Source organism: Leptinotarsa decemlineata, unplaced genomic scaffold, assembly GCF_025532065.1.
Source record: "Leptinotarsa decemlineata unplaced genomic scaffold, Ldec_3_MD MMD2_tig00000251_RagTag_RagTag, whole genome shotgun sequence".
In the NCBI taxonomy this organism is placed as follows: Eukaryota; Metazoa; Arthropoda; class Insecta; order Coleoptera; family Chrysomelidae; genus Leptinotarsa; species Leptinotarsa decemlineata.
The window spans coordinates 5,234,230-5,359,722 of record NW_027412547.1 but is presented as its reverse complement, the minus strand read 5'-3'; the positions used below and the strand labels follow the sequence as shown (position 1 = coordinate 5,359,722).

Below are 125,493 nucleotides of genomic sequence, written 5' to 3'. Positions count from 1 at the left end.
GGAGACACTCTACATTTTGTTTTATGGGAGAGATAACATTGGCAGATCAAGATGATGTGGTGCTGCAGGTTTTTTCGGATTTTCCTGCAGCTGAAAAAGCAAATGCCCCACTGGAAGCAATGAAGTCGCCCCGGAGCGTCAAATAATGTTTGATGTTGTTTTATAATTTCATGATTTGTATTTTGGAATTATTCCTTATTAAAAATGGTTCATTCAGTTTTATCAAATCAAACACACAGATTTGATTCTTCACACAATTCATTTGTTTTCTATGAAGAATATGTTTTTACATTTTGAAGTATTCACATTTTAAGTACCTACCAATTGATGTTGAGTGTGTACCTGATTTTGGTGATGAATCAATAAAAATTACCATAAGTCCCTGAGATTATGTACCACATTTGAAATAATAGTCAGTAATAGGGAGATATTCAATTATATTTGTTCATTCAGTATATTACCCGAATCTCTAAATCTATTTATTTCTTGATATTCTGAAAATTGAGTATGGAATATTCTTAATGTAACACGTCAAGATTGAACTCATATCCTTCAGCATGAAGATGCTTTGCAAATGTGGAATTGGTATTTCCATCCAAGAAACTACTTCTATCGTCTTTAATTCTTTGTGAGAAAGTACTCACCGTCCAGCCAATATACACCTTTGAACAAGAGCCACATCTCGACTGTAGGACAAATTGTAGAAACATATTGAATATGAAGATTTTAGTTAGGAACGACACGACTGAAGAAGGCTATTGAATAGCGAACCACGTGTTGCATTTTTGTTAAACTGTTTAGTGAAAATCACACAATAGAGTGTTTCTTGAATACGTTACTGTATATATATACATATATGTGTATATTTTATCTAAAATCCACTTAAGGTGTCTCGCCATAAATTCACTTTTTCTTTTGAGTACACTACCGACAAGGGAAATAAAACTCATAGTAATAGCAAGTATATATTTATATCATTAACTATCTCAAATTGAGCAATTTTATTTTAACGATATGATAGGTCAAAATAATAACTACCTTATGACAATAAGGCATTGATAATGAATATACATCACTTCTTTTCTAAAGGAAAGGCTGATCTTTCATTCTCAAAAGTGGATGAATATATCGAGTGTATTGTTCTTACTTTCATATAAGCAGGGTATTTATTAATCATGCGGCAAAAAATTGAGGAACTATTTCTTGGACTATTCTAAGAAAAAGGTTGTCTTTTGATGATTTTTCAGGGCGCGAAAAAGAATTTCTACAATAACAATTTGGGTAATTTCAAAAATATTAACGTAACCGACATAAAAGTATAGTGTACTACACTGGACCTACTGAGTAATAAAAAATCTAACAATTCCGTTACTACAATATTCCGATTACTACAAACGGCTGCAAACATTCAATTCGAATAGTTGCCTTGTAAGTGATCATTTGTATGTGTCGAATAGGTTGAAACTGATTGCCTTTGTCTATTTGACGTACATTTTCTGTGTTTAATATTTAAAGTCTTGTTAGTGAAGTCCTCTATCATGAATGGGTATAGTAACACAGAGATGGCTGACATGCATTTCATTTATGGACTTGCTGATGACATTTCATTGGAAGCTAGGCGGTTGTACAGTGAACGATTTTCTTATCGTAATGTGCCTAATAGAAAAACCTCCCAAAGTATACATCAACAACTTCGTGAAACAGGAGCATTGAAGCAAAATGGAGAAACAGGAGGGCCAATGACAGTGAGAACGGTAGAAGTAGAAGAGAATGTACTGGCCATGATAAAGGAAGATTCAGGTACCTCTACTCGAAAAATTGCAAATCCTTCAAATGTAAGTAATGGGACTATTTGGAACATTTAAACAGACTATTTATCGTACTCATACCAAATACAACGAGTTCAGATACTTCTCCTTGCAGATTTTTTCCACGTATTGCATTCTGTTGATGGATTTTGCGCATTGGTTCAAATCCTCAACTACTGCCGCTTATTGTTTCACCGATTGAGCCAGTTTCTCAAGAAATGCCATAGTAATTTCAACAGTAACCATTTTTGAGCTGAAGAAAATCCACATGAAGTGCTTGAAGATCGCTTTCAGCATCAGTTCCCGTTTGGGTGTGAATTGTAGGTGATTTATCAATTGGACCGGTATTTCTACCAGGAAGACTTATCGGCGAAGTATATCGCAACTTTTTGAAACGAACGCTGCCTCAGATTCTCGAGGATGTACCAGCGCGTACAAGAAATGCAATGTGGTTTATGCACGATGGTGCACCAGCGCATTTCAGCATATTGGCACATGAGTTTTTAACAGTAACATACGGAGATCGCTGGATTGGTTTAAGTGGATCTCACTTATGACCTTCTTGATCACCGGAATTAAACCCCTCAGATTATGTCCTATGGGGCCACATGAAGTAATTAGTTTATACTACTCCAGTGGAAGATGTGGAAGATTTGAGAAATCGGTTAATTGCTGGGTGTAACGTAACCAGAAACGATCCTTGTGTTTTGAATTTCGGGAGTCGATGAGGAGAAGATTGGATTCTTGAATCCGAGCGGGGGTTGTCATTTCCAGAAGTTCTTGTAGATTAAAAAAACATTACATGTAATTTTTGGTAATAAATTATTATTGATGAAATTCTTTTTTGCTCCGTATATTCGAAACAAAGCGCCCTATTAAAAATCATCAAAGGACAAATTATCCTTAGAATATTTCAAAGAATAGTCCTTTAAATTTTAGCCGCATGTTCAATAAACTCCCTTGTATATGAACATCCAGAACAAAATATATCATTCAATTCGCATGCTTATAGAAAGCTCTAATATGTGTGTCTTTTGATCTCTTAATTTTCTATTTTTAAATGTTATTTACATGTTATAAATATAAGGAACTATCATTAAAATATCCATTCTTCCATAAATAGTTTTCTGATAGTGTCCAATTGTTGATGTACATTGTATACATCACTAAATTCCATATGAAATTGAGAAATGAAAAATTGGGTCTATGTAGATTCACCTTCCAAAAACAGAGTGAGTAGGTAGGTAGGTCTAAAGTGAGTGGGTCTATTCGACCCTCCCCCGCAACCCATAAGGCTTCATTGTGGCTCACACCTATTCACACTGGGCCAAATAAACCCAGCTTTTTAACGAAGCCGATTAGTTTGTATGGTGAGTGGTCTTTCAGGTCAGATAATGAAAGTACGGATCTGCCGAACTCAAAGAACCTGATTCGGTCCCCAGCGGGGCAGGCACAAAGTATATGCTCTGCAGTTTCATCATTTCACAGACAGAGGCGACACACACTGTCTTCCGACAGTCCAAGTCTCTGCATGTGATGATTCAAATGACAGTGACCTGTAAGAAGGCCTGTCAGACATCGTAGTTCATCCCTAGTGTAGTCCAACAACTGTTTGGAATCAAGCTTCGAAAGGTGAATAAACGCCTTGGAGTGAGCCAATCCAGGAAGATTCTGCCAGAAGTCCATAACTCTTCTTGCCATGCAGGTGTTGAGTGTTTGTTTGGCAGAGCCCAAAGCGATGCCAATGACAGGTTCTGGTCCAATGAAGCCGCTTGCAGCACCCTCCTTTGCAGCTTTGCAGACATTCAGCAGCTTCATTGCCTTCCAGGCCAGTATGGCCAGGAATCCAGATCAGAGACAATCTGTTTAGTCTTCCTATAGAGGAGAGTCTTTTTTGGCAGTTTGCTACCAATTTAGACGTTGCTCGGTGGGAGCGCCAAGAGCTTCCAACGCCGCTTGACTGTCCAAGAATATTTTTATTGACTTTTGAGTGAAGTTGGATTTATCCAATCTCTCCGCATACAATTCAATAGCGTGAATTTCCGCTTGAAATACAGTCGCATGAGATTCTAGGCAGGTAGGTAACTCTGTCCTGGGTCTGCGACTGAAAACACCTGCACCAGAACCGGAAGGTGTTTTTGATCCATCTGTGAACCAGCAACTATCTGCTCTTAATATTTCCGTCTTCCGCAGGATCCAGTCCTCTCTACTCGGGAATAGTACTTCATAAGGCAGTTTGTAGTTGACAGTTGGAGGCATAATGCTGTGACTTCCAATGTCAACCAACAGTCTGTTGCACTCTGCATTGAATTTATTTGTGCAATTGGCAATGTGCACAGAAAGTCTGTATGCAGTCCATCTAGCCTCTCTTTCCAGAAAAATGTGGAGAGGAGGTAGCTCTAGAAGGATCTCCATGGCCGCTGACGGTGTGGTACTGATGGCACCACTGATAGCCAAACAAGCCTGTCTCTGTAAGCCAGAGAGCTTCGCTTGGGCCGTTTTCTGTAAAGCCTTCGGCCACCAAGCAATTGCATCATACGTGATCATTAGTCTGACAATCAACACATAAATGCAATGGATTTGTTCAGGACCTAAATCCCAAGTTTTACCACAAATCCTTCGACATGTCCATAGAGAGAGTCTGGCTTTGTGTAAAACTTTTTCCAAGTGAGCGTTCCTGGTGAGTCTTTTATCAAGGACAATGCCAAGATATTTCACCTCCGTTCCAAATGGAATGGCCACACCATTGAGGGAAAGTGGCGTTAGATGACAGGATGACAAGGTCATCTGCATAAGCTTGCAGATCAACTTTTTTTCTGTCGAGGACATCAAGCAGACTATCCACCAGGAGCGACCACAGAAGGGGAGTTAGCACCCCACCTTGAGGGCAGCCCCTGGTGACCCTGAACCTGATAGCCTCGCCTTGAAGAGTCGTAGTTGCAGTTCTGTTCACTAGCATGGCATAAATACAGCCAGTTATGGTCGATTCTATACATTTTCTAGCCAGAGACAATCCTATAGATTTAGGTAGTGCATTGTCAAATGCTCCTTCAATATCAAGAAATACAGCAACCGCAATCTCCTTGTTGTCAAGGGATTACAGAGTGAGTACTTGATTCAACTATGACAAATACACAGTTCATCAAGAACGAGTAAATTGATATTGAGACTGAGCTTTTCCGCAATTGGCTTTAGCTAATTGAACTATGTAATAATAGGAGATAGGTACTTATTAAATGTTCCAGTTCACTTGTGAGTAGTACTTTTTCGAGTAATTTGTCAGTGTTCAATAGCAAGAATTTTCTAGTTCTTTCATGTATTTGTGTCAAGTAAGCTGTGCCCTAGTCACGTATGTATATCTGTAGATGAGCATTTTGATTGCTGCCTATTGAATTTCTATAAAAGTTATGAAGGTTTTTTCTCAATGTGGCAGAATACTGATGTTATACTGGAGAAAAGATAATTGGAACTTCTTATGTTTTTTCAACACGCTTTTATTAGCTTCACCTGAATGTATTTATGTTTGTATGTTTGTTTGTGACTCTCCTTGCTTGATCTATTCACGGGCAGATGGCGCTATACGTAACCTCCTTGATATAATTCGAACTCACTTCACATGTATTTCTTCATTTGAAAACATTATTTTTTTTATTAACACGCGCGCCTGCTGCCTTATTTGTAACCCTCCTTTGCGCGCCTGCTGCCTTCGGCTTGGTAACTGATTTTCAGGCCCCTCTCCAGAATCGGAAAATATCAATGGTCATTATTCTAAACAATATACGGCTGATTGATCCCAAAGTTTAGATTTTATAGCATACGAAACTGAAAACCTGAACTAAACATTAATATAGTTTAAAAAACACACGAAAATTTTTTTTAATAAGCTTAAAACAATAACGAACGAAAAATATTAGTATTATTGTGAAAAAAGCGTGGGCGCTTTGTGCCATATTTTTTGTATATCAAGCACCCGTCGCTTTTGTCACAATAATACTTCTATTTTTCGTTCATTATTGTTTTAAGCTTTTTTTAAAAAAATATTCTCAACTTTCTGGTTCGATGTTCCTTAAAAACGTGTTTTTTCAGTTTTTTCAACTATATTCATTGCCACTTTTATTTGTTAATAACGTTATTTCAGTTTCGTCCTATAAGGACACTTTCAAACTTATACATTGAACGGCTACATCCATCAATTTATTGATGTCATACTATTGTGTTGAATACTTCTGTTAATATTATGGCTTTTGGGAATAGTTCATTGATTGATTGATGAAGAAATATATTTCGTGATCATATTCAATCCAGCAGAATCAGTTTATCAACGATCAACGTGTTAGGAATCATACGTTAAAAGGTAAGACCTCGTTAGTTCTTAGCTCGTGCAAGGGTGGTGTGACAGCTGGTTTACGGAAAACATATTTTGAACTTTTTTTTGAACAGGTTGTGGTGAATAATGAAGTTGGTACACCCAATACACAGACTTGTGACGTCAACCAACCAGAGTATTCTGATGTGTCATTGTTATGGAAGATAGAGAGGATCCTGTTGGGTTTTGAACAAAAATAGTGGAACATGCAAATGGCCTATCAAAATGTTCTCTCATCTCAGTTGTCCGACAAGTCTACTACAAACATATGACGGAATTTCTACATGACACATTGAAAATCAATTATTTTGTGAATTTTTGTTGATTTTTGGTTGAGTGTCGATACAATTTTGATAAGTTTTAAAATATTTTTGATTGTCACTCACCATACTTATTCCAGCACACAAGAAAAATGCATGCTTTGGAATCATTCTCTTCTAAAAACTTCGAAATGAATTTGAACTTGCTAGTATATATCATCTCCGCTAGTGTTGCAAACACAAGAAGAATCAGAAACCTCATTTTCGAGTGTGTTTGTGAGGATATGACTTCGGGACATAATGAGTTAAATACCCTCTTGTTAGATGATTCCTTTGATTTCGTGGAGTTATTATGCACAAAAGAGAAAATGCACTTTATTTGATATGAATTTCATGATCTTGGATCATAGGGAATACATTAAATTATTCTCCAAGCACTTCGAGAAAAGAAATTGACCACTTATCCAATTCTGTTCAATTCTCCGTCGGCTTCTTTTCGTCATAAACATGATTACTGTGTACATTATGCATCCAAGCTAACTTTTTTTTCACTGGAAAAATCCATTCACGAACCGATTTCTCTTTTTGAGGATGTATAGTAGCAGGTGTATAGCGTTAATCCTTAGCTCGCACAAGTTTTGACTTCTGAGGGTTGTCGTTCGTAGGGGTGCGACAGTTGATCAACGGAAAAACAGATTCTGAACAGATTTGCAAACAGATAATATTGTGTAGGTGGCTTTACACTTTCCAATTCTATTTTCCCCTATTCTATGTTTTCCCATGTACCTTTCATTTATTAGACCTAATGTATTGACTGATATCTAGCATAACAGTCAAATTTTTTGTTTTCTCAACATAACTTTCTGTCAGACTTCCGTATCAAGTCTAAAATATAATAAAATATAATGTATCTGTCTTTCACACTTAGAGATTAATCAAAAAAATACCTCTTCAACTGTATCTACCTAAATACGGTACTCGTAGAAATAATTCTCTTCTCCACCGATTTCTGTAGAGGGTGCTTCTGCCTGTACAAGTGAGACTTTTGTCGATTGTGCGGAAGACTTTCTTTGAGAATTGAAGGTTATCCCACCCGATTCATCAAGCTTGCAGGCTTCCCTTCATATCTTCGCTTTCTTATGCTTTGGGATTGCTTTCAATATTTTTTCCAAAATCGTTTGCTCTCCGGGGCTAGTTACTCGATTTGATCCAGGTCCGTCATCCTGGAGCCCTAGAGGGAGAAATTAGCAATATGGAAAATCATATTTGTGGAATACAGGCATGCATGAAATGAAAACTGACTAGAAAAATGTAACCCTACCTGGATTCGTATTATTTCTTTCGTGTAATTCAATGTTTATATGAAAGCAGCTATTTCGAGGGGGCTTTTTCTTCCAGTTTGTGTCTGAATCTCACTTCTTTGCATGATCTACACATTTTTGAGTTAATTTTCAGAGATAGATTGCTTTCTTTTTTTTTTTGAAAGATACACACCTTTTTTTGTATCAAGATTGAGTGGTAGAAAGTGGCAATAATGAACTACACTATCAGAGACACCAATCAAAATTACGACCGATTCACATCTTCATTTCAGTCTCTCGTAGTGTAAGTGTTTCGAAACAGGTTTTTTTTTTCGAATTTTTGGAGTTGGAGTGAATTCAATTCCTGAATTCTTTGGAGTATTGATTAATGTATGAAGATTTGAAATATACAATTGATTTGATTCAATCCATGCAAATCGTTCCAAATCTTTCTCTCACGTGAAAAATTCAATGTTCTGAATATACTTATCATATACGAATATATTTTCAGAATTCAAATTGGAAAACTAGAGCAGAACAATTTCGAAGATAATCCACCCCTGCCCATCGACAAAAATAATGACCAGATGAAATCAATCACCAATCGATATCTATAATATTCATCGATAGGTTTAACAAACACAAGTTTTCATTACAATACAGCATTCAATAAGTGAAGGTATTGCTGCTATGTTCAGAAAAAGGAAAATTTCAACAAAGAATTGGAATTAATATTTGTATTGGAATCCTGATTGATCAAATCATTGGTCCTATGTTCTTGGATTGTTTATAAAATTGCATTGTGAAATTCTGAATGACTCTACTGAGAATTTGTCACTTCAAATGCCGAATAACGTCGACTTTCGACATGATAGGCCCTTTGCACATAATGGAAGATTTGTGATAATTATCTCCCTATATTACTATGTAATAAAGGAAATTGCAAAAATAAAGATGGCAACAAGGTTTATAATACGATCTCCACAAATTGAATTTTTCAGGATTGTTCCGAAATATGGAAATTTACTCGACTCAAACTGATCACTTTCCTAACTGTTTCTCTTGGCGTGTCTGATAATTAAGTATTTTCAATATTTTTTGATAAAATCTACTCCTTCATATATTTATTTGATAATTTATTCATTTATCAATTTATTTATTTCACAAACTATTCTACAGGATGAATCTAATTACAGAATAGGGAGTAACAGTGGCATTTACATATATGTAGTTACATAATATACCTAATTTGTGAATCTATATAAGAAAAAAATTAAAAACAGAACTGTCAGTCAGCTGAGAAATGTCTTTTGATTTGTATAATCTGGCAGTTGAATATATCTAGGACATGACTAACAGAATTAGAGGTATCGCACATTTAATAAACTGGAGATTTTTTCATTATATTTGTATATTTGAGTGTTGAGATAAAATGTGACACTATTTCTAGATGACCGTGTAGGAACCCAAAAATTCAACATATGTAACATTTGAGAGCAGGTGATGATATTGTTTATGACTTTCACTAGTTCGGACTTCCATTGTCTACTATATAAAATGATTTGAAATCCCTGAAACAAGTAAAAAAGAATAATTGAAAAAGGATAGCTGAAAATAACAATTATATTAAGCAACAATAAACCTGAAATGAAATGATAGTGAAATAACCTACAAGTAAAAATATAATAATTGAATAAATAAAAATTAAGGGAATGAAAAAAGAAAATAATAAAAAAGTGTAGAGATTCCAAGTCACGTTAGTTCACGACGTTTCGATTGTTGGTATCTACAATCGTCTTCGGGTGATGACTGAACTGATTCCTCCGAGAGATGACTATTTATAGGTCATTGAAATACTTTCACTTTCTCTGCTTTCCATTTTCCGCTTCACTGATTCCGTGAGAGATGACCGTTTTGGCGGGAGTTGGCCATTTTTCGTTTGATGATGGGTTTCCATATGTTTCGTATTTCTACGCTGGCCTGGCTGAATACGTTTTTGGACAACATGTATGCGGCTTCCTTAAATTTTCTCCTGAACCAATGTTCCTCTCTGTGCAAAATCTCAGCTTGGGACCACTCGATGTTGTGTTGATGGGTCCAAACATGGTCTGCTATTCCTGATTTGCTGGTTTCTCCTCGCTGTGTGTGCTTCTTGTGCTCAGCAATGCGAACATTCAATGGCCTCTAAGTTTCACCAATATAGGATTTTCCGCACTCACAGGGTATCCGGTAAATGCAATTCTTGGAATCGCAGTCCGCGTTTGGGGGCCTGGTTTTCGTGAGGCTGCTACGGATAGTGTTACCGGATCTGAGGCAGGTTCTGATTTTGTACTTGGAACCAATTCTTCTTATCTTCTCCGATAATCATCTGATGTAGGGAAGTGCAAGCACTGGTTGTGACGGCTTCTCTTCCTTGCGAGGCTCCTGCTGTCTTCTAGCCAAAGCCTTTTCTACCATCGCTTTGGAGTAGCCATTCCGTTGAAGATCATTTTTGATGATGTCTAGTTCCTTCTCGAAACTTTCCTTCGTATTACAAAGCCCAAAAGCACGGTCTAATAGAGTCTTGATGATTCCTCTTTTAATCGATTGATGGTGGTTGGATTCGTGGTTCAGATACTGTCCCGTATGAGTGGGTCCCTTGGTATGAGTCCCTTGGTAATGGATACCGTTCTCTACGAACAGAAGATCGAAGAGGTTCTGCAGACGGGACGATACACAAAGATCGTACGGGACTCCACTGCATCAATCGAAAGGAAGTTGTACCAGATTTTCAAAAAACACCAAGTCTATTTTTCGGACAAGGAAAAATCATGGCTAACACCGCACCACAGTAAGCCCCCTCACTTGTATGGTCTACCCAAAATCCACAAGAAGGACGTTCCGCTTAGACCGATCATCAGCTCCAGAGATTCGGCTACTCAAAACTTGTCTAGATTTTTACTTCCTTTAATACAACCATTACAAGGAAAAACATCGTCTTTTGTGAAGAATTCAAGGCATTTTGTCGAACTACTAGGGTCAATTGAGGTTACACAGGGAAATCAACTAATTATTTTCGACGTGGAAAGCCTTTACACCAACGTTCCGGTCGAAGAAGCACTCCAAATCATACAGAGAAAGCTATCCGAAGACGGGAACCTGAAAGAGAGAACGAATCTACCTATAGAAGTAATTATGGAATTACTAGGATGCTGTGTACGAAACTGTTATTTCCAACTGAAGGACGAATTCTTTACACAAGATGAGGGACTGCCAATGGGATCGCCACTTTCACCAGTCATAGCCAACATATATATGGAGTGGTTTGAAACTCTGGCCATTGAAGAAGCCCACAAGAAACCTCGAGTCTGGTTGAGATATGTTGACGACACCTTCATAATATAGAACCATGGGAATACTGAACTAGACGCCTTCCTGAAACACATCAACAGCGTGAGACCATCCATCACTTTCACAATGGAGAAGGAAATCCACAACGAATTGCCATTCTCAGACGTTTTGGTGAAGAGGACCGACACTAAGTGGGAAACATCTGTATACCGAAAACCCACTCATACGGGACAGTATCTGAACCACGAATCCAACCACCTTCAATCGACAAAAAGAGGAATCATCAAGACTCTATTAGACCGTGCTTTTGGGCTCTGTAATACAAAGGAAGGTCTCGAGAAGGAACTAGACATCATCAAAAATGATCTTCAGTGGAATGGATACTCCAAAGCGATGGTAGAGAAGGCTTTGGCTAAAAGACAGCAGGAGCCTCGCAAGGAAGAGAAGCCGTCACAACCAGTGCTTGCACTTCCCTACATCAGAGGATTATCGGAGAGGATAAGAAGAATTGGTTCCAAGTACAACATCAGAACCTGTTTCAGATCCGGTAACACTATCCGTTGCAGCCTCACGAAAACCAGGCCCACAAACGCGGACTGCGATTCCAAGAATTGCATTTACCGGATACTCTGTGAGTGCGAAAAATCCTATATTGGTGAAACTAAGAGTCCATTGAATATTCGCATTGCCGAGCACAAGAAGCACACATAGCGAGGAGAAACCAGCAAATCAGGAATAGCAGACCATGTTTGGACCCATCAACACAACATCGAGTGGTCCCAAGCTGAGATTTTGCACAGAGAGGAACATTGGTTTAGGAGAAAATTTAAGGAAGCCGCATACATGTTGTCCAAAAACGTATTCAGCCAGGCCAGCGTAGAAATACGAAACATATGGAAACCCATCATCAAACGAAAAATGGCCAACTCCCGCCAAAACGGTCATCTCTCACGGAATCAGTCCAGTCATCACCCGAAGACGATTGTAGATACCAACAATCCCTTAATTTTTATTTATTCAATTATTATATTTTTACTTGTAGGTTATTTCACTATCATTTCATTTCAGGTTTATTGTTGCTTAATATAATTGTTATTTTCAGCTATCCTTTTTTAATTATTCTTTTTCTTGTTTCAGGGATTTCAAATCATTTCATATAGTAGACAATGGAAGTCCGCACTAGTGAAATTCATCACGAAACATTGTCAATCACCTTCAAACAAACATTGTCTATGACCTTGAATTAAATAAAAAGAATAATATTTACGCCTTACCTCCAGACTACAAAAATTATCAGTTACAAGCAATTCATAATAGGGTATTCCTACAGTAAGATACGTGCCTTCAAGTTTAAAAGACATATATTTAAGGAAGCGCCTCTGAAGGGCTTCTAGTTGATTTATATGAACCTGATAGTAGGGACTCCACACGACGGATGCATATTCCAGCCTAGATCGAACAAAAGTGAAAGAGAATAATTTCAATATTGGAGCGTTTTCGAAGTCTTTTCTATTTCTAACTAAGAATCCATACTTGCGATAAGCTGCTGTTAGAATAGTGTCAATATGTTTATTGAAAGAGAGGAATGAATCAAAAGTAACACCTAGATCAGTGAGTGTGTCAGAACGCTCTAGAACTTGATTGTTTATGACGTAGTTCTGTAAATTCAAGTTCGTTTTCAATGAGTGAGACATTACATTACATTTGGATATGTTGAGATATAGATTATTCTTCCGACACCATGTAGCAACGCGATTTAAATTCAGGGGGAGACGTTCGCAATCATTAGAACATATAATATTGTAATAGAGTTTCAAGTCATTTGCGTATAAAAGAAAATTGACATCAATCTCAGCTTCGATATCATTGATGAACAGTAGGGGTCCTAGATTTGATCCTTGTGGTACACCAGATGTGGCTATATATTCGATAGACTTCAGGCCATTGAGTTGTACGTACTGCTTACGGTTGCAAATATATGATTTGAAGAGGGTAATTAATTCATTGGATAACCCAAAATTCGAAAGCTTGTTGAGCAGGATACTATGGTCAAGTCTGTCGACCGCTTTAGAAAAATCATTGTAGATGACATCAGTCTGAGACTGACAATCAATACCCTCTGCAATACATTGAATGATTGTTACAAGATTGGTGGAGGTTGAACGTCCTTTCATGAAACTGTGTTGATTGGGGCTAATAATATTGCTGACATGACAATAGATTGTCTTCTCAAGAAACATCTCAAACACTTTACAAAAGTTGCATGTGATAGAAATTGGTCTGTAATTTTTTATCTCACTTTTATCTCATTTTTTGAAAATTGGGCAGACTTTCGACATTTTTCATATTAATGGTACAGTTGATGTTTTCAGGCATATATTAATTACAGTTGTTAGTGGTTCAACCAGAGCTGAGGCACAATCTTTAGTGATGAATGCTGGAATATGATCAGGTCCCGCAGTAAATTTAGGCTTTATTTTTTTAGTGCATGACAAACATCTTCAATACTGAAGTTTTTGATTACTAAGCTTCACATCACTTCATCAGATATTGCGTAACTTTTTTTACTCGAGCGCGTGTGATGCATGTTTATCGATTGAGTTCAATGACAATGTCAATCATTTACTGAATTCAACACCACTTTCTGGTAGTATAAATACCATGTCATTCTAATGAAGCACATCACTCGAAGATTGTTTTTCAAACTGAATCCAAAATGTTCAAATTGGTAAGTGAAGAACGTGTAAAAATGTCTTGGATATTACATATCATATTCAATAGAAATTGCATACGATATAACACAGAATTATGCATTTTTGTTGAACTGCCATATAAGGTGTCTCTTCAGATTTGTCGTTTCTTGAGATGAGTCGAGTATCTCTGTTAGATATAAAGAAATCAATGAATGAAGTTCAATAACAAAGGATTGAAATATCAACTGGTGTGAAATTGAGACGCTAATCATTACGATTATATAGAACTGCTTATGAAAATCATAAACATTTGCAGAGGATGTTAGCGTGAACGTAATGAAATTGTGTATAAAAATGAAGAAGAAATGAATTCTCACATCATTTTTACTGTTATTTCTTTCTCATATGTTTTCCTAATGAGTTTGACATTATGATAGTTTTCATATTTCACCAATATGAAGCCTGCCATTCATTTTGTTTCTATATCCATCTTCAAGATTTTTTCCTTGAAAAGCCATATATGAAAAATATTCATAACCAAAATACACAAAAAAGTATCAAAAACATCGAATGAGTAATACTGTTTCTTTTGCAGTGTATTTTTGTGGCCGTCTTCGCTTTCGCAGCAGCTACCCCAGTACCTGAAGCCAAAGCTGATCCAAAAGCCGATCCCAGTCTAATTGCTGCTGCCTATACCGCCCCCGTTGTAGCCGCTCCAGTTGCCTACACATCTGCCTACTCTGCTCCTTTGACATATGCTAGTTATGTTGCTCCTTCGGTTTACTCTGCTGGATATACTGCCTACTCTCCGTACACAGGCTCTTACGTAGTTTTGTAAAGTCTATGGATTTCAATAAATACGCTGATTTGAAATTGATTGTTTGCATTTTATGATGATGTGATAATAAATATGTCAAAATGGCCACCATCAACTTTTTTTTAATACGGACCTGTCTTTTTTATTGCAGATATTGATGAATATTGTGATGATATTGGGATAAATTCACAATCCACAATATCACATTTTTAATTTTCATAGCGTTTGATTTGAAATAACTACCGTCATCAATGACAACAATTTTGAATTACGGCCCTGTCGTTACTCCTTTTGTAAATTGTTTCGATTTCTTCAAAATAAAATTCAGACAACCCAATCAATCCGAAAGGTACACACCCTAACATAATGAAAATTCGTATTTTTTCGATTTGGAAATTTTTGTATTACCGTAATCCTTTTTATAAAAGTTCATGATGAAATGAATTGTTTTTCTGTTTTGTTGTCACTGATAATGGTGGTTATTTCAAATGAAACGCTATAAAATTATCAAATAAGATATATCTTCGAATTGTGAATTTATCGCTTTATCAATATCTGTAATGAAAAAGACTGGTCCGTCTTTAAAAACAGGTTGATGGTGCCCATGTTGTCACGAAACGATTTATCGAATATTTATTATCAGATCGTCATAGTACACTTCAAATATAATAACATTTTCTTTTTCCTTTTTTTAATATTCTTTGAAATAACAATTCCATTGTTATTTCATTTTTTATTTTATTTTTATTGTTGTTTAAATAAAATTTTAAATTCCTTTCGAAAAAAGGAAAAACAGCATTTTTTGTTTTCCTCGAGAATTGCGAGAGTCCCCGTAAATTTTTTTCGGCCATTGTATTCTTCCCGATGACAGTTACCTTTTTTCTTATTTAATCGTCTTCGTATCTCTTGCGGTTCAGAATATGGCAATGATACCACATGATAAAAGAAACGGCCTGTATAGTGATAACAGTTTAAAAGTACTTAGATATTATAAGATTATATTATTTTGAACAAACTCAGTCCAGTTTGCGATAGGAAATTAATACGTCAACAGAGTGAATTTTTGTATAATTATTAATTTCCAAAAACATTAATTAATGAGTGGCACGCTTGAATTTTCATTTGTCAATAAAATTTCATTCGCAGCGAAAATATCAATCTTTGAAGCACAAACAATGTCTTTAACAGATTCATGTGTACAAAAGTGAAATTATTGAAATTGTTTCAACCTTCAACGGTTTACTGTTGGGATAAAACTCCAGTAATATTCATAGAAATCTTGCCTCAATTGAAAGGATATATCTTCAGGGAAGATTTTTGAAAAAGAATAGTTTTGACTTCCTACTTTCATCTTCAAAAATGTCAGAATCACCCAAAGGAAGGAAGAAAGCAATCAATTTCAAAAATTAACTGTATAGAAAAATGTGTAGATCCTGCAGAGGAGTAACTCCTATGGCTGGGATTCAATCAAATGAGCAAATGAATGTCATCATGTACTATCATGGATGACATGAGTGAAGTGAACTCATCCGTGACATAAAGTCGTGATTTTATGAATGCATATGATGTTATCCAAATTTGGTGCTGAAGAGGCGATAAAGCAAGTGTCTCATACCGAAATATCGAATGCCCACTAGAAATAGAAATAGAAATAATTTTATTCATCACTAAAATTTTCACACATACACAATTACACGATTAAAAACATGAGTAAACTTATTGGACTAGTCAAAAAAGGTAAACGCTGAAAGCTCAACATAAATGTATAATTTTTAATAAATTTAAAACAAAGACTACATGTATAAAGAAACTATGTCATTTATCTAAGCACTGAAAGCAAAAAATTCATCAATACTGTAGAAGCAGTTATCCAACAAGAAACCATATAGTTCATTCCTTATTACAGTTCTACTTTCATTGATCCCAATAAGAGTTGTTATTTTATTAAAGCATTTAATAACCAAGTATTTTGGGGAATTCTCACTCACATTCAAACGAGACTAGGGATGGTATAAAGGATCTTCACCCCGAGTAGCGTAATTATGTATATCAGAGTTGTTTTTGATATAGGTGTTTATTATCATAGATAAATAAAACTAGCTGTACTATGTAGAAGCACGGCAATGGTGAGATGCAAATTTTTTTTAATAGCGTCCAGTGGACGAGACTTGTCCATACAGCAAATGACTCTTTTCTGAACCTTGAAAATGCGGTCAGTATATGCAGAGTTACCCCAGAAGATCAGTCCATACTTTAGCCTTGATTGTACCAGTCCAGGGTACATGAGTTTTATAACTTCTGTAGAGACAGAGTCTCGCAGATTCCGGTTAGTAACTCTGTAATTATTCTAAGTCGATCCCTACTATATTGAAGTAGTAACTTCATTACGGTTCCCTCATGAATGTTCTACTGTGTTTGTTGCCAGGTAATTTTGTCCAGTACTCTGTGTGCTTCTTATTGGTCTTATTGATCCCTACTATATTGAAGTAGTAACTTCATTACGGTTCCCTCATGAATGTTCTACTGTGTTTGTTGCCAGGTAATTTTGTCCAGTACTCTGTGTGCTTCTTATTGGTCCATCTCTTAATCTGGTTTCGCACCAATGATTTTGGTACCCCCAGAGCTGGTTCAGGACCTATATATGCTATATATGCAGCTTTATCATTACATGTGATTCCTGAATGCCCTGGCACCCAGTACAAAGTTAATTTGTTCCTGTTTGAAGTTCATTCAGTTCCTCATGGCATTCCCAGACCAGTTTTGATGTCACCTTCTGTTAAAATATTGATCCGCTCATTTCTTTGAGAACTCAATTTAATAAGCCTTGCACACTGCAAGATAGCATACACTTCCGTCTGAAAGACGGATGTGTATGATCCAAGCGGAAAACTGTAGTTTGATCTCTATCCGCTCGGTATATTCTAGGTCCCGTTCCATGTTTGGTCTTCGATCCATATGTATACCAGGTGTTTTTTTCCAACCATGTTTTCGGAATGACTAATGGTCTTTCACTCTTCACGGCTTATGATTTTGACCGTGAAGTTTGTGTTGAAGGTGTACTTTGGTGCCATGTAGACCCTGGACTTAGATGACTAAGTCGTTAGCTTTTGATCCAGGAGTATTGCTAAAAGTCTAGCTACCTGACAGTATTCCAGAGTTTCACCACACATATTGATGTTGTTCATTGGATCTGGATTCGAGGATGACAGTGTTCCATGTAAGTGAAATGTGATCTCCCCCATCTACTATATTGTGTAGGAATCCTGTGAATGATATCTGATTCAATTCCACAAAGAATGTTTCGAAAGTATTTTTCTTTCAGTGTAATTCAATGTTTATATGAAAGTAGCTGTTTCGAAAACACTTTTCTTTTAGTTTGTGTCTGAATGTTACTTCTCTACATGATCTACACATCTTTTTATAGAGTTAATTTTCGAAATCGGTTGCTTCCCTCCTTTCTTTGGAAGATTTCTACATTTTGTTTTGTTCAGAGCCCATGTTTTTATTATTTCTCGATACTGAATAAATATCAATATAAAATCAGGTTCTTGATGAAAACGAGATTATAATTAGAAAAAAAAATGATACTGGTTTTTGAAAAAGGTGCGGCGTACATATTTTTTCAAGTTCGATTGGTAACCACCCATTTCAAGATAAAAGGAATCCTTAAATATCACGTGTAAGGTCATGTCGATTGTCGACTGCCTACACTTAAATAAAAAACAATGTTTTGCTCGAGTTCGGAGTTTTGTAATCCTGTAATGACATATGATGAAAGCGAACATGCTTGTAATGTAGATCTTATATCCACTATTGAAGGAGATTTTATTAACTGTTCTCAGAATTGTTTCCATAGGTAATCTGACGACTTGAGGCTGTGGATATAAATAAAAATTCTTGAGTTCATATCGTCCGCTGTCGGAGTACTTGACATGAAGTATTTTTCAAACAATGAACGAGAATAATTATGCGATTTGCGTGGATTGAGTCTGACGACAATGAAGACTTTTTTAATCAAGTTTGTTACGTAATTCGATTGTTTTTGATTTAAAGAAATCAATTCAGGCAAACTGATACGAAAGGCATAACGATACGACAGTTTTGTCAATCTTTCTGGTGTAGGTACAGAGAAATGCAGACTTGTTGGATTCAGAAAACAATACAAGGAAAGATCACCAACGTTTCTAGCATGCTCATTGACCCAATTTTCGTTATTAATAATAATCATGTTATAGGATCTGATACTTTATCATCCCAAGGCATTTCAGATCACAGGCTAGTAGTTTACGTTGAATATTCAACAAAGAAATTCAAAATAGAGCCCAAATTTGTAACATACCGCTGTTTCGACAATTTCACTTTGCATACTTTTTATCAGATTTATACCAGTTGCCGTGGTTCGGAATTATGAGTGAAAATGATATTGATAATAAATTGTACAATTTCAATTCATGTTTAATGTCTAGTTTTGACAGACAAGCCCCTCTCAAAAAAGTTAGAATCACCAAACCTCCCACTCCTTGGCTCACTCAAAATCTCAGACTTCTTATGGAAGAACGTGATAAAGCCTTTCAAAAATTTAAAAAAAAATCTGTTAATGATCGTATGAGGCATATAATTGAGAAATTATACCTTAATAGTTAGAACTGAAAAATGGACATATCTCAAGTCTGTGTGTTCTGAAAAAATATCACGCAAAACCTGGAATGCTCTCTCTAACCTCAATGTTCTTCCAAAGAAAACAAAATTCATCACCCAATCACCTCTCGAATCCCGATGAAATAAACAACTATCTTGCCCAGTTCGTACAGGATGTTTCTAATAATTGTGATGAAAATATTGAATTTTATAGCAGGCAAGATAACTTCTCATTAAGGTTCGCTACTGAAGAAGCTATTCATGAAATCCTGAATGATTTAGATAGTTATTCTGATCTCAGAATTATCAGTATACTCTCAACAATGAGTAAAATTTTTGAAAGAGTCATTTATTCACAAATTAATGAATATTTCAATACCAATAATCTGTCATCGTGCTACTGTTACGCAAAACATTGTTGAGAGATTTGATAAGGGAATGATTAGCACTCTGGTTCTACTAGATTATCTGAAAGCATTCGATACCATCAATCATGAGCTGATTTGCATGAAACTCAATTATCATGGTTTTGATAGTGCTGCCTTATTTCTCATCTGGTCTTATTTACTTGGTCGATCTCAAAAAGTTGTTGTCGATGGTCAGCACTCCTTACCTCTTGATATTCTATCAGGAGCACCACAGGGTTTCATTTTGGGACCTTTATTGTTCATCATGTATACTACTGACATTATCTCGTCCATTATCTCGTCATACAATTATACATGCACTTTAAAATCGATGAGTATGCTGAGGCAGAAAATCCCTTCAACACTGATCTTGATTTGATCAATGGGCTATCAAGTGAACATGATTTGAAAGTTAATCCTAATAAAACAATGATGATGCATTTTGAATCTTAGAAGAATCGTAAATTTGGAGAAAACAATTTCTATCTAGTAGAACTAGGTCATACTATCTTAACTCCTGTCAATACAGCTAAAAACTCAGGGGTGATGCTTGACACTGATCTCAGATTCACTAGTCATGTTAAAAATTTAATGAAAAAAGCTTATATGTCATTGAAACTGTTATACTCTAATCGTTTTATTTTGAGCTAACCTCTAAAAAGAATGCTCTGTGATAGTTTGGTGCTAAGCCATTTCAACTACTGTAACTTCATATATTGGCCATACTTATATGATTGCGAAATTCTTGTTGCCGCCTAATTTATGGACTGTTATTATGATTCAATTTCCGAAGCCTTTAAAAACTCCCGCTGGCTCAGTATGAAAAACCGTATGATTCATCATTTGGGTTGTTTTGTTCATAAATTGATTACCCTTCCTCATTCTCCCCTTTTGAAACAAAAACCAATTCTGCGTGAAAATATTCACTCAAGGAACATTAGTCATAAAAACAAATTAACTATGCCACAATATCGCAATGCACAGTTTCAGAGATCATTTCTTTTCGATGCTGTAAAACTCTATAATTCATTGTCCGAGCAATTGAAGAGATTCAATATCAGGAAGTTCAAATACAAATATGAAAATTATATCTATGATTGTCAGTAATGTCAACTTTTGCTCATTGGACAAATTAATAAACAAAAGATCAATTGAAATTATTTATCAAATCTCTTCAGAGGGTAATCACAAATTATTATTTTTATTTATGTTTCTTATTCAGTGTTACCATCACTGTTAATTTTCTTTTATTTCTGTATGTTCGCGTGCGTTATGGAGTGGTGCTTGTTAGTTGAGTTAGAGTAGCTTTGAGCTAGACTTCGCCAAGGAGTACCAGAATCTCCTGTAACTTATTTTCATTTCGAAATGTATCTTTGTATTGTTTTTTTGTATCATCAATAAAGCCGATTAATCATTATTATTACACAAGTGAAACGAAGTGCTAAAAATGAAGGTTTGTAGTTGACATAAACCTCCAGTAATATTCATTACTACATCGGAGGTTCCATAAATTGCATCACAAATGTTTCTTGAAGAGATTATTGCTATGTAGGAATGAGGAAAGGTAAAATATGAAACAAAATTCGATAATATATATGATAAAACTCATCAACATAACAAACCAACAATCAAACATCAAACACAGGTTCCTTAATGGAGGAATTCCTACGCAGCCTCTCCTCTCTCAATGCTTCCCATTTGGAAGACCTTCTTCTACCTGCATCTCCATTTTCAAGTTTATTCAAAGCATCTTCTACACTGGAATAATCCAGATCCATTTTGTTTATATACTTTTTTTCATCTATTAATCCATATATTGAGGGACTCAACAGCTCCTTAGCAACTGTTGATTTTGCTTCTTTGGACAAATAACTGATGAAAAGGCCAACGGTCAGGCATATGATGGTTCCGATCATAGTAAACCAGTAATGAGATATTTTGAAAATTGGATAGATATATGTATCGTTTGATGAACTGAAAACAGAAGTAAAAGTCCGTTATTATCAGGGTAGTGATGACGACGTATAATTTGTTGATTTTGAATTCAGATGAAAAAGACTATGCATCAAGTAAAAAAATTGGAATATCTCACGTATCCTCAAGATTTTTTCATGACGATCAATTTCATTCCTATCATATGTAAGAGGTTCGTGCTATATACTTTGAAAAAATATCATAACGGATTAACTTCCCCAGTGATTTTTTCAAAAAGTGACAATATTTTTTTTTAAGATTTTATCAACACTTCCCAAATAGAAATCATGAAATTATAAAACAAAAATGAATATCAATTGGCGCTCCGGGGCGACTTTATTGATTCCAGTGGCGCATTTGCTTCTTCAGTTGCAGGAAAACCCGGAAAAACCTGCGGCAAAACATCATCTGAAGATCTTGATCTGCCAATGTCCTCTCTCTTATATAACAAAATGAAGGGTGTCTCCAGAGGCTCCAATAAATTCAATACATCGCCAGAACACTTCGTGACACGACTATCGTAAGTCCGTTTCGTCTTTGACCAAGGCGTAATTATGACCAAATTCAACGCCAGTAGCACAGTGAACAATGACTGCATGAATATTATAATAGTTATCTGCTAGATTGAAGGATTTATCTATTTCGAACCTTCGTAAGAGTTTGGTGCTTACGTCAGAGGATGAGTCATGTTTGAAGATCATCAGTGTTATTATTAGAATGACTGGTGCCTCAGCTATACTTGTTTCCCTATAACAGTCAGTTAGTTTGGCGCATGTTTGGCAATACAGTCGATCATCACCTGTTAAACGTTCCATCATCAGATAATTTAATAATAAGCTTTGCACGGACTGGTTATTAGTCATATTAGGATACGCTAGTTGAAGTTCCATTTTATCTTTTTTGTTGTCTTGTTGAAAATTGATAGAAAGAGATTTGTGAGCTTTCATTCAAAAGCTAATCACACAGGTTACCTTTATCACAATTTTATTCCGCACTGAAATTAACTTCAACCCAAGCAAACTGCTGCTTCGATGAAAGACACCTCCATTTTATCAGGCAAGTACTGTGGTTTAGCATACATGAGTGCTCTGGTTTGGGTATATTCAAATAAAAATTCCAATAATTGCTGGAAAGGATGTATAGGATCAAATGCGTGGCCACTTAGGTTCCTAATACTCAATAGTTGGGATTATTTCATGTATGGAAAGATTGGTTAGCAGCACGCCAATTCGTACTGAAGAGCATTCAATGAGAAAAAGAGCTGACACTTATCAATTTATAGAAGGTGGACGTCCAACATCTTATTCAATCAATTTTGTACGTACGAGTAATTTTTGTGTGAGCATTTGAAAATATTTTTGGATCATTTTTATTTTATAATTCAACTGTTCAAAAATCATCTTTTTAATGAATTTTCTTTTTCGAGTAATGCAGATAAAAATTCAGTTCTTTATGCAGAAATCATATGCTGAGAGAAAAAACAATAGGATATCAAGAGGTCAGATCTGCTTGGGAAGGAATGAGGATCATAATATAAACTTTAAATCAAATTTCTCTTTGAAGAATAAAAATATCTGTGAGACAGCAAAAAATACCTTCTGATGAATGTTTACTGTGTTCACAAAAATATTTGAGGTTAACCCGAATCGTCATGAAAAAGATTGTTTTCAACATTCCTCATCAACCTTCTAGATCTACCTCTTCTCCACATTTTTCTGGAAAGAGAGGCTAGATGGACTGCATACAGATTTGTGCACATTGCCAATTGTACAAATCAATTCAGTGCAGAGTGCAACTTGGCTACCACCGAGCAACGTCTAAATTGGTAGCAAACTGCCAAAAAAGACTCTCCTCGATAGGAAGACTAAACAGATTGTCTCTGGTCTGGATTCTTGGCCATACTGGCCTGGAAGGCAATGAAGCTGCTGACTCTCTTGCAAAAGAGGGTACTGCAAGCGGCTTCATTGAACCAAAACCTGTTGTTGGCACCTGGATGGTAAGAAGATTTCTGGCAGAATCTTCCTGGATTGGCTCACTCCAAGGCGTTTATTCACCCTTCGAAGCTTGATTCCAAACAGTTGTTGGACTACAGTAGGGATGAACTACGATGTCTAACAGGCCTTCTTACAGGTCACTGTCATTTGAATCATCACATGCAGAGACTTGGACTGTCGGAAGACAGTGTGTGTCGCCTCTGTCTGGAAAATGATGAAACTGCAGAGCGTATACTTTGTGCCTGCCCCGCTGAGGACCGAATCAGGTTCTTTGAGTTCGGCAGATCCGTACTCTCACCATCTGACCTGAAAGACCACTCACCATACAAACTAATCGGCTTCGTTGAGAAGCTGGTTTCATTTGGCCGAGTGTGAATAGGTGTGAGCCATAATAATCCCTTGCGTGTTGCGGTGGAGGGTCGAATAGACCCACTCACTTTGGACCTAACCTAACCTAACCTAGTTGAATTGGACAGTAAAACTGTATCACTTATATTCAACAATTACCTATGTTAGGCAGTTCAAACTGCCGATCATAGGTAATTATATCTTCAGCTACAATAACATTCGCTCAGAATTTTCAATTTTGCATGTCAATTTCGCTACACATGAAAATTCATTTGACAACCGGAGTTCAATACCAGTTCAAAACCAATTTTTAGTTCACTTTTTTATAGAAATATGCTGATGAAAGAGAATCCAAATATATTGCGCGCTTCAATACCTAATTGTAATGGGTTATCTGATAAATTTGAAACCATTTTGAAATTCATATACGTTACCTGGAATTCAGTGTTATTGTCGAATTGTCATAAAAATCACAATTCTCAACGGATGTTGGTAGGGTTCGATAGTGCAACATCTTATTCATCTTGTAATAACTATTTCCTATCATTATTACAAACATACACAGTGTACTGGTGATCGCTCCATAAAATGCACCCTGAAATGTGTTTATATTTCTGTTATACCACAAAAATAATCATCAATGTTCCTGCAATTTCACGCTAAAGTATATTTCTTTGAACTGTAATGAGATAATATCCAAATACTTCAGTGTACATTGTAGGCCAATGCAATGAAGGAAAATAAATCAATGAGAACGTGAAAAAATATATAAAGAATAGAAAATTGTGTCATCAATACGGAAAATATAAATTGATGTCGATCTGCGGTACAGAGAATGGAATGTGGAATATTTCAGAAAGGGAAACTAGATATCCTATTAAATAGAGTTGAATATAGAAGTTGTGGGTGAATATAACTTTTGTATGAATCATTTTTCCATACAACCTTAAATTTTCCTGTTCTTTGTTCAACAAAATCGGTCGCAAAATGATACTGAAAGTTTGAAACACAAATCATCAAAATCGATAGCAACACAAGAATGATTAAAAAAGGATGAAACTATTGTGGAAATCAAATTATTTAAGAATCATCTCATGTTGAGAGAAGTGTAATATAGTGAACTTTAGGAGTGGAAAAGAGTTTTCTACAGTTTTCAGCTAGACAATTTATCGAAAAAAAAGTTATAGGCAATAAAGAGATGTGGAAACTATTTTATGACATAAAATAACATTTGGTGAAAGACATTGTTTTTTATTCTAATTATTCTATGCTACAGAAATCACTTATTTTTCACATACTTTTATGTAAACATACTTTTTTATGACGCTTGAACACTGTATTTTTTAATTTATAATATTTATGGTTTCATTTCAATGTTTGACCTTAAACAGTCACTATGGGTTTAATATATCCTCCGCTAAACTTATTCAGTGACTTGTTGACAAATACCATCAGCTCAAGATTCCATTGATACGTCCGCCATTAAACACGGAAGTATCTAGACTTTCTTTTCCCTTTCATAGGCATCCTAACATGAATAAAAGGTAGTATTGCTTTCAACATGACAGGCCTCATGAAAATGTCAATGTGCTGAAAATTGTTTTTTCAATTACCATAGGTGTTTTTCATTATCTACCAGTTTTTCCAGTCACTTGTATTTTCCAACAAATGTAAAACATTGTTTTGAACACATGAGTTGATTTAGGTTTGTATTCTGAAAAAAAATTTATATTCAGAATATAAAAAGGTGAGGTTTCACCAAATATGGAAAACGAAAGATTTCTATAGAAGAAAAAAATCAACCAAAAATTACTTCTTGATTTTTTTTTGAAAATTTGAGGCAATATAAAAAGAGTATATGAAAAACTACAACTATTATTACCAGCTACTTTCCAATGAAAGGTCTAGTTTCAGTATAAATCGTGAAAAAACAATTTTTTCTCCTAATACACTTCATTCCATTTTATCACTCGTAAGTTGGATCGATTTCAATTTATGTTTTCTGTTATAAGTACAATATAATAACTTTATTGATGTTTATGATTATTCAATAATTTTTCCAATTTTAAGGTCTTGTGCTTGAAGGAAAAATATATTTTGCAATTCTTAGTTCAGTGTGTCTACTCAAAGTACCCAAGACCCAATCATCACTCCCCTAACAGTGTGGGGAATGGTTATCACTTCGTAATTCAGGCACGCCCTCTGAATGTGTCGGATTTTCGAGACAAATATTCTCTGGAGCAATCTTTCAGGTATAAAAAAAATCATTAATACATAAGCAGGGATGACTTTTGGTGAAACGAATCTTACACTTCCTTCAGTGCCAGCCGTAGAACAATTAGACTATCTCCCTGACAGATTCTATACTTGGGTTAGACCAACACAAGGTAGAAACTCCATGGACTGCATCGATTACCGCAAAGCATTTCCATGAGCTCATCTTGCATTTGTTCAGATGTCTTGTCATATCCGAAAAAATGATACCTCTCCAGTGGACTCCCTTTATCATAACACCTGGTCAGGCTAGCTTTCGAATAAAGCGAATCACTTCCAGGAGGTTCCTCCGGATCTTTTTTTTCTGCAACTCACTGTTAGCATAACTAGTTGCTCTCAGGAAAATTCAGGTATATTCATTTCGAATGGATGACCTGGTGGAACTGTTCTCCATCAATCATTGAGAATGGTTGAAGAGTATACGTATGGTATCGGTATGGAATTCGATAGAATGTATAGCTCGTAGCATTCTATACCATCTGAATGCAGTATAGCCACAAGAGGTGGCTTTACTGTTGGCAAATAACAAAATTATTGTAGTCTCGATAGTTTACTCAACTCGATGTAAAGACACGAACACTGATGCATATACAAAAGAGTTTGCATTCCAAATCGTTCGTTCTACGGTTGTACTTCCTCTTTGAGGGCATGGTACACAACTATGAGAAAGTTTCGGACATCGAACACGATAAATACCGGTATAGCATAATTATTTATGAATCAGTGATGGAAAATTAGGAGTGCCAAATTTATTGAAACTATTCGTTCCCCAATTTCAAGCTGATATAGACTGATGAGTCTTTTTTCTCAATCATCAAATCAAGACTATATTCAGTTCTGGGTTGAACGAATATTATCTGACAAGAGGGGAAAACAGCCACTAAGACGCTTGAACAGTTGTCCGAGAACTGATGTTGTCAATAGTTCTCTGCCAAGATCAGTTCAAACTCAGAAGATTCAATTTCCAAACTCTGACACTCTCATAAACTCAATTCTGGAGAGAATTTTGCTTCTTTTCAAGTAAAAATTATATCAACATATTTCTCATGATTTCATTTCCATATGCATTCCTTCAAAATCTATTCTAATTCTAAGTAAAACATATAAGTAAATCGATGTTCATCGTTCATCCTAGCCAAACTACTGATGTCAGATAAGGTCAGAAATTTCACTTTCCGATTCGATACATTTGTTGGGGATTGAAACTGACATAAATATGTCTGGAAATGCTGGGATTGCAAAAGCCGCTTCTCAAACTGCTTCGAACAGAAAACTGTACACACCTCAGCAACTTTCGATGCTTTATAAAGCTCAGATCGGACCTTCTTTGGAGTATTGTTCTCATGTAAGGAGCTCTGCCCCTAGGCATATCCTGAAGATGCTGAACGTCATCCAGAAAAGATCAATCCGCCTGATTGGAGACGCGAACATCGAAGCAAGGTTGGAGATTTATCTCGCTTCTGTGAATACTTTCACGAGAAGTGTTCAAGTGATTTGGCACATTCGATTCCATCGAGAGCTACTCATCGTGTTGAGGTTCAATTCAATACACTTCGGATTTCACTGTTCAAGAACTCTTTCATTTAGACAACTGCGTTCATGTGGAATTAACTTCCAGAAAACGTTTTTCCAAATAGATTTAATCTCCAGCGATTCGAATCTACTTTGAATCACTAGTTTCGCACAGGCACCACTCTCAGAGCACCTTGAGGATTTTTCTGTAGTGGTTGTGTTTTGTCCTTGAAAAAAAGAAGTTTTAACCCAATGAAAATAGTTTGTTGTGAAAGACAGTTTTCAGTTCCAAGTCAGTTGAAAAAAAATAAAAATATTGAAAAATTTTGGGGACATTCTGAAAATATCTTTCAGAATATTCCAGAAACTAAGACAATGTAATGTATACAATTGTATAAAGTATATTTTGAACAATAAACTATTTAGCTGAACTCACAAAAGCATTTCCTCTAGGAAAAAGAACTCCCATTGTAAACAATCCCAAAAGAGGTCCACTGGTGACACCTCCAATTCCAATGGCCAGAGCTAATAAACCTCCAAGATGTTCAACTATGTATACCATCAGAGTTCCAATTATTCCTATGATGGCAACAAGTAGCTTCAAGGAAAAGGTAGGATTTTTATAGCCCTTCTTCTCTAGAGTTGTTTTAAGGAAATCCTCATAAATAGTACCAGCTACGCAGTTGAGACAGCAAGATTGCGCACTGAAAGTATTGGAAATATGTCATAGAAGTTTTTTCAAACAGTATATCAGAAATATAAACTTCAATTTTTCTATTATGGGCGCCATAAAAAACGCAACATTGCCCCAATTTGAGCTTCGACGTATCTCTTGTTGTTTAAGAGATCCCAATGGTGGGGTTTGAATTTGAATTACCCTGTATATATATTGCAAAATTCACATCTCACCTCAAAGAAGCACAAAACACGCCAGCAATGAATAATCCAGACAGACCAGGAATGTTTCCAGCAACATCCAATACGTAGAACGGAAATATCTCATCGCTCTTAGTGATTTGCTTCGTGGTCAAGGGATCACATAGAGCATATCTCACGTAAATAAGTATTCCACAGATTATACACAGGGTTTTGATGAGCACCATCCCCAAACAATAAAAGACTACAGTTCTGAAATTTGACAAAAAATCAATAAATCAGAGGCAAAAACAAAATATAGAAATGTTGTATGAATTGAAACCAGTATGTGGCTTTCATAATTTCATGTCCATACAAAAAATTGTGGAAAACATCCAAAGAAAGAAAGAATGCAATTGAGTTTAAAATGAACTCCTTACAGAGGTGTATGCATGAAAGTTACTTTCAAACTCAATTATTTGTATGAAACTGGAGAAGTGAAAGCCACTGAGCTTTTTTCCGAAAACACGTCTTCTGAAAATAAACCCTTATCGATTGAAACAACATACTCTGTTCTGTACCATAGTTAATTGGAAGCCTTTTCTTTACTTTTCCATTTATAGATTGAACACTGATACACTTTTGTTGTAAGTATGTGCATTTCGTCAGAAACATAAGCTTCACTTGATTTTTCGTGTGTGTGGAGTTTGCAGAAAATGTGAAGTTTCACGCTTTCGAAACATAACTTCAGGAATTGGTAGAAATTTCAGTATTATGAAATTCATTAGAACAATAGCAATTGTAGAACAGGTTTCACTATCGTTATTATTTTATCATCCATCCGTGCGAGTTCATGATAGTGGACTTAATGAAATTGTAACATATAACCAAAAATATTGAATATATATCTATCTAGGCTGTTAAGCAGTTCATTTCCGTTAATTTGGTTGGTAGGTTATTTACAAAATAGAGCTTCTAATAACTCACATATTGCAATCTCTGAGTTCAGCTACTGAGAGGAATTTTTGAGTACATCCTTGATTGATTGTGGTTATTCCTATCAAGTGACAGGTGAATCCTAGAACTATCGTCCAAAAAGAGTCCCTTGCCACCAAATCAAAATCAAATCTGAAACATTAAAGCATGTAAATGTATTTTTTCTCAGCATAATCAATATAAAATGATGATATCTATCATTTTTTTCTTTTTTTTTTCTTGAATAAGGTTGCAATTTGAAATGCACCCCTTCTAAATTTTGGCCCGTCTTCAATATGGTGCAACCTTGTGTTACGATGAACCACATTCGAAAAAAAAATACACGGAGCCATCACCCAGCCACGCATTTATGGTTTCGTTTAATAGAATTTGTGTTTACAATGAAACTAGTGAAATCACCACGGAGGCAGTTACAGCTACCTGCTATAGTGGTAATTCATGTAAGGAGCTCATTCATGCTCAACTGAAATATTTATATTATCTCATGAGGCTACTAAAATATCCAGAACTATATTTAAATGTACTGGTGAAAGTATATATGGACTCTTAATTTTCAGTTATAAACTCAAATGCTATTCCAGAAAGTCTCAATTTCTCGGGCATTAAATGTGTGCCTATTCAAAATAGATAACATAAGATAGATAAGGAGGGCATCACTCAAAACGGCATCTATGGAAAATCGCCATTGTGAATTCTTCAGGATGAGTTTTGGCTTCAAGAACGCCCCATCTACGTTTCAGACTAGTGAATATCAATCTGCTTGAAATCCAGATCAAGCAATATCAACTATTTCTTGGATAGTCATGACTGTATTTCAAGACTAAAAGTAGTATCCAGAAGACTACGCCAAGCTGATTCCAAAGTTCCACCCGAAGAATTGAAATTCATCAGGAAAGTAGTGTATATTGGTCCATTCATAACCATAGGAGGAGTGAAACTAAACTTAAACAAATTTGATTGCATAATAAATTTTCTAGGATCAAAAATTCAAAGAAAAATCAAAATATTCCTTTGGTTCAGCTTGAAACTATAAAAGATTCATCTCAAATTTCGCTAAAATAATAAAACTTTAATTTAATAATTTTTAACTCCAGGGGGAATCCTTTGATTTTTCATAATGAATGCAGAAACTATTCGAAGAACTGATACAAACACTCGTTTCAAAACCAATATCGAAATACTCAAAAATCAAAGGCTGAATAACTAGAGCTAGCGCATTCGCTACTAGAGAAATATTACAAGTGCTCCCCATCGTATACACTGTCAGTGACAATTCAATAGATCAAATTCCAACGTTCGCTATATGATTGTTCTTTGTATTCATAAAAAAAATTCGAGTGCTCTCTCAAAAATTTTCACATTGGTAACATAACAAGGCATATCGATAATTTCCATCAACACATGGATACCCACAGAACTGTATTAACGAACAGTTTAGTCAGCACTCCTTCTTTTTTCAAATAAAAATAAAATATTCGTTCTTATAAGGGGAGTACACATTATATTTACATGATACTTCCGTTGACTTTCATTTTGTTTTCGAACAAGACGAGTCAGCATTTTGCGAAACTGCTCCAAAAGTTTTCCCTTCGTTTACTACATATTCCATTTCAGTCCTATTAGTTACTTTCTGTGGATGAAATTATTTTCACTCATGAACATGAATCGTTATAAAAGTTTTCAATCGTTTTCAAGTATACAATGAACATACCAAACAGATCCACAATCATTATCTGAAAACCAACATGGCAGTTTCAGGATCCTTATTGTCAATTTAAAGAAATAACATATTTGTCCATTAAATCTCTAGTTACTCTCGAACAAACATATCAACGTAAAAGTCTACAATACAAGTCAGCTTATAGCCTCACCATTAATTTAGATAATAGAAAATTCATTGTTTAAAAAACATACTGCCAAATATCTAGACGGTGTCCTTCGATAGCCGTTCTGAAAACATTACCAACTCCTCCCGCAGCATGGATTCCAAGAAACGAAATGATAGAAATAGTCACCGTAGTCACTGTGAATAATACTGTGTCTGACCAAACTAGAGCTTTGAGTCCTCCAAAGGTAGTGTAGAAAATACAGATTCCACAAACTATGGGAGTAATGATATGAACGTCGACACCACTTGCTGAAAAAGTTGTAAATTTTTGGTAATTGATAGAAATCGTGATATGAAATAAGTCAAAGTACCCTACTTCCGACACCTGGTTTAATTATCTATAGTCCGTTCATAATTTGTCGATAGCACAAAATGAGGGCCCAAGTCATAAAACGGTCGTAAAACTCGTAAAATCATAGGCGGAGGTTCCTGAGGTGTTCATTCATTAAATATAAAGCTTCAGTTTATATTCGAAACTTGCCTTGAACGGGTGAAGTTGTTACGAACGAAAATAATTTTTGGTTTAGTACATTTTTTAATCGCATTTAATTTACGGCTCGTTGGTGTTTCGGCGTCTACGGCAGTAATTAACGTCTCTAATATTTATTTTGCGAATTTTGTGCAGTGCGTGAGTAACTTTTTTTCATATTCCTACAAACATATACGTACCTTTCGTTCCTGCTTGTTTTGTTTGATTGCTTGCGATGGCTTCGTCATCATCATCAACATCATCAAGTTTTACACCGGTACTGTTGCGTACAGTCAGTAAGTCTGTCTATTCACCAAGAGAGAAGACTATTGTTTTGAACGTTCACGATGCTCTGGTTTCTCAGAATCCCACAAACACTGTTCAGAACATAATCAAGAGTTGTGCCAACATGACGGGCGTAGGGGAGTCAACAATATATAGGTTCCTATCAGAAAGAAAAAAAAAAGGTATAGCTAACCCAAATACAAACGAATACTTAAAGAGGGGGGAAAACCTATTGAAATTGATGAATTTGCCAAAAATGGTATTCGAAGGAAAATTCACGAATTTTTTTACAAAAAAGAAATACCCAACTTAAACAAAATTTTACAAGAAGTTAGAGACGACCCGGATTTGCCTCATGTCGGACGAACCAAATTGTGGTAAGTTTTAAAAGAATTAAATTTCCGGTGGGAGAAATCAGACCGAAAATCACTTTTGATTGACCGGGAAGAGATAATATGTTGGAGAAGAAAGTATCTAAGATCTATACGAAAATTTCGGGCTGAAGGAAGGCCAATTTACTATCAGGACAAAACGTGGGTAAACGCAGGTCATACTCTCACAAAAATTTGGACAGATAAAAATATATCAAGCTCCAGGCAAGCCTTTATGGAAGGTGGGTCTACTGGTATTTCCCCACCCTCTGGTAAAGGCAGTAGATTAATAGTTTCTCACATTGGCAGTGAAAAAGGATTTGCTGAGCATGGTTGTTGGAATTTGAATCCAAAAGCACAAAAGACTATCACGAGGAGATGACAGCTGATGTTTTCGAAGAGTATTTTGAGCAGATGACTGAACATATACCACCAAACTCAATTATAGTATTAGATAATGCACCTTATCATTCACGACTAGTTGAAAGACTTCCAACGACTGCGTGGAAGAAACAGGATATCATTGACTGGCTGCGGAATAAGTCCCTGCCTTACGAAGATGGAATGGTTAAAGCAGAAGTTTTAAAAATTGCCCGGCAACACAAATCTAAGTTCAAGAAATACGTAGTTGACAAAATGGCGGAAAGACGAAACATCACAGTCCTTAGACTTCCACCCTACCACTGCGAATTAAATCCAATTGAACTCATTTGGGCACAAATGAAAAGCTATGTGGCTAGAAAAAATACGTCATATAAAATACAAGCTGTACGTGAATTGTTATATGAGTCTTCACAACATATTACAGAACAAAATTGGCGAGATACAGTAAGACATGCAATAGAAGAAGAACAAAAAATGTGGGACCTTGACAATATAATTGCTGCGACTGTAGAGACACAACCGCTAATTATTAACCTGCAAGAAGACCCGGATTCCGAAGATGATCCTGTTTATTTTGAATTTGAATAGTTTTGTAAGTAATCGTAGTTTATATCATTTAAAAATAGGTATTAATTAAATAATGTATCTTTTACAAATTGCAAGTAACTTATTATTTTTGAATAAAATAAAGAAATTTTTTAAAATAAAAATACAGTTTACAGTACCTACAGTTTAAGAATATTAATATATTTATTTATTTAAAGTAACTAATGTTTTAATCATATACTCTACGACACTGGTCACTCATTTCCACTCAAAATACCTACATAATCGGATTAAAAGTTTTATAGCTGTATTGTATTTCTTCAGATACAAGGTGGGTTAGTCGAAAACATCTTAAACTGCCAGTTTTAGTTTGGTTTTTGTTATTATATCATATTAGCTGTCCTCTCTGTATTTCAGTTCTCTAATGAGGGTCAAACTTGCAGTGAGCTATCAACAAATTATGAACGGACTATAGATTAAGTTTTGATTTTCGGTCAGTTCCTTTGAGTATACAATTTTAGTGGCTTCTATAAATACTACGATAATTCAAAAAGTGTCGAAGAATTATAACTGAAAGCTAGCAATTCAATTATCATTCATTATGATTGACGTATACAGGATGGAACGTACAAAATATTCGAATAGAGTATCGTATATTGTAGTTGTGAAGTAAATTTCGACCCGCACCGTATATTGTTATTTTCGTTTCATGTTCTTTTATAACTTGTCTTCATACCAGATGTTTCTGCTAAGCATATTTTTGGGTCTCATCATCATCCATTTTTCGCGAAGTTCTACTTCAACCGTGACATTTCTATGGAATTGTCATTTGGCCCGTGAATATGTTTGATGTCCTTCTATAGCTTGGCGATTTTGCTAGTCTGAATATTCCACTAATGCCTTTCTCCTGTCATTACTAAATATACAAAGAGAAATATTCTAGAATGTCTTCAATTCTAGTGCATTGCGGTTGCTTTTCCAAAAAAGCTAGTTTTTGCATGGCTTCAACCGCCATTATGTATGCCAGTACATACGTCTTGCTTGTTTCAGCCCCCATGTTTCAGCCCCATTGTTTCCTTGGGTAATTCTACCTGATATTTTCATGAAATTATAATAGAAGCTTCAGAATGCTTAAAAACGGGAATAGCAGTAAAATGTTTTTTCGGAAACGATATTTATACCGGGTGGGACACCCTATAAACCAAATCATTGATTTTTTTGAAAATTTTTCCATTTAATTATATGTATATTGACTGAGGCTGCAGAAGGAAATCATTTTACAGTGTGTACATGGTAGCTCAAAAAAGTGTGACATATCAAAATTGTGTTTTTTTTCGAATGAAACACCCTGTATTTCTTCAAACATTTCAAAATTATATGATTTCATAAAAGGTATGTACCTGACTATAACTGTTTTCGAGTTATTGATTTTTTATGAAAATGCTAGGTACAATTGGAAACTAAATAACATTAAAATATATATAAATCATACCTTCTAATGTTAACCAAGCATAAAAGAGGTTTTGGGCTATCGATTTCAACAAAACCCGTTTCTCAATATTATACAGAATGTTCAAAAATCATTGTGACTTTTTCACAAAGATTACTTTGTTATTTCAAACATGTCCAAGTCAACTGTCAATTATCTTGTCAAAAAATTAAATGTAGGATATTCTGCCCAAAGTGGATGGACGGGTCTCTCTGATTAACTCCGAGTATAACTTTTTGAATTAAAAAATAAATTGGGTAACCGATTAGTTGTCATGTCATGACCAGAAATATTAAAGATGATTATGAATGACTATGTATTATAGATACATGGCATCATTGAATTATTGGAAAAAAATATGATAAACTAGTTATTATATCAATTGTTTCAATTAGTTACCGGATGATTATAAAATATATTCTTATCAAGGTGAAGCAACTAAGTATAGATTGGATGAAGTCCTATGTGCCTTTTAGAATTCATACTAATGGGATCTAGAGAGATTAATTTCATGTAATTTGTTAGAGTGCTCTGGAATATCACTTTTGTGTTTTATGATTCTGTCATTGAAAAGTAATTCTGGTTGCAATCAGCACAAGGAACTCCATTAACTGTATCAAAATTGTGTGAAATTGGAGATTTTTCTTACAATTTTGTGAAAATATCATAAACAGTAATGGTGTTTTTGAATAAAACTGCAATATTATGGAAATTTTCGAATTTGTTTTCGATTTCATATGAAAAAAGATTGATATTTGCACACTGAGTGTGGAAGAACGACTGTTGCATCACCTACATTATAGATGTAGCTGATTGATTCTAAAATTCCTGCTTCATTCCAATCAGTATTATATTTGATACCATTTTGGCCCAGATAATTTAACTGTTATCCAACTACATGTATATCATTACACATACATGAAAAGCATCAACAAAAATATAATAAATGAGTTCTCACCTGCTGAGAAAGCAAGAGCGGGAATATAAACAATAATAGGTAAATGCATAAATATGGAAAGTGCAAACAAAATCGAAGATAATTTTCTGCATCTCCCATTGAATCTGAGGCCCAAATATTCATAGACGCTCGTCAATTGTAACTTGTGAAAAACAGGAAGGAATACAAAAATAGTTATCGCAATAACGAAGATGAACGAAATCGCTGTCAACCAATACGTGGCTCCAAAAATATAGACCTCAGATGGTAATCCCAGTAGAGTTACACCCGAAGTGTGACTGAAAATGAAAATGAAGTTTTAGTGTACTTCAGAATTTCATAAACTGCCATGAGTATCTAATATGTAATAGAAATTTAGTGTTGTTCCATTTTACTGTTATTTCTCATTTTCATATATCATTGAAATATATCCACATTATTATGGAGCAGATGAATCACTCTCAGTATTTCACTCACAGTTTCAATGGATTGATAAATATGAGAACATGGGCTTCCACGGCCGGAGTCACGATTGAAGAGAATAAAATCTGGGTGGATAAGATGCCAGTCTCATCAGTCGTTGCTGAGTCACCGATAATGCCTGCCGCAGTATCAGATAAAATGTTTGATACTTCTGGTTTCGTTCAACCACAGCCCAGGTTCTGAATATACCACAAAAAGTAAAGTCCATGCTAGAAATCGCACGTCTTTGGGTGACTGAACTAATTCCTCCGAGGTATGACTATTTATGGGTCATTCTAGTACTTTCACTTATCTCCGCTTTCCGGTTTTCTCTTCTCCGGTTTAGTGGGAGATGACCGTTTGGCGGGAGTTGGCCATTTTTCGCTTGATTATGGGTTTCCATATGTTGCGTATCTCTACGCTAGCTTGGCTGAATACATTGTTGGACGGCTTCATTGATTTTCCTTCTAAACCAATGTTCCTCCCTGTGTATGATCTCAGCTTATGACCACTTGATATTTTGTTTATGGGTCCAAATATGCTCTGCTATTCCTGTGCTGTGCAATAGCTTATCAGTTTCACCGATACAGGATTTTTCGCACTCACATGGTATCCGTTGAATGCAAGAATTCAAGGCATTTTGTCGAACTACTAGGGAAAGCTTTTACGTGGAAAGCTTTTATACCAACGTTTCGGTCGAAGAAGCACTCCAAATCATACAAATGAAGCTATACGAAGACGGGGACCTGGAAGATAGAACGAATTCACCTATAGAAGTAATTATGGAATCACTAGGATGATGTGTACGAAACTGTTATTTCCAACTGAAGCGCAAATTCTTCACACAAGATGAGGGACTGCCAATGGGATCGCCACCTTCACCAGTCATAGCCAACATATATATGAAGTGGTTTGATACTGTGGCCATTAAATAAGACCACAAGAAACCTCCTGTCTGGTTGAGATACGTTGACGACACCTTCATAATATGGAAACATGGCAATACTGAACTAGAGACGTCTTACTAAAACACATCAACAGCCTAAGACCTTCCATCACTTTCACAATGGAGAGGAAAGTCCACAACGAATTGCCATTCTTAGACGTATTGGTGAAGAGGACCGTCACTGAGTAGGATACATCTGAGTACCGAAAACCCACTCACACGGGACAGTATCTCCACCACGAATCCAACCACAATCAATCGACTAAAAGTGGAATCATCAAGACTCTATTAGACCGCGCTTTCGGGCCCTGTAATACGAAGGAAGGTCTCGAGAAGGGACTAGACAGCAAAAACTATTTCCAAAGGAATGGCTACTCCAAAGCAATGGTGGAACAGACTTTAGCTAAACTACAGAAGGAGCATCGCAAGGAAGGGAAGCCGTCACAACCAGTGCTTGCACTTCCCTATATCAGAGGATTATCGGAAAAAATAAGAAGAATTGGATCCAAGTACAACATCAGAACCTGCTTCAGATCCTGAAATACTATCCGTAGCAGGCTCACGAAAACCAGGTCACCAAACGCGGGCTGCGATACCAAGAATTGCTTTTACCGGATACCCTGTGAGAGCGGAAAATCCTATATCGGTGAAAAAGAGGGCATTGAATTTTCGCATTGCCGAGCACAAGTAACACACATAGCGAGGGGAAACCAGCAAATCAGGAAGAGCAGAGCATGTTTGGACCCATCAACATAACATCGAGTGATCCCAAGCTGAGATCATACACAGCGAGGAACAATGGTTTAGGTGGAAATTTAAAGAAGCCGCATACATGTTGTCCAACAATGTATTCAGCCAAGCTAGCGTAGAGATACGCAACATATAGAAACTCATAATCAAGCGAAAAATAGCCAGCTCTCGTCAAACGGTCATCTCCCACTAAGCGGAAAAAGGAAAGCGGAGATAAGTGAAAGTACTCAAATGATCCATAAATAGTTATCTCTCGGAGGAATTAGTCCAGTCATCACTCGAAGATGATTGTGGATACTAACAATCGAAACGTCGTTAAGTAACTTGGCTTGGAATCTCTATATTTTTTATTCTCCACTTTTATTTTTGAAATTCAAGTTTCCGTTTTTTCTGCTATCGCTACATCCAGTGATATCGGTATATAAACAGTGAATTGCACGAAATACAAAATACATTCGAAACAACTACTTTCATATCAATATCGGATGAAACAAAAACCTTTTCCGTATTCAGATGTACTCCAAACATTCCTTATGGAATTGAATCAGATAGCATTCACAGGTTTGTTGCTTCTCTAGATTATGTAACAAGAACATTATATTTCATAAATCTATTTGTCAAACGTTGGAAATTTGGAAATATGGATTACTCATGGAAAAAATCAAATTATTACAATCACAATAATAAAAATGTTGATTCATTAGTGAATAAAGTTCAGATGTAGATGTTAAAACAATTTGCATATTGAAATTAAAAATAATCTTCATGATTGTGAGAAATAGGATGGATAATAATCCAAAAGCAGTAAAAATAACTCAGTAGTTAATGGAATATCACTGGTGTTAAATTGAAAATAGCAGAATAATCATATTCAAATGATAAGTGAATCAAACATTAGATAAATTCGGTACCTATTAAAATAAAAAAAGTTCTGAGAGATTACCATGTTTGGGTTTCCATCTAAAAAAAGTTTGTTTATCTAAGATATCTGTTGAGATTCACTATGTTCCCTATCCTTATGTCTTGATTGTTTCGAAATACTTGTCCAGGTGTTATGTAATAGAAAATACTTTATGAAAAGTTTATGAGAATCTTTTCACTAGCTTTCCTTCAGCTAGCCAGTCTGTAAAAGTAAACAACATATCTGCTTGAGTTCAACAGATGTTTTCCACGTAACAATTATACAAAATAGCGTGTTTTTTGGATCACACGGTTTTATTGATAATAAGTATAGGATAGAGTGTCAAAGAAGTGGCTTACCAAAAATTGCATCTGAAAATTTTCAGTTTGAGAATATTTTCCAGTCAATTGTTACTGTCTCATAAAATTCAATCAAAGCACTCATTAAAATCGTAGAATCGTCATGTGAACAATCAAATGCTGAAACGAATGAGGTTAGGGAACCTCTAAACAATGTACACAATCAGAAAAAAATTAAATGATGGAGGGATAAATATGAAAATATAGGAAACCAGTCAAAATTGAGTATATAGGCCTAATCTTCGGAGAATCTAGATATGATTAGCACGTTAGATAGAAAGTTATATAATGATACGTCTGACAAAATACAGTTGATTCTTGTCTGCCAAAAAAACTTAACCTTTCATGTAACCTAACCAGCATCGCAACACAAATCTGTTATTCGGAGTCACCTAAAAACTTCCTTTTATATGATTTTCTTGCGAAAGCTTTAGAAGGACGGTCCCTTTGAAGACTCCAACAGTAGTCCGCCATCATGTGAGTGTCCCATCTCCTCTGATACCTCTCTTTCATCGTTTTGATATCTTGGTGGAAGCGTTCCCCTTATTCCTCATTAAGGTCACCTAGATTTTCTGGAAAACGGTCTAAGTGGCTGTGGAGGTGATCAATTTTAATACTCATATGACAACCGTGTTTGTTAAAATCCCGGTAATTTTCTTATTTATTGTTTCCAAGAAAATTTTCCACAACTTTCACAAGAGAGCACCATGCATTACACTCAATTTCATGTCTGAAATTGAGTGTAATGCATAGTGCAATGACTGTAAAATGCCAGTCTTTTATAAGTTGTCGTATCTGAGGCCCATCAAATATTCCGGCTTTCAACTTTTCTTTACTAAGTGCAGGGAATTTGCTGCACAAGTATTCAAAACAAGGACGATTCTGGTCTAGGGCATTTACAAATTGTTTCATCAGTCCTAGTTCAATATGTAACGGAGGTATTATTATTTTCTCTCGGTCGACCAATGCTTCGTTAACTACGTTAGCTTGTCCTTGAACTAAAGCATCTCTTCTACTCTAGTGTTGATCCTTGGCCCTGCTATCCCAAAGACACAGGAAATAAGGATATTTTGTATACCCACCTTGTTGTCCCAGGAGAAAGTTCACCATCTTAAAATCAACACAGATCGCCCACAGATGTTGGTCATACTTGATGTTTTTTAGCACCAGCGATATTATTTTACATTCTCCTTTCAGTTTTGTAGAATGCCCAATTGGTATACTTCCAAATTTGTTGCCATTATGTAGAAGGACACACTTTAAACTTCGTTTGGAACTGTCTATGAAAAGACGCCAGTGATCTGGTGTATACTCCGATACACCCTTTTTTTTCTAACAGTCCTTCAATATTGTTACGAAAAACTATATCAAAAAAAGGCAAAAGATATTTTTCTCTATTACGGTAGTATGTAATTTTGGTGTCTGGGTGAAGAAGTTTCTTTTCCTTCAGTCTGGAGGCAAACAACTCGGAAGAATCCTTTAGAAGATTCAAATCTCTAATAAGATCGCTTAGCTCTTCCTAAGTATAGCGCTCAGGACGTGTTGAATCCCCTTCAAAATCACTGTCGTCTTCCTCAACTCTATTAGTCTGTAGTTGGTCAGATAACGTTTCGACATTATCCTCTGGTAACGTAGGTAGGCTGCTAAATATTGGTTTCAACTATTCCAAAAGTGGACCCAAACATTCTATGGACCCAGTTCTGGGTTTGCCAAACCTCTTCTAGTGCAAGTCCACTTTGCCGAATATGGTTGTGAATATCGATTGCTGGATCACCATGAAAAAAATCTTCAAATATTTTAGGTCTTTCCACAATCTTATTGAAAAACTTTCCCATCATCGTCATACCTTTTTGGTACATGGTGTGTGCCCTGTAGTGGCTACATGTAGCAATAAAGGAATGAACTTTACGGTCCCTCCAAGATATCGCTAGAAGATCAACTTCTTGATAATTTGCAGTGGCTGAGGCGTACACAAAGACGCGGCGTTCACTTGCAGACATCTTAGCTTGCACTGAATGTAAAGCTACCGTTCGAAAGGCTACCCCCACTATTTTCCATGGTTTTTCTAGCCCATCAGCTTTTATATGAAGGCAAAGCTCAAAATTACTCCAAAATATGGTTTTTACGCTCGAAATTCGGTTGAGATATCCAAGAATACTAAGAAAAGGTGAAATTAAAAGAAAAAACAAGTGAAAAATAACATTCTCTATTTTTTTGCGCTAGCTTAAAATTTCATGAGGAATCGAATGGTAGCACTTGCCGGTGTGCCAGAAGGACGAATGAGCCTCTTAAACCTAGTTGAAGTTGGTAGGACGTTGAGGACACCACGTACTGCCGGAAGGACGTTTTACGTTCTATTTTTGAACGGTTTTATTTAGTTTGCACTGTTTGACTCCCTTGTTGTTGACAGATTCATCTGATATTTGTTACACACATTCAGTTTTGATGACAATACAAGATGGCCGCAGCTACAAAATGGCGGACTACATATTACCTTGTAATACTGAGGCACTAAATGAACTGAACGGAATGAGAGAGATTGAATAACAAAATTCGAAAATGAAAGAAAATGGATAAAAAAATAAAGGTTGAACGGTTTTATTGAAAAAAAATGATGATAATTATTTAGATAATGAACTACAAACTAAAAAATTATTCGGACGGTCCTAGGTAGCAGTCATCACACCACACTCCTCAGCAATCTACGGTATTGATCAGATAAAAAAATAATAAAATCGTTGGGCGTGATATTTACATATTTAGTCAGGTAACGCTACGCTCAACGATTTAATTTTTTTTTTAATCTGATCAATACCGTAGATTGTTTAGGAGAGTGGTGTGATGACTCCTACCTAGGACCGTCCTAATCATTTTTTTCAATTTGAACCTGGTGGCACCCTCATTTGTCAGAAAAATATATCTTAGTTTGAATAACACGTGATTGTGAAGGGAAAATTTCGTTTGTTATACTACAATAAGTTTTAGGGGACTCGAAACATATTTATTATAAATCAGACATTGGAAAGAGATCATGTGTGTCTTACAAATCGTCTGATGCTTCAGGGTTTATTAGCCATGGTCTGTAGGTTTTCGTACCTGATATTTCGTATTCTATTACGACATATATTATCAAAGCCGAGGCGGCAACAGTTTCGCAAACTAAAGATGGTCCTGATGCGTTTGTATTCATAATGGGACTAGTATCGTACGGCCAACTGATTTTGTATATGATTGGTCCGACCCTTCTTCGGTCATTGGGCGAATCTTTGTATTAAGAAGTGGTGATATCCATTTCTTGTTGATGTTTGAGGACTTTTCCCAGCATATTTGGATAACTCACAAGAAGCGCACATGAACCATAGAAAATAAACTCAGATCATCAAAAGACCGCAGGGATCGATTAAGTTTAGTCGAAGTTAACGATATTGTGCACATTTAAAGTTGTCGGCACTCTCAAAGGCCAAAAAACCAATACATGGAAATGAACCGGCTGAGAATTAGTCCACGTGGACTGTAGAATAGGCACTTTGTATTGGATACTTTTTACTTATGGAGTTTTATGATCGGCTGAAGAGTCATAAAATTAAATTCTTCATGTTACGGTGACGAATAGAAATCGAGAAATGTGGGGATGGTTATCGCCGTCGTGTGTTATAATAAGGCAGACTTTTTTCAGTGTAGTGATTCCAATACCGATGGTGAACAATCCGAAAAAGAGATACTGATACCGAGATATTGAAACACATAGAGTATGTTTCAATGTTTATAAGAATCTACATCTCAAGCTTCAGATGTGCATCTGAAAAAATCATTGAAAAAAACAATATACAACTGTTACAAAAGTAATGAGATTCCTACAACTGAAATCATAAGGAAGAAATTGAATACTTCCGGCCATAACGTGAGCTGCTGTGACAAAACTCTTCAGAATTGGATAAATAAACTAGGATTTTGATTCAAAATAATGAAGAAACATCAAGTAGTAATGGAAAGCAGAAGAATAGTGGAATTGCATAACAAATACTTACAACAAATAACTAAATATAGACAAGAACAATAGCAAATTTTTTATTTAGGCGAAATTTGGTATGATACTCACGACACAGTTACGAAAGGTTGAACTAATGGTTCAAGAATGTGTACGCCTAATATGCCTGCAAACAAAGGATCACAACCAATCATTGTGCATTGCAAAGGAAGTAAAGGATGGGTTCGGAAATTCTTTGAAAAAACTTGAGGACTGCAATGTTGACTATCATAAAAACATGGAAGATAATATTTTCGAGGAATGGTGTAAAAACACATCGATCCAAATTTAGATGCAAATAGTGTAATAGTTCTTGACAACGCTCCCTATCATTCGCGACAGCTCATCGAAACATCGAATAAAAATTCGAGGAAAGATGAAACACAAAGTTTTTCAATGTAAAAAATTTGTATTTCGAAGATAATCCCAAAAACCAACTACTTGAAGTTTTACAGACAAAAACATTTGAAAAAGTGTATGCCCTTGAGAGTATTGCTGAAAAGTATGGACACACTGTACTGAGACTTCCCCCCTATGATTGTGCTTTCAATCCCATCGAGTTGATTTTGGGAAAATTGAAACGAAGCGTCAGGCGTGAAAATCATTTTCCAAAATTTGATAAGAAGGTATTAGAACTAATTAAAGAAGAAGTATAGTATCTTATATCACCGAAGAAAAATGGCATGAGAAGATTAAAAAGTAATTTCAGTTGAAAAAGACTATATATTATTGATTCAAATGACGACAGTTATAGTGAAACAGAGAATATGGAAGATGAATTATCAAGTTTATTCGACTGGCTATTATATAACTAGGTTATTTTTCACTTGGGTATTTCATTTAATCTCTGCGGGTTATAAAAAAACTATTTTTTGCTGTTCAAGCTTTCAGAAATTTATTTGTTCCTTTATGAAGAATATGTACAAAATAAATATGATGCAAACATTATATAGTAATAGAAGTGGTACAAACGACACATCAAAGTGTATTAATAGTTTTTCTATATAGTTCAGCAGGATTATTCGTATCCATGAAATTATACAATTTTCCTCACCTGGCTATTAATGATATCACTACAGGAAATATTTTCATATCACCTCCACCGCGTAAATAGTCTTTCGTAGTAGTTTGTTTCTTAGCAAAAAATCCAAAATATATACCAATTCCCATACTCATTGCCAGCATTGCGCTGAAAATTCCATAGTCGTACCATGAGAAAAAATGCACCGTGATTTTTTTCATTGTTGGTAGTGCAGTTGTTGCCACTCTCGATAATATTGTAGAAGTTATATCCATCTGAAATCTAACGTAACATTGATAACAATGAATAAATAAAGATTATAAACGGCTTCAGTTTGGTTATTGTTTACGTGAAAGTTATTTTTCGGGTTTTTCGGTCCGCAGTAGTAGACGATTCGCCTACTACTGCGGTAGACATTATCAAAGACGATTTGGTAACGCTCGCAGTGCCTGAATTGGTGGTTCCGTTGTTACGCACGCATTCACTGCGATGCTCATATTTGACTCTTCTTTTGTATTCAAATTCAAAAAAAAACAGGGACAATTCCAATAGAATAGAAGGTGCAACGAACATCAATAAAGTCTGGCTACCTGTCCTTAGAAGTACACGAACAAGATTAGGTAAAATCCGATTAAGAGAAACCATGCCACGTCCACTGATAATAATTATATAAAACCAGAGTCAAATACCTTTTCATTTTTTACCGCATCTCATCGCCCAAGATTTATTATTAAGATGTATTACTTCTCAGTTCCTTATATTTGTCTATTTCTAGAAATACAGGATGTGACTGAATAAGTGCAAAACATTTGAAGAGGTGATTCCTCATCAAAAAAAAGATAGGATCTTTCATATGAAGGAACTTCATTGGATCATCCCTTGTTAAGATACAGCCCCTTAAAGGGGGTACATGAAATTTGTATAACAATATTTTTCACAAGCACTGAGGAAGTTACAATATTGAAATTAACCTGACGTTTTGTACTACCAAATAAACACTTAGCCAGTGATTTATTTGGTTTACCCCATGGTTGTAAGGGGTGGAAAACGCAACCCCTAAAATTTATTTCCAATGTAACTTCTTGTTTTATTATTTGTTTACCATTCAAAAATTTATTCCCGATAGCCTGTTTCATTCTAAACAAAAAATGTCTCTTGGGTTTTTTGCCCAAAATAAACCAGTTCGCAGCAAAAAATTATTTTACGAACAACTACAGAGATACATAGTCATAAATGCGAACTGGATTTATTGTTATTTTGTAGTTGGTATCTGCATTGAACGATTAAAGGGTAATGAACAAAATTAATGTATTATTAACAAAACACACAACATGTAGAAATCATAGTAAATTTTCAATATGTCTACCTTCAGACATTACGCATGCATCTATAAGTCGGCGCATTGAGCCACGTATTCGCTCAGATATTCCTGGAATCTCAATGATTACCCTGCACGCATCGATGATGCGGTTTCTTGAGTCCTCTACATCGCGAACAGGAGTACGATAAACCAAATGCTATAAATGACCCCAAATAGAGAAATCGAGAGGATTGAGATCCGGGGATCGAGCGGGCCAGTTCTGTGGTCCTCCTCGACCTATCCACTGATTTGCATATGTTTCTGTTAAATGCTGACGTGCTACTTGACTAAATGGGCGTGAGCCCCATCATGCATAAAAACATATGCCTTCTGACGCCCAAAGGAACTTCCTTCAGCAGTACTGGATGCACTTCTTTCAAAAATTGAACGTATGCCTCACCATCTAATCGAGGAGGTAGAAAATGAGGCCCAATTAAATCGTCCCCAATAACTCCGAGACACACGTTAAGAGAAAACTGTTCTTGATGGTTAGTTTCGACAATAGCGTGAGGGTTTTCATCAGCCCATATGTGGTAATCATCAAAATTAATAATCTTGTCCCAAGAAAAACTACATTCTTCTGTGAATTCTATCATCTTCAGAAAGTTACAATTTCTTCTAATCATTTCCAGCATCCAATTGCAAAATTCAAGACGGTTCGGAAAGTCTCGCGGTAACAGTGCCTGTACTCGTTGCAGATGGTGAAGGTATGAGTTGTTCCTTCTAAATTCGAAAAACCGTCATATGATCAACATTTAGCTTCAGTACTGGTAGTAGGTTGTTCTTCAATCAAATTAAGTACTGCTTCCTCAAGCTGTGCTGTTCGTACTTCTCGATGGCGACCACAATCCTGCGTTCTCTTGTCGAATGAACCATATTCTCGTAATCGTTGATAAATTCGAGCAAATATTCTATGTGAGGGATGCTGCCTTTGAGGATACATTTCAGCATATCTTCTAGAAGCTTCTAACCCATCCCCCTGCGACAGACCGTAAACGTAATGCATATCAGCCATTTCCTCATTTGTGTATGCCATTTTAATAACAAGTGAATTGTAACAAATCAAGAACAGATCAACAACACACAATTAGTATTATTTCAATTTCGAAAATTCACAAACTGACAGCGTCATACCAATTTTATTGTCACTATCGCTAATAGCGACCTACTTCATATTTTCGCATTTATGACGATGTATGTCTGTAGTTATTCGTAAAATAATTTTTTGCTGCGAACTGGTTTATTTTGGGCAAAAACCCAGGGGACATTTTTTGTTTAAAACGAAACAGGCTATCGGAAATGAATTTTTAAATGGTAAACAAATGATAAGACAAAAAGTTACATTGGAAATAAATTTTAGGGGTTGCGTTTTCCACCCCTTATAACCATGGGGTAAACCAAATAAATTTCTGGCTAAGTGTCTTTTTGGTAGTACAAAACGTCAGGTTGATTTAGATATTGTAACTTTTTCAGTGCATGTGAAAAAAATTGTTATACAAATTTTATGTACCCCCTTTAAGGAACTGTATCTCAACAAGGGATGCTCCAATGAAATTTCTTTATATGAAAGATCCCATCTTTTTTTTGATGAGGAATCACCTCCTCAAATGTTTATACTCATTTAGTTACACCCTGTATAATAATTACTCACATATAGCCTGGTTTTCAAGGTTGGGATTTAGTCACTGCCCTATAAGAAGGAAGGCATATTTTAAAAGCAAAATATTGTGAATATTTGAATTGTCCGAATGAGAAAGGACGAAAGGGCACTTTCTGGCATGTAATTCAATTATAGATTTTGCAGTAATCCCAAATTTTTACGAGTATGCTTATTTCTGCTTAGCAGAAGAACTTGATAATTATAGCGGTTGAGCGTGTATTTTTCTTGATAATCTGATGTAGATTGAAACAATTCAGAAAAAGAAACCAGTTAAGAGAAAAAATACGTGAAGGAAGTGGGTTGGCCACAACGACAAACGAGATATAAATGATAAGTATCTAAAGGTTGATTGAAATTGATTTTGCACTATTGGAAACTGTTATTAATGAAAAAATTATAGCATTTTAATTTGGTAACTAGTAGAATCTCCTCTCTCGTTAAAATACAAGAAACATATAATGGTTTCTATCAAAGAAATATCATTTAACATTTCACTCGTTTAGTGGCAATTGTGATGATATGATGAAAAAATGGTAATTATATTTGCAGTTGTACTCACTAAGTAGATTAAACTAAAAACTGAATCCAAGACAATGTTAACTTCGCACAAAATATTAAAAATACTGGAGAAATGACATCTACGACAGTGTTCCCAAAAGACAATAGAACAACTGTTTACGCAGTTTCTAAAGTAGCTGACGGCGATAATGTATATCTTTTGATATGTGATTCTCGCAAAATAAATAAATCTGACAGAGTAAAACGCAGCTCAATTTTAATAATGTCTGAATACACTTTGGTGATGATAACTGATTTGTTTTCTCCAAAATGAGAAAATCATGAGGGTATCCACTCTTCAAAAATCTACAATGAATATCTCAAGTTCATGGGTCGAAAGCAGGGAAAATTAAAGACCTAATCATTCATAAAATTTTCAAATATATAAAATGACACTCAAATGGAAAGGCAAACCGCGGACACGTGTTTCTGGCTATTGACCTCATCAGCGCGGTGCCAACCGCACCTTTGTGGTTTCAGTTAGAAGACCTACAATCTGAAGTGCGGTCTGGTGTTTTCAGTTGTTCGACGTTTCGGCTTCGACTTCAAGGCCATTTTCAAAAAGCTATGACTACACTATAATCTGCCTACTCCTCAGGAAGTGACATGCTGTGAGGGTTTGTGACTTGATGCCGGGGTCTGAATCTGCCTACTCTCCAGGTCTCGTCTTAACAAAGGTCCCAAATCGCTTTCTCACAAGCGTCGACTGTGAATTCACAGTCTCTAGTATGTGGTCTGGTCTGGTCATGAAAACCATTTTGTAGACCTTTTATGTCCATGTCAACTGTCAATTGACAGTATGGTATAGCCAAGTGCTCACTTCGTCCATGAAATTTTCCTGCTTTCGATTATATCAAATCAACTAACTGAATCATCAATTATATTGAATATGCAACCACGATATCACGATAGGCTGCCTCGTGGTGCTACCTAACCTTGCACTTGGCTAGGCCGTACTGATGACAGCTAATGAGTTAGCACTTTTCTGCGGTTTGCATATTTGAAGTACATACCTGGTCAAATAATATGACATAACGGAAAGTTACCGGATGAACGATAGTATAGTTCATCCAATTTTCCTTATTAGGTTTCTGGGAAAACATTTTCGATGATTCTTATATTTTCGATAGTTCCATCTTTTCGATAAAAAAATGCAATTCGATACATTTGTTAGAGTCGCGTTTTCGAGTACTCAAAAAAATAATAAAAAACGAAACAAAAGTGGATTGTAATAATAGGAAACTTGGGAAAATATTGATAATCAAAAGATATCATTGTAATAAAACCTCCATCAACAAAAAAACTATTTTTTAAATGAATTGATGGATGTAACCGTTACTATGTGGTAAGAGAAATGGAAATTTCTATGTTTTTTACCACTTTCATTGGTAACAATAAACTCAATAAACTTAAACACTCAAACAATAAACTACTGTTTGAGTTTGAAAATGTCCATATAGGACGAAACTGCAGTAACGTTAGTTACAAATAAAAGTGGTAAAAAACATAGAAATTTTCATTTCTCTTTTCATTATTTTTTAAATGTTATTCGTTCTATAGAAACAACTGAAAATTTAAATTTTGTCACGTGACAAAAAACGCCCTGCCATTGGATGTGACGTCATACTGTATTTCGCCAGTCGCTATTTCATTTATGTAGAGCTGTTTGCGTTTGTTGGTTCGCAGTGTCTGTTCTTTATTGTGATATTTTTTCCAAATCTGTGATTTTGACTGTCTTTAGTTAATACCACACAGTATTATTTACTATTAAGTGTGTAAATTCGAACAAACATGACTAACGACGGATTTTATTTCAACAATGACGTTTCTCAAGACGAAACACCGATCGTTGATATCCTTTTTATTCACACCACTGATTTTTGGTATTGGGACATTTGGATGGTGTTGAAGAGCTTCAAACTTCAGGATTCCTTACTATTAATATTCAAGCAAGATGTTGTGATCTACTCTCAATGAATTCCTCTAGTTTATTCGTCGAAAGAGAAGGTGGATTTGCCGAAACACATCAAAAGTGTTTCCGTTAGTGATTTTTGTTCTGTATTTGTTCGAAAGCCGAGGTTTGCACGATATTTTGAAGTGTTCCTTCATACTTGTCCTACAATGAAGCGTTTTGAATGATTTAGAAAATTCATGGAACTCAAAGTAACATAAACAATTCCAACGCTGTGCAGCAATAAAGGCGTTGGGGGCGACAACAGAAAAGTTTCCATATATGCAAATAGTTGGCTCGTTCATTCACCTACAAATCAATACATCTCAACATTCACTTATCACCTATCTTGAAAGACCCTCTTGAACTTTATTGTTCCTAGAGGAGACTTTAGAAATCATTCTGCCCAGAAAAATTGTTGAAAATTTGTATAAGATATAATGAAATACAGTCCATCACCCTTTTGTCGCTGTTTTTCATTCAAGCATTTTCAAAGTTTACTCTTTCTCTGATGCTGGCGGTTACCATGAAAACATATAAATTCAAATAAACTCCACCTCAAATTTCAAAAACACGCTCCAACTGGAAAAAAAGTAATTTTTTTTGTGATTTAATTCAGAAATGATAGAAAAAAACTCATTACTTTGTATTTGAGTATAACTTCCCAACAACTTTCCCTAGAAACATCCTGTATTTTTTCAAGTGAAGTATAAAATTGTGAAACAAATATGATATTTTTTCACCTGACCTTCTATCATTCTAATATAGTTATCGAAAATGCACTAACTACTTGCAAATCGAATTTGGATTGTTCATTGAATGAGAGATCTTAATTGTTGAAAAAAGCAACGGTTACGAAAAATTCCAGAAACAAGAAGGAATTCAGGCTATTAGCTGGCATTCAAAACCGAAATAAACCATCTCAACTCCATCATTGCCATTCTTTCGTATGAAATAACGCTATATTCGAAGGAATAACAGAATTTAATCCTGAATTATTTATAAAATGAATCTGTATCTGTAGAGTAGGGATGGTGAATGTAGGCACACAGCACTTAGGCCACAATGTGACCCATTGTACATCCTCCCAAGGGGTTGTACTCCTAGGTCATCGTCCTTCCTGCCCTTTTCAGGAAGGTGGACAGGTATCTAGGAGACATCTTCCTAATATCGGCAGGTGTAGGCCAAAACTCGCCGAACACACACTCTCTTATTGACAATAACTCCAAACATTCGCATAGGAAATGCCTGACAGTCTCATCTTTCTGTTCAGTCATCCTGCATAGAGGTGTGTCCACTAGCCCCATATTGTGGAGGTGTTCCCTTAGTTGATAGTGGCAAGAAGTCCTACTGTTAAGCGTAGATTTTTCCTGATCATCACCAGATATTTCTTCGGCGCCAGCTTCTCAGGGTCGCCAAGGGTAATCCTGGCATCCTTTGATTTTATCCCATTTCTCTAGGGATTGAGCATGGGTGTGACGTTTGACTAGTTCCGCAATTGTCGAAGTCATCAGGCCGTATGTGCCACTGGTTCCTAAAATTCTTAGTCCAGCCGTTCCTTTTGCTAAAGAGTCGGCAATGCGATTACCTTCACTTCTGCCGTGCCCTTAAATCCACCTCAGGATAATGTTTGCATCTACCGAGGCTTTGGCAAGATCTTGGTGGCACTCTAGTTTTAGCTCTGAGGTTACACGTTGTCTGTTCAAGGCTAAAAGGGCATGTCTACTATCAGAGCTAAGAAAAATACTTAACAGTATTTTTCTTAGATGAAAGTTTCATACACGCAGTTGAGTCGCGTTGAAATTATTCATGTTTCAGGCACTTTTGTTGTAATCGGACCTTTCCTGCACTGACAAGAGGTAATACCTCGAAACCGCGGTCTGCAGGTGATCTACTTGAATAATTTCAGCATGGTCCTGCTGCTAGATGAACGAAAAACATCTGCGAAATATCTGTGAGGTATCTTGTATAAATGTATGTAAAATATATTTCAATATCCAGCGTGTTATCAGCCGGGGAAAAAGTCGTTTTCCGGCAGGCATTTGCCAGAACCTACGGTGTAGGTAGTTGGAAGAGATAAATATTTCGGAATTCAATGTCGAAATATTCATTTTCCTATACAATACAGTATTCAGACTTATTTGATTTCTAACTTATTTAAATCTGATATACATAAATTACGTGTCACGTTGTTTGTTCGCGATGGATTCCTAAACTACTTTGCACTAAACACTAAACAAAATTTGCACATCTTGTGCAGTTTGATCCAACTTGAAAGATAGTATAGCTTACATCTTAATTTATAGTCGCAATATTATTTTATTGCAAATTATTTTTCTATTATTTAACATTCACGATTATCTGTTAACTCCAAACGATCTTAACAGATGGCGATATCTGTTGACTGGTTTGAGTAAGTAATCAATAGATGGTGCTGCTATATTGAACCTACAAACGTAGCATACAAGCTACAATTCGATATCATAAACACCACGTATTATTGAGGCTGAAGTATAAGTTGAATTCATTTTGTAGTAAATGAAATACCGTGAAATTCAATTATACTTGGAATGCCACCACATAATCTTCGATTGAAGATTGGTTACCCTATTATTCTCCAACGTAATTTGAATCATCAAAAAGATCACCGGAAATATTCTTGGAGCAACCATTTTAAATAGGAAATTTAAATGAAAAGTGGTCCTGTTGCCAAGTATTCCAATGATACCGTATTCTACCATACCCTTCAAAAGACTACAGTTTCCAATTCGTTTAGCGTTTGCCATGTCAATAAATAAGTCTCAAAGCCAAACAATGTCCATTTGTGGTTTAGATTTGGAAAATCCATGTTTTTCTCCTGGCAACTATATGTTGCATGTTCACGTGTAGAGAAACCGTCGAATCTATTTTTTTTAGCTAAAGACAGGTTAACGAAAAATATTATGTACCGATTAGTGCTGAATTAAGTTGAAATTGAAAGTGTACGAAACTGTACGAAAATTTTAATCAATCTGTCATGGAGGTCGTCATATTTTTTTACAAATGGCATCTATGTAAAACAAATGGTGGTCCCCGTGACTCTTATATACACACATCGGAAAAGTCTAGGGATATTTTTATAACATACTAAATATCATAAAAATAAATGCATGGGGTCGTTTAATTTCGATTAAATTGGTACACTCGACCACCCTGTAGATTTCTATGGGTTGAACAAAGCCTGCAAAAACGGTAACTAATCTTTTATCAAGTTTTTTACAAACTGTAGGTTTTCGACTAAAATGAATAATCTGAAAGTGTCGAGTTTGTACATTCTATGCAGTTCTTGCTCAGCAATTAAACTGGAAATATTGTGCTTTAACATGGAACGCCATCACTTACCATTGGCTGAGATGAATAGAGCTGTAGGGCTTCTTCAAGGTGGCATGCGACAAAATGATGTAGCTCTTCGTTTGGTGGTCTCCCAAAGTGTTATCGGTCGATTGTGGCGGCGTTTCCGTGAAACTGGCAGTCCAGCCGAACAACATCCAGGACGAGGACGCGCTACAACTGCAGTTCAAGACCGATTTTTGGTCTTAACCGTAAGAAGACAACCGACAATCACAGCACCTGAGTTGGTTAACGTGTTGCAGCAGACGCACCAGGTAACCATTGGTCGTGATACTGTCAGAAATCGACTGCATGAAGCATATCTCCACAACAGAAGGCCACTTAGATGTCCACCTTTGTCGAGAGGTAATCGCGGTAGAAGATTAGAGTGGTGTCAAGAACATCAAAACTGGGATGGAAACTTCCACCTAATGCACGATAATGCTCGTCCATATGTCGCGCGTCTAGTGACTGACTGGCTCACCAACGAAGGAGTTGATGTATTGCCATGGCCAGCACAATCACCAGACCTGAATCCCATCGAGCATGTGTGGGACATGCTCCAACGAAGAATTACTCCGCATATGGGGAATATTCACACAACGTTTCAATTGAGAGAGCTTTTAATCGCTGAATGGGCAAATGTACCTCAACAAGACATTGACAATCTCATTTTGTCGATGCACGATAGATGTAGGGCCGTAATAAACCAGCGTGGAGGCCATACTTTGTACTGATTCCAATTTTTTTTGTATTATGATTTTTTTCGGGGTGCCAAAGAAGAGCCATATTTTTTTAGTTTTGCTTATATGCGCACTCAGTATTTTTGACCATTTAATAAATTTTGTTGTAAGTTCCATTCGTTTAATAATCACCCGTCAACTTTTTTTCCCTAAAGCGATCTAAAAAAAAATATTGCCATTTTTAAAAATATCCCTAGACTTTTCCGATGTATGTAGTTTACTACAATGTAATATAACAAAAACCTTAGCCACAGCAACGCGTGGCCGGGTCTGCTAGTAAAATATATATTTCTCATGAGATGTTATGGCTGTTTTTATTATTCAGTCTGACTTTCATTTATCATTACCAAGAAATAATTCTTCATTGGTAACTGACAGGTATTAAACTCTACCTGATAATTTAAGTATTCCAACTACGTTCACGTTAAAAATATGCAGCACGAGCTATTGAGGTTGATAAAAATCATTCCCAAATGCAGTCACATCCTCACGAATGTTAAAAATTACATAATCTATAAAATCCCGGAGAATATATTTCTCTGTAGAATATAAATCACTAATAAATACAGTCAAGAACGAAGTCGTTGCATCAACCCAAAGTTTTGTAATCAACGGGGTGTGAAACAGTGCCAAATTGTATATATATTCGGCTCGAAGGCTTCCTCATTACATTCAAACAGTTTTTTCCTTTGTGCATCCACAAAACCAAAAATGCTTCAATTCGTAAGTAAATCGATTTTTCCCTATGATTAATCAAATACTCTTTCATTATGTATTTCCAGTAAGTGGAAGAATATTCCAGTCTCATAAATATTCTTGAATGAAATTTGGGGATATTATTTTGACATTTTCATAAAACAGTGTTTTCTATGATTATTTTTTTGTTGAATTGTGTAACTTTGCTTATGAAAACATGTTGTTAGGGCATTTTTTATCAACAAAGTTGCAAAAAATTTGATTTCAACATCAATTTTTTGCTTTGAGTAAATCAGGAAATACATTTTTGATCAAAAAACAAACATGATGATGAGTTTATGATTGTGACCAAATATAATACTTTACGATGCAGAAAAACTCAAAGTCATCTCCACAATTTGATATCATCCTCTGATGTTAGAACGATGAAACCATCGATCAGTATATGTTTCGAACCTATATAGGTTCATCATTTGCTAATTATTTGAAAATTATGGAGAAGAACATTTTTATAATGGAGAATAAAGAATTATCACATGTTACCTATGATAACTGGTCACAATGACATGTTAATAGCAATTGAAATTTTGTATTGAAGGAAGTTTATTACATCCTACCACAGGTTAAATATACTAATGTCAGGTCAGATAATTCCACTTTCTGCTTCGATGAGTCTGTTGGCAGTTAAAATGGACACCAATATGTCTTGGCAAAATCATGTCGCTGGAATTGCGAAAGCCGCTTTTCAAAAACTTGGAACACTGTTTCGAACCAGAAAACTCTACACACCCCAGCAACTTTTAATGCTTTATGAAGCTTAAATCAGACCTTCTTTGGATTATTGTTCTCATGTATGGTCCCTAAGCATACCCTGAAGTTACTGGATTGGAGACGAGTACATCACTTCTTGCAACCGTGATAGTCTAGATCATCGAAGAAAGGTTGGAGATTCGTCTCTTTTTTATAAATACTTCCACGGAAAGTCTTCAAGTGACTTGGCAATTTGATTCCATCAAGAGCCGTACATATCAAAAATACGCGTCGCACTGTGGCTGCTCATCGTTTCGAGGTTCAACTCAGTACACCTCAAACTTCACTGTTCAACAACTCTTTCATTTGGAGAACTGCGGTTATGTGGAATACACTTCCTGAGACCTTTTCTCTGAATGTATTTAATCTCCAGCGATTCAAATCCACAGGCACCGCTTTTAGAGGGCCTTTGGGATTTTTCTATAGTGCTTGTATTTTGTCCTTAAAATAATCATCAAGATGAAATTATATACACTTTTTCAGTGAAAAATACTCTCAACAACCTGCAATGCTCTTCAGTCTTCACTTTTGTTTTATAAACTAGAGTACAAATGATGCAGATTCTTAATAGTTCATGAAAGTAGATATGTCGTTATGTCACGGAATTTTTTTGGCTTTCTACTGTTCCATGTTGATACAAAAAAAATGTGGGAATCTTCCAACAAAAGGAAGGAAGTAATCAATTTGAAAATGAGTGACTCTCTACATGGATGTGTAGATCATGCAAAGTAATTGAATTCCATGTAAGTGCAATTCATTATCATACATTTAAAGTAGAACTCCTATGAATGATATCTGAATATCATTCCACAACGAATGTTTGGAATACAAACTGAGTAGAGAAAAGTATCTTCTGTATAATTCAGTGTTCATGTAAAAGTATTTGTTTCGAAATATTTTTTTTTTCGTGTAACTCAATGTTTATATGAAAGTAGCTGTTTCAGGAGGACTTTCTTCCAGTTTGTGTCTGAAAGTTGCTTCTTTGCATGATCTACACATTCATGTATAGAGTTACTTATTTTCTTTCTTCCTTTCTTTGGAAGATCACCACATTTTTTTGTACCAAAATGGAGTAGTAGAAAGTCAAAAACTTTCTTTTCCAAAAATTAATCACTCCTAAAAATATAACCCCTTCAATTCAAATAAGATTCCTCTACACATCTATGTATAGAGTTACTTATTTTCAAATTGATTACTTCCTTCCTTTCTTTGGAAGATTCCCCCTTTTTTTGTATCAAGATGGAGTAGTAGAAAGCCAAAAACTGTCTTCTCCATAAATGAAATATACAAAATAACATTCTTCGTAAATCTATTTGAATATGTTTTTCCGTTAATCAGCTGTCGCCCTCATACAAACGACAACTCTCAGAAGTTGAGAAACTTGTGCGAGCTAAGGACTAACGGGGTCTTACATTTTAACGTGTGATTCCCAATATCCTACTGAATGAGTGAATTCTTAATTTTTCAGTTTTCTCATTTGAAATTCATAAGAATTACTATCAAATTTGAATTGTTTCGAATTTACCACATGTGTTGTTTTTCTAAGGAAAATTAGGATTTCGTATCTATTGAAAAAAGTGGAGTGAAATTTTTCAAAGACACTGGTTTTCTAAACAATTATGAAATTTTTTGAAGGAATAAACACTACAGAAAAATTCTCAAGGCGCTCTTATAGTGGTGTTTGAATTACTGTTTGAATTACTGTTGATTAAATTCATTTGGTGTGTTCAACTATGATAAAAGTCCCTCCATTGTAGAATTTGAAAATGACATAAAAATGAAGTTATTTCATTTATTATAACATAATTTTCTCGAAAATGATTACAAAATGTGTCCACAAGTGATTTGCATACTCGTATTATAAAAAAGTCATTGAAAATGTTGTTCGTCCGGCGTTCAGGAAACATTTTGTTACTCGTGACTCACCCTGTATATCTACCATAGTCAAATGTCTCAAACTAAGTAGTTTCTGAATATATTCCCCAATTGCAGGTGTCAGTCTTGGCCGTTGCCATCATATCTGTGTCTGCTGACCCGAGCCTACAACACGTAGCAGTATCTCCAGCACTAGCTCCGGCTGTTGTAACTGCTCAGAGCTATCAAGTGATTTCCCGAAACTATAACGGTTTGGTCTCTCCGTTCAGAGAGGCTCCGCTCATCACCAAAGCTGCCCCGCTAGTGTCAAGACCTACAACGTTGCTTGCTGAAACGCCCATAGTAGCTGCCGAAAGATCAGCTAATGTGGAAACGAAAGCCCCCTCAACTCCATCCAGCAGAAATACGGAAGAGAGTTCCACTGAAGTACCTAGAGCACGCTCTTCAGCAGATTTCAAAATAACTCAGGCCGGGATTCGTGAAGCACCTGGCTCCACCAAAACTGCCTCTGCATCACTGAACAATGTGCCTGCTGCTGGTAACAACGCTAGACTTTCAGTACCTTCATCAGCCCCATCTGGAAATCCTATCGTTCCTGTTGCTCCAACTGCTGCACTTGTGAACAATAATATCTTAGCTTCCCCGTATGCAGCACTTCCAGGTGTAACTCCAGCTGTTTCCCTTAGATCCCCCTTCACCGCTGCACCTGTTGCTTATTCTGCATTTCGAGCTGCTTCTCCTTATGTTATTCCGTCCCCATATTTCTCTTCCGCTTACTCAACATCGAATTATGTGAGATTCCCCAGCGTGGTTTGAATTTATCAATTCACGAATTTTGTATATTTTGTAAATAAAGGGAAATTTCATTGAGTTCCTCATTTTGTTTGGATTAGGTATTCGAATAATTTTTTGAAGATATCGCTACATTTTGGAAAAGTGTTATCAATGGAAGCATGAACACCTGGAACCTCTAACCGTAAGCGGACCACGTTTCGTTTACGGACTGCGAAAGGTTGACCCGCGGACCGCACCAAATAGTGTATTACATACCAAGTGCATATAAAAATTCGTAGATGAGGTATACCATACCTTCATCAATTGAAATAACACAAATAAAATCTAACTGATGAGTTTCCTATCTAGCCTGTGTGTGTGCGAATCAGACTGATGCGATTTTAATATTTTCAAATCGCTGTTATGCACACTGAACATCCATAGATTGCACTTCGTACCATTTTTTCAACAATATGTGCGGGAGCACATAGCACATAGCACATAGCGTGCTTGCTCTTGTTTTGTTTTGTTGAAACAAGCACGAGTGCGTATCGAAATCGCTAGTGAGGGAGTGGAAAAGCACTGAAAGCAGACTGTCAGTCATCAACTGCAGCACATTTGTTTTATGATTTCTGTCGTTTTTGTTCGTTTGAAACAAAATCTTTCTGTACCTACGTTGATATGGATCCCGAAAAACGAAAAGTCGATAGTGAAATTATAATGTTTTGTGGCAGAATGGATATTGTTTTACGCTGCCTGATAGGCCTCAAATGGTCCCAGTGTGCCTTATATGCAGTAAAATTGTCGCTATTGTTGAAGGTGGAAATTTGAAGTGACACTACGAAACAACTCATCAGCAATTTCACAAAAACTTTCCTCTTGGCAGTCAGGCTCGTAGAGAAAAAATTGAGACATATCTCAATTCTTACGAAAAGAGTACAAAATTACTAGTTCGTTGCATGAGCGACCAAAAAAAATCCACAGAAGCAGCGTTACGTGTGTGCTGGACGCCTAATAAACACCAGAAACCATTTTCAGATTCTGAGATAGTGAAGGAATGTGAAGGAATGTTGGCAGTAGTGACGTCACTTTTTGGAGAAAAAAAAGATGTTGTCTCTGCAATTCAAAGTATTCCATTGTCAACGAGAAGTAATACACGAAGAACTGAAATTTTAGCTGCGGACATTAAAAACACTCTTTTTGAACTTCTGCAAAAGGCACCTTGCTACGCCATATCACTTTACGAATCATGTGACATTGTTGATGATGAACAAATGTCAATTTATATATATATATATATATATATATATATATATATATATATATATATATATATATTTCATGAAAAAATATTCATTATTAACAAAGTTATGACAACTCAAAAATTCGAAAACTCACACAGCTAACAGTTACAATATATCATTTTTAAATCTAAATCATATTTTAGTAGCCTCTACTAATCCACCATGTAATTCGATACAAGAGTCGTAGCGCTTACGAATGTTTCTGATTACGTTCCTTAGTTCTTGAGGGCTAATATCTGTACATACCTGTCGAATTCTTGCACAAAGTTCATTTCTATCTCTTGAGCGGTTTTTGTGAACCTTTTGTGTGAGAAGTCCCCAGAGAAAAAAGTCCAAAACTGTGAGGTCTGGAGATCTGGGTGGCCAGTCTATAAACGGACTACCACGGCCTATTCATCGGTTTGGAAAATGTTCGTTAAGCCATTGCCTAACAGCTCTGGCATAATGAACTGAACACCCATCTAACTGGACAATTGAATTTGATCGTCCATTGATTGGCAGCTCAAGAATAGCATCCCAAAACTCTGTGTTTAAAAATTCTAGAAACCTTTGCGCATTAATGTTTTTCTCAAAAAAAGAAAGGACCAATAATTCGTTCGTTCAATATCCCACACCAGACGTTGATTTTTTGGGAATACTGGCTTTTACAGTTTATTACCCAGTGGTTTCGTCGGTATAAAAAATATTTTTTAGGAAATTTCTGTTGTTTAAATATTGAGTGAAAAGATCGGTGTTTTCACACATTCAGTCACTGGAAATCATTGGAGAAAACGTAGAGTACTGTTGAATATTTTGCTAATTATTTCATGTGAATAGCAATATGCTATTTGCTTTCCCCACAGATGCAGTGGAAATTCATTATATTAAAGAAAAAAGTAATACAAATCATGAAATTATGAAACAACATATAAAAATTATTGGCACTCTAGGGCGACTTCATTGATTCCAGTGGCGCATTTGCTTTTTCAGCTGCAGGAAAACCCGGAAAAACCTGCAGCACCACATTATCTAAAGATCTTGATCTGCCAATGTTCTCTCTTCCATAAAACAAAATGTAGGATGTCTCCAGAGGCTCCAATAAATTCAAGACATCGCCAGAACTCTTGGTTACACGAATATCATCAAACTTGAACCAATCCGTTTCGTGTTTGACCAATGCGTAATAATGACCAGATCCAACACCAGAACCATAGTAAACAATGACTGCATGAGGATTATGATGGTGGTCTGCTAGATTGAAGTGGTCATCTATTTCGAAATTTCATAATAGTTTCTTGCTTCCATCAGAGGTTGAATCTTGTTTGAAGATCATCAGTGTTATTAGATTGACTGGTGCCTCAGCTATACTTGTTTTCTTATGACAGTCAATCGATCATTATCTGTTGGAATTTCCATTTTCAGATGATTTGACAATAAGCTTTGCACGAACTGGTTTTTAGTCATAATGGGAAACGCTAGTTGAAGTTCCAGAAAATCACATACGTTTCTGCCACCTCTTGAATATTTACTACATGCTAAACAAGTGAGGATTTTTCCAGCAAAAGATCTTCAAACACGAGACGAGATCGACTGTACGGAATCATTCAATCCAGAGCAGTCAGGAGTATTGATCCTGGTATTTTTATGCTAACGAACAGTATTCAACAAAAACCCCAAAAATTCGAAGCAATCCTCTTGTTGTCGTAACGAGTATCTGTGGACTTCAAAGACTCCAGGAAATCGGTTGGTAGGAAAGATAGTACGTTCTTACGAAACTGCAACTGCATGAACAATTGCTTGGTGAAAGAACGTACTCGTTCTTTGTTCAAACCTCGTTCTTACAATACTCCGTCATGAACAACACTTCAAAAATGCTATTCATGTAGCAGGTCTTTCCTTAATTATCTGATTCAATTTTCTTCCCAAGATTTTCAGAATAACTGTCAACTGATCCGTAAGAAAGAACGTGTTTCACAGAATCTGTATCAGAACCATTTCTCTAGCTGCAATCGATTCTTTCAAGTGAAAATTATTTCAATATTTTATGAATTGAGAATATTCCCATTTCGAAACACATATTGAAATTGAATTACCAAACATTGCAGCTTCATAATTTTCATGATAATATGGAATATGTATCTGTATCTGTAGAGTAGGGAGAGTAAGTGTAGACCCATAGCACTTAAGCCACATTTGACCCATTGTACATCCCCCCAAGGAGTTGTTCCCCTAGGTCATCGTCCATCATGTCCTTTCCAGGAAGGTGGCAGGTCACTAGGAGACATCTTCTTTATATTGGCAGGTGTAGGCGGCCTCCGCGAAGGTTTTGGAGGGTGCAGCGACATTACTGTCGTTGCGCGGCTTCTTCGTACACCTCCCTCCGTGGAGGTGTACGAAAGAGGGAGCTTTCCTGCAGGGGTAGCCGGTTCCTTGCCTTTATTCAAGGTGGAGCTCTTGGCGCCCGCCGCAGGAAGTACCCTTGCTGTTGGAGGTGGAGTGGAAGAGGAGGAGGGAGCATATATAGTTGCTGCCACTCCTGCCTCCTTAGCTCTCTTCCTCCTTTTGACCTTGGCACCGCAAATGCGCTTACGCCTTGGCCTTTGTATTACATCATGAGGTTTTCTGCAATGTCCAGCCTCATTCCAAGCGGTAAATTGGGGTGGACATTTCTGTTAATCGCCAGCCACCGCCTTAGATTGCGGTAAGCAGTTCTGTCCAGCCTCGGGATTGGTTTTTGTTTTTTTGTCTCTGTTTTTGTGTTTGTTTCATTCATGTGTGTTCCCACAAGTAGCAAGGGAAGAGTTAGTTACCTCTGGCAGAGCCCCGCATTACCACAGTTGGCTGAATACAATGAGGTTTCGCCCAGTTCCCCAACAGGTCGTTCGTAACTTCATATCACCCTGTGGCCATTCAACTGTCGGCACGATTCCTTACACCTTAGCTTGGGTAGGCTGGTCCACGGTGGCGTATTTTGCAATGGCTTTTGGGAATTTTACTTCCCCTCACCCTAATAATATGGAGTATTCGTTGTTCAAGTGAAAATGAAAATATGTTGAAATTGATATAGTTCCGAAAGTGCTATAGACATCTATCATTTGTTCACATATTTATACATATGAAATGAATGTAATAAATTTCTGAATCAACATGAAACTTGGAGTTGAAAATCCACCTTTTTTTTCTTCATTGGACCTTGCCAATTTAATAAAACTACATTGTTAGCAAAAAAGATATATTCCTAATCACTCACAATAACATCGAGAAAAACCTGAAAAAATATAAATCAACCTAGTCCCAAATAATTGCATGTTGCTACTCATTTATTAATATAATAAAATAATATTCAACGAAAGTCATTTTTTGTGGAGGAAAAAATCAGTTTTTTATCGACCTTTTTTTGGGTAATTGTTACCTTCCACAATCTGAAAAAATATAAAAATTATAATGGAGAACTTTATACAAGTGTAGAAGGGCAAACTTTTTAGTTAACCCCTATAAGTTACTGCGTAAAAATCAAAGTATTTTTCAAAAAGAAAAATCTTCTATTTGACATCTGTCGAAGAAGTAAAGAAATAAGCTCTCAAAAAAGGAATAACTGCGTTGTATATTCGAATTTTTATTCATTTCTGAAGACGGAGGCAGATTTTGGCCTCCGAAACGTAAAAGATAAGTATTATTTCTTAATAATTTTTTTGATAGGCAAAATTGTTAAATACGACAAGTTACTGATAAATAGAAGATTTTTCTTTGTGAAAAATACTTTGATTTTTATGCAGTAACTTATCGGGGTAAACTAAAAAGTTTGCCCTTCTACACTTGTATAAAGTTCTCCATTATAATTTTTATATTTTTTCAGATTGTGGAAGGTAACAATTACCCAAAAAAAAGGTCGATAAAAAATAAAATAATATCCTCACTTTTGGAATGATCCAGGAATAGGTTTTCTGAAAATGGTTCGGAGTAGTTACATGTCTGAACATTATTGATAATGCCTAGAGGCATTGTTATCAACGGAGAAAAGTCGCTACAATAAAATATCTACTCCTCAATTGTTGAAAAATGATTATTCCTCGATTATTTTTGTATTAATTCATCTTATCCACATAAAAATATATCTGATGAAACGGTTTTCAGTCTACACACCCTTGATTTCTCACTCCCTAAATGGTGAATACTGAAATAATAAGTTGAAAACATAAACTACTGAAATTCCATGCTAGCATTTTTGTGAGTAAACTCTCCCAAAGTCATGATTGAAAAAATAAGCTGGAATATCAAAAACTATCACGGATAATCAAATATTTCCCAATTTATGAGTCTGTTCAGTTTGAATAACTCAGATATCAATATTGTCCGATAGGGTAGATAATTTGGAAATCTTTCGCAACCTCTCTTCTCTCATTGCTTCCCACTTTGAGGACATCCTCCTTCTTGAATCATGTTTACCTGCAGCATCTTCTACACTGCAATAATCGAGGTTCATTTTGTTTATGTATTTCTCTTGATCTATAAGGCCATAAATGATAGGACTCAAGAGTTCTTTTGCAACAGGTGGTTGTTTTTCTTCTGACATATAGCTGATTGCCAAGCCAACGATCATGCAAATGGATGCCCCGATCATCGAAAACCAATAGAATGATATTTTGAAGACTGGGAAGATATAAGTTTCAGTGGGTATGCTGAAAAAATGAAACCAGATTTTTATAAATGAGTTACTGATATAAAATTGGCTTCTGTTAACAACAAAGTGACAGTGCAGAGCTCGACCCTATGATTATGGTAAAATAATATTTTAATGTACAGATGTGATGAAAAATTGGAAGTTGCTCAAGTTTTCGATCAAAACAAAGATTTTAAATTCAACCAACCACTCCACAGAGTATATATCACTGATTATTTCATTTGAAAATAGTTATTTATTATAGAAGGAAAAAACCGAGAGCTGAAATCTAATATTTTTCCCGTGTATAATACACAATTTTTTTGTGACGGGAAAAACGACGATTTAATATTGAAAAAAACATATCATTACAACATGTTGAAGTCAGAAAATTATCGATGTGAAATTTGAATTTTTAAACAGGTAGGCTGTTGTACCTACTTATAGCGTTGCTAGGAAACCAATCAATAGAAAATCAAATATGTCAAATATGTCAAATATGTGATTTGGTTTAAAAATTGCGAACATAGTGGTCAGTATTTATTTTAAAAAATATCTGAATCGGAGTTTTGTCTGACTCCACCGGTGTTAGTAGAAGCAGCGAAAGTAGCGTCACAAAAATTATTGTCAGCTAAATCGCGGAAAATTTATGAAACCGCGTATTCAAGATTCATGGAGTGGAAGATGAAAAAGACATGCAGTTCTTTCTCGGGGACGGTGTTATTGATTAAAAGTATGTTACAATCCAATAATAATGTAGACATTTCAAAATATTTCAAACTAATTACATTTCTGAAACAAAATGGTAAAGGTTATACGCCCAAGAAAGCTGCGATATTTATGACTGCACATATTAGTGACTTTTTAAATAATGGTCCCGATGAAGTTTATTTTAATGGCCAAGGTTGTTGTTATATTTGGGATTGCAGGAGCATGTCGAATTAGTGAAATCAGCCAGGTAACAACCCACCCAGCTAATGCCGCGCAGAGAGTTGAAGTAAAACAACAGTATACTATATACAGTCATCCCACTTCGGGTGATTTTTGGTTCGAATTTTTCATACGCAGACCCAGGAGTTGCAGTCTCAGGTCTGTGCAAACGACGAGTTCAAGACAGGCACGCAATCAAACCATCTAAACACTGCTCAACATAACAACTATTCATATAAACTGCTCAAAAAAATACAGTCGATGAAAACCATGTTGGGCACCTGAGAAAATTGTTCAAATGATAATTTTACATTTGTGTAATATTCAAGTAACCCAGATCAATTGGACAATGATGAACTATGTTTCAAGTAGATTTTAAAAATTCATGGGATCGACAGATGTTCATATTCAAATGTGACAAAATATATTTTCATTTCAACAAGAAAAAAGACAAGATGAAGAACGAATTTTGTTATTCATGAACCATGGTACTCTGCAAGAGCTCTCTAGGAGGAATACCGAGACCCTGTGTGTATACAACCGTGATAGCATGGTCTGCACTGATGAGGAACACTTCAAAACGGTCCGCAGTTGGTTATTTGTTCGAATCAGGCGAAATCCCACTATTTGTCCTAGAGAGCTCTTGCAAAGTTGTTTCTCCAAAGTGAGAATCTTTGTACTTATGTCTGAGAAGACTTGGATTCCGAAACGTTACCAGTCGTTAGGTATTTTTGATAGTCAAATTTACATTATATAAGAAGTTGCTGAATAATAGGACATGTTTCATTCAGAATAACTGTTTTCAATTAACACAGCAACGTTTCGGGGTTGATTAGACATCTACACCTGTATTGATTCCAATATCAATTGTACAGTTTCAATATATGTCGAGTTATCAGCTGAAGAAGTAGTTGTTTTCTGTCAGAAAACATATATGAAGGTATAGTCGAAATGCATATAGGCTTGTCAGTGATTTTATTGGAAATTTTTACTTGGGTAAAAGCTGAAAATAGCAAAACAATCTATTATTTACATACGGTGTAAATAATTCATAACTTCCGACTCCGAAAACTCTCACATACATTTATAGTTAGTACATACATACAAAAAAATATTTTTGTATGATTAAACACTACATAATACTTTTTTACTTCTTCAAGCCTAAATAGTATTACATAATTCAAAAAGAATATGCTCTACAGATTCTTAAATCTTGAGTGATGAATTCGATTAGGAATATTTTTAATAATTGGCCCTTAATATAATCGAATCGGCAAACTCGTCCGGCATCTTGAATTCTCAAATCAATAAATGAATATTCTATATTTGGCCCCAAAAATCACCACAAAAAAATTTCGCGTGGATTCGTACCATGGTTCATGAATAACAAAACGCGTTCTTCATCTTGTCTTTTTTCTTGTTGAAATGGAAATATATTTTGTCACATCTGAATATGAACATCTGCCGATCCCATGAATTTTTAAAATCTACTTGAAACACAGTTCATCATTGTCCAAATGATCTGGGTTACTTGAATATTACACAAATGCAAAATTATCATTTGTACAATTTTCTCAGGTGCCCAACATGGTTTTCATCGACTGTATTTTTTGAGCAGTTTATATGAATAGTTGTTATGTTGAGCAGTTTTTAGACACTTTAGTTGAGATTGTAGTAGGGAGATATGTCATTAGTGTCAAATACGTCAGCATTGTAAAAACTGAAACTCCTGGACACCAACATCAAAGGGACCGACGCTAAGTGGGACTACTGTATATAAGTATACTGTGGTAAAACCATCAGGCACCTTTGCAACGTCTTCGGGCCATAAATCTCGATCCACACATTGGACGAGCGTAGTTGGCGCCAACATTGGCCCCAATGTGCGGTGCCGATCTTACTCAGTAGATTTAGCCCGAAGCGAGTTTTTTTTGTTCCCTCGTCTAAAAATTACACTCGGAGAACAGAGATTTCCCTCAAATGAAGAGGCAGTCGCCTTCGTGAATAATTATTTCCCAGAAAAAAACGCCGAGTACTATTTGGACGAGTTACAGAGAAGGGAGCATCGTATAACAAAGAATCGACCAAGTTTTCTGATATAACGACATAGTTTCTGTAAGAATCGAAAGACTTTTAGCATGAGTAGATGAATTGAAAACGGAGTTAGATGATGTAGATGAAAATGTTGAGTCAATACCATCTCATTTCAAATCTATAGTGGGCAATATAGGTGAAGAAACTGTTGAGAATGCTGTAGCGTTGCTAGTGAAGAACCTAAGGTTTTTGTTGCAAAGATGATAAAGTTTATCCATCAATCCTATTCTACGATTCATCAGGATGACATTCATTTTGGAACAGGAATGGATTCATGGAAACAAAAATAATAATATGATGGAAATCACTTTGGTTTTGTACACAATTTGATTCATATAATGAAAGCAAATAGCCATTGTAATGATTATTTTGATTCGTAATTTTTTTAAGGAAAAAACACAAGCACAACAGAAAAATCCTTGAGGCGCTCTCAGAGCGGTGCCTGTGCGAAAGTAGCGATTCACATCGAATTTGATTCGCTGTAGATTAAATCCATTTGGAAAAACCCTCTCAGGAAGTTTATCCCACATAAATGCAGTTCTCCAGATGAGACAGTTTTTAACAGTGAAGTTCGAGGTGTACTGAGTCGATCCCCGTCACGATGAGCAGCCACAGTCTGTCGCTTTATGTGAGCTTTATGAAGCATCAACATTTGATGAAGTATGTGAAGTTTTCTGGTTCGGAACAGTGTTCCAAGCTTTTGAGAAGCAGCCTTTGCAATTCCAGCGCCCCCAACAAACTTATCGAAGCTAAAGCAGAATCGTCTGACCTGGCATTATCATATCCGGTTCGGAGACATTTATCTCCTTGGAGAAAACCGATGCCTGGGATTTTGTGGTATTGAATTGAACCTGGTTACTTTCACCCTAATTAGAAATCACTCCTAGATCCTCATTGAGATATGCAACCTCCTGCTGCCGGTGAAGATGTGCCTCCGTAGCCGATGTTCTGGAATGCAAATGGAATGACGAGACAAGTGTGCTGCCGTCAGCAAAGCAATATATTGGAATCTTGTTTTTTTTTTCAATGAGTCGTTGATATAAAACAGAAATATGGTTGGAGACAATATATATCCCAGCGTTGATGGTGAAAGTATTCGAGTTATATCCGTCAACAGCAACAACAGGGAACGTTCTCTCGGGAAGCTGGAGTGCCACACACAAAAATGATCTGACAAGTCATAGCATGGAAGTTTGGCCAGCAAACCCTCATGCCGCACACGGTCAAAGGCCTTAGAAATATCAACCGCAACAGCTCTCGATTCTCCATGTTTCTCGATTGCGTTATTCCAAATATGGATGGCACACAAAAAAATGTCGGCGTGATTTTTGTTTCCGAAAGTAATACTGATGATCGCTCAAGATGTTGAAGCTTTTCAAATATTTCAGGATATGGTGGTTTACGACTTTCAATGTTCAAAAGGAGTTTGTTTCAATTTTCATGTATCTGAGTGTGCATCTATCAAAGACTATTACCTGGAGAATGAAGTAGTATTTCCAGAAAAATCACATTCTTCGACAGACACTGGTTTATGTGGATACCGCAATAAACCATTCGCTTTATAATAACTGTTTCCACCTATTATAGTAGCCATACATATCGCGCTGACGATGGCTCCAATTAGTGCACCCTGTAATGAAGCAATATTAAAATAAATATCGAATGAAACTGATCAACATTTGATTAAAATTGATGTCAAAAGTCAGTAATATATGACTCCATGATTTCTACCATAAAGAAGCTATTGTATAGCGGAACGTGTCGCTGTTTTGCAAACCTCCATAGTGAGAATCGATACAAACTATATTATTAGGATTTGGAAAGAACATTATTTTACCATAGAAATATTCAATTTTGAATACATTGAACTCAATAATTTGATAGTCATATATTTCAGAAGAGTTGTGCCTCATAAGTTTCAGCTGATTGACATACACGATAAAAGTTTGTGAAATGATAATGATGATGAAATGGAAGTGAACTTTGGATTCCTCTTCTCTGCATAGTCCGCGACCATGAGAGAGATAAAGGCAGCTGCTCCAGCGGCTGATGAACTCGGTTTAGTTTTCGATACTGAACGAGGTGACCACAAGTCTGTCACCAAATTGATCACAACTCTGTCACCAAGTTGGAACCCATTCAGCAAAAAGCTCATATGGAAGCCACATAGATCACTTCACTCCTACGGCAACACTAAGATGAGCTAATGCATGGGGTCTTCTCCAACAGCATTGAAGACTTCGGCAAATCAAAGCGCCGACCTTCGCTTCCTTCAGGTCGAGAGTAAGTGCGGTCTTAGCACTTACTGAAGAACACGAAGGTCAGGCCTATATCCATTGACATAACGTGTCTCTAAGAGTGTTTCATTACCACCTACAGCACTTTTACGGTATTGATGAGACACCGATGTTGCCTTACACTCTGGGGAGTTTTGAATTCGTAAAGGGGAACTATGAATTTTTTTAGCCTCAGCTAATGAGCCTGATGTAGTTTCTCTCGACCATCAGGGCATGACCATATTTGTCCATGGTGGAATGATGCTATGTCTACTCTCGAATCTTAAGGTAATGCTGACTTGCCGCACCAAGTCAGAAATCTCAACCGGACAAATGCAGAAGGCTGTCAAACTTGGCTCAATGCGCTTGCTCATGGCACATGATTTTTGGACCCAATGATCCCCTATTCCACGGTATGGGGAGCGATTATTGGTCGATAAAGCTGGCGCGTCCTCAAGAATGTATCGGGGTTTCGAGAATAGGACCTGAGCAACGCAAAATATACAAACTATAATTACAATTTATTCGAACGATGAATAAACAAATATAACCTTAGGAAGTTTACAACCTGTAGTGAGTGTAATTGCACCCGTGGGTCGGGCAACCTATCGGGCGCGTTCCCAGGTAGCGGAATTGGGAACGGCCAGGGAACTGGAGGCCTTGTCCGGAAAGCCAATGTGGCCTTACGGACGGGGTCGCCGGACTCCTGGTCAGTGGCAGGAATGAGTAGGGTGGGAACTGAAACTCCCCAAAAGCATTTGCAAAACATGCCAACGTGGACCAGCCTACCCAAGCTAAGGTGTGAGGAATCGTGCCGACAGCGGTTGCGAACGATCCCCTTGGGGAACTGGGCGGAACCTCATTGTTATCAGCCTATCTCTGGTAATGCGTAGCTCTGTCAACTCTGCCCTTGCTACTTGCTACAAAAACCAATCCCGAGGCTAGACAGAAGGGCTCTCCTCAATCTAACGCGGTGGCTGGCGATGAACAGAAATGTCCACCCCAATCTACCGCTTAGAATGGGGCTGGTCATAGCAGATCACCTCGTGATGAGGCGTAAGCGCATTTGGGGCGTCGGGGCCAAAATGAGAAAGAGAGCTAAGGAGGCAGGAGTGGCAGCAACTATAAGTGCACCCTCCTTCTCCACCACTCCACCTCCAACGGCAAAGGCACTTCCTGCGGAGGGCGCCAAGAGCTCCACCTTGAATTGAGCCAAGGAACCAGCTGACCCTGCAGGAAAGATTCTCACTCGTGCACCTCCATGGAGAGAACCCCAAGTAGGTTGAAGAAGCCGCACAATGACAGTAATGTTGCTACATCTTTCAAAACCTTCGCGGAGGCCACCGTGAAACACCTCAAGGTTGCCAAAGAGAGTGTGTTTTCGGCGAGTCTTGGCTTACACCTGCCAACATAAATGAGATGTCTCCTAGTGACGTGTCCAGCTTCCTGGAAAGGACAGAATGGACGATGACCTAGGAGGACAACTCTTCGGGAGGATGTCGTCTAAGTGCTGTGGGTCTACACTCACCCTCCCTACTCTACAGATACAGAGTGTAATTGTATTTTCGAAGAGATAATCAACTATTTGTTTCATATAAACACATGAAATTTCGTGAGTAAAGGGCACTAATGGAAGTATCTGCACTGACGGTTTTTTCCGCCACTGATTTTGAAACCGCGACTTATTACAAAATGACTAGCGGAAAAAAACCAGCCAAAATGTGTAGTTCCTAGAACCTATATTGGAGTGCACACATTTGACGCGGCAATCGCGGGCGGTTCTGTCATTATTCGGCACACCGTCATAAAGAGTCGCCGCTCTTCTGGTGAAATCATGAGCGAAATGTTGTATTCATGTAGGTAATGTGTGGACGTATTATTTGCAAAATTTCGACGAAACTGGATACTGAAATCTGATAGTAGTTAAAGAATTTTCCAGGGATTTTTCCTAAATCTTGATACTTTCAATGAAAACAACCGTTCTTAAATCTTTGGCCAGTCGGTGGATGGATCCAATATTTGCGAAATTTTTTCTGCTTCTTAGTATTAGAGCAACAACACATACATCTCTTGGAATCCATATTCAAACTGAAAATCATGGCCAGTTTCGCAGTTTTCAACTGTAGTGTGTGCGTTTCAGGCGGATTTTTTCCTCAAGCGGTAAACCTCCAAACCGCAACACTGTCTGAAACGCACATACTACGGTTGAAAACCGCGAAACCGGTCACAATTTTCATTTCAAAGATGTATTTCAAGAAAGTTGTATGTGTTGTTGTTCAATACTAAGAAGCAGTAAAAGAAAACGTCATCAGAAATTTCACAAGTATTGGGTCCATCCACCGACTAGCCGAAAATTTACGAAAGGTTTTTTTCATAAAAAGTATCAAGATTCAGGAAAACATGAGACATTTTTCAACTACTATCTTCGAGAAATAATGGCTCATTCTCGAAGCGATTTTGAGCAATACAGTAATAATCCGAATCCAATTGAGTACCCTAAATACATCGTGCAGCATGTATTTTAATATTACAGGTGAGTAAAATTGATTTTTTTCCAGTTTATGTCCGAAAGGAGCTTTTGTCCTTCATCTACACATCGTGAAGATATGTTACATTTTTTTCTTCACCTATCTTCGAAAGTTCTCCATGGTGATGGAAAAATATGAAGCAAAAAAAATTGTCAGAAATTATTCATTTGAAAATTGTAATTCTTTCAGATCTCTAAGTTTTTTGAACATATCAAAAAAAAATCATCTTATTTCTATTGAACTCACTTTGGCATTGGCTCTAGGAAAAAGTACACCCAGAGTGAATATTCCTAGAAGAGGCCCATGTGCTACACTTCCGAGTCCGATTGCTAGAGCTAGGAGGCCACCAAGATGTTCTACAATATATACCATCAGAGTGCCCAAGGTTCCAATAATAACAACCAATATTTTCAATGCAGAAGCATTTGAAAAACCTTTTTTCTTCAGAGAGATTTTTAGGAAGTCTTCATATATTGTACCCGCTAAACAATTGAGGCTACCAGACAAGGTGCTGAAATAAAATAACTCAAAATAACAAATGTCAGCCTCTGAAAGTTGATCAATAATCCTATTACTGTACTGTTAAAAACGTATATCATTACAATCTCCCCAGCTTTAAAAATTGTCGAACTGAAATGTTCATCCTAAGAAATCATGTCGTATTATATCGTAACCACTTTTCAGATTGAACCTTTCAATTTGATTTTATCATATTCGTGCACAATCGCCCCATTCGCACATTCCTTTACCAGATTTTTTTTCAAAGTACTGTTCTCTCTAAATGATAAAAATTCTTATATGGCTTTGAACTGAATTTATTCATGATTTCGAAGATACAGACATTCAAAAGTTGTGAACACGAAAAAATCTGATAGCAGCATCCATGAACGGATGCTGCTGTTTGAATCACTTCTAGCATACAAAGGGTCCAGTGGAAAAACATTGAAGTTCTATATTCTGTCAGAGCTATGAGCTTCGATTTGGTTCTTGTTTAGTTATAAAATGAATTATGTACGAGTACTATCCATGATATTATTTATACTATTTTCATAATGAATTTTATTCAAGGCGCGTTTCTCTACATAGGTTTCCCTACATGATGGTGTCCCTGAGTGAACGAAACGCCATATGAAAAATGAAATGTGTACATATTGTAGCCTCTATGAACTTCAATAAAAGATCTCACAATTTTTTCTCATATTTCGTATAGTCAGAATTTTCCACTGGGTTTCAAGAAGTACATGATAATTTATACACTCCCGATTTTTATGAAACTAAACTTCCATCTTAATGTGCATGCCTGAGTTGTTGTTGGTTTTGAAAGCAATAATTACATGTTTGTCGTGCAGAAAATTTTAAATATTTGTAGTGGGTTGAAATATTTGTGTGGGTTTTCATGCGAGCTGATAAAGGCAAAACGATCATAACCATGAACAAAGAAGAATATGTAGAGAATGCTGGCATGTACGATAGTATCAGAAATGACCCCACCCATTTATATGCGAAAGAAGTCAAAGAAACATTGAAAAATATTCATTGTGTCATGGATGAAACCAAAAAACTCAGATCGTCAGTCATGAACCCACAACCACCCTAACTTTATTCGTTGATTAAATTACACAAAGATAACTACCCGATTAGATCGGTAGTTTCTTTTGTCCCAGTTTCTTCAGTTAAAATATGTGGAAAACTCATTGTAATTATTCAAAACCACACCAATTCAAAATTAAAATTCAGTTGAAGAATTCATACCATTTGATCAATGAAATTCAAGATATTACACTTCCGGATAATGCCAAATTGATTTCATTCGATATAAAGAATCTGTTTCCCAGTTTTTCTCCGAATGAAACGATTACTCTTGTAGAGAATCTCATAGACGAAAAGTCTATCAATTCGGCAGTTAAAAAGAAAATAGTAGACTTGCTTACAGTTTGTTTGTCACAAAATTACTTCCAATTCAATTTTTAATTTTTTACTCATCCTGCAAAGGTCTCATAATGGGAAACCCACTCAGTACTTTTCTGGCAGGGATTTTCATGGACGATTTGGAGAGAGAAAAATACAGTAACCCACTGATTAGAAATTTCGTGTATTGGTATAGATATGTGGATGACATCCTGGTATGTTTGAAAGTGTTTGACAATGTTCATGATGAATTTCATTAGTTCGGACTTCCATTGTCTGATATTATATAAAATGATTTGAAATCTCTGAAAGAACTGAAAAGAAGAATTGAAAATTGAAGAAGAAGAATAAAAACGAATAGCTGAAACACCAAGTCTATTTTTCGGACAAAGAGAGATCATTTCTAACACCGCACCACAGTACCTCACTTGTATGGCCTACCCACAATCCATAAGAAGGACGATCCGCTCAGACTGATCATCAGCTCAAGAGATTCGGCTAAACAATACTTGTCTAGATTTTTACTCCCCATAATACAACCATTATAAGGAAAAACATCGTCTTTTGTAAATGATTCAAGGCATTTTGTCGAGCTACTAGGGGTAATTGACGTCACACATGAAGATCAACTGATCAGTTTCGACGTGGAAAGCCTTTATACCAACGTTCCGGTAGAAGAAGCACTCCAAATCATACAGAGAAAACTACCCGAAGACAGGGTCTTGAAAGATAGAACGAATTTACCTATAGAAGTAATTAAGGAACTGCTAGGATGCTGTGTACGAAACTGTTATTTCCAACTGAAAGACGAATTCTTCACACTAGATGAGGGACTGCCAATTGATTCACCACTTTCACCAGTCATTGCCCACATATATATGGAGTGGTTTGAAACTCTGGCCATTGAAGAAGCCCACAAGAAAACTCGTGTCTGATTGAGATACGTTTATGACACCTTCATAATATAAAACCATGGGAATACTGAACTTGACGCCTTCCTGAAACACATCAACACCATAAGACCGTCCATCACTTTCACAATGGAGAAGCCCACAACGAATTGCCATTCTTAGACGTATTGGTGAAGAGGAGCGACACTAAGTGGGAAACATCCATATACCGAAAACCCACTCACCCGGGACATTATCTGAACCACGAATCCAACCACCATCAATCGACTAAAAGAGGAATCATGAAAACTCTAATAGATCGTGATTTCGGACTTTGTAATACGTAGGAAGGTCTCGAGAAGGAACTAGACATCATCAAAAATGATCTTCAACGAAATGGCTACTCCAAAGCAATGGTGGAACAAACTTTGGTCATAAGACAGCAGGAGCCCCGAAAGGAGGAGAAGCCGTCACAACCAGTGCCTGCACTTTCCTACATCAGAGTATTATCGGAAAAAATACGAAGAATTGGATCCAAGTACAACATCAGAACCTGCTTCAGATCCGGAAAAACTATCCGTAGCAGCCACACGAAAACCAGGCCACCAAACGGGAACTGCGACTCCAAGAATTGCATTTACCGGATACACTGTAAGTGCGGAAAATCCTGTACCGGTGAAACTGAGAGGCCATTGAATGTTCGCATTGCCGAGCACAAGAAACACACACAGCGAGGGAAAACCAGCAAATCAGGAATAGCAGATCATGTTTGGACCCATCAACATAACTTCGAATGGTCCCAAGCTGAGATCATACACAAAGAGGAACATTGGTTTAGGAGGAAATTCAAAGAAGCCGCATACATGTTATCCAACGATGTATTCAGCCAAGCTAGCGTTGAGATACACAACATATGGAAACCCATAATCAAGCAACTGCCACCAAATGGTCATCTCCCACTAAACCAGTGAAGCGGAAAAAGTTAAGCAGAGATAAGTGGAAGTAGGTACTCAAATACCTATAAATAGTCAGCTCACGGATGAATCAGTCCAGTCATCACCCAAAGACGACTGTCCATACTAACAATCGAAACGTTGTGAAGTAACTTGGCTTAGAATCTCTTTTTTTTTAATTTTATTTTAATTTTTGTTCAATTTGTTCCCTTTTACCTCGTATTTTATTTTACTATTATTTCATTTCAGGTTTTTCGCTTGATATAATTGTTTTTTCAGCTCTCCATTTTTATTCTCCTCCTTTAATTTTTAACTCTTCTTTTTAGTTCTTTCAGGGATTTCAAATCATTTTATATAATATCATACAATAGAAGTCCGAACTAATGAAATTTATATCCTGGTATGTTTCACAGGAACGAACAGACAGTTGACTAAGTTTTTAAATTTCATAAATTCTCGAAACCCTTCTATCACATTCACAATGAAGATAGAAAAGGACGACTCTATAAATTTTTTTGACTTGACAGTAACAAAAGTTAACAACAAACATGATTTTTCAATTTATCGTCAGCACATACAGATTATCATTCATAGTTCGTCCACCCACCCGTATCAGCACAAAGTAGCAGCTTTCAACAGTATGATCCACAGACTGATAAATGTGCCCTTGTCAGAAGCGAATTTCAATAAAGAACTGAACATTATAAAACAAATAGGCGTCAACAATGTTTAACAATAGCAGTCTAATATATTCTTTATTATCAAACAAGTTATACAGCCAAGTTTTGAATGAAGTTTACCCAATCCACAGAGAAGAGGATAAAAGTTATAGAACCTTAACCTACTTCGGCCAACTTATAATTTCTGCACAACAAAGGTGTGAATATTACTTGCAAAACCAACAACAACTTAGGCATGCACATTAAAATTAACAAAGATGATAGTTCAGTTTCAGAAAAATCGAGAGTGTATAAATTATCACGTGGATCATGTCTGATGTTTTATATAGGTCAATCTGGAAGAACGTTCAAAGCTCGCATCAAGGAACACAAAAGTAGTTTACAGAATGTGCAAATAAATTCCACATATGCAACTCATTTAATTACAGAAGGACATGAGTTCAAGCCCCTTCATTCATTTCCGGAAGAAAGGTTTGAAACTTAACCTGTTGGAGAGTATGGAAATAAACAAATTCAAAAACTCTAAATATCTTATGAACGATCAACCTGAATGGAATAATTCACCATTATTGAATCTGTTTATTGCCAGGTAAAAATACTCACGGTACTTTCGAAAAATGTATTCATATAGTTAACAAATTCATACCTGACCTTCTCCGGTAGATTCATCCATTAGAAAGTAGGCATACAAGTAGGTAATATGTTAGAGTATAAAATAGTTGTAATTTAGAGGTAACTTTTAGTTACCTCTAATATACCAGAGTATATAGCGAAACACGTGTCGCGGTTTTTAGTGAAACTCTGTATAGGATTTTACTAAAAACAATGAACTGTATTGAAATTTATAATTTTTAAGTGAAAGTCAATTTTGTAACGCCACAATCACGTTCATCTCAATATCTATAAACTGCCAGTGCATCAAAAAATCCCTTGACAAAGTATCATCTAGTCTCAAAACTAATCAACGTACGAAACAGTTCGTTTGGATGAAAATCAACATTGTGAATGTTACAAAATCAAATATAGCAAATGAAATGACGTCACATCATACCATTTGAAATACGTTATTGTCAGGAGAAAGCCCGTAACATGATATTATTTTTGAAATATTTATATTGGCAGATAAAAAAGCTAGTCAAACATGAAATAATGGAATTTTGCGTTAGAATGGATATCGAAATTTAACTTCAAAATCAGCTTGAAATCATGCAATTCACAGTAGTGAACGTTAGAAGAGACTAATAATAACAGATGATTTCATCAATACAATACAACAACAAAAATACTTCAGATAGTATTACCTCAAGGAAGCACAAAACACTCCAGCAATAAACAATCCCGATAATCCAGGTATAGAACCACCAACATCCAATACATAATATGGTAGTATCTCATCGTTTTTATGGATTTTGTGAGATGATAACGGATCACACTGGGAGTATTTTGCATATATATTGAGACCAGTCAGAACGCACAGAGATTTGACAACAATCATCCCCAAAAAGTAGAATATTACGGTCCTGAAATGAAAATATATTTGAAAAATTCAAAATATAATCGATATTGGCAAATCTCTTCAGTGAAATGTTGATTTTTCAGATGTAGAATGAATAGATTTTGACAAAAATATCTTTTTTAAACGGTGCTTCTCAAAAGAACTGGATACAATCTAGAAATAGTAAAAAATATTTCAAGAAAATACTTTGAAAGGTTAGCTCTTATTTTGAAAATTACCATTCGATCATGTTAGTTTCAATAACCCCTTCAAAGGATGACAACACCATCTGGAAAATATTATTGAATATGCAAACCTTGTAATACCTTGTTATATCTCTGAACTAGATCTGTCTAAATCTGATAAATATATTTATAAAAACTATATATTCAAATCAAATGAAATAAGAGTTTTAATAAATCATGAAATTCATTTACAATTTCAATTATAATACACCGGATATGTTCGGAAATGATATGTGAAAGAAATTGATGGATGTAGCCGTTACTACGTTGTAGGAGAATGAAACTTTCTATGTTTTTTACGACTTTCATTTGTAACTAATATTACTGCAGTTTCGTCCTGTGAGGACATTTTCAAACTAATACAATAAACTTGACAGTATTACACTTTGTAAACTTTTGTTTCAAGGTATTTTCACATTTGTCAGAGACAAATATATTGGTGTCATCTGCATATCTAATAAACCTGGCATAAGATTCGATATTATCCATGTCATTCGTGTAGAATAAAAATAAAATTGGCCCCAGAACAGAGCCTTGAGGAACGCCTAGAGATATTTTGATATGCAGATTTAGTGGAAGATATACTAAAAAACTGTTTTCTGTGGGTCAAGAAACTCCGTATCCAGTCGAGTGACACTCCACGAATACCATATTTGTGCAATTTAGACAAGAGTACCTCATGCTGAACGCAGTCAAATGCCCAGTTGAGATCACAGAAGATACCAACAGGGCACTCACCTGATTCGATTGCTTTGATCAATTTTTCATAAAATGACAACACCGCACTACGAGTTGAGCGTCCTGGCAAGAAAACCATGTTGGTTATATGAGAAGACGCTATGACTTAATGCAAAATTCATAAGTCTTTGGAGATAAGAATATTCAAAAACCTTAGAAAAGCAGGATGTGACAGTAATGGACCTATAATTTTGCAGATTTGCTGAATTTTGTTTTTTGTGTACTGGGATGACTTTGCGCCGATTTTCAATGTAGATGGAAACTGTTCACAAGTGAAAGAAAGATCGACTAGATAAGATAGAGGCGAAATATTGTGACGTAACACCTTCTTCAATGGAACAAAACATAAATTGATGAACTGATAAATATTTTTTAAGAAAAATTAAAATCTACTTTATTTTTTGAATAGACCTTGTATATACTCTGATAAAAATTCATTTGATAGAGAGAATAGAAGTAATTTTCTGTCACAGTTTCCAAGCACCAAAATATTCCAAGCGATCAAGCATTTTTTCAAAATCTAGTGAATATTTTTTGCAAAAAATAAATACTTCATCAGTTGAGAAATTTGATTCACTCACTTGTTGCAGTCTTTCAATTTGGCAACGGCGAGGAACTTTTGAGTACATCCTTGATTGATGCTGGAGTTTGCTACAAAATGTATCGATAGACCTATCACCACCGTCCAGAAGGAATCCCTCGCAACAAAGTCTATATTGAAGCTGCAATGTAAAAAGGTAATAATAATTATTTTGTATCATACTTTGAAAAATATCAAAGTGAAATAGTCAATACACAATTGAAGAGTACACATAATATTTATATGTGCACGGACCACATGACACCGAAGTACACCTTTAACACAAACTTCACGGCCAAAATCATAAGCCGTGAAGAGTGGAAGACCATTAGTCATCCCGCAAACATGTTTGGAAAAAACATCTGGTATACAGATGGATTGACGACCAAACATGGAACGGGGGCTGGAATATACCGAGCGGATAGAAATCTGAACAACATATATCCGCTAGGGCTATACATATCTGTCTTTCAGGCGGAAGTGTATGCTATCTTGCAGTGTGCAAGGCTTATTAAATTGAGACCTCAAAGAAATGAGCGGATCAATATTTTAACAGACAGTAAGAGGCTCTGGCACTAGGGGCTCTGACAAACCCGAAGGTGACATCAAAACTGGTCTGGGAATGCCATGAAGAACTGAATGAACTTACAAACAGGAACAAATTAGCTTTATACTGGGTGCCAGGGCATTCAGGAATCACAGGTAATGATAAAGCTGATGAATGCGCTAGACGCGGATCATCAACCAGCTCTGGGGGTACAAAAATCATTGGTACGGAACCAGATTAGGACATGGACCAATAAGAATCACACAGAGTACTGGACAAAAGTACCTGGCAACAAACACAGTAGAACCTTCATTGGGGAACCGTCCGAGAAAATAACCGAAGAACTACTTCAATATAGTAGGGATCGGCTCAGAATAATTACAGGGTTACTAACCGGTCATCATAGAGGACACCTGAATAAAATGAGGCTGTAGAATGGAGACCTTAGCTGCAGACTATGCAACGAAGGAATAAAAACAGCTCTACACATCTTATGCGAATGTGAGGCACTGAATCACAGGCGGCAGGCAATATATGGACGTACAAAATTACGCCCAGAAGAATATGACGAACATCCAACACGGAACCTGTACAAACTAGTACAGGGAACGAGACTGATGGAATGGTTATCGTGAGGGGATGGGAGAATGAACGCAATAAGCCCCAGACGCTGCAGTGTTTTCTGGAGACTTGGACTGAACGGACAAGTCAGACAGCTCCTAAGGTACAAAAAAAAAAACTGTAAACAGGTCGTCCAACGTCAAAAGTATCGGAAAGAGATGGCGGAGTCGTTGAAAACGTAAATTCACTACTAATTTGTCTTTGACTGTTCACTGGGACGGAAAGCTGATAGAAGATATCATTGGGCATGGAACTGTGGATCGTCTTCCTATTTTGTTGTCAGGGCAAGGAGTTGATCAGCTGCTGGCGGTCCCAAAACTGGACTGTGGAACAGGAGAAGCATGTGCGTCGGCTGTGTATGGTACAACACTGGAGTGGAGACTGGATAAGCTTTGGCTTGCATGCCGTCATCACATATTAAAGATAATGTAAGAAACTGTCGTAAACACGGCACTAGATCCTTCAAGTGGGTCCGATATTTAAATCTTCAAACAATTAAAAAAATATTGGACAAAATTGATCCTCCTCAACTGGAATTAGTTCAAAACGTAGTGCAGGCTATGATTTCCGTCCCTCAAAATCAATTCAACGAATAGGCCATTCTCAACATTATACAGTGGGGACTTGAATAGTCCCCCCTCTGTACTTTCGAACGGGACAAAAATCAAGTAATAAGGTATCATTTTGTGTACTTCATGATAAAAAGGCAATAGTGTGTTGCTCCATTTGTCGTTGAGGGGGCTCAACCAGTGGGGGCGCCACGCGGGGGGGGGCAAGGGGGCAGTATGCCCCCGCCCTTCGCAAAATGTTCTTAGCGTCCTTTCGGTTTTATATATTTCACAAATATATTGTTGGGTATATAACACGGAAAACCAATAAACGTGGCAACATTCGCTTTCAATATCTCGATCTCGAGCATTTGTGAATCCCATATCGCTCGCTGTCTAATGTGAATTTAATCATTTTGAGATTAGAAATTGATTGTATCTCGGCATCGCACTCGTGGCAGTAGTAGTAGTCTTCAAAGACGGATAAACAATTTATCGATTTTATGGATTATGGAAAAAAAGATAAAATTGTCCAGAGCGGATTATCGAAAGTTACGCGAAAAGACGAAGTTAAAATATGCAGCTACATTACATTCTCAAACAAAATAAAATTTTTGTAAAACTTTCAATTCGTATTCATTATGGAAACTTATACATCTACAGAGAAACAAAATAACAAATAATTCAAACTCAGTCGTGTAAAGGAATCGGTTCCAAATAAACCTGACACTACGAAGAGTACGGAGTCAACATCTCTTGATGTTCCATTTACATCAAGTGACAACCGACAACAAAATCCGATTTGTCATCAGGTTTTGCTGATTTAACATTTACTATGGAACGCCGTTTTACTTTTTATTGTCACAAATATTCATTCCTCAATTTATTCAACTAACAATTTATTTGTTTGAATTTAATTGACTCATGCATTTGTTCGACACATTAAAAACGATTGTTCGCAAAATTTGTTCTATTTTAAATGACACTTGATTTAAAACGTTACATGAATAAAATTGTTATTTGAATAAAAAAGAGTAATGAAATAACTTGAAGCTTTTATTGATTCCGAAGAAAAATTTTGTTTCAGAGTATTGGAAAAAGGAACGCCAATTTATTATATATTATGCTGAAAAATAATCTATATACATATAGTTCAACTCAGCAATAAACCAACTTTTAATTCAACAATCAATGGAATGTATTATTCGAGTAAATTCAACAAACGTTTCAATTCCGCATATAATTTTGACCTTTCAATAAAATGTTAGTTATTTATATAACTGTTGAATTACAATGAAACTTTAAATTCACTTTCTAAAAGTAAGTTTGGGAATAAAATTTCAATGAATATATTTGAATGACTGTCAAAGTTTTTCCATGAAACATTGTTGGTAATAAAAATAGACTTTCGTTTGTCTGAAAATATAGCAAATTAACTTTCCATAATAAATATTTTTCTATGAATAATAAAGATTGTTATATTTCAATTTTATTGAAAGTGTTCAATATTTGCAACATTCACTTTAATGCATTCAATTTGAAATTTGGTTACAACTTTTGTGCAAAACATTCTCAAGCAAGTATCATTTTATTTCATCAGTCTTTTTAAAAAGCTAATTTCTGACAAAAAATTAAATTTTTTGATGATTTAAAAAGTTTGTTGTATTTGAAAGATACATTTAAAACGATTATTGATAATTTTAATTCGGCGCTGGTATCGAGCGGATTTATCAAGAACTTCAATTGTTACATATGGCAACATGCTAGTTCATTTATAGTACGACAACACGCCGTTCAACCGTGGCGCCGAATAAAAATTATCAACAATCAATTTAATTCATGTATCACTGAAATTCAACAAACAAAATAATTCAGATCATTTCTAAGGAATATTAATAAAAAGTAAAACGGCGTGCCACGCCGTTTTACTTTTTATTATTACTCCTTTGGAAAGAATTGAATTAATTTGTTTGTTGCATTTCAGTGATACATGAATTAAATTGTTTGTTGATAATTTTTATTCGGCGCTGCGGTCGAACGGATTTTGGTCACACTAGTTCCTCTTACAGTTTTCTTGGTTGGTGTCTGTAAAATGTCATCAAGTTTTCGTTAATGTTACTATTCTGTGATTAGTATATCTTGTTTGATTGTATAGATGGCAAATGTTATGCGACTTTTGAGAAACACATTGTAGACTGTATCTAACGTAAGATGTCTAGACGTCATAGGTAACGTAAGCACAGCTTATAGTTATAGTCTAATACGCCTAATACTGACACTGACACCAAGAAATAGGTTACCCAACTGAACAGAAATTGATGGTTCAGGTTGTTCATAGTGAAAACATTACAATATTATATTTATCATGAGTGGTTTTAATGTGAAGCGTAGGATTCGTCAAACTATACTAGAGACAAATAGGTTTTTGGATTACAAAGCGCTGACGTCGGGCGTATTTTTGCGGAACTACATAACTGCATATAATATGTATGTCATTGGTCATAGTACGGTAATAATCCGTTCGACTGCAGCGCCGAATAAAAATTATCAACAAACAATTTAATTCATGTATCACTGAAATTCAACAAACAAAATAATTCAGATCATTTCAAAGGAATATTAAAAAAAGTAAAACGGCGTGGCACGCCGTTTTACTTTCTATTGGTATTTTGTAAAAATGAATTGTTTTGATTGTTGCTTTTAGGTGATACATGAATTAAATTGATTGTTGATAATTTTTATTCGGCGCTGCGGTCGGACGGAATATTGTGTTACTATCACTAAACTATCATGTTGCCAGATTTAAAAATTCAGCTTCTGCAAGAATCCGTTCGACGCTAGCGCCGAATTGAAATTATCAACAATCGTTTTAATTCATGTAACTATAATTATCAACAAACCATTTTATTCATGTTTCACAGAAATTGTAGTAAATTATTCGATAGTTACAGAAAAAGTATATATGACAAACATTTACTTTCAAAAATTTCAAACAATGAATCTATATTATAACTGTTCGCAACTTTTCATCAAACAAATTAATTCATGTAACATTTTAGATCAAGTGTCATTTAAAATCTGTTTTAAAAAAAAATCTGTTAAAAAAAATCTGTTTTTCCGTTAACCAGCTGTCGCACCCCTACGTACGACAACCCTCAGAAGTCGAAACTTGTGTGAGCTAGAACAATAGAACAAATTTGGGGAACAATCGTTTTTAATGTGTCGAACGAATGCATGAATCAATTAAATTCAAAAAAATACATTGTTAGTTGAATAAATTGAGGAATGAATATTCGTGACAATAAAAAGTAAAACGGCGTTCCATAATTTACGGAAGTAGATTATAATTCGGGTTTGGATAAGTGATAGAGTACCCAAGAACATAACGATTTTGATAAGATGTCTGCTGAGAATGAAGGTGGAAAAAACATTTTGTTTTTAAATGGATCATTTTATAATTGATATTTCTATTTTGTAGGTATTTACCTTTCTGTCGATGGAGATGCTTATCCCGTCGACCCATTTTTATTCAAAAATACTATTTTGATCCCTGATATAGTGCGTCAACTAATTCTAACAAAAACTAGCCAACCTGGGTTATTAGATGACTTCCAAGACTTTCCAGTTTTTAAAAAAACCACTTTTGCACAGCGCAGCGTTCGTGAATGGTTAGTTCACTCTCCAAGAGGTAATTAAAATGTTTTTTTTTATGCTGGCTTTTTGATAGTGCGCATTGTTTATTGAAATCTTTTTTTTATTATAGTTTTGTAATATTTTTTCTTTTCTCAATGGGAAATACAGTATTACTTCAAATACATGTGCCTTTTTACTGAATTCGTTTTACTCGTCGCTGACTGTACTATTACCTTTTATCATTCAAATAAATAAAAAGTTTTGTGATATATCATCGAAAATTCAATTCTTCATTCAACACTCATTGATTTTTGGAAATCGGATCAGCCGTTCTTGATTAACCAATCTGCAAACGAACAAACAAAATATCACAGGTTCGAAAAAAATATGTACCTAATCAAATTTTTTTCCAGTTTATTCTATTAAATGTTCACATTCTAGAAAAAATGAAGTAAGTTTATAAATACATTTTGTACATTATTGAATGTTCCTCGGGCAATTTCATTGCAAGCGAATGTGAATAGTATACTTCAAATGTCACGTATCCCCTCAGAAATATCTAGATGCTCAATCAGGTGATCTAGTGGGCCGTTCCAAGGGTCCGCATCTATCAGTCCACTGGCAGCCTCTCATTATGAAGCGGTTCCTCGTCTTGGTGGAACGTAACATCAATTAAAAACTCATTTGGTTTCGTCATTCATCCAAACCGATATACAGACAGATATGGTCCCTATAATCAGCCCACTAGATTACCTATAGTTCATTTCGGTGGAATAGGTGAAAAACTCGAGAGACACAATAGATCTCACAATAGATATATAATTGTGTTTGTTCTAAAATCATATCATTTTTCTCAAGTGTACACAATCACAACTGGAAAGTCCAAAATTTGATTCTGTGAATAAGAAGTAAACTACAGCTTGTCAGATGCAGGAAGAGCTTTCTTAATTCCGTTATGGTCCCACCCACTAGCTGTGCGTTCATTAGAACACTATGATAACGAGAGAAAGAGAATTATCTTCCTAGGTTTGACAAACTATACAAATTTTGTTCACACATTGATTGTGTATCAAAATTTCAAATATTCTCAACAATAATCAAGTATGTCAAAGATTTTGTTGTTTCAAGAATATCTAGAATGATTTTATCGTAAAATGAGTTCTACTGTTCAAAGCCTGTACATTCATAATATTTGAAAACATTTCATAAAATATCCTGTGCTTGGAAATAATTCACTTACTCCCAGACATCCAGCCGTCCTCCTTCATAAGATTTTTTAAAAACTTCTCCAACTCCTCCATTAGCTCTAAATCCCAGGAAAGAAATGAACAGTAATGCCGCCACAGTAAGGGAAAACTGAAGTGTATCTGTCCATACGAGAGCTTTAAGTCCACCAATAGTTGTATAAAATATACATATACCACAAACGATTGGAGTAATAATGTGGACATCAACACCAGTTGCTGAAAAAATTGAGAATTGTTTTTAAAATATGTAATGGGTCAGAAAAATTATGGAATGTTCACTCGATAACCTGAGAATGAGCGACAAAATTTCTTCCTGAATCATGTAAAGAGGTTGTGAACGACCACTTTTTCAAAAATATTCGACATCATTTAGAATCATGGTGATTAAAAAACCTACCTATTATAGTAATAACTAGGTGATGAATATTCTGTGAGTCTCCATTGAAAAATTTTGATATTTCCATCTTCAAATTAACGTGAATTCATTGGTTGATTGATATTATCAGTTATGTTATTTTGTTCAAGTCAGATTTATGGGCCTAAGGCCCCTTATCCTTTCGGCTGTTTGAGTTTTTCTTGGGTTCCTATGGCGGGGCAGCAGGGGATTGCATGGTCCTCTGTCGTCTTCTTTTGACTCTTTGCCCTGTGTGTAGAAGTCGCAGCGTACTTCTTTGGCTTTGCGGCCGTTCAGGTACTGTTTCTTGTTTTATTTTCCGGATAGCATGGATTGCAGTACGGTAAGTTCACTAGAAGCGCCTGCAGCTGCTCTAAGGCCTTTGGGAGACCTTCGGGAGAGCTGCAGGCGTTCTCTGACGATGAGACGGCCCTCGTATACGAGACGTCGCTCCTGATTGAGTTTCTTCCGACAGGCCTTGGGTTTGTGGTCTGTCTGTTTTCGTTCGGCCTATCTGAGGCCCTTTTATTTTCAGGGCAATCTGGGCACCCATGAAAGCTCGCTGGGCGTTCGCCTTTACAGTTGAAGCATCGCAAGGGCGAGTTTTTAGGTCTTTAACATTCCTTGGTTATGTGCCGTCCGGCACATCTAACGCAGGCTGGAACTGCTTTACAGTTGCGTTGCGTGTGACCGAACTTTTGGCATCTGTAACATTGCCCTGTTCGGTTTCTCGGCTTCTGTGTTTCGGCGCTTACAGACACGTTTTGAATTTCGGTGATCTCTTATATTTTGTTCTGGCTCCTTGGAACTAAAACAAGCACGAACGGTATCGGTACCTTGTTAGCTTTACTCAGGCGGGCTACGGAAAGGATCTCAAATCCTTTGCCCTGGAGTTCAGTCTTGATGTCGTCACACTCAATGGATTCCGGGACCCCGCGAAAAACTACTCTGAGTGGTTTTTTGCTTTTCATTGTATAGATGTGGTAGGGTATTTTCTCTTGATCGAGGATCCGAGTAATTCTCCTATAATCATCTGTATTTTCAAGGCGGACTTTAATTCCATCTGTTGTGTTCACCGCCCGCAATATGGAGATGTTTTGCGCAGCAACAATCGTGTTAAAAGCTTTCCACTTTTCTTTTGCGCGGATGGTTATGAGTGGAGTCTTATCCGCTTTTTAGCGTGTTTCTGCCCGGTCATTTTTCGAGGCGTCTGTTACTAGTTCTTCGTCGCCATTGAGACATCTGTTTCCTCTATATTTGTCAACTCAGTTTTCTGAGTGGGCTTTTGAATTTAATTTTCCAGAGCCACGCTCGGCTTTTGTGATAAGGCGGGTGAAGTTTCATTTGATTTTGGCTTATTGGTCCATTCAGTCTGGGAAAAACCGGGTTTCAACTGTTTGATTTGTTGAGCCGTTTCTGGCTCTTTTTTCCTCTATTTTGGGGCTTTTGCCGCTTGGCTTTCTTCGCCCGACAAAATATCGTCGCTGTCCAGATCGCTGATGTCAGACTTATTTTATAGTATTCTATAATAGTTGATATCATAGCCAGACTTGCTTCTTTTGGTTTTTTACGAACTTTCATAAAATTGAAAATCGTTTCTATAACTTGTTCCATCTCGAAAGATAGATGCTACACTTCGAAATTAGCACAAATTAGTCAACTTGACAGCTGTCTGACATCTGCTGGATGCCTGTGAAAATATTGAACCGCTCCTTCACAGCAAGTTACTATGAACTGACTAATATATCACTTCTGTTGGTTCACTATAAAAAAGTTCATAGTCCAGATAACGGAAATATTTATACTGACTCGAACGGTAAAACTAAATTTATACTGACTCGAACGGTAAAACAAAAACAGTCTTGTCAGATATTTTTACAAATCGTTTTGGTTCCTTGTGCTCCTTTTCAGCGAGGGTAATTTATTTCACCTATTGAACAGTTTCTCATGTCTATAAATATCGCACCAAAAATTCACAATTGAATGACTCAAAACACAGAAAATCCACCATACAACATACATAACCTATACATTCCACACATTTAGTTGTTACAAACAGCTTTAATTGCTTGATTACCGCCATTAAGGGTGGACATATATTTCTTTCGTAACAGTACTATCAATTATTACCAACCACTCTCTGCAATTCCGTAACATTTCCATGTTCTATGTGAATGTGAATAACTGATTTGGATGTTTGTTCCAAACATGAAATCATACTGAATTTTGGGAAAGAAACGTATTGGCTTTCTACTTATCCATATTTAGTGAGGACAGTGTTCCATAAGAGTGAAATTTCACCTCTATCTTTTCTATATTGCGTAACACTCCTGTGAATGATATCTGATTCAATTCCGTAAAGAATGTTTGGGATCCAAATAGAAACGTATTTTTTTTATAATTCAGTGTTCATATGAATGTATTTAATAATAATAATAATAATAAATCGGCTTTATTGATAATACAAAAAAAACAATACAAAAATATATTTGAAAATGAAAATAGGTTACAGGAGATTCTGGTACTCCTTGGCGAAGTGTAGCTCAAAGCTACTGTAACTCAACCAACAAACACCACTCCATAATGCACGCAAACATACAAAAATAAAAGCAATTAACAGTGATGGTACCACGAGATGAGAACCGTAAATAAAATAATAATTTGTGATCACCTTCTAAAGATAGTTGATGAATAATTCAATTTAATTGATCTGTTGTCTAAAAAGACAAGACAGAAGTTGACATTAATGACTATCATAGATATAATTTTTATATATGTATTTGAATTTCCTGATATTGAATCTCTTCAGTTGCTCGAGCAATGAATTATAGAGTTTTACAGCATCAAAAAGAAATCATCTCTGAAACTGTGCAGTGCGATGTTGTGGCATAGTTAATCTGTTTTTATATCTAATGTTTCTTGAGTGAATATTTTCACGCAGAATTAGTTTTTGTATTAAAAGAGGAGAATGGGGAAGGGTGATCAATTTATGAACAAAACAACTCAAATGATGAATCATACGGTTTTTCATATTGAGCCAGCGGGAGTTTTTAAAGGCTTCAGAAATTAAATCATACTTACGAAGTCCATAAATTAGGCGGCAACAAGAATTTTGCACTTCTTCTATTCTTTTTTTATCTGAATCATATAAGTATGGCCCATATATGAAGTCACAGTAGCACCAAACTATCACAGAGCATTTTTTTAGAGGTTGGCTCAAAATAAAACGATCACAGTATAACAGTTTCAATGATATATACGATTTTTTCATTAAATGTTCAACATGACTAGTGAATCTAAGATCAGTGTCAAGCATCTCCCCTGAGTTTTCAGCTGTATTGACAGGAGTCAAGATAGTATGACCTAGTTCTAAACGGAAATAGTTTTCTGGAAATTCACGATTCTTCTGCGATCCAAAGTGCATCATCATTGTTTTATTAGTATAAATTCTCAAATCATGTTCACTTGATAGCCCATTGATCAAATCAAGATCAGTGTTGAAGAGATTTTGTGCCTCAGCACACTCATCGATTTCAAAGTGCATTTATAATTGTATGTCATCAGCATACGCCTGTATTTCACATTTCTTGATGGACGAGATAATATCAGTAGTATAAATGATGAACAATAAAGGTCCCAAAATGGAACCCTGTGGTACTCCTGATAGAAAATCAAGAGGTAAGGAGTGATGACCATCAACAACAACTTTTTGAGATCGACCAAGTAAATAAGACCAGATGAGAAATAAGGCAGCACTATCAAAACCATAATATTTGAGTTTCATGCAAATCAGCTCATGATTGATGGTATCGAATGCTTTCGAAAAATCTAGTAGTACCAGAGTGCTAATCATTCCCTTATCAAATCCCTCAACAATGTCTTGTGTAACAGTAGCAAGAGCTGTAGCTGTTAATAATTTCAAAATTACCAAAATTGTTATTATCGAAATTTATTTTTGCCCTGTATCTTCGAAACGCCCTATCAAACATTATCAGAAGACAAAATATTCTTAGAATAGTCCAAGGAGTAGTTCCTCAATTCTGGCCGCATGTTTAATCAACAACCTGTATATTCAAATGAAATATTAGAAAATCATCATTCTTACCTGATGAAAAGGCCAGCGCAGGGATATATATCACAATCGGTATGTATAAAAAAACTGAAATCGCATACAGAATAGAGGCAAATTTTCTTAATCTCTCATTGAACCTCAGTCCAATATATTCATAAGTGCTTGTCAGTTGAAGTTTGTAAAATACTGGTAGGTACACATAAATTGTTACAACAGCAACAATCATCAAAGAAATTGCACAGAACCAATAAGCAGCTCCATATACGTATATTTCAGACGGAAGAGCAAGAAGTGTTACTCCAGAGGTGTGACTGAAATCAATAAATATTTGTTTTTTAAATTCCATCACTTTTATTAGCTCGTAAAATCTATAATAGAATTTTGTTTTCACAAATTTGCATTATCTGTTCTCGAAATGAAAATGATAATATGCCAAATAATGAAATATATTGGAAAAGATATTCTACTACAGTCGATTCGGAAATCAAAAAAAATTAAAAGCCATATAAAACGATAATAATATAAAAATCGAAATTTCTTCATTATCTTCTCCTCTATACAAATTTTTATTCAGATGAGCAGTCTATTCACAATATTCATTATAAATAAAAACATATGTACATCCCTCTCACAAAAGGAAGTGGGTGTGAGGGGATAGGATAGGTACAGAAGGGGTAAGAGAAAGAGCAGAAAGAGACTTCAATGTGGAGCCCCATGAGGTCCGTACATCAAAACGTCTCCACATAGCCCCACGATAAAGTATGGGAGACGCCCCTGCTGATGGTGACGGGTGGATATCTGCCCAACAGAGCTTTATTTCGTTTTCCGCCTGAGGCGTCTCATATCCTGCTTAGGCTCAGTATTTAGGTTTGCCTATAGCCTCCTGGAAAATGTTCATGTAGAAACCAGGTTAGGGTAATTCTCGTATCATAGATATCAAGCAATTCATATATCAGCTTTCATAATCAGTCCCTGATTATGATAGCTTCTAATTGCCGTGACGTCGCTTGTCAGACATGCTTCTGATATGATCAGTGACCATCTCAACTTCTGCCAGATTCAACACATCATTCAAAGAAATGTATCTGTCATCATTCGTGCAAATACCTCATTCTGCATCGTCTCGAGTCTCTGTAAAGGAGTCATCTTGAGGCCGCAGAAAACGGGATAGGCTGGTCTAATTAGCTGCTTGTTGATTAGCAGATTGTTGTCAACACTGAGCTACGATTTCCATGCAATGAGCGGATACGTACGTTTCACCGCCACACCCGCTCGTTGGATCGCCAAGCCCAAATGTTCCTGAACATTTAGGCGCTCATCCAGAATAACTCCCATATATCGCGCGCTTATCTGCTCATCACTCTCGACTCGTAACTTCCCGAAAATCTTCACATTTGTAAATTTCTTCTTGAAATTAACGATTTCTGTCTTCCTTGGGTTGATCAGAATGCTATTCTTCCCAAAATACGGCTCGACCAACCTGTCGAGCACGACCAACCTGCCACCTCGCTCGAGAACGAATGAGCGTATATAGCAGTGTCATCTGCGTATATCCCATCATTCTTTCTCGGAAACATAGGTTAGTCGTGGGTGAAGGTGCGGTGACAGGCAGGACCCCTGCGGCATACCTGCTTTCATTGAGTAATTTGCAGATGTGGTTTGGTCCACTCTTACGCGAAAAGTTAGATAGCTCGGGTAGGATGAAATCATCCTGATCACAAATAAGGGCATGCCTGCCAACCACATTTTGGTGACAACTTACCCTATCCAAACTCTATTGCATGCTTTCTGAATGTCCAACAAGGCCATAACCATATCCCCTGCTGGATACCTGCTTCAATTGAATAATTTGCAGATGTGGTTTGGTCCACTCTCACGCTCCACTCGATAGCTCAGTTACGATAAAATAATCCTAATCACAAATGAGGGCATGTCGCCAACCACTTTTTGGTGACAAACTCCCCTATCCAAACTCTCTTTCAGGCTTTCTGAATATCCAACAAGACCATAACCATATTCTTCCACTGGTTGAAGGATTTCTTCATGACGTGGACAACCCGGATCAGCTGGGAAGTCGTATTCCGACTTCGCTGAAACCCGAATTGCTCCTCCGGAGTGAGCTTCATCCTATCTTCCAGACAAAAAGTCTACTCAAGGGAATTTCATCAATGACCTTCGCTACCGAACTGAGTAGCGAGATCGCACGCTAGCTATCTATAAGAGATTTAGGTTTCCCAGTCTTATGGATAGCGACTACCTCCTCATGCTTCAAACAATCCAGATTATGTTGGTGTCTGATAATCACGTTCATGATGTTTACTGACTGTATAACCCTTTCGCGGCAGGTTATACGCAGTGGAACTACTTCAGTACCTGGGGCTTGGTTCTTCCCCAGGCACTTCATGGTCGCAATCACCTCTTCGAAGTCTGTGATACACTTGAGTAGGGTCGGCTCTGGTATTTGTGGACCTGGTCCACCTAATGTATCATTGAAAATGTGGTAGTCACAATCGTCGGGATTATTCTTGTGAACACTGGCGAAGTATTCCCCAAATGATTGAGCCATGGTTCCCCTCCATGTGTATGTTGCCTTTCTCCAAGGTGGGGATAGCCTTGAATCGGTTGTTCAGTCTCTTGGCTATCCTCCACAAAGAGTGGTCGTGCATGTTAAGACTCTTGAGTTTTTCCTTCTGTTTTTTTTTGTTGGTGAACTTATCAATGCGCTTGTTGCCCTCCGCAGCAAGTCTCAACATTTCAACATTTGATTCTTGCTACGAGGGTCGCGTGTTCTCTGCCAGTCCTCGCACATCCAATGTTTTTGCCTGATGAGTTCAACAGCACCAGGCGGAAGGATGTCTCTATCGCCTTTCTCTAAGACTTTTCTCGTAGAGACATGTCTAGAACGTTTTATGCTTAGGACAAACTGACCACATTCATTTTCTGTCTCGCATTTACCATTGTTGCTTTGGATGATGATAATAATTTGACTTCAAAGTAGTGTCCTTTGAAAAATTATTTCCATGGCTTCAAAAACATCTTGCAGATTGCACCTGCTTGTGAAGGGTTCGATCTTATGATGTTTTTGAAATTAGAATGAAAGAACTCTCTGTTACCGGACCAACTGAGGAAACTACTATGTAGTGGAAATGAAGTCTATATCGGGAAAATTAATAAGTATCCCCATGAATAATATATGCTATTGTCATTAGAAAATAGCTTTCTATCAAAACTACAACACTTCTCTTGTCGAAGGTTTAACCAACCACTATATCAGAAGATATAAAAAGTGCAGATAGACAAAGACAGAAGTCGATGTCGCAGCTTTGCTTTGCTACAAACTGGTCTAGAAGGAGTTGTTCATCTTGAATAAGCAGGATTTGAGTTTACTATCGATTCCGTTGATGATGATGAGAGAGATGTCTGCATTCTTATACTCGGGCTATTTTTAATGGCAGTTGAGTCTTGAATACACTAGAACCTCCGTGACAGTTCGGAACAGCACTATTAATTGTTTTTGATCTAATCGTCATTTGACAAAAATGAATTGGTGTTGATTTCGTCATGTAAGTTTCCGCAGTAAACTTTTTAGTTTGTCGTTCATTATACTTGACAGCAGATTCTGTTGTCATTTTAAGAACTGTGAAGCGTTAGAATCCATGTTTTTTACTGGTGAATTCAAAGTATTCGGCAAAATTTCTGAGATTAACGAATAAGTGAAAACTGTTTCTAATCGAGTAATCATCAGAACCGAAATAAAAAAAATATAATTCGTTTGATGATGATAATATAGCTCTTCTTCTTCATTACTATTTAATTATGGTAAAATTAAATAAACTTCAATCTGCATAAAATGAATACTATTGATTGAGAAATTGCTGCAAAAATACAAATATCTATATGATGTAAATTTTTGAAATTTCAAAACTGAGAGTACCTCGAGTCAATGAGCACCCTGTATAAAGAAGATATGCTCAAATTATCATAGTCCAACGAAAGTTACCATGGCAAAGTGTGAAAAAATGTTCAACCTTTCTGTTGATAAAAAAGATACAGCAAGTTTGTTTCTATCTCTCTATACCCCAGTAATCAAAAAAGTTAGCTCTAATTATTTGATTCAGTTCAATGATTTTATAATTCAATCCAATCTCTTTCTCTCGCTATTTCAAGAGGTTCAAGAAAACTGAAATAACATATGTCGAAGAGAGATTGATTATTATAATCATACAAGAGAAATTGTTACCACTGGCAAGAGGTAATCATAAAGTTTTCAAATTTGACACAAATACAAAGTATAAAAGTATAGAAATATATGAGCCATTGAGAAGTATTCATACGTTTAGCTTTTCAAATTGTATATCAAATTGTATCAATTAATGGGTCGAGAAACGTGTATATGAGAAATATCGTGAATAAAAATTTAGGAAGACAATGATCAAATAGCAAATCGCTTACCTTGCTATCAACGACATTACTATGGGAAAAACTTTCATTTCTCTTCCACCAAGTAGATATTCTTTAGCAGTGGTTTGTTTCTGACCAAAACATCCGAAATAAATACCCATTCCACCACTAATTGACAACATCGTACTGAAAATGGCGTAGTCATACCAAGAGAAGAAACGTTCTACAGTCGCAGTAAGTTCAGGAGCTGATGTTATTGTAGATGTTGTCAGATTCATCTGGAATGAAAGTTGCATATATATCATGTATGTTTGAAGGTAGTTGACAATGTTTCATGATGAATTTCATCAGTTCGGACTTCCATTGTCCAATATGACATGATTTGAAATCTATGAAATAACAAATGGAAATGAAAATTAAAAAGATAGCTGAAAATAACAATTATATTGAGCAAAGGAACCCTGAAAAGAAATAACAATGAAATAAAAATTGAGCAAAAAATTGAACAATTGAAATTAATTAAAAATTGAGAGAATTCAAACCAGATTTCACGACGTTTCGATTGTAAGTATCCAAAGTCGTCTTCGGGTAATAACTGGACTAATTCCTCCGAAAGATGACTATTTATGGGTCATTCGAGTACTTTCACTTATCTCCTCTTACCTCTCTCTGTTTCACCGGTTCAGCGGGAGATTACCATTCGGCGGAAGTTGACCGTTTTTCACTTTATTATGGGGTTCCATCTGTTGCGTATCTCTACCAAAATAAACCAATTCGCAGCAAAAAATTATTTTACGAACAACTACAGAGATACATCGTCATAAATGCGAACTGGATTTATTGTTACTTTGTAGTTATTACCTGCATTAAACGATTAAAGGGTAATAAACAAAACTAATTCATTGATAACAAAACACACAACATGTAGAAATCATAGTAAATGTTCAATATGTCTACCTACAGACATTATGCATGCGTCTCGACGTCGGCGCTCAAATATTCCTGAAGTCTCTCTGATTACCCTGCACGCATCGATGATGCGGTTTCTTAAGTCCTCCATATCGCGAACAGGAGTACGATAAACCAAATGCTGTAAATGGCTCCAAATAGAGAAATCGAGAGAATTGAGATCCGGGGATCGAGCGGGCTAGTTATGTGGTCCTCCTCGACCTATCCACTGATTTGCATATGTTTCAGTTAAATGCTGACGTGCTACTTGACTAAAATGGGCGGGAGCCCCATCATGCATAAAAAACATATCCCTTCTAACGCCCAAAGGAACTTCCTCCAGCAGTACTGGATGCACTTCTCTTAAAAATTGAACTTATGCCTCACCATTTAATCGAGGTTGTAGAAAATGAGGCCCAATTGAATCATCCCCAATAACTTCGAGCCACACGTTAAGAGAAAACTGTTCTTGATGGTTGGTTTCGACAATACCGTAAGGGTTTTCATCAGCCCATATGTGGTAATTATGAAAATTAATAATCTTTTCCCGAGAAAAACTACATTCGTATGTGAATTTTATCGTCTTCAGAAAGTCGCAATTTCTTCTAATCATTTCCAGCATCCAATTGCAAGATTCAAGACGGTTCGGAAAGTCTCGCGGTAACAGTGCCTGTACTCGTTGCAGATGGTAAGGGTATACGAATTGTTCCTTTAAAATTCGAAATACCATCATATGATCAACATTTAGCTGGAAAGCAATCTTTTTATTCTGGTGGTAGGTTGTTCTTCAATCAAATTAAGTACTGCTTCCTCAAGCTGTGGTTTCGTACTTTTTCATGGCGACCACAATCTTGCGTTCTTTTGTCGAATAAACCATATTCTCGTAATCGTTAATGAAGTCGAGCAAATATTCTATGTGAAGGATGTTGTCGTTGAGGATACATTTTAGCATATCTTCTAGAAGCTTCTAACCCATTCCCCTACGACAGACCGTAAACGTAATGCATATCAACCATTTCCTCATTTGTATATGCCATTTTAATAACAAGTGAATTATTGAAGTAACAAATTAAGAACAGAAAAACAACACACAATTAGTATTAATTCAATTTCGAAAATTCACGAACTGACAGCGTCATAACAATATAATTGTCACTATCACTAATAGCGACCTACTAGATAGATTAGTTTCATATTTTCGCATTTATGACAATGTACCTCTGTAGTTGTTCCTAAAATAATTTTTTGCTGCGAACTGGTTCATTTTCGGCAAAAAACCCAAGAGACATTTTTTGTTTGTAATGAAACAGGCTATCGGAATAATAAGACAAAAAGTTACATTGGGAATAAATTTTAGGGGTTGCGTTTTCCACCCCTTACAATTATGGGGTAAACCAAATAAATTTCTGGCTAAGTGTCTTTTTGGTAGTACAGAACGTTAGGTTAATTTCAATATTGTAAGTCTTTCAGTGCTTGTGAAAAAAATTGTTACACAAATTTCAAGTACCCCCTTGAAGGGGGTACATAAAATTCAGCCTCTCGAAGGGGCTGAATTTTATGAGATGAATTTTCCTCAACTATGAATATGTATTAGGTAATTGAAGGGTGCATGCTGAAGCATCTTCAAAAACTGTATGAGAAATCAAGAGACGAATTGATTTCGTCTCATTCGAACAGTAATGAAAATCGTACATTGTATCCGGAGGAATCTTCCGCAAAATGCAATTCATCTACTGAAAACACGTTTTCCACACCAGAACAGAAATATGGTACTTCGATGCGTGTTCCTCTAGCCAAGTTCGCATCATCAAGTCATCTCCTAATGAGAGACAGTGTTGTTGTTCTATTATGTTCCTATGTTCTGTTTTCAAGCACTCTCTAGGTTCCAATTCTGTCTATCAAGCTTGGAAACAATTATTGTGTTTTGAGCAACAGTGAAAGGTGTATGCCTGTCGAAGCATCAATTGAAGTCACGTACCTTTAGCAAAATCAAATCTATCTTCCCATGTAGAATTACGAAGCACTGTTCCAAAACGGTTTGATCCAAGGGATTCTATGTTACACCAAACTGATAAACATCATTAACGGTTACGTCTCTCTTAATAATATTGTACCGGGATTGTAGGTGGATCAGAAAGATGAAAATATATACTTTTGAAACGGTAGTAATTGTATTTGAACAATTCTTAAAGTGTCAGATCATAATAATGAATTCTGTTTGTTTATCGCATTTGACGAGCGAGGCTTTGAAAAAAACCATAAAATGATCTTGCGTAATTTTCTAGATAACACGAGCATATTTATTCAATATCCCACAGGATTATTTGGAGTTCATTCAATGAATTTGAACTTGATTTTTTTTATTACAATGAAAATAGGAAAAAAAATATATCATGTCAGCTTCGAAGTTCATCAAAATATGGTGAAACTACCAGAAGTTGCCGACGCGGTTATTTGTCGTAGCATTATTTGAAATTCAGATGAAATACATTCGAATTGAATTGAATGGGTTATGTTTTTCTGGAGTTGACTTTTTCGAAATTGATTGCTTTCTTTCTCATTTTGAAAGACTCCCATATTTTTTTATAGAGGTGGAGGGGTAGAAAGCCAAAAACCTTCCTTTTCCATATTCGAATCACTTTTCGGAAAAGTATTATCATTTTTTGAATTGAAAGGGTTATATTTTTTGGGAGTGATTAATTTTTGGGAAAGAAAGTTTTTGGCTTTCTACTACTCCATCTTGATACAAAAAAAGAAGGATGAGGGAGTCTTCCAAAGAAAGGAAGGAAGTAACTCTATACATGGATGTGTAGATCATGCAAAGAAGTAACTTTCAGACACAAACTGAAAGAAAGTCCTCCTGAAACAGCTACTTTCATATAAACATTGAATTATACGAAAGAAAAAATTCTTTCGAAACAAATACTACTATATGAACACTGAATTATACAGAAGATACTTTTCTCTACTCAGTTTGTTTTTCAAACATTCGTTGTGGAATAAAAAACAGATATCATCCACATGAGTTCTACTTTGAATGAATGGTAACAAATTGCACTTACATAGAACACTGCCATCCTCACTGGTATACTCCCTCATCCTTCTTTTTTTGTATCAAATGGAGTAGTAGAAAGCCAAAAACTTTCTTTCACAAATATTATCATTTTATTTTCCATACACTTAGCAATCTTTTTGTCTTCTGGCAACTATTAAAGGAGAAGGTCCAAATTTGGCTTAGGGTCTAAATTCTGGTTAGCGTGATATTCAGTAGAGGTGTTGGTCCAAATTCGGGCTACCGTTTACTTTATAAACCATAACTTTGTTAAAATAAATATAATTAACTTCAACTAGCTATAAATTGCACGTATAAAAGGTTTTATTTAGGTTCATTATATTAAAAAATTACAAAATAAATGTATTTTGAAGATTTTCATGAAAACAAATTATATGCAAAAATCTCATATTTTTGAAGTGTGGTCTAAATTTGGGCTAGGCCCAAATTTAGGACTGATACACTGAATATCACACTAACCAGAATTCAGACCATAGCCCAAATTTGGACCTTCTCGTCTAAAAGGAGGTGCCAGAACCTAGCGAAGAGAATGTATAAAAATGTTCAGGATAGTTCTGTTCCGTGACACGTATATGCATAGTGAAATATTCTTCGAATTTGACCATCTGAAAACTTTTTCAGATACATTTTCTTCATTTTATTACATAATCTAGGTATATGACAAGAGCATTATCTCTGATGAGTTTGATTATAAATATACTGAGGTTTCAATATGAATATATATTTCTCACCTCTCCCCTTATACTTGCTCGTGTATAACTAACCTCAAACCGACGCCATAGTGAAGGTCTAAATTCAGGCTACCAGTAGGCCATCTATTCAATATTTCTCATTCTGACCGTTTACATCTTATACTTAAGAATAAAAAGAAGAACTGGAATGGAGAGGGCATGGAGAAGGCAATTCGCGCCGTTAGAATATGTTTATGTTTTCCCAGTGTATTACTCCTAAATTTGGGCCTAGCGCAAATTTAGACCACACTTCAAAACTATGAGATTTTGGCATATAATTTGTTTTCATGAAAATCTTCAAAGTGGGTTTATTTTATAATTTTTCAATATAATGAACCCAAATAAAACCTTTTTAACTTGCAGTTCATTGCCAGTTGAAGTTAATTATAATTATTTTGACAAAGTTATGGTTAAGAAAGTAAACGGCAGCCCAAATTTGGACCAATTCCTCTATCTATTACATGGGTTAAGAAGTCTCGGGCCTAACATAGAAATGGCGCTTGTCTTATGGTGTTCACCACTTATTCAGTTAGTAATAACTTTTAAAAGAAAGCTGTTGAAATTTCATTATATTCTATTCAAGAGTTTGTGAGTTATTGTGCTATTTTCAAAACAAAGGATCAAAAACAAGTTCGTGTTTTAATTTTACACTGCTTCTTGATGGGAAAAATACCGTTCAAGCGAAACAATGGCTTGAAAAGTGTTATAAGGACTCCTCTGTGTCAGAAACAACAGTTAAACGTTGGTTTGCTGAGTTCTAACGTGTTAGTAGAGACACCGATGATGTAGAACGCAATGGAAGTCCAAATTTGTCAGTAACACCAGAAAAATAAAAAATCCACAAAATAATTTTGAATGATCGAAAAGTCAAGTTGCGTGAGTAAGCTGACATCGTGAAGATATCAAAAAAATGTATTGGCTTTATTTTACAAGAGCATTTGACTATGAAAAAGCTCTGTTCAAATTGGATGCCGCGCGAGCTCGCTGTTGACGTTATGATGATTCTGAGCAGTGTTTGACCATGTTTAAACATAACAAACCTGTATTTTTGTGTCGATATGTGACAATGGATGAAACATGGATCCATCACTTCACTCTGGAATTAAAACGATCATCGTCTGAGTGGAGAGCAACTGGTGAACCTCGTTGGAAGCTCTTGGCTCCTACCGAGCAACGTCTAAATTGGTAGCAAATCACTAAAAACGACTCTCCTCAATAGGAAGACTTAACAGATTGCCTTTATTGTATCTGGTCTGGATTCCTGGCCATACTGGCCTGGAAGGCAATGAGGCTGCTGAATCTCTTGCAAAGGAAGGAGCCGCAAGCAGCTTCATCGAACCAGAACCAGAACAAAGATTGAACACCTGGATGGCAAGAAGATTCATGGACTTCTAGCAGAATCTTCCAGGATTGGTTCACTCCAAGGCGTTTAGTCACCCTTCAAAGCTTTATACCAAACAGTTGTTGGACTACAGTAGGGATGAACTACGATGTCTAACAGGCCTACTTACAGGTCACTGTCATTCGAATCATCACATACACCTGTTTAGAAAATGATGAAACAGCAGAGCACATACTTTGTGCCTGCCCCGCTGGGGTCTGAATCAGGTTTTTTGAGTTCTGCAGAGCCGTACTCTTATCATCTGATCTGGAAAACCACTCACCATACAAACTAATCGACTTCGTTAAGAAGCTGGATTTGTTTGGAGTGAGCCACAATAAACCCTCACGGGTTGTGATGGAGAGTCAAATAGACCCACTCACTTTGAACCTAACCTAACCCAACTGGTAAATCTCTTCCAAAAGCACAACAATCGACTGGAAAGGTTATGGCCTCGGTATTTTGAGATGTACGTGATGTAATATTCATGGACTATCTTGAGAAGGGATACACCATCAACAGTGAATATTATATAGCATCATTACAGCCTTTGTTGGTCGAAATTGTGGAATAATGACCTCATTTATAGAAATGAAGTTCTGCTGCATCAAGACAATGTATAGTGTCACAGATCAATGAAGACGATGGCAAAATTGCATGAAATGAGCTTTGAGCTTTGGTTCTATTTATCGACTTCTGCTAATATCAGATAGGTATTCAATGTAGTTGAAAGTAGAGAAGATATGAATTTTCTGTCCACTTCCAAAACCATGTGCGTAGCATCAAGAGATGTGAACGTTTTTTCAGCAAATATGAAATCTTAACACTTATATATATATATATATATATATATATATATATATATATATATATATATATATATATATATGACAACGAATATTATAAACAAATACTTGGTACTCCAATGAGATCAACTTTATCACCTATTTTAGCCCAGTATGTGATGGATGATTTATTACATGAATGTATCCCAAAATAATCATTTCAGGTTCCTTTTTTAAAAAAGTTTGTGGATGATATAATATGTGTTGTACCTTTTGACAAAATTGATGATATAAAAACCATTTTTAACAATTACAATCCATCTATTCAATTTACCATAGAAAAAGAAAAAAACAAAACAGTACCTTTTTTAGATACTCTTTTAATCAGGAAAGATGATAACTCTGTTATTTTAGATTATTTTACTAAACCCACTAATTCAGGCAGATATATAAACTATTTATCCTGCCATCCACAAAAATGAAAATTAATTTAGTTCTAGGTTTAAAAAATCGAATAGAAAAAATTTCTCATCCTACATTGGTAGAAAAAAATTTAAAACAATTATTCAATATTTTATTAACTAATTCTTATCCTCCAAAATTTTTAAATAAATTGTTATCTCCATCTAATATCATCAACATCAGAGAGAACAATAAAGCTGAAAATCCAAATTTCAAATACTTTTCCACTCCTTATGTCCCTGAATTGTCCAGCAAAATCATAAACGTATTTAAACAAGAACAGAATATAAAAATTTCACAAAGGAAAGTTAAACCCTTAACTAAACTACATTCAAAATTGAAAGATGAAGATCCATTATTTGAAAAGTCACATGTAGTTTACGAAATTCCCTGCAACAATTGTGATAAGATATATATAGGTCAAACAAAAAACAATTTAAAAACCCGCATAGCTCTTCATAAAAGTAATTGTAAAAATTTAAAACGAAATTCTTGTGCACTCACACAACATGTTCTAGATAATGATCATTCAGCCAATTATACTAACACCAAAATTCTCCATTTTGAACCAGATTCAAATAAAAGGCAATTTCTGGAAATGGCTGAGATCAAAATTAAAGAAAACAATATAAACAAAAAGACAGACATCGACAACCTCAGCAAAATTTATTCATTTTTACTAACAAAAAATATAAATCTGAATACATCCTGTAATATTAACACAGTATAAATCCCCATAATAAACGATAATAAAAAATTTGAAAAAGTATTTCACATTATTCAATGTCAAAAAGTTGTCATTTTGATGTTGAAGACTTCTTTCAAAATTGAAATTTCCAAATTGAATATTCTCACATAGCACAGGTATTCTGTTTTATCCGTTATTATGTTATATATATATATATATATATATATATATATATATATATATATATATATATATATATATATATATATATATATATTTGAAATCCATCGACATGAATTTCAAAGTATTTTGTCTAGTCAGTTGCAAGGTTATTTGTGTTTCAAAGTACATCATTATAATTGGAACAAGCAAGTATACAGTGTCATAGGTAAAGTCTCCATTGAGTGAAAAATTTCAAATATGCTCAATACTTGCATAGTTGTGATATAGTTGTGATGCGAGTTCTCATATATATTTCAACTCCTTAATGAAATGTTGATTTTTCCCCAAATTTTGAGCAATATGATTCAACTAGTAGGTTTTTTACTTATCTTGTATTATAATCATGGATGGTATTTATTTAATTGAAATCCAAATTCGAATGTTTCTGATTTTTTTCTAACAGAATGAAAGCAACAACAAATTTTCAATTGAAAATGGACTGAATATCTGAAAAATCCCGTGGTATATATAAATTTGACGTAGGTTCAAGATATGCTAATTTGAATATACATAAATATATTTTCTGTTTTTTTTAATTCATCACTCACTCCACTCCTTATTTATATAAATATGATCCGTAACCTCATAATGTGAGATAGTGGCTTTCATGAGTGATAAATATGTGAAGATTGATGTCAAAAACTATCAATAATATTTATTGTAGAATAACAAGTTCGAAACTCTTCGAAAATAATTTTCTCTTGATTTTCTCGAATGGAAAACTCTACAGTGATAACAGAATGCTATTGAATGTAACAAATTGAAAGTGTAATTTAGAAACATCAAAGTGAAAGCCTATTATGATAAGAATTGAATTTTTTCAATATCCCAATATGATTACTTATGATACATCATTGAAAAGGTAAAATCTGGCTCTATTCAAAACAGAAAGAATCCAATGAAGCGTCCATGGGAAAAATAAAGTTGATGATGGTGGCCGGAAGACAAAACGTCGGATAGCAAATCTGGAAACACCATTATGTAACAGGGAAAAAGTGGCAACGTGGAAGTGCAATTTATTCTCGAATCCTTCAAGAAATGCAGCCAGAAAAAAATAATATCCATTTTCCGAAATTTCTGTTTTTTCCGAATATCTCCGGATATACTCGTAATTTCAGAACTTTCTCAACGTCATATTATAAGTCAGGTAAATGCGCAACTCTGCCCCAATTCAATTATTTCGTATCTCTCGTAGTTTCCGAGATCCCAATGGTGAGGATCGAATTTGAATTACCCTGTATAAAAATTATCACATCATCCTATCATGAACTTATGTTACTAGCAGGTCACTTGGAAGCTCAGTTTCGAAAAAAGAAAGAATCACATAATTTATTGTAACACTTTTGTTCGTACGGATTTTCTCAGATACTTCTATAAATCATCAAAACCAAGTTATTAGCAATGTACTTGAAAAATTGAACTAATAATATTGTAGGAAATAAATATTTTATCTGTCATTCTGCAAATAATGAAAATCAGACAAAACTTCTGAAACCACATAATTATCTGACAATAAACCCAACAAAATTAACTATTTGAAGTATTAATACGGAGCTTATTACCACGCGACAACTGACGTCAATACATCTTTCCACAGACTGGGGTTGAGATTTGCTGATTCTAAATCATATTTGTGTACTTATTCGGAATTTTCCATTTACATAACATGAGCTCCAATTAATTGATGAATGATATTGTCACAAGACTAATCAGAAATCTCGAGACGATTTTATCTTTGAGGTAAAATTGAAACATCTCAAAAAGATTTCCTTCCAAAAACAAAATGCAATATCAGTATGAAATCTGAAGCATATAATTAACTACCAGTAAAAATAAATACTTCAATTTGAAAGTAATACTTTTCAAAAAGGTTAGTAGAATAATAGGATCGAATATTCTCAGAGAAACAACGTTTCGAATTCAATTACACTATTTCCAGGCTAGAAACAAATTTTACCGTGATAAATACAAGAAATTTCTAAAAACATCAGATATATTAGGTTAGGTCCAACCATCTCCACCGCAACCCGCAGAGTTTATTGTGGCTCACACCCATTCACACTCGGCCAAATAAACCCAGCTTCTTAACGAAGGCGATCAATTTGTATGGTAAGTGGTCTTTCAGGTCAGATAATAAGAGTACGGCTCTGCCGAAAGAGGGTTGTTGAACGTCAGCTACACCCGACGATGCCTTAGATTCAGCCGTGTAGGGCTTTTTTGCCTCTGGTTTTGGTGAATCATCACTTGAGCGCAAACGTTTGCTATCCTGCTCATCGCGGGTTTGTTCCCCCACCTGAGACGGATTCTGCGTACGCCGCTCAAGAATCCGGTGCAAGGCGGTTTCAGAAGGTACCCCACTCTTGAGGAGACGACCCATCAGTCATTTCCTGGCTGCAGCATCAAACCTTTTTTTAAGGTTCAGTTGTTGGATCAGGAGTTGGGGAGTTGAGAAGCTCTTGCTCCTGAACTAAATTTATAGGGAGGTCAGTTAGAGCCGTGAACTCGACATCCATCTCCTCTGTAGACTCGCTCCTGAACTAAATTTACAGGGAGGTCAGTGGGAGTCGTAAACTCGACATAAACATAAAAATATATAGTGAAACAATTGAATTGGTTGAGGAATTCAAATACCTCGGATTTATGATAGACTGAGCCTAAAAAAACATTTTGATTACATTCATAACAGAATTATTAAAAAAATATTCTCCTTTACAAGAATTAGTAACACGTTGACATTTGAAACATCACTAACAGTCTATAATACGATAATTCGACCTCATTTTGATTACTGTCCAACACTTCTCAACCTTTTTGATGCAAACTCTATATCCTCTTTGCATAAACTACAAAATAGATGTATGCGTATACTCCTAAAATGAAATAGATACACCCCTATAATGACCATGCTTCAGGTTCTCGATTGGCTATCTGTGAAAGACAGGCTTTCCTATTTTTCCATGATATTTATTTTCAAAATTATTACTGGAAAATTTCCTACCTATTTCAACCAGTTCATAACTTATCAAAATGAAATCCATGATTACCCTACACGAGGGAATAAGAACTTATATGTTACCCGAACAAAATATACCATGACAATGAATTCTTTTTTCCACAAGGATCTTTTGGACTACAATAAACTTCCCAATGATATTAAATGTAGTGACTCCATTTTAATTTTTAAAAACCGTCTAACTGAATATATGAAAGAAAAATATGTTTGAGTTTAACATATCTTCCACATTTATATCAGCTTTTCAGTTCATTGGTCTATCGGGAGTTGTATACTCCATCCTCTGATTTTATTTATTTTTATTATTCTTGTTATACTTTTGCTTGTATTTTCAAAATGTGATTGTCATAACAGTATTATTTATATTAGGATTCCTATATTAATAAATGCTCTTATATCCATCTCTTCTGTAGACTCGCTCCTTAACTAAATTTACAGGGAGGTAAGTTGAAGTCGTGAACTCGACATCCATCTCCTCTGTAAACTCGCTCCTGAATTAAATTCACAAGAAGGTCCGTTAGAGTCGTGAACTCGACATCCATCTCCTCTGTAGACTCGTTCCTGAACAAAATTCACAGGGAGGTCAGTGGGAGTCGTAAACTCGACATCCATCTCTTCTGTAAACTCGCTCCTGAACTAAATTTACAGAGAGATCTGTCGGAGTCGTAAACTCGATATCCATCTCCTCTGTAGACTCGTACCTTGACTAAATTCAGAGGGAGGTAAGTTGAAGTCGTGAACTCGACATCCATCTCCTCTGTAAACTCGCTCCTGAATTAAATTCACAAGAAGGTCCGTTAGAGTCGTGAACTCGACATCCATCTCCTCTGTAGACTCGTTCCTGAACAAAATTCACAGAGAGGTCAGTGGGAGTCGTAAACTCGACATCCATCTCTTCTGTAAACTCGCTCCTGAACTTAATTTACAGAGAGGTCCGTTGGAGTCGTAAACTCGACATCCATCTCCTTTATAGACTCGCTCCTGAATTTGATTTACAGAGAGGTCAGTTGGAGTCATAAACTCGACATCCATCTCCTCTGTAGACTCGTTCCTGAACAAAATTCACAGGGAGGTCAGTGGGAGTCGTAAACTCGACATCCATCTCTTCTGTAAACTCGCTCCTGAACTTAATTTACAGAGAGGTCCATTGGAGTCGTAAACTCGATATCCATCTACTCTGTAGATTCGTTCTTTAACTAAATTCACAGGGAGGTAAGTTGGAGTCGTAAACTCGACATCCATCTCCTTTATAGACTCGCTCCTGAATTTGATTTACAGGGAGGTCAGTTGGAGTCATGAACTCGACATCCATCTCCTCTGTAGACTCGTTCCTGAACAAAATTCACAGGGAGGTCAGTGGGAGTCGTAAACTCGACATCCATCTCTTATGTAAACTCGCTCCTGAACTTAATTTACAGAGAGGTCCGTTGGAGTCGTAAACTCGATATCCATCTCCCCTGTAGATTCGTTCCTTAACTAAATTTACAGGGAGGTAAGTTGGAGTCGTAAACTCGACATCCATCTCATCTGTAGTCCTAGTAGTCCATTAAGCTACAGTGTAGGGAGTTGAGACTGGCCTGAACGAACTATTCTTTCAGATTATTTGATTCACAGCCAGCCCTTACTATATGTGAAGTTTTTTCCTTGACAGATGGAGCGATGACAAATATGTTGTTTGCCGTTCATTTGGATAATCCATTCTACCGAGTACGTTACCTTGATCAACAGTTGGAGAACTGAAAGGCTCTTACTATTGATCCGATGTTATAGAGAGGACAGCTGGAGTCATTAAGTTGACGTTTGTCAATAAAGGAGATGAATATTTTCTTTATTTCCTTCATCACTCAACAGATTTTTCTCGTCTCTTCAAAACGCCAACTTGGTTGGTGCATTTCTGTGTGTGAGTATTGCATTTCTGGTGATTGAGAAAAGTGCTGGTTTTGAATTCATTTCACGCCGAAGTTCCAATTTTACCTTCTCTCAAGCTTTTTTAACATTCCATGTCTGCTATAAAACTCATGCATTGATGAAATAACTCAATATGGGGGATTCATTTCGCCGAATTTGCATATCTGGAAAAGTGTACCTAATTGAATACAAATAACAACTGACATTACACAAACTCGTAATCGACCTTGTAAAATATTCGGAATCAATTCACCTAAACTGGGTCAGCCCCTATTTGATGAAGGTTTTCTCCGAAAAACAGCAGTTGCGTGATACGCAAGTATGTGGTACGAACGACGGTGATTACTAATTCACCACACTAATCTTATCTTTGATTGCCATCAATAAATATGCAAGATGGAGTGATAACCCAAAGTCTTTTGCGTGAAACATTATTCTCTAATGAAATATTTGTGAGAAATTGAAATAAACAAGATTTGGTCTGCTGAATATTCTAATATCAACTCTGATGGATTTCCAACAAAAATCCCTCAGACTTTAGAGGTCTTGACACCAAGTTATAACAGTTGCTCAATGCAGAATATCAACCATTTATATGTTATCTTTCAATTCAGCTTTTGTTCTCATTTAATTCTATTCTTATTCATATTACACTTCATGTTTCATTTTTTTTCTTGATTACACCTTTAAAATTCCTGAACTTCTATCAGGATATCACATTATTTGTACATATCTTCACAAACTATTATGAAATCTCGATTATATATTTTGTAATTTGGTTAGTTGGAATAAATATTCATTCGAAAAATTTAATTTCAGTTCAACATATACAGAAAAAAAAAATAGGATAACGAAAACAACTTTTATCTGATCTCTACTAAGTTGGCTATATTTCGTACATCAATGAACCCACGCGAATTACAGACGATTCTACAACAATTATAGACCATATATTTCTTAGAAAACAGAAAATAGCTGAAAACATAAAAGTATTTCCCGCCGTTATTAAAACAAACATAACCGATCACTTCTCTACAACCTTAACAATGTCAACAAACACTCATGATACTAACCAAAAAGTTGAGTCGCCCAGCGACCCAGAATTTTGGAACAAAACTGATAATGAAAAACTGAAAAACCTTCTGAATAATGAAAACTGGCCTGATGTTTTGAATAGCCTTGTAGTCCAGCTATCCTATGATAATTTCATTAACAAATTAAAAGAACACATAAACAACTGCACTTCTAAAATCAAAACGAGTATGAAAAAATCATATAAAATAAAACCCTGGATCACACAGGGGTAAATAAAATTCATAAAACATAGAGACACACTCATATCAAAATTGAACAAAAATTCCAGTCACGTCTTGAAAAACGAATTTAAGCAGTACTGAAACGAATTGAATAAGTTAATAAGACTAACTAAAAATGAATTTTATAAGAATAAGCTAACTGAAAACACTGGTAACTATAAGAGGACATGGGAAATAATAAATGAAGTAAGTTATAAACCGAGTAAACAAAAAAACAGGTGATATAGAAAAAAATGACAAATTACTAACAAACAACAAGGACAAATCAGAAGCTTTCAATGAATATTTTACGAATATTGGTTTGAAAATCGATAAAACATCAACTCCACCACCGGGTTTTCTGAAAGACAAATCTGTTGGCCCAACAATTTACCTTACACCAACAAACGAAAATGAAATCACAACAGTTATCTCTAAATTGAAAAACAATTGTGCTCCTGGACCAGACGGACTAAAAACACAATTCATAAAGCAATACCATCGCTACTTATTAAAACCATTAGTTCATCATCCTTTAGGAGAAAATTCAAGGAAGCCGCATACATGTTGTCCAACAACGTATTCAGCCAAGCCAGCGTAGAAATACGCAACATATGGAAACCCATCATCAAGCGAAAAATGGCCAACTCCCGCCAAAACGGTCATCTCCCACGGAAACAGTGAAGCGGAAAATGAAAAGCGGGGATAAGTGAAAGTACTCGAACGACCTATAAATAGCCATCTCTCGGAGGAATCAGTCCAGTCATCACCCGAAGACGATTGTAGATACTAACAATCGAAACGTCGTGAACTAACGTGACTTGGAATCTCTTCACTTTTTATTTTATTTTTTTTTTCATTTCTTTATTTTTATTTATTCAATTGTTCTATTTTTACTTGTATTTTATTTCACTATTATTTCATTTCAGGTTTATTTTGGTTAATATAATTGTTATTTTCAGCTTCTCATTTTCAATTCTTCTTTTTTAGTTGTTTCAGGGATTTCAAATAATTTTATATAGTAGACAATGGAAGTCCGAACTAGTAAAATTCATGTAAATACTTGTCTTCCCTTCAGTTTTTCGAAACAAATAACTACTAACGAAATATCCAATCTCCAATAATATATGTCAACCTGTAGACACTAATCATCAATTGTTTAAATAATAACACAAATGTATTGTTGTGATCTGTGAGAAAACTTATATAAAAACTAATATGTATACCATGACGAAGTAGGAATAGAGCACAAAACAAGCCATACTGCGCTTAGGTGACTATTTCTGCTTTGAAAAGGTAATATTGTATTGAAATTATGATGTAAATGTTTTTGAAGATGAATAAATCTGAATCTGAATCTGAATCCTTAAAAATACCATTTCTAAATAAAAAAAAATGATGATCAATTTTTTGCTGACTTTTTGATAATTTTTTATTTGTATGTTTTTAGACCCATGGGTAATATATGAAACTGTAGATTAATACCATTTTGATCTTTCTATTCCTTTTTTATTATAAGCATGTTATAAATGAACAAATATCTAACCATTAAATATAAAGTTTTCTCAGGAATTTAATTAAAAATGCCTCTGAACACTTTTAGAAGAGTAAATGTTATACGTTTATTAAAATATTTAGGTCCGGTGGTACGCCAATAGTTCTCAAAAAATCAAGTGTTACGCAGGTGCAAAAAGGTTGGGAACCCCTGATATAGATAATTCGACATTGCGCCGACATTGGTTCCAAATTAATAATTATGTTATCTGGGTATGATCCTGGAATTAAAAGTAGGTCCAAAGACTCCCATGACTAGAACAAGTCAATCAGAACCACATTGTGTTTAATAATAATAATAATAATGTTTATTTATCAAAAAATCACAATATTCAATACATAAGTTTATATCAGTAGTGCTTGAGAGCTGCATAAATTAACAATGGCATCACTGAAGAAACAATCACAAGATTACTCCTTGTGCGTTATATAGCCTCTAAAAAAGATTCAAAAAAATGACAAAAAAAACATTCATGTAGCACATAATACAATATTTAAAATATCACAATGATTGGTTGTCAGTTTCATGCAAGATATTACATGATATAAAATATCATAGTCGAGTCGGTAAAAACGTCACATCCAGATCAAGTGAATAACACGATGAAAGTTGGGACTGAACTAAACTATAATACATAGTTGTCAGATGGGTGATGTCAAGGTATTCTTTCAAGAGTTTGAATCTTGATACGAATCCTCGAAGTTTATTTGTGAGATACGATATATGTCAATCCCATTTCAAATGTCGGTCAATTTTTATACCGAGGTATTTAATGGAGCTGGCTTCTGGAATTGATATATTCTGGTTTATATTCAATGGCCCCATATTCGGCAAATTGTCAGTATAGGAGGTGAAGGGTAAGTATTTGGTCTTTTCCGCATTCAAAGTTAGTTTATTGTATAGAAACCATTTATTAATATTGTTGAAATCTTTTTCCGCCTTCGCTTTCAGTTGTTGTCATGTATCGTCACTATAAAATACTGCTGTGTCATCTGCAAAGCTCAGAATAGTTCCTTCAGAGGTCATTTTCAATAGGCTGTTTATATAGATGGTGAACAGAAGAGGGCCTAAGACCGTACCTTGGGGAATCCCGTAGGTAATCGTCCTTGGTGTACTTACTGCACCATCAATATCGACTACTTATTTACGGTTTGAGAGATACTATTTCAATAGGTCATGCGGCTTACCCCGTATGCCAATTTTTTCCAGTTTCTCAAGAAGCCTTGTATGACAAACAGTATCAAAGGCTTTGAAAAGGTCTTTTAAAAATGCAGAGTGACGGTTTGGAGATGTCGAGTGATTTGTAGATATGAGTCGTTAGTTCCAATATTTCATCTTCTGTAGATCTTCCTTCTCTGAATCCATACTGTCGTTGGGACAGGATATTATGTTTTTTCATGAAATGTGTCATTCTTTCTTTTATTATTTTTCCAAAATTTTTTGCTATGTGTGATATCAGAGAAATAGGTCTATAATTTGTCGTCAACTCTCCATAAACAGACTCCCTGATAGTTCCACTGAAAATCGATGAGAGTCAAAAGTATACCATGAAGATTGCAATCTTCCACCCAAGTTAATTTTCTACACAAGAAAATAGTCTTTTCGAATTGACAAGGTTTGTTCGGAAAAGGGTTGTTCACCTGTTCAATATGTTTGGAAAGTTGTTGTCATAGTGACGAAATTGATCAAATACAAGATATAGTTTTCCCGCATGGTTCGCGGTTTTCAATTCAATTGTGAAAGAACACGCGCTGTTGGCTCAGTAGTGGATTTACTTTTGTGTTGATATTCAGGTTTGTTTTCGAGCGAGGCGTTACTGTAAAAGGTAAGAAAAACTAATTAATTATACCACCCATTACCAGTTGATGATCATCAATTAATAATTCATATTTCTCGAATGTGAAACTTCAATCTGTTTGATTTTTTTATTGATGGGAGTGTCTTACAAATATGATTTTCCCAATAATGCTCTCTGGTTTCCTATAACTTTTTCAACAGAAATTATTCTGTAGAAGACCTGACTCATGAAAAAAAACCTCAGACCCGTCCTCAATTGAATTTTTGAATAAGAAATACATCCTTATTTTAGCGTTAGATATTATTGAAGAACGCCATTTGAATATTGAACATTTTTTATCAGTTTGTAACTGAGGAAAAGTATATCCTCATCAACTTTCTTCGATTGAATTATCAATAATTTTTTTCTGGAAAGTAGAAAATCAATTGAAATCATTCGGTTCACAACTACGATCTGCATGGATATACATAATTCAAAAATATAATCAACCTTCCAAGTATATGAAAAATGTATCAGACCCCAAAGATATTCAATCAGAATTTTTCTTCAAGATATTCAAAGTATTCATCATTCGTTTCATCCGAAGTTTGTTTATGGTAAACGCATCGATTGATATTATAAACTGAATTAGAAAATGAATTAGTGAAAAATTTTGACAGCCAAATAGAAAATAATCTACTCATATGAAATAAATAATGTGCGCATAGTTGAAATGAAATACTGAGAATGTTGTGAGTAGTGAATTGTCTATGCTATTTCTGAATTGGAAGTTGAGATGGACTGTTCTACCAATATGAGATGTGAATTATGATCTATAGTACTATCTGATCTCATAAAAAGTAAAGATACTATCGAGAAAGTCATAAGGGAAACAATTCGACCAAATTCAACAGATCAAACAAATCAATTATTTAAAATCCAATTCTCATTATGGGACTCAGAATCATAATTTCTAAGGATTTGGGAAACTTCTGAAAAAAAGATGAATGCTAATTTGTTCGAAATGAATTATTCACTTCATAAGATTTTCGAACCTATTAAATAAAATTATCCACTGGCATACACAATGAATTGAATTGCAAATAGAATAGCCAGATAGCCATCAGATTCTGATATTGTTCGGATCAACACTAATAATATCGAAGAAAAGAGAAATGAAACTTTCTAAGTTTTGTACCACTTTTATTTGTAACGAACGTTACTGCAGTTTCATCCTATAAGGACATTTTCAAACTTATACAATAAACTGCAGTAACGTTAGTTACAAATAAAAGTGGTAAAAAACATAGAAAGTTTCATTTCTCATTTCACGTAGTAACGACTACATCCATCAATTTACTAATAATATCAACAACATCGTTAACATGTTCACGAATATTATTGTTGATGCAAATGAAAAATGGAACTTGTGCCTTGTGCATTAGAATACGTTGAATATCATTTCTGCTAATTCAAACATAGGATTGTAGTTGAAACTATTTTACTTCTCTTCGAAGCGTTCAAAATTCGAATAGTTAAAATACAATAAAACTGTCGTCACTTCCATTCTTTATGAAATTGAGATAGATACAGGAAAAGAAGGTATTCTTGAAGGTTCAGAATTCGAAGTTTTTCTCCTCGAGAAAAAAAGTAGAAAATGGGCCAAGTAGAATTTTCTAAGTCTATTTCAATGTAATCGAATTCATTCCAAATTTTTAAACCTAGCTGACAAGATATTTTAAAATTATTTCAGATCATAAGGCTTCACAAATACTTTTTGGCGAGAAAAAAGTTTTTGTGATGAAGTTTCTTGTAATAATTGGTTATTTTTTATTTATAATGTCGATTATTCATTTTATATCACATTTCATATTTTCATACATTTCATATCACAAGTTTCAATAGTTCCAGTTCAGCTAACTCGCTAGATTCTAGTTTGGTATTGCCGGTTTCTGAGATTAAACTGAAAGAAATGATTCATATAATTTTCGAAAGTAAATGAATTTGATATTTGAAATAACTATGAAATAGTTAATACTTCAAAAATCAGGGGCAAGATACTGATAGAATAGCAAACAAATCACAAAAGCTCTGTTAAAAATGAACCAACTGCGAGTAATCGTATTTATGGCTGACTTCAATAGATCTGATATCTGAAATAAAAGTAATCGGTTTGCAAAATTCACAATATATCTTTTTAGACCCTTCTACTGTCACATTTCAAGTTGATATTCGAAATTTTTCGAAGTAATGTAGAAAAGTATATAGAAGGTATTAGATAGACAAATAGAGTGATAGCTAATAACGAAGTCAGCTGGTCAATTTTCTAGGTCATCATTCAGTGAGTAGCGGACAAGCTATTGCATTGCAACATGTATAATTTCAGTTGATACAAGTTCATATTGTGGAAATTATCGTCAAATTTTTGTCAGGCATGGTTGAAATATAATAGTAATGAAGTTTTGGCTTATGTCACATGCATGTCTAAAGTTATCGATAAGGAAACCAGAATTGGAAACAAAGTAAATTTTCAGAAAATGTCATCGATCATTTTGGTAGATTTTATCAAGTTCTGACACTGTTTCCCTTTTTTGGAAATGTTAATTTGTTCGAAATTTTCGTTACAAGGACGGATCTCTATTCTCTAACAAATGAAGGAAGACATGAATTATGTTTAAAAAAATATATTTTTTTCGTTGACCAGCTGTCGCGCCCCTACGAACGACATCCCTCAGAAGTCGAAACTTGTGCGAGCTAAGGACTAACGAGGTCTTACCTCTTGATGTGAGATTCCTAATACGGGTTGGACGATAGCAAGTGTAAATCGATCGTCTGGCCTGCGGCTTGAACTACCGACTCACACAGCGGTCGATTGAGTGAGTTAACAAAGCACCCACGTCGAACCGATCGGCTACCGACCTAGTAATATTGAAACTATATATTACCAATAAGGAAACAAAAACACACCAATATTTTTTTATTGACCTTTTATATTATATATTCGAAAATGCCTAGCTGTTCATAACACTCTACAGTTATATGAATAGATACGAAAATGTGTAAGTGATTCCAAAGAGTCAATAATCAGTTGTTATAAATACATTTACTGTCTGTCATATTTTTTCAGTAGTAATTAATGAATAGATTTTGATCTACGATTTCGATATATTCCAATTAAAATAAACGGTTATACTTCAGTAACTTTTAAACACTTTTACAAAAGATTTGTGTTACCAACGCCATACTTGGGGAAAACTCAACAATGAGACACCACTTTTTATTTGTTATTGTCTAAAAAGTGAGCATGCAATTGGAGATATGGCGTATTCAGGAGATGAAATACTCTATATCCCAGCGCTAAACCTGGCCTATTTTTCACAAAAATTAGCGAGAAAGTTTTTCCTGAAAGTTCTGGCTCAATTGCAACATATATTCGTATGAAGATGAACGATGGGTTATTTCTAGATTTTCCGAAACGTTCAAAAATCCAGTGTCGTGTAGCGATCTCAACAACTCCATACCATTTCCATTCCTCATTTATTTATTCATTCCGAAACAAACAGGTAGAGCATAGTAATATGTTTCTTAATACCTCAAAGTACGAATGGGAATATCAGATTACAATAATGGGCTTCAAAGAAAAAACCTCAACCAAAGACGCGATTCTTGAACTGACAGATTTGATACATAAATCCTTGGAGAAAGGAAAACCTTCTTCAATTGAACCTTTGATATCTATTACAGGTTCTTTATGCTGGCCAATTCTCTCTTGGAGTTATTGTTCTGGTGAAAGACTATATACCCCCCATGGTCCATACGTGTTTGATTTCACATTTCCTCTGTGCTATTTGAAATAACTCATACCGACCTTTGGATCGATCCTCATGATTGTTCTTCAACATGTGTTAGCGACACTATATTTTGTTGCTCTCCGATATCGGATATGTGCTACATGCTTTTTCAAACAAGTTTATATCTCTAGACCAATCTAACAGACATGTTTCTGTCACATTTCCCACAATATTTCGTTTTTAGGGTTAGCTTACATTTATTCAAATGAGCCAGCAAATCACGTTCTTTTTTTGAAAATGTTCTATCTGAAAGCAGACAAAGCCGATGAGGTTACTAGGAGATAATCGATCATTTATTTGAGAACGGTCCTTTAATGAATCACCAAGGAACCCATTGCCTAAGATGATTTCATGAGTGAAAAACACATTCAATAAAGGTCAACAGGTTTCTAATTCTATATTTCCTGAAATATATGTCTGAAGCCTGGCAAGTCGGTTCGATCAATTGCCTCTACCATGAGTTTCCCTATTTAAAAAATGTTCAAATGGCTATCACACAGTTTCAAACTCTGTCAACCCACAATCGAGTTTGAATGTATGGGACGGAGAGATTTTAGTATCATTCAATGTTGTTGTTGTTTTCATATGTTCTTATACCAAAAACTATTGAATCGCATTTGAGGAATCTTCTGAGGAGCAATGGTCATAGTGACGGAGTTTTATTGAAGAGTATATATAATGAACTAACAAAAATTTGCATCGAAAAGAATTGCTTCCAGTTGGAGAACTATTTCTACAGACAGCACGAGGGCACGGCAATGAGAAATCCAATACCCTCTTTTATAGCTTATTTATTCATGAGCGAATTTAAATTGGAGGCAAATTCAATTTTATCACTTTCAATGAATATAGATTCCATAAATAGATGATGGTTTACGATTTTTGACACGAAGGTGTCAAAACACGTCTAAAATTATGGGATTAGTACATGAAATTAGACATTTGCGCAAATTATGGCACAAAAGTTATGAACAGTGATACAAGCTCTATTCCAAGCAACTCATTGTCTACCACTATATGAATTTCTGTTGAAAGTTAGCGTGAATTTTCACGAGAAAATGTCCTGTCAATTTCTACCCAAAATCATTGATATATGTGTTCGAAACTGGAAGTGGAAGTGTACAGTTTTTTTGGTTGTCAAGAATATTAAAAGATGATGTATACAAAGTAGTATGTTGAAAATATTTCTAACACAAGTGTTGAACACAATTTTTTCCACCAAATAGCAATGAACAAAACATAATTATTCAATTTTCAAGGACGTCTTATTATGAACAATAGATATAGATACAGTTAAATTCTGTTACAAATGTATTATATAAGTCAAACACCAGCAAAAACGTTAAATGTGATTTTAAATAAAACGTATGAACTGTAAACAATACTGTTTGTTGTTTGTTGATGATTCGGTGTCACCTGACACGGCCACTTCACAGCAAATGCGATAACATGAAAATAGTTAACCAAAAAGATATGTCAAAATGTGTTTTATAGAAAAAATAAAGTTATCTATTTTATAACGAAAACAGGTACCTTGAGAGCTGTCTGACTTGTCCATTTGGTCGAAGTTTCCAGAAAACACTACAGCCTCTTGGACTTATTGCGTTTATTCTCCCATCTTCTCATAACACCCATTCCATCAGTCTGGTTCCCTGTACTAGTTTGTACAGGTTCCGTGTTGGATGTTCGTCATATTCTTCTGGACGTTATTTCGTACGTCCATATATTGCCTGCCTGCTGTGATTTAGTGCCTCACATTCGCATAAGATGTGAATAGCTGTTTCTATCCCTTCGTTGCATAATCTGCAGCTGAGTTCTCCGTTGTACAGCCCCATTTCATTCAGGTGTCCTCTAAGCGGGCAATGACCGGTTAGTAACCCTGTAATTATTCTGAGCCGATCCCTACTATATTGAACTAGTTCTTCGGTTCTTTTCTCGGACGGTTCCCCAATGAATGTTTGTTGCTAGGTACTTTTGTCCAGTACTCTGGTGCTTCTTATTGGTCCATGTCCTTATCTGGTTTCATACCAATGATTTTGGTACCCCCAGAGCTGGTTCAGGACCTATATATGAAGTTGATGATGCGTTTCTAGCGCATTCATCAGCTTTATCATTACCTGTGATTCGTGAATGTCCTGGTACCCAGTACAAAGTTAATTTGTTCCTGTTTGCAAATTCATTCAGTTCTTCATGACATTCCTAGGCCAGTTTTAATGTCAACTTCGGGTTTGTCAGAGCCTCTAGTGCGCTCTTGTTGTCTGTTAAAATATTGATCCGATCATTTCTTTTAAGCCTTGCACACTGCAAGATAGCATACACTTCCGCCTGGAAGATGGATTGTATAGTCCTAGCGGATAACTGTAGTTCAACTTTCTATACGCTCGGTATATTCCAGCTTCGATCCATCTGTATACCAGGTGTTTTTTTCAAACATGTTTTCGGGATGACTAATGATCTTCCACTCTATACGGCTTATGAATTTGGCCGTGAAGTTTGTGTTAAAGGTGTACTTCGGTGTCATGTGGTCCGTGCACATATGTGCTCCTCCACTTGTTCCGAAATTTCTGTTCGGTCCGATCGTTTGTAGTTCCCCCATTCTGGCTTCCCCCATTATCACAAAGTGTGAAAGAGGTAGTTTGTTGATGGCGGTCGCCCGCTTCATCTTTGGCCACCAGACTAGAGATGCATATGTCATCATGGGTTTAACCAGCATCATGTATAGCCAATATACCATGTCTGGTTTAAGCCCCCATGTTTTTCCATAAAACCTTACTTTCAACACTCATATCATAAATAACTATTGTATGATTTGAGTGTTAAAAGTATTTTATTTCGTGAAATTGCTCAACTCGCTACGCTCGTTCCGCGTTTCACCCACAAAATAAAACCTTACTTTTAGCACTAATATCATAAATAGCTATACATGATTCACCTTTTGCTTTCAATAAATACTTGAACAAATGAAAAATTGTAACAACTTCATGAAATTAGGAATATCATTGAAAAAATTTTTTTTCTGATTGATTCGGCCGTTACTTGATGAGGATCCATAATAATTCCATTAACTAGAACTTACGATTTCATCTTCACAAACTTTATTTGAAAAATATTTCACAAAATGTTTCGCTAACATAATAGCTTCTTCAACAGTGATTTGACTACTACAGGTTGCTTCTTACGCTAATATTCATATACCACAGATAACTACAATTGGGACTACTTCCATCAAATTGCCTAAACCTCTACAATTCTTATATACCTGAGGTACCTCAATTATGATTACCTAAAGTATATTACCTCACTTCCACATCAATAATAATACTTCCTTGGTTTTTTTTTTAAGTGAACAAGTTCAATAATGGTGATCTATTCAAATCCACAATTTTTGAGTTTGATAATTTCCATTGCTTCCAAAAGATTCAGTTTCTAACCATCATTTTCTATGTGTAAAATTTCAAACTCTTCGTTGAAGATATGATTCTCTTCTGAAAGATGATTTGAATATGTTGAACTTGTTTCTTATTTGCATAGCTCATATGATGTTCCTGAATTCGATTACTTAATGTTCTGGCAGTTTGACCAATATATACCTCAGGACACATTCCACACTTAAATTTATATACTCCTGATTTCTCCAGATGATCTGTTCTGTTTTTTCATGTCATGTTCTATTATATATGTAATATGTGTTGAAATTGTTACAATAATATAAATAATTGTAATTTCAATTTTGACAATAATTATCATTTAAATCTTCAGACTCTCAACCAATATTCTCAGAATTTCTGAAACACTCGTGCAATGCATACTACTGAACAAATATCAACATTGCGACTATTTCGTATCATACTCTTCACCTGCATAATTACCTATTTGATAACCGGCATGCTTGTTATTCCAAAACATGTAACAACATTATGTAACAACATTTGAAAAGTGTCTTTGTAAAATGATAACCAAATTCCAATATAATTTATTCAAATATTGTTACCAAGCAATTATATTGTATCTCTAATACAAAGTTCAAATATCATCTGCAAGAACAATTCACAGCAATAATGTATTGGGTATTGAAACAAAATATAGGATCGAATAAATTGCAAGTATAAATTGCACAGCGCCACAGGGAGTTAAGCAACTCCTAACACTTGAATAATGTATGTACTGGTATATTGGTGAATCAAGAATGTTATTGGTGCCAAGCCTGCTTTATGAAAAGTATGTTCCAGTTTTCCTAATTACAAAAAAAAAATAGAAACCCTCTCCCTGGATTTAGGGAAGAGCAGGCGGGGCTACTTTCCCGAGGCCTCCACAGAAGAGGAATCCCCGAAATGAAGATAAAAAAATTATCCAAACTTTGTCGGATATGCAACTTTTCATTTCCTCCCAAACCTTTTTTGCATCTTCAGTGAGAATACTTGCACAAATATTATAATATTATTACCGATATATCAGACAACTCTGATTGCATGTTTATATTTACTAATTATTTTTAATTTGATCGAGCATTTCATTGGCAATACTTTATTTTTATGTGTAATTCTAAATTTGTACCCATGAGCTATAGTGAAACAAAATAAGTGAAAAAATCCGAAGAAGTTTTGTAAACTATCCAGTAAACATCTCACAATGAATGTTACTTGAAAAGTTTTCGTAACTCAATCAGTAATCAAATACTTTTCGGCTACCCACCCACAAAAAATAGAGGATTTCAATTTCATAATCAAATTTCAATTACACACTTCTCTTCTAATTCTGATCTCACCAAGTCTCACTTTAATTTGCAGCTCACAAATATTTTTGAATGACAATATTTCGTGAAGCATCAGTGCCAATACTACCATGAGATGTCAACCTGTGAACGCTCCTTGTCCTTGGTAGAAAGAAAAAAACTGCAGTGGGCAAAAGAAAGAGGTAAACAAATCTGAACGAATATTTTGGTCTGGACCTTTCTCAATGAAATATTTTCAGAGGAACTGGCGGCTCTGTGTGTTCCTTGGGGTCCAGGACCAGACATTGGAAAAATCGAACATGATTCCAAATTTCCAATGGCTAAGGAGCATATCAGCAAGAAGAACTTGAGAGAAAATAGGCGTAGAGGAAGCTTACCACCTCTTTACAAAAACCAATACAACTCTTATGATAGGTAGACATCGAATAAATCTAGTTGGCCACATCATAAATTTTCTCATATTGTGAAATAAATTTGTATGGAACAATATCCTGATCTGAGCAAATCTATTCCGAGATTTTGAACAATCATTCGTTAAGTTCTTTCTACGAATTTTGTTTATCTAAATTACCTCAAGAAAAATTTCTTCAAGAACTTGATTTCATATGATTCATTTTTGAAGTTATAGTATCATCAATTCCAAAGATATGTTGTAGCACTGAATCTCTATTTGTATTCTATTGTTCATTTTCACTCTAAGACAGCACAACTTCAAAACAAACCTCTTCAGTTTGCTAAGTGCTTCCGATTTTCCGTTTCATTGAAGTTTCTTAATGCGGGTATGTTTCCATAGAAATTTGAACAAAAAAATGTTTTCTGAAAAATTCACCCCTCATTCTATGATTTGATGAAATAATTAGTGCCAGAATCAGAGTTCCTTCGAACAAAACTAACAGAAATATCCTACTAATCACTAAATTCAACAAATATGACGAAATAGACTAGATGTAGCAGTAAGTACCTTACAATGCTTGAGAATATGAAAAAAATCGGATATTTTCACAGAAAAAGAATAAATACGAACAAAGAACCAGTTTGAGAGAAACAAGAATGTGGATGAAAGAGAAGAATGGAATTTAAAAAATATACAGTGCATTTCTTTAATGTCCCCTCCCTTTTATTTTTTGAACAGGTCAATTCAAAAAGTTGAAATATGGGATAATGAAATTAATGCATGAATACTTTATTTTGAAGTGAAATTGACAGATGAAACTTTCAAGATGGCGACTGGGAGCCATCTGGAGAAAAAAATGAACGGAAAGGAGGGTCTTACGACACATCATTTTAAAGCTCCTAACGAACACTTCGCAACCCTAGAAAATGAAGTCAACATCTTCACCTACTATAAACTGGCGGGACATTTTATAATTTTCTGAAAACAAACACATTGATATCGATATTTAAAGGAATATTCGTTTTTATTTGCCATATGGCAACTCCAACAACCCGATAAGGTTTGTTAAGTTATTTTTCATTTATAAAAATGACAAAAAATGTCAGTACGACAATGAACATCATTGTTCAGTTAGAATATTCTCATTTAGTTTTCAGTTCAGTTTCTATTGGCAATTACACTTCAGATAGTATTGAAGTTTATCATGGGGTTCCCCAGGAAAGTCACTGTGGCCCCCTACTTTTCAACCTATTTGTGAATGACATTACCCTAAGTATTGAGTATTCTCGAATTCTACTATCAGCTGACGATTCAAAAATATTTAAAGTTATTGAAAATGAAATTAATTGTCATCAACTTCAGAGTGATATCAATAACCTTGTACATTGGCGCAATTCCAATGGAATAGATCCAACCTCAATAAATGCTTTCTTATAAATTACAATAGAAATCATCCTTCCATAGACTTATCATACTCTATCAATTCATTAGACCTAGAACGGATATCTCAAATAAAAGACTTGGGGGTTTTATTGGATGATAAACTATCGTTTTCTCAGCACATTATAATGATCTTCCTGAAAGCACGCAAGATGCTAGGTTACATCAAGAGAGTATCCAGAGACCTTTCAGTCAATGCCTTTAAAGTTCTCTACTGTGCATTTGTCCGTTCAGTCTTGGAATATGCATCGGTGGTATGGAACCCTCACTATAAAACTTATATTAATATGCTGGAAACGGTTCAACACAAATTTTTATGATCTTCTGCATTCAAATTAGGAATCCATGTAGACAAATATGACTATGATTATCCAGCCCTATGTTCATCTTTGAACATAACTACTCTGGTGAACAGAAGAATAGAAATTGGCTTATGCTTTCTGTTCAAGTTGCTAGCTGGTGAAGTTTATTCACCAGATCTCTTGTCTCACATTGATTTTAAAGTTAATACCTCTGGTACTAGGTCAAATCACACCTTTCATAATAAACACCATTACCGTAACTATGGATTCCACAGCCCTTTATCAACAATGGTAAGGAACGCAAATAAAGTAGATTTGAACTACTTCGGCATACCCTATCTACTTTCAGACGAGAATTAAAAAATATAAAAGATAAAGACATACACTTCGCCTTATGATGCTGTTTGAATGAGTGATCTCCTTATTCTCTCAAGAGTATATTAATGTGCAGTGAATGAATATTTTATATATATATATATATATATATATATATATATATATATATATATATATATATATATATATATATATATATATGTATATAAATTTTATTTTTATTCTTTTTATTTTCATATTTTATAAGACCCCAATTTAAAATAAATGTATATAGCTTTTCTCTGTAGTGAAATTATGTTTTGTAGGTATACATATTCAGGACCGCAAACTTTATATTAACTTGTTCAATGCTGTAATGGACATTCCGTAAATGAATAAATAAGTTCTACTAGTAAAAAACGACGTCAACAATCTCTAAAATGGTAAATTCTCGTCCATTGGAAGAAAAAATTGAAGCGATTTCTATTTACGGTGCGACGCGTAACTTTCACGAGACCGAAAGGATTTTCAATGAACGTTTCCCGAATCATCCTATCTGTAGAGAATATTTGAGGGAACTTGTATCCAAATTCACAACTACCGGTAGTGTATATAACAAAAATCCCCCAGGTCATATTTTCATTTCGGAAGAACAGCATTTGCAAATAATTGGTGAGATGATAGCAAATCTTGAACAGTCTACTTATTCCGTCGTGAATATTTGTGAGGTGTTTCTTTCTACTGTGTGGAAATTTTTGAAGAGGAATAGGTAACATCCATACAAAATTTAAATGATTCACCAATCAACTGAAGGTGACCCTGATCGAAGAACAGAATTCTGCGAAATCATGACGGAAACCATTCAGTGACGAATGTACATTTTTTTAAACCCTCTCATCACTGAAATCGTCGAGGCAAATCCTAATGAATTCGATATAGACATTGTACTCCAACAAGATGGATCACCACCACATTACCCCATTTGGATACTACTTTTCCCGGTTGTTGTCGAGGTCCTACAGAATAGCCAGCCCGGTGGCGAGATTTGACACCTTCGAATTTTTTTATGCGGCTTTTTGAGACAAAAGGTGTACGAAACTGGACCTGCTTCAATATTGAATATACGGAAGAGAATAATAAATATTTGTAGAGATATTGACGTTACTGTGTTCGGAAATGTTCGTCATGGAATTTATTATGTAGTTAATTATTAAAATTATTAAAAGCTCCGCCATTTTGTAGTAGTTGAAGAAATTGACAATATATTCTAGGGTAGTGAAGCATTTGTCAGTAGCTTCAAAAAGATGTATCACAAGACTCCCCTTTTCAATCATTTTTTCCCAGATGGCGCCCAGTCGCCATCTTGAAAGTTTCATCTGTCAATTTTACTTCAAATAATGTATTCATGCATTGATTTCATTGTCTCAAATTTCAATTTTTTGAGTTGACCCGTTCAAAAGATAAAAGGGGAGGGGACATTAAAGAAAAGCACTGTAGGTACACTATGATATCTTCGACAAAAATTAAGGATATAAATATAAGCGGGTAAACACAAAGTGAAATAAATTAAAATTTTGCGTCTATTATTCGACGAGCTGCAAAAATTATTCAGCAATAGTAATAATCTACACTAAATAATGAACTTGCTGAGAGTCAACAAATCATTCAGCATAGCGGAAGAGAAAAAGTTGTGC

At 35.6% G+C, this 125,493-nt stretch overlaps 5 protein-coding genes across 6 annotated transcripts in view; 3 read left to right on the top strand and 2 right to left on the bottom strand.

The window, feature by feature from the left end:
* Nucleotides 1-13,654: 13,654 nt before the first annotated feature.
* LOC111516356 (uncharacterized) lies at nucleotides 13,655-14,683 on the top strand. The gene is made up of 2 exons (XM_023172526.2): nucleotides 13,655-13,793; nucleotides 14,354-14,683. The coding sequence occupies exons 1-2, from the start codon at nucleotides 13,782-13,784 to the stop codon at nucleotides 14,594-14,596; spliced, it is 255 nt and encodes an 84-aa protein (XP_023028294.1). The 5' UTR covers nucleotides 13,655-13,781; the 3' UTR covers nucleotides 14,597-14,683.
* Nucleotides 14,684-21,190: 6,507 nt separating this feature from the next.
* On the bottom strand, nucleotides 21,191-48,143 carry LOC111514562 (sodium-coupled monocarboxylate transporter 2). The gene is made up of 9 exons (XM_074173564.1): nucleotides 47,988-48,143; nucleotides 44,442-44,690; nucleotides 35,964-36,241; nucleotides 31,488-31,710; nucleotides 29,565-29,705; nucleotides 28,632-28,850; nucleotides 28,159-28,426; nucleotides 24,371-24,531; nucleotides 21,191-21,594 (listed from the first exon to the last, which is right to left on the bottom strand). Exons 2-9 carry the CDS (start codon nucleotides 44,681-44,683, stop codon nucleotides 21,249-21,251), a joined length of 1,878 nt encoding a protein of 625 aa, XP_074029665.1. The 5' UTR covers nucleotides 44,684-44,690; nucleotides 47,988-48,143; the 3' UTR covers nucleotides 21,191-21,248.
* Nucleotides 48,144-54,645: 6,502 nt separating this feature from the next.
* On the top strand, nucleotides 54,646-58,301 carry LOC111515492 (uncharacterized). The gene is made up of 2 exons (XM_023171711.2): nucleotides 54,646-54,772; nucleotides 57,548-58,301. Exons 1-2 carry the CDS (start codon nucleotides 54,761-54,763, stop codon nucleotides 58,244-58,246), a joined length of 711 nt encoding a protein of 236 aa, XP_023027479.2. The 5' UTR covers nucleotides 54,646-54,760; the 3' UTR covers nucleotides 58,247-58,301.
* Nucleotides 58,302-63,718: 5,417 nt separating this feature from the next.
* Nucleotides 63,719-98,016, bottom strand: LOC111512055 (sodium-coupled monocarboxylate transporter 1). Of its 2 annotated transcripts, XM_074173562.1 has the most exons (9): nucleotides 97,854-98,012; nucleotides 94,979-95,205; nucleotides 90,560-90,837; nucleotides 86,054-86,276; nucleotides 79,466-79,606; nucleotides 77,708-77,926; nucleotides 72,222-72,486; nucleotides 68,647-68,801; nucleotides 63,719-64,166 (listed from the first exon to the last, which is right to left on the bottom strand). In XM_074173562.1, the coding sequence occupies exons 2-9, from the start codon at nucleotides 95,203-95,205 to the stop codon at nucleotides 63,824-63,826; spliced, it is 1,851 nt and encodes a 616-aa protein (XP_074029663.1). In that variant the 5' UTR covers nucleotides 97,854-98,012; the 3' UTR covers nucleotides 63,719-63,823. The 2 variants fall into 2 exon arrangements, with proteins under 2 accessions (XP_074029663.1, XP_074029664.1); XM_074173563.1 differs by lacking the exon at nucleotides 79,466-79,606 and having other exon boundaries at nucleotides 97,854-98,016.
* Nucleotides 98,017-112,325: 14,309 nt separating this feature from the next.
* The window catches only part of LOC111512058 (uncharacterized), a 25,568-nt gene continuing 12,400 nt past the window's right edge, over nucleotides 112,326-125,493 (top strand). The window contains exons 1-3 of the mRNA XM_074173560.1: nucleotides 112,326-112,813; nucleotides 121,404-121,530; nucleotides 121,588-121,762. Coding sequence (XP_074029661.1) covers nucleotides 121,464-121,530; nucleotides 121,588-121,762 — 242 coding nt within the window. The 5' untranslated portion in view covers nucleotides 112,326-112,813; nucleotides 121,404-121,463. The remainder of the gene's footprint in view (nucleotides 112,814-121,403; nucleotides 121,531-121,587; nucleotides 121,763-125,493) is intronic.

What these genes read in the sequence shown, in the direction of transcription:
- LOC111514562 (XM_074173564.1), bottom strand. Translation starts at nt 44,683, where the DNA reads ATGGATATAACTTCTACAATATTATCGAGAGTGGCAACAACTGCACTA. An exon ending in TTCCTAGAGGAAATGCTTTT is followed by an intron (nt 24,532 to 28,158) that starts GTGAGTTCAGCT and finishes AACACATTTCAG; the next exon opens with GGTGCATTTTATGGAGCGAT. An exon ending in ACAATAACACTGAATTCCAG is followed by an intron (nt 21,595 to 24,370) that starts GTAACGTATATG and finishes TTCTGTTTTCAG; the next exon opens with TTCATCAAACGATACATATA.
- LOC111512055 (XM_074173562.1), bottom strand. Translation starts at nt 95,205, where the DNA reads ATGAATCTGACAACATCTACAATAACATCAGCTCCTGAACTTACTGCG. An exon ending in AAATTGAAAGACTGCAACAA is followed by an intron (nt 77,927 to 79,465) that starts GTGAGTGAATCA and finishes TTTTCATTTCAG; the next exon opens with GACCGTAATATTCTACTTTT. An exon ending in AATACTACTTCATTCTCCAG is followed by an intron (nt 64,167 to 68,646) that starts GTAATAGTCTTT and finishes TCATTTTTTCAG; the next exon opens with CATACCCACTGAAACTTATA.